This window comes from Varanus komodoensis, unplaced genomic scaffold, assembly GCF_004798865.1.
Source record: "Varanus komodoensis strain SLA01 unplaced genomic scaffold, ASM479886v1 scaffold79, whole genome shotgun sequence".
Classification (NCBI taxonomy): domain Eukaryota; kingdom Metazoa; phylum Chordata; class Lepidosauria; order Squamata; family Varanidae; genus Varanus; species Varanus komodoensis.
In genome coordinates this window covers 2,324,623-2,462,218 of record NW_025336467.1, presented here as the reverse complement: position 1 = coordinate 2,462,218, position 137,596 = coordinate 2,324,623, and the positions used below count along the sequence as shown (strand labels likewise).

The 137,596-nt window shown below is 48.2% G+C and overlaps 4 protein-coding genes across 12 annotated transcripts; 1 reads left to right on the top strand and 3 right to left on the bottom strand.

Annotated features, from left to right (window-relative positions):
- Positions 1-6: 6 nt before the first annotated feature.
- On the top strand, positions 7-12,423 carry BTBD2 (BTB domain containing 2). Of its 2 annotated transcripts, none has more exons than XM_044453405.1 (9): positions 7-100; positions 2,132-2,251; positions 3,513-3,669; positions 3,993-4,098; positions 4,559-4,756; positions 8,412-8,604; positions 8,882-8,957; positions 9,175-9,321; positions 9,652-12,423. In XM_044453405.1, exons 2-9 carry the CDS (start codon positions 2,169-2,171, stop codon positions 9,811-9,813), a joined length of 1,122 nt encoding a protein of 373 aa, XP_044309340.1. In that variant the 5' UTR covers positions 7-100; positions 2,132-2,168; the 3' UTR covers positions 9,814-12,423. The 2 variants fall into 2 exon arrangements, with proteins under 2 accessions (XP_044309340.1, XP_044309339.1); XM_044453404.1 differs by having other exon boundaries at positions 8,882-8,969.
- Positions 12,424-15,926: 3,503 nt separating this feature from the next.
- CSNK1G2 (casein kinase 1 gamma 2) lies at positions 15,927-74,518 on the bottom strand. Of its 4 annotated transcripts, none has more exons than XM_044453399.1 (13): positions 74,230-74,518; positions 47,709-47,801; positions 47,236-47,509; positions 34,304-34,344; positions 32,378-32,447; positions 30,578-30,726; positions 26,759-26,993; positions 24,675-24,760; positions 23,951-24,035; positions 22,157-22,305; positions 20,961-21,044; positions 17,447-17,553; positions 15,927-16,851 (listed from the first exon to the last, which is right to left on the bottom strand). In XM_044453399.1, the coding sequence occupies exons 2-13, from the start codon at positions 47,757-47,759 to the stop codon at positions 16,797-16,799; spliced, it is 1,386 nt and encodes a 461-aa protein (XP_044309334.1). In that variant the 5' UTR covers positions 47,760-47,801; positions 74,230-74,518; the 3' UTR covers positions 15,927-16,796. The 4 variants fall into 4 exon arrangements, with proteins under 4 accessions (XP_044309334.1, XP_044309338.1, XP_044309336.1 ...); XM_044453403.1 differs by lacking the exon at positions 74,230-74,518 and adding an exon at positions 58,614-58,676; XM_044453401.1 differs by lacking the exon at positions 74,230-74,518 and adding an exon at positions 56,606-57,256.
- A 7,078-nt stretch (positions 74,519-81,596) lies between these two features.
- Positions 81,597-91,036, bottom strand: SCAMP4 (secretory carrier membrane protein 4). 5 transcript variants are annotated; one of them, XM_044453476.1, is made up of 8 exons: positions 90,839-91,036; positions 88,667-88,721; positions 88,150-88,278; positions 87,439-87,595; positions 86,457-86,558; positions 85,689-85,806; positions 85,529-85,574; positions 81,597-84,146 (listed from the first exon to the last, which is right to left on the bottom strand). In XM_044453476.1, exons 2-8 carry the CDS (start codon positions 88,671-88,673, stop codon positions 84,094-84,096), a joined length of 612 nt encoding a protein of 203 aa, XP_044309411.1. In that variant the 5' UTR covers positions 88,674-88,721; positions 90,839-91,036; the 3' UTR covers positions 81,597-84,093. The 5 variants fall into 5 exon arrangements, with proteins under 5 accessions (XP_044309411.1, XP_044309406.1, XP_044309407.1 ...); XM_044453471.1 differs by lacking the exon at positions 85,529-85,574; XM_044453472.1 differs by lacking the exon at positions 85,529-85,574 and having other exon boundaries at positions 90,852-91,036.
- An 8,589-nt stretch (positions 91,037-99,625) lies between these two features.
- LOC123035364 (nuclear receptor ROR-beta-like) lies at positions 99,626-130,740 on the bottom strand. The gene is made up of 10 exons (XM_044453440.1): positions 130,719-130,740; positions 110,425-110,510; positions 108,863-109,004; positions 107,810-108,223; positions 106,894-107,015; positions 106,473-106,605; positions 104,905-105,012; positions 103,181-103,291; positions 101,740-101,852; positions 99,626-99,787 (listed from the first exon to the last, which is right to left on the bottom strand). Exons 1-10 carry the CDS (start codon positions 130,738-130,740, stop codon positions 99,626-99,628), a joined length of 1,413 nt encoding a protein of 470 aa, XP_044309375.1.
- Positions 130,741-137,596: the final 6,856 nt, after the last annotated feature.

Here is a 137,596-nt window from a genome sequence, read left to right as displayed (position 1 = left end):
AGGAGCGCTTCGCCTTCCTCTTCAACAACGAGGTGCTGAGCGACGTGCACTTCCTGGTGGGCAAAGGCCGCGCCGGCGCCCAGCGAATCCCCGCGCACAGGTGGGCGCCGGGGGGCTCGTGGCCTCGGGGGGGCTCCTGCCGCGAGGGGCTTGTCGGCGAGCGCAGGTGGACTGGGCGGGGGCTGCAGGTGTGCACGGCCAGCAGGCCCTTCTGGTTCTGGGGGGCTACTTGTACTGGGAGGTTTGTGCAATGAGGGGGCCCTCGTTGCACAAATGGAGGGGGAGTAGGGTGGGCTGCCCCCTGGCTCCCCGCTGACTCCCCGGCCAGAGGGGGGTGGCAACGGGACAGATTGGGTGGTGGCCCTTTGTGGTGGTGGGGAGGGGCTGCTCGATAGCACTGTGGGGCTGGGAGAAAGACATCGCAGAGAACTGGGGTGATGGGGTGGTCATCAGCTAGGGGAGACCTGTAGCGGAGGGGAAGGATGCGGTGGGGCCATGTGGGCTGCGGGCCTAAGCATTAAGGGGGGATGGAAGGGATGGGTGGGGTGGCTTTTGGTGGGGCTGGGCGAGCTGCGGGAGGAAGGGCTTGGCAGCGACTATGACAGAGCCAGTTTGGGATGGAGAGCTATCGGATGGCTGTTGCTGAGGTGCGTTGGAGAAGACAGGGAGCTATAGGGATGGAGGGGCGAGGCCAGGAAGAAGTGCTGGGGCAGAGATGGGCATTTTGACTTACGCACTGTGCATTGTGTGATCCATTGCTGCTGTGGCAACGGTACATAGCTGGGGGTGGTTGGATGGCCCGGGCAATATGTTCTCTTCAGATGTAGATACCTTATCTGGTGTGGGGGCAGGTAGGGTGAGGATTGGGCAAGTGCTGTCTTCTCTACTTTGCAGAATTGGACTGACGTAAAAAAGCACTTGTGGAAAAACCTCGTTTGAGATGCTTTGCTTTGCCTTGTGGGCAGAGTTGTCAGCTGGAAGGGTGTGCTAGTGAGACAGCTCTGCAGTTCTTGGCTGGCTATCATGCAGCCTATGATGAAGTGAAAGCATGGCCCCAACTAACTGCAGGTGCTTTTGGCCTGGCCAGCCCTGTTTAGGGGTAGGAGAACTAGGAAGCCTCTGAATGAGGCGCTGGCTTTGCAGGTAGGGAGGGCCGCGGCAGCCCGCACAGTGCCTGCTTGTGTGAGTTGCCAAGCTCTTTGTTTCCTTGGCTACATTTTGAGTTTCTGACTGCGTCATTTGATCTGAGCAGGGATGCTGCAGGTGTAGCTTTGAGGCTAGGGAACATTTGCAAACAGATGTCTTCCAGCAGCGTGGATTAATTCAGCAAGCATCCAACATAATGTATTTCCTGAACATGCACACATGCAAACTGGTTGCTGTAACAATTAAAATGCATCTGTTTGCTACTACTAAAGGCAGCCTTTGTACTACCCAAAAATGAAATCCAGAAACCTCTGCTGTGCACTTAGCTATTAAGCCTCTTGCATTATGGAACTGCTGTATGTTTAGAGTGAGAGGGGCAACTCTGAAATAAAAGACTTTTGTCTCATGCGCTCACTTGACCTCTATTAGGGCACTAAGCAGAATCAATTCCTTGAAGAGTTAAGTGTCTGGAACTTCCCAGAATTAAAGCCTGTCAGCAACATGGCAAGTCTCCGGCGATGAAAATATTAATAATTTGCACAATGTGAGCAATAATGGCTCATTCTGTTGTACTTCTAATGGCTAACTTGAAAAGCCATATTTTTGTTCCTTTTTTCTTTTACCTTTTAAAACATCTTTTGACAAAGGACCATTCAGTTTCAATATTTCATTTAATATGGTTAAGCTTACTCATTCAGTGTATACCACATTAAATATATTTCACTATATTTCTGTCTGTATAATGTCTACGTATAATTCTAAACCACATTTTATGGACAGGGTACTTATAAGTGCAGGTTCGAAAGAATCCTTTGTTATTCGCTGTGTGAGAAATGGAGGAGGAAGGAGGAGGTTTTGTGCCGTGGCTTGAGCACCTTTCTTTTAGTTTGGTGGGTGGGAGGAGTAGAATGAAAAGTGGATGAAGGATTCAGTGCAGTCCAATAGGTACAGGCCTTCTTTTGTTTTGCCTTTTTGCAAATGCCAGGTTTGTGCTGGCAGTGGGCAGCGCGGTCTTTGATGCTATGTTCAACGGTGGAATGGCCACGACATCCACGGAGATTGAGTTACCAGATGTGGAACCGGCTGCCTTCCTAGCTTTACTGAAGTAAGTAATCCCCATTTACGTTGAAGAAACGCTGCGCTCAAATGAATTGCGACCAGTTAGGAGTGGAGAGTTGCATCTGTTAACTAGGGTTTTTTTTAACCCTCATGATTAAGTGACAAACCCTTGCGTTTCTCAGGCACCAAGTTCTTCCTCTTCAGAGCTTTGTGTAATTCCTTGTCTGTGTCTTCATCTCTCACTTTTCTACTGCTTCTCCTTGCCCAAATTTTCACCTTTCCCCTCTCTGCAGTCTGTTGAGCAAAGGAAGGTTACATTTAAAATTGAAGGGAGGCTAGGGTGCCACATTCCAAAATGGATCAGACCTGGTCCCTGGCCAACTGGCATCGATTGCGTTTCATCCAGGACCTTGCCTCTACAAATCCCAGGGTTCTGCATCAGGGAGGACCAGCTCTCCAGGTTCTGGGGACCCTCCCTTCCCCCACACATCGCAGCAGAGTGGCATGCCTACTATGGCAGGGAGGTGGCAGGAAGCCCAATTCTACCACACAAATTTATCCAGCTGAAATCTGATTCCAGCCCATTTTTCCCCCATCTACAAGGTGTAAAATCGGGGTTGATTAATTTCTGCCACTGTATTTCGCAATCCTTTTATATGTGACTCCACCCAGTATGTGTCTGTGGGGGTGGGGGGGCCTTTCCCCTGCCCAGAAAGGCAGTAAACAATACTTTTAAAAAAAGAACAAATCAATAAAAAGTTAAAATGATTCCAGTAGACACCTTGCTTTTAAAAGAACTTCATGGTGCTGATGGCCAGGTTTCTGTGGGAGCCACTGGGGTTAGATTTGGACCAGAGCTGAGGAAAGCCAGCTTCAGATTCCTGTTCCACTACAGAGGTGATCTGATGCCTTTGGACCAGCCAGTGCCTTTCAGCCCAACCTACCTGACAAAATCATTATTAGGATAAACTGGAAGCAGGATGGAATTTTGGACATTGCCTTTTGCTCCTTGAAGGAAAGACAGGATGAAGGCAGGAAATAGAATAGAAGGCAGGAAATAATAAATAAGCATCCCAGCATAATATGCTGTGCATAGAGTTCAATTTTATATTTTAAAAACTGGATTACTAGTCCTCATGATGGCTGAGAAGGCCCAGATGATCAGAGCCTATAGAGGTCCTGGTTCAGATGAAGCATTTGACATGTTCCAAGGCCCTGTAGCCTCTTTCCAAGTTAAAGCTACTGTTTTGATTGCATCAGCACTTCTCTCTCTCTCCCACCGGCCACTTCTGCATTCTTGTTTTTAGGTTTCTTTATTCAGATGAAGTTCAAATCGGGCCAGAGACTGTGATGACGACTCTTTATACTGCAAAGAAGTACGCCGTACCTGCCCTCGAAGCTCATTGCGTGGAGTTCCTGAAGAAGAACCTGCGAGCAGATAATGCCTTCATGCTCTTAACGCAGGTACATTCAAGGGCTAACCTTCGCTGTATGACGTCTCTGGAAGCCTATGTCAGCCTTCGCTGACCTGGCGCCCTCCAGAACTACAGGCGTTCTTCATCACTCTGCCCGGGCCTGCTGCAGTCGTGTCCAAAACATCTGGAGGATGCAAAACAAAGGGGAAGGAAACCTTGTGTGACTTAAAGTCGATAGGGCATTCCCATGGTCCTGCACATCTGGCCATGCTTCTGCTTGTAAAAGGCAGAGCAGCAGTGCAGATGTGAAGAATCCCCTCCAGAATTCTCCCCTCCCACTAATTTTCCTCGCTGGTGGGTCTCCTTTCCCAGGCAAGACTCTTTGATGAGCCCCAGCTGGCAAGCCTTTGCCTGGAAAACATAGATAAGAATACGTCCGACGCCATCAACGCAGAAGGCTTCACGGATATTGACCTGGGTAAGCTTTCTGCTCACAGATTCAGTGGGAGTCCTGCCAGAGCCTTTCCGTTTCTGCCTGCATCTTTTGCAGATAATTGTGTGTATGCGTGTCTGTGTGTGGGTGTGTGTGTGAGAGAGAGAGAGAGTTACAGAATTACAGAATGCTCCCTGTTTTGGCTTCCATGACAAATGGATTATGTTGTGGCCATAAGGGCTAGCAACATGAACCACGGCGCTGTTAAAAACAGGGTATCTCAACTCAGCCTGTTGCTTCTCCCCATAAGTGGCAAAACCGGAAATATTTTCCAAGAAGGGATCAGTCCTTGAGGCCCAGTAGACTTGGCCCCATAATCCTCCCTAAAGGCAGGACGCAGGACTTCTTCAACCCGAAGTGCAAAAGATGCTTCTAGAATATTGCAGAAGACTGCTCGTCTTGGCCGTCCCTTTCTTTCCTGAATGCGGCCGTCTTTGCTTGGCAGACACACTGGTGGCCGTGCTGGAGCGCGATACCCTCGGCATCCGCGAGGTGCGCCTCTTCAACGCGGTGGTCCGGTGGTCGGAGGCCGAGTGCCAGCGGCAGCAGCTGCAGATGGTGCCAGAGAACAAGCGGAAAGCCCTGGGCAAAGCTCTGTCGCTCATCCGCTTCCCCTTGATGACGATCGAGGAGTTTGCCGCAGGTAACGGAAAGCCCTGCTATTGAGAACCAGGCGCTAAGTCTGAACAAACAGCAAGGTCCCCAACCATTTTGAAGCACTTTGGGGATTGGCGAAGCCCCCGCAGCATCTGAACAAAATGCCAGGCCTTTGGCATTCTGTGATTCTTACGCTGCGTTGTGTTGCCTGTCTGGTGGTCCCAGCAACCTTATCTTTTAGAGAGATTGCCTAACTCTTCCAATGGCTGGCAGTGCACTGTAGCCGATAAATGTTTCGGTAATAACCGGCACAAAAACATTATTTAATTGTCTTGAATATTCACTGCAATGCACGGTTTTTTAATTACTGGGCTCCTTGGTGGAAATCAGCAAATGGAAGGGAAATTGATTTTCTGTGCGTCAGCCGCAGCTAAAAAAACTAATGCCACAAAATTGGAGGGAAGAACTCTTGCCTCCAGTGCATTGAAGATCTAATGACACTTTTGATAGAATAAGGGACAAAAGCATCAAAGCATCCAACATCAAATGGTTACATATTTGGGCATGTGGTTTAGTTAAATTGAAGCCTTAGTTTAATTACTAGAGCACTGTATGCATTTCATGAAAATCTAAAACAAAAGCTGAAACCTTGTTGGGTGCCCATGAGCTCCATGCTGGGGGAAAGTCAAGAAGAGGAAGACCAAACCTCAGATGAGCCCTGCTCAGCAAGTCTAAATTCAAATGGGATGCTTCCCTTTTGGAGTCAACCTGAACAGGTCTGTCCTGAACAGGACTTTTTGGAGAGCTTTCATTCATGGGGTCACAATAAGTCAGAGACAACTTGATGCCACATCACAATACCACCATATAACTATCGTATCTATGCAATTTATTTAATTTCTGCCCCCTCCTTTTGGTTCTGCTTCTCCCTACCCCTCCTGGGCAGCTTAAAGATGAAAAAGAAGTTGTAATTAAGGCAACAGTACAATTTGTCTTCATGACTATATTTCCGGCTTACACTGTACCACAAATAACAGCCAGAAATAGCTCTTGTAAAGAGATGTCTTTGTAGCTTGCTCTGGAGGGAAAACAGTGAGGGAAGCACACATTGGTGTGAAGCAGAAAATCTTGCACTACTATACACTTCCCTGGGGGAAAAAAAAGGTCAAGGGTATTGTTTCATAAATTAATTGGAAGCATGATCAGTACAGTCATAGTCAAATTGATAGTGCCTGTTGTGAGTCAGTTCTTAAAGGCGGCTATTTCTCTAGAAATATCTGTATCTGGCATTGAGCCGTTTGGGCTTGCTAAAACTCGTGTGTTAGCAGTTCTCAGTACTTCACTCTTTTTAAGTTCTGTGACGTTTAAAAATAAGTTGTTCGGTTGTCTAAGAATTTAGTGAATATTCCAGTTAAAATCATTTCAAAGCTCTGAATTTGTTTGAATTTAACACATTTAAGCCACGGGAAGATTTATTGTCCTAAACACAGTACTGTGTGAGCTGCTTTGAACTCAACTGGACTTAACATGAGTAAACGTACATGTGACGGTGCCACACACTGATCGTTTTCCCTAATATTTGCATGCTGGCATGACATGATTTTTGTTGACAAAGGATCAGTCAAGTAAATTGGTCAAATTAGATCACTACTGAAAGAACTAGAAACAAGTTTGAGCACCCTCTGTGTTCTCTGGGCTCCAGCAGGCCAGCTTCCTGAGGGCCTTTTACAGTTGAGATGCCATGATGAAGGTTCTCTCGCGTGCCCACCCAATTGGGGCTGGGGTACTGGTCTGTACAGAGGCCCTGTTGATTGGGGTGGGGGGATTAGAGACCTTCTCTCCCTCAATTCATATCCATCAGTGGCATTTTGAGCAGAAAAGCAACTCTCCATTTGCTTATGGGGAACCTCTTTACTGAATCTTTTGCCCACTATATTGTTGGATTTTCTCTGGGGTTGGAACTATCCCTTGGGAGTCGTTCTCCAGGTGAAAGTTCCAGTACAGTGCTGGAAAAGGTGTCTTTTTGTAGCTGAGACACACCTCTGCTGTGAAACGTGCCACATTTCAAAGCGTATGTAGCCAGGAATAGGTACCAGTAGCTGAAGTCGGCCTGGTCATGAGATGACCTCCTTGAGTGAGCGATGCATTTGGGGCAGGAGTGAAGCATGGGAGCATGGGATATGGCGGGACCTACACCAGGGGGAATAATCCATGGGGAAGGTCTCTGTGCAAGCCCCTCTGAAGTGATTGTGGGAGCTTTGATTTTCTGCTGCACTTAATGCCTGTCTGTGCATGTCGATCTGCTGGCAGAGGGACAGGTAATTCTTGCTAGTGGACTTGAGTGATTGCTTTAAAAATTATCTTGAGGGGTAAAGCTCGGCCACCTTGCTGAGGAGATCCAGCACAGCCTGGCCTCCAGCAGCCCGTTGCAAAGGGTTTCTTTTTTTACCACTGTAAACACTCAGGGACATGTGTGCTGTTGGATTTGCTTGCAGAACTGGTTGCGCAGGTATGAACAAATTGAAATATGCTCAGGCACGCCTTCGGAAACAGCTGCGTGCCCGCAGTAACCAAGGCGGCTTCGGTTCTTGCGGGGAATCGGGGTTCGTGCATCTTGGGTGGAAATAACAAGTACTTGGTGAGAGCTAAGAGGCACGCGTCCTTCTGTCTGCTAGGGATCCCTTGCCCTGCCCTGCCGCTAGCTAGCTGTTTGTTTATTTATTAAATTTGTATGCCGTCCATTACTTGCATCTCTGGACGGCTTATAACATAAATCAGAATAAAATAAATAAATCGACTATTCCACGCAGGCTGTAATTAATAAAATACAAACATTTTGCATTTATTATTCTGTTGCATTTCTATCCTGCCTTTTTCCCTCTTGCCAGGTAGTCCTTGCCTGCTTAGGTAGTCCTCTTTAAAATGTTGGCATTTTATGCATGCTGGTTATATCTTAGGCCAGGATAAGCCTTTTCCTCAAGCTTTTTCTAAAGGGGGCCGTTGACAGGTGTCGGCGGTGGGCGCGGGCTGCCAAGGCAGTGCCAGTGGAGGAGTGGGCGGTGAGGGGGTGGGGTGCACGCGCATGCGAGGTGGGGACTGGGGGGCGCTCAGGGTGAGGCACCTGCTTGCGAGGAGATTGTTTTCTCCAAGCTAGTTCAAAACTTCCTCCTCGCGAGCAAGCCGCGCACCGCCCACATGCCCGGTGAGTGTAAAGCCTGTAGGGTGGGCCAGTTAAATGAGCATGGTGGGCCAGATGTGGCCTGTGGGCCTTCGTTTGAGGACCCATCCCCTAGGCCAATCAACCCCGTTGGATCTGACCTCCACAGAGGATACCTTTCTTCTGTCCTTTCCGATAAAAGGTGCAGGTTGATTGCACTGGGAGGCCCTCCAAGAATGGGAGGGATCGCTTTTCGGTTTTTTTCCTTCGGCACGCATCCTTTGTGAGTCACTTTTTCCTACACCAGGGTATTGCGGCCTTGTGATGGAGGAAGCCCCGGAAGACTTGGGGCCCAGGGCCCAGGCAGACCGCTGTGCGGCTGCTTTCCCTGTGCCTAGCCCTCCCTCCGAGTGTGACTGCCCAGAGGGTGGGGTGGGACAGACCACCTTAAGCTGCCCGAAGGCAGGGCGGGGTAAAAACCCCCACCCTAAGGAAGAAGCTAAAATCCGTGCTGTACTTCGCTCTCGGCTTCTGCCTTCTTCAGGGCCTGCTCAGTCGGGCATCCTCACCGACCGCGAAGTGGTCAGCCTCTTCCTCCACTTCACCGTCAATCCCAAGCCCCGGGTGGAGTTCATCGACCGGCCCCGCTGCTGCCTGAGGGGGAAGGAGTGCAGCATCAACCGCTTCCAGCAGGTGGAGAGCCGCTGGGGATACAGCGGGACCAGCGACCGCATCAGGTGGGCTCCCCGGCGCCGTCCGGTCCCCCGAGCCAGTCTGGTTTGCGCGTGTGCAAGCCACAGCGCGCGGATCTGAACGAATTGCAACTTTTCAAGGCAGCAACCATCTGCAAAGCCCAGCAAAGCTTTGGGGGGTGTTGGCTGTTGCAAATATTGTGGCCTGTTCGACCAGGACAGAAGGCTGTGGACATTATCCTTGCAAGCTTTTGCTACCAGTTTGCCTGTGGGGGCGATTGTCCCTTTTAAAACCGCTCTGTCCTTTCCTCAAACCCTGCAGGTTCACCGTCAACAAGAGGATATTCATCGTTGGATTCGGGTTGTACGGCTCAATCCATGGCCCGACAGATTATCAAGTAAATATACAGGTAGAAACCTTTCTAGGCTTTGACTTGCTTTCATGGGGTGAGGGAGGAAGCGACTCCAGAAGCTGGCTCGCCAGGGGCCCTTTTTGCAAAACCTGTGCGTCAGGAGTTTATAGCCAAGCAGAGCTGTTCTGTGCAAGGGAACCCTGCTTAGGACAGCTGTCTTGGTGGAAAGTTGCATGCTCTTTCTCTTCCTTGGCCTTTCCAGATCATTCACACAGACAGCAACACGATCCTGGGTCAGAACGACACGGGATTCAGCTGTGACGGGTCCTCCAACACCTTCCGGGTGATGTTTAAGGAGCCCATAGAGATTCTTCCCACCGTCAGCTACATAGCCTGTGCAACGCTGAAGGTGCTCTGTGCAGGGAGCGGGGAGGTGGGGGGGTCTCGCTACCCTTTGGAAGGGGTGGGAGGGAGTGTTGAGCAGCGGGCATTGCTTGAGCCCTCTTCCAGTCTTGCTGTGCCCTGGTGCCTGGCCAGGTGCTCGGTCACCTAGTTTGGGACAAGTGACCTTTGAGCTCCCCCCATCCCCGTGGGCCACCTTTTAAGACTCACGAGCTCTGGCCAGTGGACTGTCTTGCTGGCAGGGATGGGGTTGGACTGCCCCGGCACCCCCAGGGCCCCGTCTGAGGGCCAGCCCTTGGAATGCCTTCCCTTGCTACAACTGCTCCTTTTTCCACAGGGCCCCGATTCCCACTACGGAACCAAAGGGCTGCGCAAAGTGATCCACGAATCGCCGACCACGGGGGCCAAGACTTGCTTTACTTTCTGTTACGCAGCGGGCAACAACAACGGCACCTCCGTGGAGGACGGGCAAATCCCGGAGATCATCTTCTACACCTAGCGGGTGCCACCGGGGGCCGGCCACCAGATGGGTGCAGCCACTTCTGTTCCTGCGCCCTTTCAGGCTGAACTCTGTGGCGTGCCTTCTGCTGCTCTGGTGCAAGGGCACTGGCCGGAGGACTTTGGGCGGGCGGGGGCTCCAGGGTGGTGTCCCCACAGGCGCTTGCAGAGAGGGCGGTAACTGGCTCTGTGGGCCAGGCCGGCTGGCCGGAGGACCCCTTGCATTCCACGCCGCTGCTCTCACAGCCTGCTCTTGGAGGGGGGCGGGGGAAGCCCATTCTTGCAAGAAGTCTGCGCTCGCTAGAAGGAATCCCCGTGCGCTGCTGTGGGGATGGTGGGTCCTTGGTGGTCCTTGGGCGAGCAGTGCCAGGGTGCGCTCCTAACGGGCTTGCTGCCATCCCTGTTCTCCAGCTGCGTGGCCAAACTGGCTGGGAGAGAGAGAAATTGTAGCCCGGTACCCCTGGAGGACGCCTGGTTGGGAGGCTGGCTTCCCCTCCCAGAGGCAGCTCCGTTGAGTTCCCTGAGCAGTGTTTCAAGACAATCCTAGACAGGAGTGGGCGGGGGGGGGGGGGCAAGGGGAGGGCAAGAGCCCTGCTGCCACTGCCTTGCTTCTCCCGCATGGGCAGGTTTGCCAGGCACCCCTAACGGCCGTGGCTGCGTGGTGACCTGCAGCCCCGCACACGCGGCAGTTGTGCGAAGAGCAGTCCCTGGACTGTCGGTGTGCTTTCTGCTGCTATTAATATAGTGCAACTTAACAATGCATTTTACTCTCCGGCTGTTTTTCTGGCATCCTCCTCCTCTAGCAAGCCGTGGCAGCAATTGGCTTTTCTTTTTTAAACACGGGATGTACCAAGCTTTAAGCTGCCTTTGCAGAAATCTAACTCTCAAACGGAGTTTGCTGTGACACTCCCCTCCTCCTCCTTTGGTCCCTGGATCAATTTGCCCCTTTTTACATGGCTTCCCAAATGATGGCCCATACGACTCCTTTGCGGTAGGGCTCCCGGGAGTTCCGGGTGACTCCAGGGCCATCCACCATTGGGAAGGCCGACTCTCCCCAAAACCGGATGTTCTTTTCCCTTTTGCTAACTGTGCTTAGCAGGTTGCATGACCTCTTGGAACCTGCCATGCGTTCAAGAGCGCCTCCCTCCCCGCTCTCTGGCACACCGTGCCAAAGTGGGCAAAACTTGCTGTTACAGTGGAATACTGCTCTCTCCTTCTGGGCGAAATACCTGTGATCCAACCAACTGGAAGCAGTGAGACCCAGATAAGGTGTGAATGTGCCAGTATCCTTTCCCCCATCCCTGTTCCCGTGTACTGAAGGCAGAGGGTGGATCCCAATGCCTCAACGGCCAGTTGCGGGTAGCAAAACCAGTTTCTGCTAATGCTTATTTGTCAGGTTTCTGCATCACTTCTGTACTGTAGAATCGCTTATCTGCAAACCCGCATTCTTTCTGCGAGGGCTGGGCCAGCGCCGTCGTTTGCCCAAAGGCGCTTTCCAAATCCCAAGACTGACATGGAGAGACCAAGGCAGGCTCTGGCTTTTCTAGGTACTGTTCCCCATCCCCGCAACCTCTCGAACTCGTACCTGAATCTGCGACGACACGATCGCAGGTTTGCAGCTGTTGGCGCACACCGTTTCCCGCAGACACTGACCAGGAGCACCCCCCACGGGCATCAGCCCTGCCCCGGAACATCCTTGTCCCTACTGCTGCCAGCGATGTCTGCCATCCCTGGAGTGTCTGTGTCCCGCAGTGGAATCTGGCTGGAATCCTCACCTAGTTCTGTAAGATGCCGGATTTCTTCTAGCAGTCGAGTACTGCTGCTTGTTTGCAGCTGGTGGAAAATACGTCGCTCCTCGAAATCCCGGGTGTAGAATGCCTTCATCCTTGTGCTAGCTGGCCCCTGTGCACCGATGGGCTGGAAACGGGCATCCCTGGGGGGGGGGGGGGGTGTAGATGCGCTGGAGTGTCTCAGAAAGGCCAGTATGAACCGGGTCCATTTTCTTCAGTTACCAGCTCCCCATCTATGCAAGGGGACCACTGGCGTGTCGTCAGTGCTTATCAAAAAGCGGCATACCAACTCGTTGGTTTTGTGCACTTCCCAGACCAAAGGGAATCCTTCCATTTCCCCCTTCACTGCCTCCACCTCACCCACACCTTTTAATAAGAGAAATTTTCTGAACTTCCCGTTTCCTTGTATAGAGATGGGAATCACAGTGTAGATTCCAAGTTTGGTTGTTTGCTTCAAGGGAAAAGCCGCCCTGAAACAGCCCTGCTTTTGGCGATCTCACATCAATTCTGGTTCTATCATGGCAGTGGTGCTTACTTGGGGGTGGGGGGGGTGATGCTCGAGGCAACTGTGACCAACTTAAAAGAACTCAGCCCAGTTGAAGTGCCAAATCTGGTGCTTCGATTCACAGGCCGCCACAGCTGTCCCCACCTTTCTGACCAGGTAGATCAGAAACCTCTGATCCGGGGCACAGGTAGGCAGCTCCAGGGCTCTCACGCCAGGCTCGAGGGTTGAAGAACGTTTCTGATGCTTTATTCAGTGTTTTATCACATTCTGTGCTTTTTTGATTTGTAAATAAATTAATAAAGGCAGCCAGATTGTCTTTCTGCTGATGTTCCTTTTGTGCTCAGAGAAAGGGGCAAGGCACGCGGCAGCAAGAAAAGCGGGTGGCCATCTCAGGGCGGCTGGCTCCGCACGCAGAAGAGGCTTGCCAAAGGAACCAACTCTGTCTGACTCCGAGACCTTGGTGAAGCTTAGCACTGAACAAGTTGTTCTTTCAGTGTCCTTTCTCCAGGGTAGTTTGCTTGGCACCAAGCTGAACAAATTACAGTGATTCACACAGACTTGGTTCTAGGAATATTGGAACTGGTTTTGCAGATGTTTTTAGAAACTATTTCACAGATGCCCACAATTAAAGGGGATGTGAGGGGGAGCAGGCTCTGGTGGCTGGCTATCTCACACAGCTTTTCCCCGGTTCCGGTGTTAAGAAAATGGGTGTTTTTCAGTCAGGGTGGCTGGGGAGCCATGCAGTCATTTGAGGTTTGCCTGTGCAGAAAACTTAAGTCACAACAGTTCCTCTACAGCAGCCTCCACCAAAGGGCCTTCAGAGGCGCTTAGACTGCGACTCCCAGAATTCCCATCCAATAGACTAGGCATCCTGGGTGTTGCAGTCCAAATGCAACTGGAAGGCACAAGGCTGAGGAAAGCTGCACCGCACTGCAGTCTCCCACTTGTGTGAATGGCATGTGCAACTCAGTATTTACTCAGTTAAGGATCACCCCGTTTAAGTATGGCAATGGTGTTGGAGAAAGTGGTTTGCAGTATAGCAGCTAATGACACACAAGCACACTGGTTCTGTCTTGCTTTGTCCCACTGTGTACTTTTCCTAAACAACAACATACAGGATAATGATTCCCCTGACTGGCTGTTGATGGAACCTGGAGTCCAAGACACTGAAGGAAGCAAAGATGGGGAGCGGAAGTGGGTTTGGGGAAGCAGTCCTGCTTGAGCTGGATTTGCAGTTTGAGCCACAAAATGAATACTCTTCAAAGAGCTGTTGTACGCTCCTGGAGCTGAAAAGGGCCAACACAAATCATGCATGGAACGGTCGTCAAAGGTCACCTATCTCTGGAGTTGCATCAAGATCCCTTGCAAGCTGTGTTTGTACTTTTTCCTGAAGGGGTCATGTGTCACTGAACTGGACGGGTCTCTACCCAGGAGCCTCAAAGTCTGGAAAAATTGTCTTTGTGTCCTCAGTACTTTGTCCAGCCCTGCTCTTTCTCCTCCACCTGCTCCCATCAAGACTGCAACCAGAAGTCAGAGAGAGAGCCTTGCAGAACTTTTTAAAGATTTTTTTTTAATTTTTTGGTTTTCAGGGGTTTTTCTCCTTTTTTGATTTTTTTAAGCCCCTGCCTTCTATGGCTTCAGGGAAGCATCAGAGAAACTTATACACCATCATCCTGTGTACAGGTTTTTGTTGGTTTTAACAGCAACACCTGAACTTGCAATGCAAGTCTTTCTTCTGATTTGGATCTACACCAGTACAAATCTCGTATCTATTCAAACTCAAAATTACCTTTCATTGCTGTTACACAGTTAAAAAAAACATAACAAAAGCACGCAAGTCTGCAAGACTCATTTTGATGCAAGTCAGAAAATGGGCCAAAACATACCTGCTAAGATCAAAGGAGGCATAATCCGACCCCAGTGATGCTCTTGCAGGTGTATCATTTCTGTCTCTTCCTCTCATTTAAAAAAAAAATCCACATTGCAACTGGTAATCCAAGCACACTCATGCACTCTTGACATAAACTTTTAATTTTAAAAAAAATTTTCTTTTACACCTTCCTGGGACTGGAACTACACCTTTTCCAGCACGACATTTAAGGCTGTTTTTTTTTTTTTCTTTTTCCTTTGCACTGTTTGGGAAGTAAGCTCAAACATTGCACATATCTAAGCAATCCTACTTTAGTGGATGTCACCAGAATCAACGACTTTTCCTGCCACGCTTTCCCGCCCCACATCCTTTCAGTTCTCTGCAACATGGCACAGGCACTGCTGTTTTGAAGTTTCCACACACAGACTGTCAGAGTGAAGGGCCGTGAAAACATTTTGTCTGAGAGGGCTTGGCAGAATGGCTCTACCCTTTCTTGAAAAGCACAACGAATGGGGCGTAAGCACCAGCTTCGCTGAGTGTGGGGTAACGAGGGGGGAGGGCTGTTCAACCCCACGGTCACAGGGCTGAGTTCAAACCTAGCTCTACGAAGTGAACAGGATGTAGACAGAAGCCTGGTGGATAACGCAGGGAGGTGGGAGCGGCACTCTTCCCACAAGTGTGAGGGGCGAAAGAAGCCAGCTGGACACAGTTTAGCTCTAGCGGGGTGTGTGATACCACATTTAACACCGTCCCCTTTTGGTCTATTGTAGGGATGCTTCATTCACCCCAAAGGGTTACAGGTTTGTTTAGCAGAGACCCCAGGTGCTCCCCACCCATGCCCAAGCAATCCTCTCACAAGTGCTAGGACGTTTGTGTAAGAAAGCATGCGACTTTGGAACAGTATGTGCCCCCCCCCACACCCACCCCTTTGTATAAAAGTATCGGACTTGGAAGAAGCAGCAGCTCCTCTGCCTCCCAGGCAAGCCGGCAGCAGCTGGTGCACACGGGTGACCCACACGCCGCTGTGGCCCTGGCTGGTGGGAAGATGGAGGTGTACAAGACCCCCGATCCTTGTGAAGGGCACACTTGCTGCCATGAGGAACAGCATCTCCCTTCTGGGATCCCCACCCTCTGCGCCCGTGGCAGGAAGGCTTGCCCGCGTTAGGAGAGAACGAAGGGATGGAGGGAACCCGTGTCTCCGCCCAGCAAAAGCAAGGAGGGGATCACGCGCTGAGCACGGCTGCGCTCGGCAAGGACCTCGGGCGTGGGCCGGGTTGTGGCGGAGCGTGGCCACTAGTTTCGTTCCAACAGCGGACCTGTTTCCGGACCGTGAGGGTCGCCACAGCCCAGGACTGCCCCAGACAGAGCCGCCAACCCTCCCGGCAGCTGGGAAGCCGGGGGAGCAAGGGGGCTTTTGAGCAACGGGGCAAAAGGGGAAGAGCGAGCAGGTGAATTATCCTCACACGATGTGTTTGAAAGACCTCCGCTTCCCTCCCTGTGAACAAAGCACACACCAACCCTGCCGAGGAGCGTTTCCGGGAACGGCTGCATGGGCAAGGGGAACGCTGAGGCTGTTATCGCCCAGCGCCATTGCTGTGGATCCTGCCGAGGCAGGGGGACGGGAGCCTAGAAGCCCCCTGGACGTCTGACTTGGTGGCATGTCCAGTTCAGTCACACCACCTGTTCCCTCTTTCCCACTGCTGCGTCACAATGGCAGCCGGATTATGGATTATGCTCGGCTGGAAACGGCTCCCGGGTGTCAACACAATTGCCCTCGCCCCCCCCCCCCCCCCCCCCCCCCCCCCGCAAGTGGCGAGGCTTCGCTTTGCTGTTGTTGCTAGTTGCGAAGTCGAGTCCGACCCATCGCGACCCCATGGACAACATTCCTCCAGGCCTCCGGTCCTCGCTTTACTACTGTCTTTTTCCAAACACACACCTAAAATCTGATCGTTTCGAGACACAGATGTCGCTTGTATTGCTACAAAAAGTGCATTATGAAATTGGAGGGGGTGAGTGTAAGCAAGCTAGCCCACCCCCCCTCCCCTGTACACTTACATGCACGCACCCCCTTCTGCCCCCCACCACCCCCAGCAGGATGCCGGCCATGGCACCGCTGGCGAGGCTGGGAGAACAGAACTGAGGAGAGGGACGGCTGCTGGAGAAACCAAACAGGAGAGCAGTTTAAAAGAAAAGATAAAAGTAAGATTTTTGCAGCGCTACAAAAAGGAGACGGGGGAAATCTGCCCCATCATTTAGGCACTGGGGCTACGATGCAATGTTTAAATTAACTTAAGAAACGCAGACAGTACGGCGAGGGGGAAGGATTGGCAGCTGCTTTTCTCAGGATCATCGCTTTGCATCTTCTATAGGTAAACACGTGTAATTGGTTCCCATTTTTGTTTTTGTCAGAAGAGAAAAAAAACTATTCAACAAAACCAGAGAGGTGAAGGGAGCTGGGAAGAGAGTGGAAGGAAGGACTGTTGCATAAATAGTTAATGCTTTCTAGGAGGCCGCAGGCACCGTCCGCAAGAACATCTGGCGTGCTTTTCTGTTTTTCCTGCCAGTGGCCCCACCTCCATTCATGTCTCTTGGGAGGAAGGGGAGACGAGACGCACGGTCCGGGGTGGGGTGGGGGGGGACAGGCAAGCCGGTCAGCAGAGTCAAAGTGACTTGTGCCCCCCCACGACCTGCTAGCAGAACTGGAGCAGGGGAGTTCCCCAGCCAGTTGAGGGATCAAGATCCATTATCCACAGCCAGGAAGTAAAAGGGGGAAAAAACACAGTCCTGACCAGCTCCTAGCCAGAGCCAAAGAGAACACTTCACTTGTGACGCTGCATGGCTTTCCTCTTCCTCCTTTTGAAGAAACAGCAGCACCTGGGAACAAAGGGACACCAATGAAGACCCCACGGCTGCTATTAATCATCACAAGCCTCTTTTTAGCTCACAGAAAACCAAGCGCTGTTTGATAGGATGGATGAAAGCACAGCTCCAGCAGGAACAGAATGCCCAAGACCCCGTCCGTCTGTAACAGGATATTGAAAGAGAGAGTCTCTTCTTTCTGGCTCCCCGACCAGCAGCCACACCGGGAAGCTTCTGCCCTGTGAAGTGGCTGGAGGGCCAACGTGGAAGCGATGCGGCGGCTGCTTCAAGCCAGGGGCCGAACGAGTACGCAAGCGCAAGCCCACCGAGTCGTCCGGCCCCGGAAGTGCAGGGAAGGGCCCCATCCCAGCAAAGTAGCTCCCACCACTAATTTACCGCCTATGTCACCAACCATTTGGCAGTGAGGACTGGGGAAGGGTGGCGGCTTGTTCCAACTCTCCTTTCCCCACTTGGATAATCATGTTTGAAGCCACGGGGGTCTGCCAGGGTTGTGGAGGGCCGACTCAACCGGCTTTTTTAGGAGCCCTGTGTAAACGGGGACTCTCCCGACAAGCCTCTCGAGCAGGGCCTCAAAGAAGGCTACACTCACTTCGTGTCGTCTGCCACTTCGACCTCGGCAGGGGCGGTGATGGGGGCGTTCGAGTGGCCGGCGGTGGGATCGTCTGTGTTCAGTTCTCCGTTGGTAGAACTCATGACCTGAGGAGGAACGAAACCCCAGCAGCTGAGCGGCCGAGCAGCTCTGGGCTGGGCCCTCTGCCACGCCGCACCTTTCCTACGCCTTGCGGGGTGGAAATGGAGGCGAGGTTCAGGCCTGGCACGCCAGCATCCCGCCACCTGCTCACAGGCTCACAGCCTCCTTCGCAGCGTCGCTTTGCGGGGGAAGCACCTGCTGATGGAACCACGTGGCTGGCCGAGGAGGCCAGCCAAGCACTCCTCAGGCATTCCCGCAGCCCAAAGGAAAAGGGATTTAACGAGTTCTAACACATTCACAAAAGGCTGCCGAGCGTCCTTTGGCTGGAGATGAGAAGCAACCAGAACAAAAAAGCCAAGAAAGGCAGGGTTGCTTCTTCGGGGCAAAATTAAGGAGCCCCAAAGCATCTTTAAAGGCTAGCTGATGTATTCGGTCAGCATAAGCTTTCATGAACACAAGTCTGCTTCACCAGCTCCACGTGGCTGATGTCTTGTGTGCAAAAGTCCCACAGAATTTTGAAAACTTTGCCTTATCGCCGGTGACATTCCTTCCCTACAAATTCTGGTTTGAAAAATGGGAATCCGCTTCCCAAACGAGCACCCCACCTTCTTGAAGAAATATACCTCTCTTTCCCTGCCCCCCACAAGGGTGGGATAGTGGCCATACTAGAAAAATGGAGAAGGTCTTTCAAGATGGGTGTGGGCTCTACAATGAAGATATTTGGTCCTGAGAACGAGAAAACCAGAGCAGCTGAAATTACCCAAATTGATTTTTCTGCTGCTCCAGGACAATGTGGAATCTGTCCAAACATAACCTGTAAGAGGTGAGCCTTTACATTTAACATGGGATGAAATTTTGCTGCTAATTTTGTCTGTTAGGGTCACTCTGAGTTGCTTACTATGTTAATTTTTGGGGCTGATGTACATTTCCCCGAGTATAGCATGCTGCAAATGTTTATTGCATATACATCAATTAAATAGATACAAACCAATGTTCAAGTTTCTAGTTCTCAGGAGGTCAGTAGGGCGTGGGATGCAAGTTTATGAACAAGAAAGAAGCTGGCCAGCACCTTCCAAGATGGACAAGGGTTCCTGTGCTTGGTATGCAATTAGTGTTCCTTGCCACCGTTCAACTGCTCTTTACAGGTCCAAACTTTTAAAACTCTTTGGTTTTGATCAGTACAATGGAAGATTACCCCAGACTTTGCAGCAAACACTCTCCCCCACCCAATATTCATGGGCAAATGCAATTTAAAACACAGATGGAGTTCAGTTAGCTCAGTTTAGATTTTCAGGCTGCAGCATTCCAATTCTCCTTCCCAGTCCCTGTCTAGGGAGAGATTTAGTAGAAGTCCCCAGGAATCCAGATACTGCAAGCATTTCTGCTTTCATCTCAAAAGCAAAGAAAGAAAAGATTTCCAAGTGGGGCAAGCTGCAGTCTCCTTGACACAATCCAGTGTCTGTCCTCACCATTCACAAAACCAGAACAAAGCCAAACAGAAAGCACACAAATTTTGCCTTTCCTTGGTGCAAGATCGGAACTGCCCAGGTGCAGAACTTAGGTTTCTCTGGCGGGCGTGAAATAACACAGAGACGGACTTTCACATGCAAGGCTAGAGCAACAACGGGGGCAGAGGAGGCCGGCATGCAAGAATGACCCCTAAGCTTTAGGGCGAAGAGGGCTCTTTTCCTCCAGCTACAGTTCAACCACAGCTCTGCTCTTGATGGAGTGGGCAACTACCCATATATTTCAGGGTCACCCACGGAGACAGGTACACATATGCAGGGACCCTGGAGTGGATCTGTGCCCAAGAGGTGGGGAGTGCAGTGGGCTCCCTTCTCCCCAGATGCCATGGGGGCAGACAGAAGCCAGGAGCTGGAATTCAGCCTTAGCCAAGAATCCAGTCCTCAGAAAACAACCACCCCCTGCAAATCCTGAGGGAGATGGAATATTTCTGTTAAAAAAAGCTCCACGCTTTTATTTCAGCCCACATTAAAGAAAAGGTCTTAGGAAATAAGGCCTTTTAAAATAAAATGGTGCAGGGTGACCACCAAGGAACTCCACATCATGGCCACACCTGTGGAAGGCAACCCACACAGGGCATCCTTGTTTGTGCAAGTTTTTGGCCACACAAGCTGGCCTTCGGTACCCGCATCTTCGGGAGACAAGAGGGGATTCACATCGGCACTGGCAGAGGAGGAGGGAGAGAATTTAAAGATGCCCAAACTGTTATGGCAGGCATCTTGGAACCAGGCCGAAGAGTTGGGGTGAATGCAGCAGGGAGCCCTTCGGACGGGGGAAGTGCGGGAGCACAGCCACAAGGGCTGCCGGGGCATGCGCAGAAGCTGGTGGCCCCCCGCCCTCGCCTCCCGCCCCTCATCCCTCCGATGTACCTGCACGGAACCCCCAAGCCTGCTGGTTGCCAGGTGGGTCCCCAGAGGCTCCTCAGCAGGCCGCTGGCCAGACTGGGGGTCCCAAAACTCCGTCCCCTCGGGAGACTGCTAAGGACGGAGGCAGGGAGAGGGGAGGGAGAAAACACACGAGAAACCACGAGGAGGAGGGGCGGAGGGGGCGGGAGTTCCGGGGCCAAGGAAATGACAGGCCAAGAGGTCAGGGGGGAGGGGGGGGAGGAGGAGGAGGAGGACAAGAAGAAAGACATGCAAAAGCAAAAAAACAATATAAAACGGCAGAATATGGATCCATACAGCATCTCTAGAATGCAACGGGCACTGTCGGAAAGAGTCGTGGAACGGATCCACGCTGGAGCACTGGCTCTGTTCCCTGCCACATTTCTACACGTTTCTGAGTCCACACGTACACTGGTCCACATCTCTGCCCTCTGGGCTGGCTGATTTCCCACCAAGCACGCAACCTCCAAAGGTCCCGGGCCCGAATTCTCACATGGTCCCTCCCCACCCCAAAAAGATGCCTTGACGGGGATGCTCCAAGTTGACCCGCTGCAACGAGGCAAGAAGAACGAGCTACTGACAAGAGACAGGACTGGCATCAGAGGCACGCCCACCGCAGGGAACTTGGGCCGAGAGAAGCTGAGCTCCCGCTTTCCGCGCAAAAAGTCCCCGATTGAATCTGCAGCTCTTTGCACTTGAAGGGTCCTGGGTGGTGGTGGGGGGGGCTTTGCCCCCCCCCCCTGGAAAGCGGCTGCCGGCCAGTGCAGAGAATGCCAAGTTTGTTGGGCAACTGACCCAACTCAGCACCAGGAGAGCTCGCATCTGCATTCATGCTCCCCCATTGGAAAGAGACGCCAGGTCCTTTCCACCAGGTGGCGCCACACCCCCACTCCTGCCTCCCGCTTAAGCCTGCAGCTCCGACCCGGCACCTGCGCTGCCCCTTTGCTCCCCAGACCTGCCTCATCTCCACCACCCCCCCCACCCAAAAAAAAAGTGGCACGTACTTGATGTTTAACATACTGCTGTGGTTTCTCCCGGTTCGGAGGCTGGACTTGTACGTCGCTCTGGATTGTGCCAATCGGGGTCGGCTGCGAGGATGCAAAAGAGGCGGCGTTGAGCTCTCGGTGGAGGCGGTGGGGCGTCCCATGCATGGCTCGGCATCTACCCGAACTAAGCACCCTGCACACGGGGCTGCCCAAACACCTGCCCGGGCAGCTGCAGCCAGTACACGACGTGGCTGCCAGAAGCGCCTGGCCATCCACAGACCTCACGTGTGTTCGGCAAACTGCAGGCTCCCAACTGGCAAGCGAGTCCCACCCACAGGGGTCTAAATGACTCCCCATGGACGCTCAGCAGGCCCCCGAGATCTTGCTCCTGTGGGAGCAGGCCTTCCTGGGAGGGTTCGGTGGCTCCCATGTGTGGTTCAAGAGACGGAAGCAACGCAAAGTTTCAGTCGTCTCCTGAAAAGATGGTTATTCACACAGCCTTCCCCTAAACTGTGTGGAATCCATCTTGTTTCACTGTCGTTCTGGCTATAAAGTTTTTTAAGGATGTATTTTTATCTATTGGGGTATAAACATTAGGTATACAATTTAATGTGTTTTGTTTACATTTTAAGCAGTACAGAAGTATGGGGAGCTTGTGTGGGACCGGGATCCTAGTCCCCACTCAGCCATGAAGCTCACTGCTCACTTTGGGAGAGTCGCTCACTCACAGCCTAGCCTACCTCACAGGGTCGTTGTTGTGATGAAAAAAGGCAGCAGAGGAGGATTGTGGAGGCTGCCATGGGGCTCCACACAAGAAGAAAAAAGGGGGATGTAAAGCAACAGTGTAAAGCAACACTGGCACCAATAATCGGTCTCTTATCATTTTAAGCCTCCAATTTAGGCAGGTGGGGGCTTAACATTACAGCCACGGGTGAAGCTGTCATTGTTGTCTTTAAATGGCACACTCCAAAACCCCCCGTTTCCACCTGCAGCAACACAGGGGCCTTCAGCGCTACACTCTGGCTGGCTCCCTCTCAGGCCAGGTGCGTAATCCCAGCCTCCTCCTTAAATGATAGCTGCCTTTCGTCCACCTGCAAGGAACTTAAAGCTGCTTACAAGCTTCTCCTCTTCTCTGCTTTATCCTCACAACAACCTCCTTGAAGGAGGTTGTGTGCCCGGAAGACGGAACCTGGGCACACAGCATGCCTACTTACTAAGGGCTTCCCGGCCCAGTCGTATTCGTAATCAAAGACATAGCCGTTCCGGTCAAACAGGTCAGTGAAGAGCTTCCGCAGGTAGTCATAGTCCGGCTTCTCAAAGAAATCCAGACGGCGTACGTAGCGGACGTACGTGGCCATCTCCTCTGCAAAGGTAAAGGCAGCACCCAAGGGTCAACACCTGCCGGTCTGAAAACGATCACCTGGAGCAGTGCATCGAGAAGGGGGTGGCAGGCCCCAGGGAAGTCAGCAGAAAGAGAGAGGTGGAGACAGAGGGGTAGACACTCCCCTAAATTCTGCAATGAATTCTGGTGGACCGGTCCAGCAGAGTTCCCAGGGAGAACAGTATTTTCATTCGTGTGACCCTGTGCAGTTAGCTTAAAGGACTCCCTGCTGCGATTCGAGGTGGAGATACAAGAAGGGGAAGAGGACAGCACGAAGGGATACTAGCTGCGAAGGCACCAGATGCCGTCCGTCTAAGGGGCAGACACGGGGCAGGCAGAGTGTGTCTTTGTGCTGCAAAAAGGAGACAGGACAGGGCCCCCCTGTTTCCAACTAACCTCCCTTCCAGTGTTTGGACACAGCAGACGGGAAGGACAACCGAGAATCTGCAATTTGCCAGGGACTGTGAGAATAGTAGCTTGCGGGGGGATAAGATGCTGCAGGGTTTTTCTGCTCTTTCAACAGACCTGGCCTGTGTTTACGCCACAGTTACGCCGAGATGGCTGCCAGTGTGTGCTTCCTCAGACTTTAACTTCCAGGAAAGTTTACTTTTTTTAGTTTTTACTCATGCCTGCAAAATTTGAGAATGCCTCTGACTACAATGCCAGAAAGCTTTCCAGGGGCTGTGAGGTAGAGTTTTCAGAGGCCCTCTTTCAAATTCTGGCTCTTCTAAGTTCAGAAGTAAAGTTATGCAAAAAAGGGGAATTCTCACTTTTCTGTTTCTTCACAGATTTTGACACCTGTCAACAGGCCCCACGAAACCAGGGTTTCTTGGCGTATGAATCTGTATCTCGCAAATATATCGGGAGAGCAAATCTCACTGAAATCAGAAGGCTGTGCTTTTGAGGATATCCTGCCAGGGCCCGCTGCCATTTTACCCATCACCTTCCCTTCTCAGTATCCCAATCCAACTATGACTACAGCCTCAGTGAACTGTTGCTCTTTAGCCAGTTCATGGGGCCTCACCCAACCTGCTGCTGTCAGTTACAATCCCCATCATCCCCAACATAGCCACGGGTGGCTTAAGAATCCATGAAATCATTTTGATGGATGCACCTGAGTTCTGACAGCCGGGATGGCTGAGTGGAATGAGAGCATTTGTTTTCGTGGCCAAGCGAGTCCCACCATGGAGTCAGAAGACTGGGGAAAGGCATCCTTTGGCACAGAACAAGAGCCCTGCTGGATCAGACCTGAACAGGCCCACCCTGTCGCCAACAGGGGCCAGCCCCATGTCTTCCAACCTGGCTTATCGGCCTTCTGCTCTCCCCTGGCCACTGAGAGAGCATGAGAGAAGAGCCAGTAAGCATGGGGCAGTTGCCAAGGAGAGCTGCATGACTTGTAGAAAGAGGATAAAAAACGGAAAGCTGAGGTAGGAGAGAATGGAATGGAGTACTGCCGCAGAGGGCCTGGCCGGCCTCCCACACAGTAACATCGTACTGTAAAACCCCCTCAACATGGCTAACAGCCATGTGATAAAGATTCGGTCCTTCTTTGTGAATCTGTCCAACAAGCTCCTCTCTTCAAGGCCTCTGAGCCACGGACTGCCACGGCACCCTGGGCAATCCTTACCAGGAAAGTTTTCACATAGCACTTCAACTGGCGTGGCTCTTTTGGTGTCCCCGATTTTCTGATACCGCTCCTTCAGTGTGTCCGCCTGGAGAGAAGATCAGTGGCACCCGGAGAGAAAAGACACAGGTCAATCTAAGGGAACGGGTGATGGAGCGGGAGCCAAAAATCAGCCTGCCTCTAAGACTCTGAATCTTCCCAGATGCTGGCTGAGCCGCTGCGACCCACGGAATGTTCATCAACATTTCACTGGTTGGGTGAAGCAGCAGCCCTGGAGATTCTCTGCTCTTGGTGAATATGCCTTGCAGCCTTGGGATATTCGTGTGTGTGTGTGTTTTGGGAGGAGTGTTCAGACAGTTGAATGCCTGGGCAGCCAATGTGTGTGAATGCCAACACATGAGATGGAGAGCAGGGCTTGTGCATGCTTCACAACCATTCCACATGGAGAAAATCCTGAGGAGCTGCAGAGTGCAGAAGGTGCCAGCTCTTCTCTTTTTAAAATGAAACTTAAGTTTCTAGCCCTCAAGAGGGTGAGACTTGGAAGAGCACAAGGTATGACTAGCAGGATCCCAGAAGTTAGAACTGAGTAGGATTTCTAGAAACGGAGGTTTTCTGCAGCCACTCCCAGCTTTCAACAAAAGTAGACTATATCAGCCTATCACTCTCTCTAGCTCTGTGCATGTTCATTTGCTGAAATCAGGATGGTTTGCACCAAGACAGAACTCACCTTGAGACCTTGCCAGGGCAGACTTCCTCGGAGAAAATACATGAACATATGACCTAAGGCTTCCAGATCATCTCTGCGGCTTTGTTCTACATAGGAGACCGAAAAATACGACAACCTTGCATTGACATGCTGTTCTTAAAAACCGGGTCATTTCAGCGCCTGCTACCATTAAGCAATGAACTACTGCAAAGGCTTGTTTTAGAAACAATCCTTTCAAGCAAAACATGAATACCTTGGGGGGAAAATAAACAAGCACAACAAATATAACAACATTCTTTCTTTTAGCATTCCTATCCCTAACAAATAGAGATAATTATGCACTGGCTTTTTGCTCTGGTTTTTTTGTTGCGTCGAATTCAGAAATAGCTTGATGGAGAAGTCATGACAGTGCACTTTAAAGGTTTTGCTGTCCTGCTTTAGTTTTTTGATCGCTGAGAACAACCCCATGAAAAACAGAGGAAATGCTACTGAAGGGAGTCAATAAAATCTGAGTGCTGGCAGTCTCCTGTTTGCGTCTTACTCCTATGCTTTGCAGCAGACACAAATTCAAGACAGACACGCTCTTCCAGGCTCGGAGAGGTGGCTCTGGGAAAGCCCAAGAGGCATCTGATTCGGCCCTCTCCACACAAGCCAGAAAACCTTGCCAGGAGGAGATAAGGCAAAAGGGAACACAAGCAGTTCGCTTTTTGTACGGAAAAAGCTGTGCAAAGCCCTTCTTCACGTTGCTCTGGACATCTGGGCTGAGCAGCCAGCTTTCTGTTTCAACATCCTTTACAGCCAACCTCTATGCAGCATTCTAAGTTTATTACAACTTCTGCTCTTTTTATGAGTTGGTTTTTATTGTTTTATCTGTAAAGCCGCCTCGGGGGCCTCGTCTGGCTCCGAAAGCAGGCCAGGGAGCCATTTAAACATACTTAGAAAAACACATTTCAGGTGAGTGAGATCCATGAACTGGCCTGACCCACACAGATACAATTGCTCACCTCCTCAGGGCGATGCTTGCTGCCGGATAAAACCGCTTTTGCCGTGCTTGTGCTCTGCTCGCTCACAGAAACCGGCTCACTTTGGAAGCCCACTAAAGCACATCAGGCCGTATGGGAACTAGCTGCCAAGCTGGACCGCAAGAGTCCTTCCAAGGAAGGGTTCTGCTTCTCACAGGAACCCCACAAGCTGGACATGGTGCCAACAGCCTTTCCCAGTGCCTGTCTCTGGCATATGGAATTCTGGTAAACAACAGACAGTCATGGTCTGTTGGAGTTCCCAAATCGGCAGAAGCCCTTTTGGCTTATTACGGCCTCTTTGGGGGGTGCAAGTGAAAGTACTTCCTTTCGTGCTGCTCCTGAACTCTGGAATATGATCCCCAAGGATTGGCACATCAACTCAGCATGTTCAGGTGGCCATACAGGTGGGCTTTACAGCAGAATGCGAGGGAAGGACGGAGAGACAGGGCTGAGTGCAACCAGTTCCGGCTTCGCCCACTACAAAGACACTATGAACACGCGGCCCTGGGGGAAAACAGTTCCCCACTGAAAGCTATTTATCCAGAAGCCAGTCCCCTGGCACATGGCTGATTTTACTTCGGAGAAGAGACGCACCATCTGCCCAGAGACTGACACATCAAAAGGAGAGAATCCCAGAAGGATATCCATTTATAAGCACCGTACATGAATCAACGGCTTTTGCTCAGAAAGGAGCAAAATTGGCCCGAGAGAGCTGCTTTAGGATCTGTCTCCAAATTCTTTAAAGGGTTTTTTTACATTGTGACACGTATTTTTGCTTCAGGAAGTGGAAAGCACAGTATTTTTTATTGTACATCAAATTTTAGGTTTGCTTTTTAAATGTGGTGTTATTTTGTTGCATTTTAGACTGGAAATTAATAAAATATTCAATAAAAAGAATCTATCTATGAGAAGACATTTAACATGAAAAGGCTTCTGCCTGCCACAAGAGAATCGAGGAATCTTTCAGAGGTTATCGTGCCTGGGTCAAAACAGGCACTCAAAAAACGCCCATCCCCCCTTTCCCTGAGACACACTTTGAGACCTCCTCACAAAGCAGCATTTTGGCCAGCGCCTCTGACTCACCTTTGCCCAGGTGAGTGTTGATGCTCATGTACCGTGCTGTCCCTGTCAAGCTTTTGTGCTCTCGGTATGGGATGTGTTTTTTGGTCTCCGGGTCAATGTACTCTTTGGCCAGGCCGAAGTCGATGATGTGGATTGTGTGCTGGTGTTTGCTTCCGGGCCGCCCCACCAGGAAATTCTCGGGTTTCACGTCTCTGTAGATCAGGCTTTTGGTGTGCACGTACTCCATCCGTGTGATCTGGGGGAGGAAAAGCAGGGAGAGACATCTGGTTCGTGTGCGTGCTTGAAGAGAAGATTTTTTAAAGTAGCGCTTGGAAATGGGTCACCAGAAAAGCTGGGTTCTGGTATTTAAGCTCACAAAATGATTACCTGAATTACTGTTTCACTAGCCCAGTGGCGGTGAACCGATGGCACGTGTGCCGCAGCGGCACGCAGAGCCCTCTCTGTCAGCACGCCAGCCAAGTCGCTCCAGCAGCCAAGCATCGGATAACAGTGTGCCTAGGGGCCACGCGCATGCTTGGAAAGGAGTAGTGGCGCCAGGCGATGATGTCACGAGCCACAACTAATTAGTCACAACTCGTCCGAGCTTTCGTATGGCCAGTCAGTATGCTGCCAAGGATATATATATATATATATATATATATATGTATGTATATGTATATATGTGTGTGTGCGTGCGCATGTATGTATGTATGTGTGTGTGTGTGTGTGTGTATATATATACACACACACACACACACACACACACACACACATACATACATATATACACATGCATATATATATATACATGCATATATATATATATGCTTGGACTGGCTGTGAGTTGTTTTTTCTAAACTAAAACCTCAATATTCCGGTTTTATTGCAGTGGTGGCGCTTTGCGATGAATCAGTGGGTTTTGGGTTGCAGTTTGGGCTCTCGGTCTCTGAAAGGCTCGCCGTCACTGCACTAGCCTGTCCTCATGACCGTCTTGTGCAAAGTGCCCCACTTTGCACAAACAAACAATCATGTCTTAACCACTAGACGCATGCAGGAGTGAACCTGCAGGTTCTTGCCAGCTTGCTCAATTCCGTGTGCCAAACAAGTCAGGGGTGCCCAGCCCCTGGGTTCTCCACTGCCATGTGCAAGCCCAGAACTCTGGGTTGTGGAGAGAGAAGCAGGCCAGAATGAACCGTGGCTGGGTTTGAAGGGAAGCCACTGTGGTTTGTTTCCAAGCCACGCCCACTGCCCACTTGGTTGGGCTCAGGCAGCTCGGCGACCAGTGCACAGGGCGTGTGAAAGAGGCCCGTGGCTCTTTTCCTTCCCGGATCATGCAGACCCAGTCACTGTGCGAAACAAGCCATGACTGGTTTAATCACACTAGACAGGTCATGGTGTGTTTCCATTCTGTTCTCAGAGGGGAAAGTGCCGCTTCTGCCAGGGGCAGCAGGGGAAAATGCAGACCTTGAACCCCTTGCAAAGAAGGAAACCTCTTCTTTCAACACAGAGACTGGCGATGCATTGGAAAAATGAGATTTTTAATCCGTCACCTCCTAAGCGTCCTCTCCCTCCTAGCAGAGCCCGTTCATCCCCCTGGAATACACCTGAATTACGGGCGATGAAGTGGGTTGGGATATGGCTAGAGCGTAGCTGGAGGAAATCACGGGATGAGTCTGACCGAACACACTTGAGATCTCATTATTGAGACTGCTGTGGCGGTGAGGGCGGCGAAGAAGAAATTCTTCTCCGCTTCCATTGCCTCCTCACAATGCCGTCCGGCGGAGCTTTTTTTGGGTGGTACAGGGGCTGGTACATCCAGGCCCTAAGAAAGATCCCGTACCCCCCTCAATGGCCTGCTGTGACAACTTTGCCCTGCACCTTAAGGTGAAAATCACTCAGATTCGTCACAAGCTGGACTCCACTAGTGATTCAGAGCCCTTAGGGGAGGTGCCAATGACTCCGTCTGGTCAGACATTGTTGGATGAGTTTCAGTTATTGCGGCCTGATGATGTGGACAAGGTGCTTGGGCAAATACGTCCCACCACCTGTTTACTGGACCCGTGCCCATCATGGCTACTGACCAAAGCCAAGCAAGGGATTGGCGCCTGGATCCTGGAGGTCATTAATGCCTCTCTGTGGGACGGCCAGGTGCCTGCCCCTCTAAAGGAGGCAGGAATCCAGCCAGTTCTAAAGAAGGCATCCCTGGATCCAGAGATGGCCGCCAATTATAGACCAGTGGCCAACATCCCATTTCTGGGCAAGGTGTTACAGCAGGTGGTGGTGGGACAACTCCAAGCACTCTTGGATGAGACTGATTATCCGGACCCATTTCAGTCCGCCTTCAGACTCGGGTATGGCACTGAATCTGCCTTGGTCGCCCTGTACGATGACCTGTGCAGGGAGAAGGACAGGGGGAGTGCATCCCTGTTGGTCCTCCTGGACCTCTCAGCGGCTTTCGATACCATCGACCATGGTATCCTTCTGGATAGGCCAGCGGGACTGGGGGTCAGAGGCACTGCTTTGCAGTGGTTCCGCTCCTATCTCAACGGTCGATTCCAGAAGGTGGTGCTGGGGGAATGTGGCTCTGCGCCATGGCAGCTCTGCCATGGAGATCCGCAGGGGTCCATTTTGTCCCCCTTGCTCTTCAACATCTACATGAAACCGCTGGGAGAGGTCATCAGGTGTGGGCTGCGGAGTCATCAGTACCCTGATGATACCCAGCTCTACCTCTCGTTTTCCACCAATCCAGGTGAGGCAGTGGCTGTGCTGGACCGGTGCCTGGCCGAGGTGATGGGCTGGATGAGGGCCAATAAACTGAAGCTCAATCCAGACAAGACAGAGGTCCTGTTGGTGGGTGGTTCAGACTCCGGGGTAGGTGACTTGGACTTTGTCCTGAATGGGGTTGCACTCCCTCTTAGGGACAAGGTCCACAGCTTGGGAGTGCTCCTCGACCCGGAGCTGTCTGTGGAAGTTCGAGTGATTGCGGTGGCGAGGAGCGCTTTCCTTCAGCTTTGGTTGATCCACCAGCTGCGTCCCTACCTGGAGAACGATTCCCTGGCGACAGTGACACATGCACTGGTAACTTCCTGACTGGATTTCTGTAACGTGCTCTACATGGGGCTGCCCTTGAAGACAGTCTGGAGAGTTCAGATGGTGCAAAATAGAGCAGCCAGGTTGCTGACAGGGACTGGGTGTTATTCTCACATAACCCCAGTCCTCTACCAGCTTCATTGGCTCCCCATCGAAGTCCGGGCCCAATTCAAGGTGCTGGTTATCACCTACAAAGCCCTTAAGGGCTTGGGACCTGGATATCTAAAGGAACGCCTGCAGCCATATTTGCCCTCCTGCCCCTTGAGATCGGCAGCAGAGGCCCTCCTCTAGGAACCCTCCGTGAAAGATAACAGGAGAGTGAGTACCCAGAGGAGGGCTTTCTCTGCAGTGGTGCCCCACTTATGGAATGCGCTCCCCAGAGAGGTCCGCCTGGCGCCGTCGTTATTTGTTTTTTGGCGCCAGGCCAAGACTTTTAATTTAAACAATATTTTAATAGCTGTTATTTATTGGTTTTAATTTTTGCAGCCAGGGTGAATCCGGATTTTATATGTATTATTTATATGCTTGCTTATTTATTGTGTTGGAAGCCGTCCCGAGGCTTATGCGAATGGGATGGCATACAAAAACTACACGTCCCATAATCCGGGGGGTGATGGGAGCTGTTCTCCAACACATGGGAAGAGTGCTATGTGGGGGAAGGTCTTGAGGTGGAGAGAGTGGGCAGGGGGGGTGGGGGGGTGACTCTGGTTTGTCACAGGGAAAGCGGGGTCTCCAAGAGAAGCGGCTCACCAGCTGGATGGCGATCATGAGGACCGTCTTGAGGGAGAATGTCCGGTCGCACAGGTCGAAGAGGTCTTCCAGGCTGGGGCCCAGGAGCTCCAAGACCATGGCGTTGTACTTCCCACATGGACCAAAGTAGTAGACCTGAGGGATCCCTTCTGGAAGGGGTGGAGAGAGGGGAGGCAGGGAACGACAGAAGGAGGAAGTCAGTCTGATGCTATCCAGAGTTTCTGTGATTGTAAGCCCCCTGGGGCAGGGCCCTTTCCCCAGTGGAAAGCACTGGGTATATGACACTATATTGTTCAGGAGACAAGGGCTGTAGAATCTGGGCTTGGCAAGCTCCTAGTCTGTCCTGAGGAGCCCCCGCAGGTTCCCCTCCCAGAGGAAGACGCTCGCCCTGCACTGCGGCTGGAGAAAACGGCAAGAATTTCCCCCTGCATGCCATGCAGTGCAGGGCTCAGAGGCCTTGGGAAGCATGTACTGTCAGCAAGCTCACCCCCCCAGGCTGATCCGAGGCTGAGCCACCTGCACACACGTGGAAGGGATAGCAGCAGCAGCTCCGTGCGTGGAGGAACCAACCCTGCAAAAGCAGGTGTGGGACCCCGGAGCAGCCCAACAAGGGTGGGTTGCATTCTACAGCCCCAGAACACCGGCTCACCCTTTGTGCCTTATTCATAGCCAGCCAAAAACAGCTCTCAAGGCCCGGAAGCCAAAATGAAAAGGCAGCTTCAAAAACACAAATCTGAATCAGAACACAACGCAAGGTGAAGGGAGGAACCAGGAAAACCAACAAGGAAGGAAGCGACAGAGTAACTTCATGGCAGGCACGGCTGGCTGAAAATTCGTATGTCTGTTTGTGGTGAATTTTCTTGTAGTCCTTTCAACCCCAGGGTGGCAAAGGGAATCATGCTGGCTAGGGAATGATGAGAGTTGTAGAACTCTTCCTGTTTAAACATGAATAAGATTACAGCCCAAGTTATTGGATTACAGCCCAAGCTACTGGTTTATCTACCATCATCCATCAATACAGAATTACTGGGGCACTGCAGTGCCTTTACAGCATCATCTTTTTGTGATAAGAGAATTACGGAGTTGTAAATTATTTTATAAGGAATGAGAAAAACCACGGACAGTTATCAGGCTAAAAATGGAGTAGAACACAATAAAGTGGCAGCAAAACCAATACACACACCAAACATGAGAAAAACAGCCAGTAAAAGATTGGTCTTTTCCTTTTAAACACACATCTTCAGATAGTAAAACCCTGGAAAAATGCAAAAATCTTTGTAAATCCAGTAAGTAGCATGAGTGGCACAGAGGAAAGACTGGTAATGACCCTATTTTCCATGCTTCCCAGGTTTATTAATACATATTTGCATATATATTACATACATACATATAATTAATACAATTAATACATATTCTGAGCATGGCTCTCCACCAAACAACCCAGGAAAGAGGGTTGAGATTAGCCTCATGTAACAGATGAGGAAAACTGAGACTGAGGGGAAGTGAATTTGGTGTACCTAGGAGGCCAGGAAGGAAAAAAGCAGGGAGTCAACCAATATAATGAAAAGAGCCAACCTCTAAGCACAGAGAAAGGTATTTTACTCCAACCAACACATTTTGATTGGGAATCACTTCAGTTACACTCTTAAAACACCTCCAGTCTTTAGTTTCCAGTGATTCTGTTATTTCAAGCCATTCCTCTGCCATCATGAGGACTAGCAGGCTTAAAAATGCTTCCTTCTGAAGTCCCCATCAAATAATCCACTGAATGTTCTCTGTGAGGCTGCCGTTGCTACTCACCTGCATTGCCAAGCTGTTTGTAGAACCGATACTCCAGGTGGAGTTGAGGAGCTCTGGATTTGATAGGTTCCTGGGGGAGAGACAATAAAAAATTGAAGGTGTCACAATACTTGCTGTCAAGGCTAATGGGACCAGAGTTTAAAAGAAAACAGGGATGGGAAAGTCATAGTCTCCATTTACATGCCTCTATTAGTTTGACCCAGGAGTAACAGAGGCAAAGAAATGGAGACTTTAACCTTCTCTGCACTTGCCAGGGCCAAGACTCAATCAATGCAATCAGGCCTACATCAAGTAAACATGCAAAGAATTGCCTGAATGGACAGTAAAAAGTGGAGAACAGGTGTCTTTCTATGTCTGGGCCCATGCTGCCAATCTCTAAATCCCTAAATCTATTTCCCAGGGCCCGGGACCTATTGTAAGGGGTCATTCCCCTTCCTACTTTCAATACCACTGACTGCCCCTTACTACAAGGAGGTTAGGCTCAAAACCATCCTTTGATCTAGGACGATTTTGGGCAGGATTTGGATGAGAAATTAATTGGCTGGCCTTACCTTTTGTCCAATTCAAACAATCCATAGTAAGCATTTCTAAATCTGCACACGCCTTTATTATTTCTATACCATCTAACAGGCAAAGTTCTTTGGGCCATTTACAAGGAACAGACATTCCTTGCCTCGAACATTTTAAGTAAAAGGCAAAATTACTGCCAGGGATCAATTCAAAACCCACATTTAAAAGCATGAAGAGATGAATTGTTAGAGAAAGGCCACTACCGTGTTGAATTAAACAAGGTATGGACAAAAACCAGAAAGAAATGAATACAATTCTATTTCCTTTCAGGATTACAGAGAAAAGTACTCCACCAAATTCCAGAGGAGTTCATTGCATTAGTCCATTGTAGGAAGAATAGAAAGGAGCTTAGACGACTAAGAGCGCAATTCTAAACCAGTCCGGACAGGAAAAAATGTCTTACATTTCTGCACCAGCTGGGAGATACAGGATTTTTATTCTGTCTAAATAGACACAAGATCACAATCTTTATTTATGGAGGCACAGACTTTTGTGGGAGTTTTCAAGCCAGGTGTTGGTCTGTGAAAGCTCCTAAGTACAGTAAATGAGGCGTGGAATCTCTGCTCGGTGGGTCCATCACACGCAGCGCATATAGAAAGTTTTGAGGCTCAGCCTTGCCGTCTCCAGGAGGGCTGGAATGCCCCTTGTCTCAGGGAATGAGGGCCAGTGAGGGAAAAGCGGGAATTTTCCATGAGCTGGAGAAGTGTTGCAGCCCACATCGAGTCAGCATGCAAACAGGAAAAGGCAGACGAGGTGTCTGTGCACACACACACCTCACATTTTGGGTGAATCCAGCAATTTTACAGGACAAAAATGATACTGTTCATGAGAAAGAAAGGGGGGGAAAGGGGGAAATAATATTTTTAAATTGTAATTGGGTTTATGGCTATGCTGTGGAAGAGACGATAGCTTGCTGTAGTCTATGTTAAAGCATTTTTTCATGTGAAATTATTAGTTTTATTTGGCTACTTAAGTATTTAAGAAGCATTATTTGTAATTATGGATTATCATGTACAATTGTAGTTATAAGTAATGTCTATGGCTGATTCTTTGGAAAACTCTCTGCATCTAGTTTTATATGCAATTTTCCATACGAGGTCCCTTGGAAACTTTTTTCTCGTTCAATTTTTCCCTTGTGTTTTTTAATTTATAAAAAATAAAATAAAATACAAATAATAAGTGATACTATTCACCTCCTCAGAGGACTTAGGACAGATGAAATCAGTGGCATGTGCTTAGTGCTAGTTTTAAATGCATCCCTACTAGAAGATGGCTCAGAGATGGAATAGGAAAGAAAGAAAGAGGAGAAAGGGGCAGTTTTAAAAGACAAGACAAGAATACTAGAAGTCGGCTTACCAACTTGATTGCTACATATTCGTTCGTATAAAGGTTCTTCCCTGAAAACAGAGAAAGAGAATTGAGCCATGAACAAAGGATTGAAATTTCTCATGTTAAGATCTTCGTAAGAGAGATCACAACACATGTTCATCCTCAACACTTCGTCTTGCAAGCCAGTTTGTCAAATTTTGCACCCAACAGAGCAGCCCAAAAGGAGGACAAAACAGCTACACACACACACACCCTTTTTTAGTTTTTGAACAGTCTGCGTATGGCAGGAGGCCCACAAAAAACCAGGTTATTTGCAAACCGAGTTAAAATAGCATTTCAATAGATTTTTCATATGGGAACTAGGTGGGACAGGCTGAGAGAAGGAGGTGCCACACCTGCTTTGCCTGGAGAAGGCCTCTGGTGAGTAAAAGTCTGAGAGAAAGCGGTGGAAGGAATCTTCTTCCACCTGGGGAGATGCAATTCACACGGGGCTGCAAGGAGGAATGGTCTGACTTAGCGCAGAGTTAGCATGCAAATCCTTCTGGCTGTTGCTGTCAAAATTCATGCCTTCTCGCACTGTTTTGTTCTTGTTTTTTCGTAACAGACAGCTAGTTGCTGTCTCAAGGAGGAAACAGAGAAAGGAAGGAGAAAGCAAAGAAAGAAAAAAGGAAGAAGGAAGCCAACGAAATCATGTTGGCCTTACCACCCCCCAGCTTTCCTTCATCCAACGCTACACTTTTATTTCCCAGGGCTGTGGAGTTGGAGCCATAGAGCTGGAAATAATTCTTGGGTTACTGGAGTCAGAATCTGTAAAAATGTAAAGACCCCAAATTCTAACAAATTTAAATTGTAATATAAATGTTAAAATTCCCTGTTTCACAGATAATTTGAGTAACCTGTTTTTTTTCTGGTTATATTTTCAGAATATACTTTAGCAGGTTAGAGTTTAAAAAAGAAGCTGGATGGTTCTTGTTGGCAGTGATGAAATGCCTTGTAGGTTGAGTGTTGTCGATCATTATAGGAAATAAATAAGTGGCAATTATTATAATAATTAGTATTATTTAATTAGTATCTTTCTTTCCTATACTGAAATATAAGTAAAGTAGTTGAAGTCAAAGATACCATAAACTGAGGAGTCAAAGTCAACGGTACCATAAATTGAGGGGGTTGAAGTTTTTATGTACCGACTGCACAGCCCTGGTATTTTCCCATCCTTTACAGCCTCCTGTGCAAAAGAAAAAAGGGTACCTCTGGGAATGCACAGAGTGTGATCTCTTTCACCCCTGAGCAATTTTGGAATTCCTCCACACCACTTAAAAAGAAAGGGTTCCTCTGAGTGCAAACAAAAAGGACATCAAGCACATTCATTCTAATTTCAGTGGCAATCCTTCCATGGACAGAATTCTACTTTAGGTTAAGAGCAACAGAGGAGCAAAGCAGGACGAGGTGCCCGGTCCGTTCAGTCCAGCGTTCTGTGTGCACAATGGCCAGGCAGCTTCCTGTGGGAAACCCATAAGCAAGATGGAAGTAAAGCAGCACCCTCCTACCCATGTTCCACAGCAACTGGTATACAGAGGCATCTGATATCACACAACCATGAGGACCAGTAACCAGGGTTCCTCTGTGAATTTGTTCAATCCCCGTTGAAAGCTGCTCAAGACATAAATCAAGACCATGACTACTACTGTTGCAAGAATAAAACAAGAACTGGAAATATATATGAAGGAAGGAGTGCCATGGGGAGGCCTTTTTCTGTTGTGACCCCCCCACCCCCCCACCCCTGCTTTGTGGAACTCCTTCCCTGCACTTTAGTGACACAGCGCTGCATTTTACTTCCCACAGAGGCTAATTCTTTCATGTAAGTGGAATAACCTTTTTATTTACACAAGAAATTGGCTTCCAACTGGCTGGGCTTTGGCATTTTAGGTTAGATTATTATAGCTGAATTTTAATGGTCTTAGTGCGTCTGCATGGTTTTACAAGTTGTACTTGTTTAATCAGCGTTATCAGTCATTCTGTGCTCCTTTCAGGGGAGTAAAATAATCCTTAATAAAGTTATGCGTGGGGCATGTGTGCAGAGGCAGAAAATATTTTTAGAGGAACCGAAGGCTTGAGTACATTTTTCTCCTGTATTTAGAAGATAAGCCACTAAAAAAAACTACCTGTTTTTCAGACGGCATGCACTAGGGAAAAGCTGCTGTTGTTAGCCAAACATAGGTAAACAAGACTAAATCTTAAACTGCCAAGGAGGCAGCACTCTCGTAGATTAGATATGCGAGCACACCGATTCTCACCAAGACCACAACAAACCTGCTAAAAAATGGCTTCTGAAGGTGTTGAGGATAAGACCCAAAACCAAAATTGTGCCATCCAGGATGCCAAATCTGGCATTCTGGGTGAGCCACCTCGCTTCCTCCCCAAGCTGTGCCCCCTTTCCCCACTCACCGAACCAGCTTTTGAGCGGTTTTCCACCATCCCACAAGGTTGAAGTTTCTTACCTGAGGTTTTGCTACTAGCAACATGAAGTTTAAGATAGAACTGGCGGGTATTTTCGCCCCTCCTGATTTTGCATTCGACACACCCCCACCCCGAATGTCCAGTTTCCCTCAAGAGCTTCTCTGAAAATGATTTTGACCCCATAATCAAAAGGGGTCCAACTCTCCCTGCTTCAAAGGGCCTGGAGTGCTCCTTCATTCTTTGCAAAAGAGCAAAACAGGAATATAAGAAAAGCCACACTGGATTGGACCAAAGTTCATTGAGCCCAGCTGTACATGGGATCCCTCCAGCAGGAAGGGTGCAAGACACGCCCCCCAAGCCCCTCAGCAACAGGTGTAAACAGGCATCCCACCTCTGGGGAAGGAGATAGCCCATGGCCAGCAAGGCTAGTAGCCACGGACAGCCTCCTCCTCCGTGAATCTGTCCAGTCCCCTTTTAACACTGTCCAGATTTGGTCTGCATCACAGAAAGTGAAAGAGAAAATCAGAATAGGCTAGAAGGCAGTGAAAATTTGAACACAAAATAGGTACTGAAGTTTTGAAGCTCTTTTGGAGTAAAAATGCTTCCGAGAACTCAAAAATCCCCTTCTTAGAAACTTCTCAGCTACACCTTGTGGCCAGCCATGTTCTATGACTGTACCCCTGGTTTTTATACAAACTGAAAATGAAAGACAGTATTTATCACTGAGTGAGCTTCCTGCCTGTTGAAAGAGAAGCAAATCTGAACTCATTTCTAAAATTCAGCACATCAAAGACCTCCTTTCTTAAGGGTGAAGGGAAGACCATATGGTTCCTACTTTTCTCACATTTCTGTAAAGAAAGTGATATTGAAATATTCAAACCCACCAGGTCCTAACTCCCTCCTAAGGCTGTACAAGTTCCACTGAAGCCTCATTCAAAACTCCATATTTAGCTCCCAGCTTCCCTCAACAGGAAAGCATTCAATCCTTTTAACTTTGTGGGTTTTGCTCTGTAGAGTTCTTTTGCCTTTATTTAAGTAGCTTCCTGGTTTAGACAGAATTCTAAAAATAAAATATGTAAGCAACACCAAAACAAAATCAGCACCACTCCCAAAGAATCTAGGATATTCTGCGGGAGATTTAAAGACTTATTTAATTAAAGCGGTTTAGAAAAAATCCTTTCCCATGTTAAAGAAGATCCCCCCCCCCCCGCCCAATAGAAAAGCACTTCTAAAATAGCACTGGGAGAGGTGTGGAGTCCAACTCTTCCATATAGTGCTAGAAGGAAATTTTCCCCGGTGTCCCCCAGAAGAGTTGGAGTGCAAAAGCATTATCAATAGGTCAGAATACAGAGTATCAGGCAGTTACATTTATCTGTCGGTTTTTTCATTTTTCTGTTTGCAATAAAGGAGGGCTTTCTCTGCGGTGGTGCCCAACCTATGGAATTCACTCCCCAAAGAGGTCTGCCTGGCACCGTCATTACTGGTTTTTCAGCGCCAGGTAAAGACCTTTTTATTTAAACATCATTTTAATTGTTAAAATATATGATCTGGCCAGGGCAACTTCTTCTTCCTTCTCTTTTCTCCCCCTATATTATTTATTTACTTATTTTATACTGATAATTTTAATTTTATATTATTATGTTTGTAACTCAATGTATTTTTTGTATTTTTGTATTTAATGGTAATTTATTATGTTCTATTGTATTTCAATGTATTATATTGTGTTGTAAGCCGCCCCGAGGCTTCGGCAAGGGAAGGCATAGAAATGTTATAATAATAATAATAATAATAATAATAATAATAATAATAATAATAATAATAAAGCTCATGATCTGCTATAAAATGTGGGAAAGACTGATCCCGTCCTTGGGAAGGAACTAAGCAGGCAAAGCGATTAGGGAAAGTGGGAGAGGTAGATTCCTAGTCAGAGGCTCTTTGGTGGTGGTCCCTTCTCGGTGAAGCCCTTTGGGTTGTCTGCCTTCTCGACCCCGCCCCCCCGGGAGGGGGCATCTATTCCAACCCTTTGCCTAGGATTTGTAGCAGCCTCTGCATAGAGATCTCCAGGGATGGCGAGCCCTCCGCTCCTCGAGACCTCTTGGCCCACTTTAAGCAGTACTTAAAGTTCCTCTGAAACTCTTTAGAAGTTCAGCTGTTATCTGCTTCGCAGCTTCCCATGACCCTCATTCTAGGCCTGCCCTTCTGAAGACATAAATTCAGCTCCTTTTCCGCATGACAGCTCTTCACGTCTTTCCTTAACTTCCTCTTCCCTGTACTGAACATTCCCAAGAGTGTAATAATAATTTTAAAAACTCCTCCAGCCCCTGGGCTTCCAGATCCCTCACCCTCCAACATGGTTCAGTTTGCCGACTTCCTTCTTAAAATATGGCACCTGCAACAGGACGTGGTACTCCGTAAACAGAGTACAGCAGAATCCTGATTCGGCTCTCCATGTTTCTGACTGCGCAGCCTGGGCTTGCAATAGCCTTTTTAAAAGCCGCATCTCCCTTCTGGTTCATGCCCAGCTTGAGATCCAAAAAGGCCCCAGAGATCCTTTCCAAATGGGTTGCTTTGTTTGCACGAATGCCGAACTGAAAGGGAAAGGCCCAGAGAGCAACTCGGATAGCTTCTGCTGAAACAGCAAAGGCTTCATGGACAGAGAATCCTCTGATCTTGTAAATACCCCAAATTCGCCATAACAGACTGGTGTTTGGGACAAGTCTAGGTCGTTTACAGCTCAAAGTGAAAACACGAGCTTCTTAGGTCACTGTACCCTTTCCCCTTAAAATAATTTGTCCTTGCTGCTCTTGTACGTGTGACACTCCCGGTGACACCTGCTCTCATGCGTCAGCCCAGCTTCCCCCCCGACCTTCTATTCTAAAGACTCCGAAGTATTTAAATTAAAAAAATAATAAAAGGAAGGAAGAAAAGTGATTGGAGTATGGAAGCAGAGCCAGACTTCAGGGAGACTATTTCCAGCTCTGATGCTCACACAAAGTTTGGGTGCCCTTGAGAGAGAAAGGGCAATCTTTCTGGTAGGGTCAGAAAGGCCTGTTCACAGCCCCTTCCAGGAGAAGCATGGACACATGGCAAGTTTTACTAACAAAACCTTGCTCACCCACTGAGAACCCCCCCACCACCACTTTAAGACAGCCACCAAATGTCTGTGTTGCAACAGATTCTGGAAGGTATTCTCTAGCCCCGCTCTCAAGAAAGCAGGACCAGCCTTAGCTGTCTGTGCCTAAAAGAATCTCTTACAGACCAGATTGCTGTAAAAACCACATGACATGGTGCTGCCCTTGAAAACCCTCGGAAACCCTCTGTGGTCCAACATGATGATGTCTAGATAATCTCTTCCACTTGCTTTGTGGGCTTCCTGTTTTGTTTCTCGGCCCAAGCCAAGCTGCCAGTCCTCAAGGGCCAGGCTTGAGTTCCCAGGAATGGCAACCTGGAACGTTGGCTAAGCTGCCTAGGCGTGCTTGGGTGTCCAGTCCAGTCCAACCTTTCTGGGCTGCCTGGCTGTGGTAAGATGGGTGCTGCTGGGCTGGACCAACCTCTGGTGAACATCTGTGAAGGCTGAAGGCATGGGCTTGTTTTAACAGCAGGTGACCAGGTGTGGCAGACCACCCCTCGTGGCGGGACGGAGGAGTCAGAGCAGAGCAAGCAACATCCCCACCAACGCCTCAAGGGGCTTGCAGGCTGGCCGGCCAGCCGGCCGAAGAAGGGATGGGCACCCGAAGCCCGCACCGGGGAAACCACCGAGCAAGCAGCAGGCTGTTTGCCACACACAGGCCTCACGGCCTCCCACAGCTTAATTAACAACAACATTTCTAAGGGTGGCAGCGCATGGAGTGATCTGGAAATTGCACGAGGGGGACTCCGCTCCCTGGTACAGTCACCGGCTCAATTCGAGATGCCGGGTACCTCCTAGAAGAAGAAACATGGATGTGTGTCCGTCGATCAGAGCTGTGGAGCCAGAGCTCGGACATGCAAACTTACAGGGAAGCGAGAACCGGGTTCAGTTTCCTTGCCAGCCCTTCACCAGCGGAACTGCAACATCTGGAGGGTTGGAGAGGGAGCAGCTTTTCATCAACGGCACCTGTACCTATTTTGGACTACAGTGCCCAGCAGCCCCAGGCAGACTGTCCAAGGGATTATGGGACTATAAGCGCTGTAGCCCCAAAGGGAGGGCTGCAGGGTTCCTAAATCTGGAATAGGCTCTTTGAAGACATTCCTTTCCTGCTTTTATTCAACTTGCAGTCTCAGACAGATGCACCTGGGGGTCACGCCCCACGCAGTGCCCATCAAGAGCACCTTCTGAATAGTCCTGTGTACATTGGCAGGCAGTTAGGAAAACCATCTTTTCTGGAGACCGGGTGTTGCATGGCTTCCGTCACTTTCTCACCGTTCCACTAAGAAACAGCACCTGAAGCAGCGAACAATAATGTTATGGGAATTAAAACCACATGAAAGCACAGACGTTCGAAACGACTTTTATAAAACATGATGCAAGATCATTGATGTTGCCTTTGGCAGCAGGCCAAGTTGGATGCCAAAGGCCTGCTTGAATGCATACATCCTTCGCCTGCCAGCAGAAGGACAAGTACCAGTCTGGTCTCCTTGACAGGGAGTTCCAGGGCCTGGGGGCCAACCCCAAGAAGGCCCTGTCTGGTGTCTGTGCCACATGCTTGGTGTCTACTGGCAGCAGGATCAAGGGGAAAGTCTCCCAGATCTGAAAAGCAGGGCAGCTTCCTTTGGGAGCTCCCTCTCTCATGCTCTATGCCTGAATTATAAAAATCTAGCAGCACAGGCAGAAAAGGCCTATGCTACATGCAGAAAAGCTGCTTTTCCATGTGCAGGACTCTCTCTTCCTCCGGCCAGCTCTCCATTAAGGAGTGGGAGCATTTCTTCTTCCACTGAGGTCGGAAGAATCCTGGAACAACCTTTCAGACTGCCTGCCTGAAGAGCATGGCCTGTAACAGGAATGGGGAGACTTGTACCCCGACTTCCTATCCCCGACTTAGAATGAGGAAAACTGAAGTCTGGGGAGATCCAGCTTGAAGGCAGCTTCGTTAGGCTTTTAGGGTCTACATCAGGGCTGCTTTTTTACTCAGACCCCCGAGTGCAAAACAGTGGGTGAGCAGCTAGACGGAATTTGCTGGCTTGGGGGTCAAACGGGTTGCCTCCTCCGGTGCCCCCAGGAGCCATATCGCCGAACAAACCCACACATAAGACATACAGATCATCTTCTTGAATCCAGAGATTCACAGACAAACCCTCTAAAACCAGCTGTACGCGGACCTGCTCCAATGGCATCACGGTGCTTCTCCTATTTTAAGCAGTGAGGAGCACAAGAGGCGGAAAGATAAACCATTTGTACATGATTATTTTGAGAATGTTGTGTTGCCTATTGGGCCCTCCTGAAGCTCTTGAGAGAGCCAGAAGTTCCTGCTGCCCAAAAATCACACAGGTAGCTCCGTGGAAGGTCTCAGTTTTAATTCTGCTCACCTGGTCCTACCTCAGAGCTCTGCGTTCCCTTATATCCACAGAAGGGAATCTTCCCTTACATCCACAGAAGTGGGCAGGAGTTCACCGCATTAGCTACAGCTTCTCTTGCACTGAGAACCACTGGCTCGTGAGACAAGATTTCTGGGCTGCACTGCAGCCAGAAAAACTTGTGGGGCACTGTACATTTAATCAGCAAAAGAAGAGTGTTCCTGTTTGCAGGATGATCTTTGAAAGAGAAATGACACATGATGAAAAATGGAGGAGGAAGGCAGAGGGGAGAAATTCACAAAGCAATGCTATTGCCCAATGGGATGGAGGTCCAAATCCATCCTTGTTCATGCCAACTGGGATGGAAGGGTGGGGCAGCTTCTCCCTCCACAGCACTTTTTAATCTAATATATTCTGTTTCTCACTGGTTCCCATGGGAGTGAAATAATACATACCGGCTCCAGGGGTATGCCAGGAAAGGGCTCTGGAACAAATGGAATGAAAACTTCAGCGAATGGGGTGGCATAAAAATGTTTTAATAAATAATTTTAATAAATAAAACTCCAAAATTCCCCAGATCTGCTCCTGGAAGGTCCACTTTGTGTCATCTTTCTTGAAGCAGAGCCTGTAGTTGGGGTTTCTACACCACAGCAGGAAGGTCTGCAGGAGGGCCCCTGCGGATCTTTCCTTCCCCACAGAGAGAGGGAAGCAGAGGGGGGGAAAACCTTTCCCAGGCGCCCGTCCCAAGGAGCTTTTAAGGCTAATATTTCTCAAAGGGAGGTAAGGGAAAGAGTAAAGGACAGTGAACTGCTACCCAGTGAATTGAATGCCAGGTACAAAAGCTTTGTTTCCAAGGAGCATGAAGAGCAAGTCACAGGAAATCAAAACGGCGGCACAAAATCTTAAGCAGGAGAAGAGGAGAAGAGCTCAGTTTTGCAAAACAAAAAACTTCCCAGCAAACAAACCACTTCATTTTGAGTTGTTCTACTTGAAATGCATTAGGGAGCCTGCCTTTACTACAGGCAGTGAATAGCCAAAGGTTCAAAATGCTAACACATAATAAAATGTATGATCTGAAGACTGCACTTAAACATGTGTCATTTGACGACAGTTTTTATGTAGGCAGAACATATGGAATAAAACAGAGTGCCAGTTTCCTTCAACAGCTTGTTCGGTTTTCGCCTCTGTTCTGCTTAAGTGGTTGGGAGAGGTCCTGAATCGCAGAGCAGAAGTAGCAAGCAGGGCCCATCTGCTCTACAACAGCATCAGTCTTAGGCCATACTATTTCTTCTATGCCGTCTTCCCTGCCATCCTGGGTGGCATCCCGGGCATGTCACAGAGTGAAAAATGCCCTCCAGTATGTATGTATTTAGAGTTTTTGTATGCCGTCCCATCACTTATCGCCTCGGGACGGCTCACATAAATAAATAAACATGGTACAAAATACAATTAAAATCTGGAAACACCCTGGCTGCACAATTAAAACCTATAGATATTAAGCGTTATTAAAATATTTTTAAATAAAAATGTCTTAGCCTGGCACCGAAAAACAAATAATGACGGCGCCAGGTGGGCCTCTCTGGGGAGCGCATTCCATAGATGGGGCGCCACCGCAGAGAAAGCCCTCCTCCGGGTACTCTTCAGTATGGCTGGGACATGACAGTACAGGCCATTTGCTGGCTAAGCATAGGACTCAGCCCCTAAGAGGCTGAATTATGAGCAGTAAAAACTTTAAGCTGGAGCATGTCCCTTGCGTGGCGCAATGAAGCTGTGAACGATGCCGTGCAGGGCCACCCAAGACGGACAGGGCATAGCAGGGAGCTCTGACAAAACGTGATCCCCTGGAGAAGGAAATGGCAACCCACTCCAGTACCCGTGCCATGAAAACCCCATGGACAGTACCAAGGGGCAAAGAGATATGACGCCAGAAGATGAGCCCCTCAGGTCGGGAGGTGTCCAATATGCTACTGGGGAAGAGCAGAGGGCTAGTACTAGTAGCACCAGAAAGAATGAAGCGACTGGGTGAAAGCCGAAAGGACACTCAGCTGAGGATGTATCTGGTGGTGGAAGGAAAGTCCAATGCGGCAGCTTAGACTCCATCCACTTCCTCCTTCAAGCCATCCCTGTCTTTGCCTGGAATGTAGCCCCCAAGAAATGGAACATCTGCAAACTAGAATCTGACCCCCTGCCACAAAGGGGTTCTGAGCACCATTGCTGTGATGTACCATCAAGCCGCCTCCGACTTAGGGCGACCCCACGAGTGAACACCCTCTAAAAAGTCCCGTCCAGGATAGCCTGTCTGAGCTCTTTATGGAAAGAAAAGGGGTTGTGAGGAGGGATTTGAATGAAGGGGCCATTTATGGCAGCCCCACACATGGCTGCCCTAGACAGACATCCATCTTACAGGCTTCCATAGCCTGCATCAGCTTCCCTGATCAGATGTCCTCCATGTGATATGGACTACAACTGCCATAATCCCCATCCATGGGGCAGACTGATTGGAGTTTGTGGGAGCTATAATCCAAAATACCTGCAGGACACCAAGTTGGCGCAGGCCCACCCAGAAGGTGTGAGGGGGCAAAAGCAACTTGCAAGCTCGGTATCTCGGAAATGTTAAAAGCGCCGTTGTCCACCTTTCCACCTTTCTCAACCCCACCTCTGACAAAGTCCGAATAACACTGCTGGGCCGGGGAAATTCCTTTTGCCGCTGAACCCCTCGCCCCCAACAGGTGAGGATGTGAGAGAGCTCTCTCTTTCCCAAAGGCACAAAACACAGAACTGCAGAAGTAGTGCTCCAAGATCCTTCTGGTGGGCTACCAGTATTTCACCTGCTTTTAGTCTTTAGGTCCAGAAGTCTGGTTCAAATTTTGGCCACACAAGCCAACCGATGGCTAAAGAGGGTTTTAATTGGTTCAGTGCTATCTACCTCTTTTGCTGCGGTGTTTATTTTTTAAAGAGCGCTCGTCCCTTGGTTTCTTCTGTCCTACGTTTTAATTCACACTTCGTTCTTAATCTAGACTGTATTGTGTTAGCCAGCCTGAACACCGTGGCATGGTGCAAAGACAGAATATAAACCGTGCCTGTTTTGGGAATCAAGCCCTGGAAAAGGATGAGATCTGGTGTTAGGAGAAGGTGGTGGCACATGGCACGATGCCATGGCAAGATGAAGACTGAACGGGTTGTCCAGCCCCAGGGAGGGAGGGAGGGAGGAAGATTGAGTGGGCGGGAGAAGGAAAGATAAGAGATAATCTCTACCATTTGCCAGGATCTAGGGAAAAGTATAGCCTTAATACAGAGCGACTGAGTGAGGCTGTTTTCCAGCTGGCCTCAGATGCGGCACCACCAAGCCCACGCTTGCTCGCAGGAAGCAGCCAGATGCTACCGGGGCCGGGAACTCCATGTCGTAGGCCGGTCAGGCTGCCTCCGGTGGGGTGTGGGCCGTGGAAAGCTTTTACATGTCAGCAGCCCAGATGGCGGAGGGTTCCCTCCCGACTACCACCTGAAACCTCCAGCCTCTGGGGAATCCGTTCTGCATTGACTCATCAGCGATGGTAGCTTGTTGCAGGATTCTAGCAGAGGAACTTTCCATGCTACAAAATATGCCAGGAAGGGTACGGTTCGTGTTTTCACGCAGCGTTTTCCTTGAAAGACCCCTTGCTACTTGGTTGTGTGGCACTAGAACCTGAAGCTGCATCACTTTCCCTTTTTCCAAACATTGAGTGGTAACAGATTAGGCTGCATGTGGCTCACACAAGCTCAGTCCTGCCCTGGATCCATGTCAGGTATGGGCAACAACAGAGGTGGGCAAACTTCAGGTTGGCTCCCTTTGAAGGGTAACTGCTTTTATTGCCACTTTTCCCTCCAGATGGTTGTTTAAGGTTTTTACAGACTGTTCGATAGCAAATGCTCTCAGGATGGTTTACAGCATAAAACACAGCAACTTAACATGTTAGAATTATATTATTATATTAGTCTAACTATATATTATAACTGTGCCATTTATAAATAACATAATTTATTTTTATCTTAGATGATTACTATATCTAAATCACATAAGTTACATAAAGCATGTTCCAACTCACAGGAGTTTTTCGTTCAAACATCTTACCAGAATGGTAAGGGAAGGAATGGCTGATTTATAAGAATGCTGAGATCGGATCAACTAGGGACAGACAGAAAAGGATGGCCCAGGGCCAAGGGGAATGATCCAGCGTACTCCATAAACTTCACACCGGGGGTAAATACAAGTCAGCATCAATTAAAGATTCTGCCCAAACACGGAACATAAGCAACTGATTCGTGTTCCCATTTCGCAGCTGAGGAACACAGAGGCTGACAGATAAACAAGACCAGTTAGAGCAGAGTCATGCTTTGATTTTTTTTCCCCTTCGTGCTGACATAAAAGTACTGAACACCAGAAAACCATGATGATCTATGGCAAATTAGCAGATGCTTCCCTTCTGTCCTGTATCTCCTTATCCTATAAAGCACTGAAGCCAGGAAAAGCTGTGGAAAAACTATCTGTGCTTCAGAAAAAGCTTCTCTGCCCTTCCTGACCTGAACATGGATGGAGACGGAATGGAAGGGAGAGAGTTCACTGGCCCACAGCACGGGGAACGACTCTGCGTACCCTTCCGTGAAGGGTGAGGAACATGAGTCAGGTCCTAAAATGCAGGTGAGCCACAGGTGCACTGCTTGCCCTGCTGCTTTTTTCACTGAGATCCAGGATGGCACACACTTGTCCCCTGCGTGATGTAGAGAAGGAAGCATGCAAGGTGTGAGCCAGCAAGCTCCCCTCAGCACAACCACCAGTCTGCGTCAAGATCAGAGACTAGCCACTGAACACAGCTTTACATCACAACACTCTAAAATCCAGTGTCTGTTCTTAACTTCCTCAAAGAACCCCCCTGTCCTTACTGCTGCTAGCCAAAAGAGAGACACGCCAAATTCATGCCACAGCTTCCCCAATCAGGCGCCTTCTCAACTTGAGTTGGTGTGCAAGGACTCACCAAGCCGAAGTTCCCCGAAGTTCCCACATCCGATCTTCTTCCCGACTCGAAAATTCGGGCCCACCATTAAGACTCCAGAGTTGGTCCCTGTTGTTCGGCTTCCATGCGTGTTCTTGATTCCGCCTGTTTTAGACATCCTTCTGCCTTCTTCGTTCTCCCCTTTCCCTCCTCTCTTATCAAAATCCATAAGTTTGTGATACCCCGGCCTCTCCACGGTTACGCCAGTGCCGTACGAATCCCAGCACGGCCGAAACTTGAGGTATATGGGGAGGGGCTTGGGGGAAGGGGAGGGAGGTGAAGGGGGGAGGGAGAAAAGAAGGAGCAGATTGAAAAACAGGACTCTTCGGGCTTAATAGACCATCACGGGTGGTGGAGGAGGTGGTGGAGGAGGAGGAGGAGGGAGGGCGCAAGGGGGTGAGTCTTCACCCGCATGTGCCGGGCTAGTGGAACAGTAGCCCTCTCGATGGACTCACTAGGACGCCGAACAGCTCCTTCGGCTGGCTGCTCGCTGGAGAAGGCAACATGGTGAAAGGGAGGGCATCCAACGGCGGTCCTTGGCGTCCAAGCTGGGGAAAGCGGAAGGGGAGAAAGCGGACAGGTTACTCCGTGAAACCAGAACCATTAAAAGGTGTGTGTGGTGGGCAGGTAAGTTTAAGGATGGTGGTGTGGTTGACACTGGTCAGGTCCTGGTAAACTTGCGCTATGCACCCACCACCAAATCGGCCTGACCCTTTTGGATTAGGATAACAGTGAGACTCACCTCCTTTTATCGTACAATCAGTTTCGTTGCAGAAAATCACCTATTCTTTAGGGCTGCCTTCAATTAATCTAACCAATCTGTCAGTTAAGAACAAGTACCTCATGAATCTGCAGGTCAGCGTTTACTACAGGCCCAACAAACCACACATTACTCAGGTAACCTTGATCCCAGCCCCACAAACCAGGCATTGCTCAAGACCCTTGATCTGAGCCCAACAAACCAGGCATTGCTCAGGTATGGGTAACTCAGGTAAATCTGATCTGAGCCCAACAAACGACACATTACTCAGTTGTGGGTAAGTCAAATAATTATGCTCTTCTCCTGCTATTTAGCTCTGCCTCCGTGTCCACTTAACTCCTTCACTGTCTTCCCTACATAGCAGGGGTCATAAAAATTAAACATGATGGCCAACTATAAAATTGACACCTTTGAAACAGGCGTTTTTGTATAATTCAAGGACCCTAGCATTGGAAGGGGGAGCGGAGGGATGTGTGGGGAGCCCCACTGTCTTCACGATGATTCACAACTGAGTTTTGGCCTTGAAAGCAGACATGACAGAAATTCACTTCTGCACAAACAGGGCTGGCTTTGGGATTGTCCTGAGACCCTATTCTTACCTGCATAGTCTCGGGTCAAGTTCCTGGACCTTCTTGACCAGGGGTGAGAAACTGCAAGCCCCAGAGCCAAAGCTGAGTCTGGGTTCCACAGAGGCCCACATGCCCAATTCTTGACCATGCATTATGTTTTCAGCTTTTCCGTATTTTCCCGCATTCCAAAACCTTGAACCGTGTCTGCTTCATAGCAGAAAGAGCCCTAACAGCCTGGCAAAATTTGGGGCCACCTTCTCTGCCTTTTGCCTGCCTGTGCTCGAATATGACCAAGCAATGCCCTCAGATCTCAATGCACAGAAATGGATTCTGCACCTCAAATGCCTAGTATTGAATTTAGTTTCTTACCAAGCCATTTCACGCATTACTTCCAGTGCAGAAGTAAGTTCCTCCAAGTTCGGTGGCACTTTGGCCCTGGGTAAGTACGCCAAACAGCAACATCAATTTTTTTCCCTTACCGAGAGGAGTCTTTCTCCGACCTGACAGTTTTTAATCCGAGTTTCTGAGTGCCTGCCTTAGAAGCTTTAAAAGCGAGAGCGGAGGGGAAATATCCAACAGGAACACACACAAACCCGGTTTTTAAAAGGCACACTTCCATTAATCTGGATTAGATAGGGCTTCTCTTAAAGAGTTAGAGGGAGAAGGCAGTCAATTCCCAAAGGATTACCACGAAGGCGTGGGAGGGGAGGCGTGATCATCTTTCTGAACTAAGAAGAGAGCAAAAGAACAAACACTATACATGACTCAATCAAGGACATGTGGGAGGGAAAGAGGATAAAGGACAGTGCTGTATTTTCAGAAGGAAGGAAGGAGGGAAGGAGGGAAGGAGGGAAGGAGGGAAGGAAGGAAGGAAGGAAGGAAGGAAGGAAGGAAGGAAGGAAGGAAGGAAGGCATTTTAATATATAGTCTTGAAATAATATTTTAAAACAACACGTTGCCAGCGGAAAGATCACTTCCATCAAGAAAAGGGGGCGTGCTGATGAACTAGCTTTCTAGAACCATGGAAATCATTAGATCCAGCAGCCACTCACCCCCTCAACCATCTCTCATCACGTCCCGACATGTCCAGCTTTCACCCACAATGCAAATCGCAAATCACAAATCACAAAGCAAATCACCCACAATGCAAATCACAAATCACGGCATCCTCTTAGGATGTGATGCTACACATGCTTAGACAGAAAAAGTTCCCACAACTTCATAGCGTAACACAAATAAGGAAATAGCGGATTTAATCACTGCTGTGATGAGGCCTCAATTTAGGAGGTTATTGGGGGGTTGCAAAATGAACTGGCCTGATGCATACTCAGATTTATTGTTGTAACCTACTTAGAGATTCCTATTGGAATAGTTAGATGCATACAAGTATAAAAATAAAAAAAATCAAGAAGGCAAAATTAATAGTGCTCAGCTACCTCAGTGATGAGTACCTATTGCCATTTGCTAGAACAGAGACTTTATTTTGGTTTTTGTTTCCCTCTTCTTTTTGTGTATCAAATAAAAATTATAAATAAATAGAATTACTGTCTGCTAGAACTTTCTGTCTGTTGATGACCTAGCAGATGTTTATGCTACTTGATTTTTAAAGGTCTGATGTGGATTATATCTTGCTACTGGATGGGACACTGCTGATAAAAAGAAGTAGGCAAGTGAATAAATCCTACTGCTAGAAACTGATCTGTCTCCAAATTCATTCTGGGTATGAAAATCATTTAGGGTGCGACTCTATGCGAGTTTCGACAGAAAAAGTCCTACAACTCGTGGACCCCTTTCCATCTAAATCCTGTGTAGAACTGTGCCTTTCGCCGCTAGTCCTCAACAGCCAGGTATGGAAATGTAAACAGACATATAGATGAGCAAGATGGAGCTAGAATAATTAGGGTTGTAACTAATTTAACTCACACTGACTATTTCAGTGGATCCTCTGGAAAGATGATTAAAGGCCCAAACCAATGTTCACTTAGACTGGAAAACAGGCCTAAGCTTCCAGTATTCCCAGCTTCCACTGCTGAGAGTCGCGAGACTTTCTGGCTGTCCGAAAACACACAGGGTTGCATTCTAAATCTTTGAATCAAAGGAAGAGCTCATGTGGCACCCCAGGGCAGCACAGGGAAATTTCCTTTCCAGCAACCCTTTCTCTCCTTCTACTGCAAGGTCTCCAGTCATAGCTCGCGCCAGGCTGGGGGACGATGGGTGGGGGGAGATGTTGCCAGACCTCACCCCCCATCAGCACCACCACCACTGATGCCCACCCTGGAGAGCTACAGGTTTCTCACCACAATGCAGAAAGGTGCTAGACCTGCACACCTGCCTTGTTGCTTGTGATTTTTTAAAAATACAACCACCCACACAACAACTCCTGATAAAAACAGTGTTAGAGGGGGGACCACACACAAAGCCCCTGCTTCACAACACAGACCAAACACCTCCCAGAGTGGGAAAGGGAGAATACGAGAATATAAAACCGGCTTTTCCTTACACCAGAGGATAAACGTATTTGGGGAGGGGGTGCAGGCTTTACAAACCGGACCTCAGCAAGGGGAGGTATAAATCTTGGATCGGAGCCCTGCTGAGCCGAGCCGCAAACATGCATTTGCTCACAAAAACATACTCTGTATAACAAGGTGGGTTTTGTTTACCGAGCGGTGGCTGGGCTTTTAAAAAGAAATGCTCCTCACAGTCAGAAAAAAAGATGGTGAAGGTGGGAAGGACAACACCGAGGTATTTATCTCTGCCTCCCTCTTTGGCCTCTGCTTCAGCTTTTGTGGTTTCTGCTCAAATTAGGCACGGAGCTCCACCGGATATTTCTTTCTCCCCGATTTCTGAAAAGCAACCAGTGCTCAAGTGCAATTTGCAAGAACGCAGCAGGAGGAGCAGGGGGCCCTCATGGCGGCAGGAGGGGATTTCATTCCCCCGCCCCAGATTAAAACCACGTTTCTGCCTGCCCTCCCGCAGCAGCAAGGGAAGACAGAATGGCAGCGTGAAAAAAAGTCTTTGCGATTTCGTCCTAGGGTTTCACACCAAGTAGGCGTGCAAGCATATTTCTAAACATAGTTTGAACATTTATACATTGATAATTGTATGTGAGAGGCCGGGGGTGGGGGCGGGGGGGTGGGGGGGATTATGCACTACGGAACAGTTTGCAAGTGCATCTTTTCTCGAGATCTTTACAGCTTTTCCAACAAGGTTAGGAGAAGCGTGTTGCATGCTATGTGTTACTCCAGTCTGCCCCTACTTTGGCACCATCATGCAGACATGTCCCAACACATCTGGAAGGCACCAGACACAAACCTTCACAGCTCTTAAATTACAACAGCATTTAAAACCTGTATTTGACAAATCCCATTTGTTGAACCTCCATGTACAGAAGCAGCCAACCAGCAAATGCCCATGGTGGCGAAGTAGCTTTCAGTCTCTGCCCATGGGCATTTCAGACTCTAAGAAACTTTGACCTGACTTTGAAGGGTGTTCTCCTCCTATTCTTAACTGAAGGTTAATGGATCATCCATGTTCAAAAGCAGTCTAGCTGAAGAACCCAAATACAAAGGCGAAATTTGCCCTTCAGCCTCTGCTCGTGGGGATTCCCAGAGACACCACTGTTGGAAACATGACACTAGGCTAGATAGACTGCTATTCCTAACCAGCAAAACAACTTCCATACTACCGAAGACTGATCGAGCGTGTCACATTTCAAGCAGCACTTAAAATGTACCATGTTTATGTCTTTCTTACCCTCCCTTGTCCTTCTTTACGTGCCTGGAGACAAGCGGTGAAATTTTTTTTAAACGAGCACCCCAGAGGCCGTGTCGGAAGCCCAAAGGGGAACCTCCGTGGAGCGGTCCGGAGAAGACTGTCACTTTGCCTCCGTTGCAACCGCTCAGAAAAGTCTCTTATTTCCTTCGCCTGCTGAAGACGGCCCAACAGGAAGTTTCCCTATGCGAGACTGCACGAGCCATCATCATGGGCTGAGACGACGTCAGATTGCTTGAAGGAGGAGTAGGCTGCCCACGCAGAAGGGAAGCCACATCGTAGCGGCAACCCCGAATGTCTCACGGAGCCGGCGTGCTGCCGAGAAGGGCTTTTCTGAGAAGGAGTGCCTTGCATCGAAAGTGAAGGGTCAAGGTGGGAGTGTGCATTTGCACGCACCCCGTGACATCGGGCACCAAAATAGACCAGGTGTCGCCGCATGGAACCAGCACTCGTTTTTACACTTGAGCAGCTCTCACAAAACTTCGGCTCCTTGGTCCCCTAAAGTTTATTTAGTGGGGACGTAGGAAACACTCTTAAATTGGGCGAGTCCTATGAAGGGCACGGTGTTATTCCTTGTGTATGAAATCCTTCAACTCGAACTTTCTGCAAACAAAATGTAAATTCTGCTGCAGAACCCCAGGACTATATTGCCTTTCGGAAGCCACTCAAAGTGGTTTACAAGAATCTCAGAAAACAGGAATAAGAACGGAATAAAAACCTAAGCAACTGCTGGCCACAACTCAGAGCAGCACTTTCTCTCTTGTCATCCCTTGCAAGAGGGCCCTGGTGGCTGACTGCAGATTTGCATGATAAGGGTGTTACACTCTGAGCGCTGAACTGCCTGGAGATCTTTGGCCATCGGGCCTCTTGAAATGTGACAACCGCAAGCACAACAGTAGTAGAACTTTGAGCATCATTTGCTGAAAAGCTGCAGCTGCCCTGATGCCCTGATTGTGGGCTTCTCCAAGAAATGAGGCTGCCCTCGTTTGGAAACAGGAAGTTGGGTGAGGGAACCTTCAACCTGATAGCTTGCACGGTCACAATTCCGGCTGAGCTGCTCTGCTTCTTCCCTCTTTGATGGGGTGCTCCTGTTTTAGTAATTTTCTGCATGTCCCACCCACCTCACACAAGACTTCCTCTCTGTTTGAAATGCAAACAAACGGACACATTAAAAAAGTTTTAATAAATAAAAAAATAATAAAAAATAAACATGTAGAGACCCAGCAGTGGCTTTGGAGAAGGGCTTTGAGGAACCCCAGAGATTTCTGGGAAAGATCACGTCTGGTTTAAAAGCCACTATCATATGAACTTTCTCCTGCAGAGACACAGCAATAGAAAGCATCTAGCCCAGGGGTCTCAAACTCAGCTTACCTGGGGGCCGCTGGAAGTAGAGTCTGGGTGAGGCTGGGCCGCATCAAGGATTCCACCCCCGCGGTGGCGGTGGGCCGCTCATCCCGCGTGGCTCCCGGAGGCCGGCCCGGGTGCCCCCGGTGCTTTAAAGGCCACAGGGCCCCTCCCCGTGCCCGGCCCGGCAAGTGGCCCGAGGGCCACCAGTTTGAGACCCCTGAGCTAGACAAAAGAGCTTATCTTCCTTGGGGATCCCCAGAACTTATCAGGCAACTTTAAGCACTATCAAATATTTTATTTGCAATGTTCAGGTGCATTATTTGCACGCGCACACACACACACACGTGTGTGTGTGTGTGTGTGTGTGTGTGTCTTTCTTTCTTTCTTTCTTTCTTTCTATATCCAAAAGTACACTGCCCTGCAGTTAGCAGAATTACAAATATTATGTACAGGATAAAATCCAAGGGGAAAGCTCTAAAAGATACCCCCCACTCTCCGCAAGAAAGAGTGAGTATACCAGAGAGACTACAGGGGCAGAAATGGGACATGGAGTACTGAAATCCAAAATGGGGTCTCTTCTCACTACAACATGGGTGGGATAAATAAATAAGAAAACTCCCTCTTAAAGTTTTATACAAGAACATGTCTGGTCCCTCTTTTTTTCGAATTAGGAAAATACTACAGCTTGCAAACCAAACAATACAAGATTTTCTCTACATTTCAGTTTAGAAAGAGTCAAGAAGTTTTAAAAAATCTCTAATAAATTATTATCCCTAAACAGATTATTTGTGCGTGTGCACATGTACTGCATATGAAATATTTTAAAACAAAGGGGTTGCTTGTATATTGTGTTTTGTTGGAATCCACACAGTCAGAGAGCACAATCGCCTAACGGAGCCCCTAGTTTGCTTGCTGAAGGCCTTAAGGTACTTGTGGTATGTCTAGAAAATATTCCTGACAGGAGAATTACTGCAACCTGAATGCCCTATCAGGCAATATCCTGGTTCCTACTGAAATCAGCCCTTTATTCAGAAACATGAGGACTAGAAGCTTATCTTACTTTTAACTCAGTGGTAGAGCACATGTTTTGCAAACCACGGTGCCGACCATGTAGGCCCTGGTATCTCCAGGGAGGGCTAAGTAAGGTTCACATCACCAATCTGCATAGATCATACTGAACTAGGGGGGCTGATAAGACGACTTTCAATTTGCCTAATGAGGACCCTTTCAATCAGATCACAAGCGCTTTCCTGTACCTTTACCATGTCCAGCACTCCAATTTTATGCATCCGCCTGCCGCAACCTGGCAGTCAATCAACACTAGTCTACTTCACCAGGTTGCTGTTAGGATAATCAGAAAGAGGGTCCACTATGCACACACATGAAAGAACAGCTGGGATTAAAATAACCACATATAAAATCAAATTGCCAAGGTATCGTATTTTCCACTGCACCCTTGAAAACGTGTGGAATGCATCCAGCCTCTTGCCATGTACAGAAAAGTAAACCTGGATTGCGCAAACGGCTAGGCTGTCTTTAATGTAGTTGATATTTTTCCAGTTTCAATTCAAATGCCTGTGTGTTAACTTGGCTCATTTCCTGCCTACAGGCTGTTGTGTCTAAAGCAAACATACACCTCCACCAAAGTGCATGCGCACACACGTGTACACACACACACACACACACACACACACTTTTACTGAAAGCGAGAATTTTGGCTAAGTTCTCAACCTACTTTCCACTCTGAAACACATAAACACACCCTGCAAACACAGAAAATCTAACAAGAGGTCGCAAATCTGCTGGCAGAACTGGGACACTTGAAAAACAGCATGTGAAGAAGTGAGACTCAATTGCGCTTTTTCATTTTTTTACAAGGTGCGCACAGGGTAACGCACCGGTTTGCTGGGTGAAAGCTGCCTGTTTTCTTGATGCTAAATTAAGTAGCATCTACTTCCACCCTTTCGTAATTCCAGGGTTTCTCCTTTTAAGACAAGCAAGACTTGGCTGGGTGAGGAAAAAATATCATGCCACGCAATACCAAAGGGAACGGGAGATGTCATGGTGGAAAACATTTCTCCAAGTGGTGGCAGGGGGATTGAAAAGCAGGAAAGTTCTATAAATACTAAACACGCAGACAGACAGTGCAATCCAACCGCCTAAGCGAAAACATGCAGGGGCCCGATGGGTATGAAAAAGGGATCTGAACATGGAAAGACAGGAAGGATTGGGCCCAGCCTTCCCAAACCTCCCAGCCTCCAGATAGCCTAGCTCAGGGGTCTCAGACTCGCAGCCTGCGGGACGATTGCGGCCCGTGGGATGCTATTTTGTGGCCCCCACTTGATATCAAAGTTTAGTGACAGTGCGGCCCACGTGTTTTTCTCACACGCATCTGCGTGAGTCGTTACCCTGGGCGCAATGTTCCCTCTAAGCTGCGTGCCGGGCCGGGCCGGGCCGGGCCAGGCGGGGCACAGGGAGGGGCCCTGCGGCCTTCAAAGCGCCGGGGGCGCCCGGGCTGGCCTCCGGGAGCCACGCGGGATGAGCGGCCCACCGCCACCGCGGGGGTGGAATCCTTGATGCGGCCCAGCCTCACCCAGACTCTACTTCCAGCGGCCCCCAGGTAAGCTGAGTTTGAGACCCCTGGCCTAGCTTGAGTCCAACACACCTGGAAGGCACTGAGCCACTAGCTGGTGTATGACGCTAATCTCAGTTTTCTCCTGATCTCCACAGGTATACCACAGGGGTGGGAAGGTAACCTTTTAAACACAGTAATGGAAATATCCTTCCCTTGCTCTGAGACAGCACCTGTGACCCCAAAGGACGTGTTCTTTCTCTTAAGGTGATATTTCTTGCAGACGACTGGCTACACTTTCCCAAGCATACATACCTACAAGTTACTACTTACATTATAGATGAGCCAGGAACCGCAGTGGGCTAATCTCTTCCCATTAACGATCCGAACGAACGACGAGAGAAGCTTTCCATCACAAGCCGCTACCTGGTCCTTTTAGCTGGTACTGAACCTTCTGCATACAAACTGTGTGTGTACAGCACTTTCCCCTATAGACCAAATAAGTTTCCAGTCCTCAAGGTTCTAAAAATAAAGGTGTGGGGGGGCTGCCGTCAAAGCTGCACAATGTCTGGCAGAAAGGGTTCTTCTGCATCTACCTGCCCCCTTTTACCTGGAGATGCGGCAGCCTTAATTTGGAGCTGTCAGGGCGCTCTTTTTGTACCCTGCTTGTTCCTCAAACTGACAAACTCGTTTAACATGGGTCCTCACACTACGGCCTGTGGGACGGATCCAGCCTGCCATGGCCATCCATCCGGTCCACGCCGCTATTCACAGCCCACGTGCACGCTTTCTGCGCGGGCAGGGAAGTGATGGCTTGCTCACTTGAAGATGGTTTTGACGTGGGGAGATCTCCCAGTGAGTTCAAAGCCCTCTCCAACTGAGCAAGCCGCCACCTGCCTCCCCTGCACACGCACACTTGCCGCTGCCTTGCAACATGGGCTGGAGCTCGGAGATGGTTTTGGACTCACTGGGAGATCGCCAAGCGAGCGTGCGAGACACTGTGGCGTGCGCCCGATGGCCCGCGCCCCCAGGCGCCCCCGCCTCACCGGCCCTCAATGGTCACCGCAGCCTTTCAACTGGCCCCCTGTTCAAAATGTTTGAGGACCCCTGTCATATAAGAAAGCAATTTTGTTTGAGTGCCTGAATTGTAATAATGGCAAGAAAATTGCCGCACAGCACGGTAGGACATCTTGGCTAACCACTCTTAACATTTGTTCAGCTCTTTGCAAGATGGGAACCCACGGTGTTTATTCACTCTCTCACACACTCCCTGTAGAGGTGTATAAACACATACACACACACACACACACACACACACACACACACACACACACACACACACAGACATAGGGCAGGAGACAACAGGATGGTGTTCAATGTGGGTAAGTGCAAGATCTTGCACTTGGGGCATAGGAATAGCTGCCATAAGTACAGGTTAGGTGACAAGTGGCTGGAGAGCAGCACTTGTGAAAGGGACCTCGGGGTGCTGGTTGACTGCAGGCTGAACATGAGCCAGCCGTGTGATGCGGTGGTCAAGAGGGCGAACGCCACCCTTGGTTGCATAGCCAGAAGTGTGGCTTCTAGATCAGGAGAGGTGTTACTACCACTCTACACGACTCTGGTGTGCCCGCAATTGGAGTATTGTGCTCAGTTTTGGGCCCCTCATTACAGGAAGGATATGGCCAGGTTGGAGTCAGTGCAGCGTAGGGCCACAAGGTTGGTGGCCGGTTTGCAGGGGATGCCGTATGAGGTGAGACTGCGGGAACTGGGTCTCTTCAGCCTGGAGAAGGGGAGACTCAGAGGGGACCTGTTGGTGACATACAGGTATATGAGGTGGTGTCACACAGAGGTGGGTCTGTTCTCCCCCACAGAGGAAGGCAGGACGCGCTCCAACAGAGCCAAGCTCAAGCAACCAAGGTTCAATTTGGATGCCAGGAAGTACTTCTTGAGAGTTAGGACCCTGAGGGTGTGGAATGGGCTTCCATGGGAGGTGGCTGAGTCCCCATTGGTGCGGGTGTTCAAGGATAGGCTGGACATGCAAATGGTGGGCATGTCGGGAGCGGAGCCAGCTGGAACTGGTATCAGACTAGATGACCCGGGAGACCCCTTCTGACATCCTCTGTTTTTATGTTCTATGTTTCCATTTCCTCCTAGATCTCTCCACAGGTATACCACAGGGGTGGGAAGGTAACCTTTTAAACAAAGTAATGGAAATATCCTTCCCTTGCTCTGAGACAGCACCTGTGACCCCAGAGGACGTGTACTTTCTCTTAAGGTGATATTTCTTGCAGACGACTGGCTACACTTTCCCAAGCATACATACCTACAAGTTACTACTTACATTATAGATGAGCCAGGAACCGCAGTGGGCTAATCTCTTCCCATTAACGATCCGAACGAACGACGAGAGAAGCTTTCCATCACAAGCCGCTACCTGGTCCTTTTAGCTGGTACTGAACCTTCTGCATACAAAGTGTGTGTGTACAGCACTTTCCCCTATAGACCAAGTAAGTTTCCAGTCCTCATGGTTCTAAAAATAAAGGGGGGGGGCTGCCATCAAAGCTGCACAAAGTCTGGCAGAAAGGGTTCTTCTGCATCTATCTGCCCCCTTTTACCTGGAGATGCGGCAGCCTTAATTTGGAGCTGTCAGGGCACTCTTTTTGTACCCTGCTTGCTCCTCACACTGACAAACTCGTATAAGAAAGCAATTTTGTTTGACTGCCTGAATTGTAATAATGGCAAGAAAATTGCCGCACAGCACGGCAGGACATCTTGGCTAACCACTCTTAACATTTGTTCAGCTCTCTGCAAGATGGGAACCCACGGTGTTTATTCACTCTCTCACACACTCCCTGTAGAGGTGCATAAACACACACACACACGGTGGGTTTGAGTTTTGCAAGTTAAGGTCCACACGGAAACAACAAGAAAAGCCATTAATGGCCAGCCAGGTCAGCAACACTGCCTACCCCTTACTGCCCTCTTGCGCCTCAGCCGTTTCCACAGGACATGCGACCCATGTGGGAATCCAATGCCCAAACTTTGGCGAGGGGGGAGAGTAGCCCTGAATGAGGAGATGCATTTGTGCCAAACACGCTGTCTAAAACGAGCAACTTACACACCGATCGGTGCCTCCAACACGATGCTCAGCTACCGCGGGCGGAATTTGGGAGAGTGCTCCAATATATTTTATGTTCGCTGAAGATTTGCGTTACTTTAGATGACAGAGAATGTGAGAGGGTGAAAAGGAGATCTGGGTTTCTTGGCTGTGGGTGAGGATTTGACGACCCCCTTCCACATGTTCCATGAGAAGAGAAGCACTAAATCATGCTGCAGGACCGAGGAAGGCCTGGGATGAGTCAGGAGTGGGTTTGTGTGCCCCATTCAGTTCTGGTCCTCAGCACCAATTCCCGGGTTCTGAGTTCCCTTCCTTGCTCAAGGCAAGTCTTTCATTTCTTGCTCTGCTTGAACTTCATCAGGTTCCAGAGAAAATCCTGCAAGCCGAAAGAATTTGGACTCCTGGAACAGGACACAGAGCACTCCGAAGCTTGTCACCTCTGTTCAACAGGGGTGGAAAATTTTATCCTGGATTAAAAAATGCATGGGATGGGCGGCTTGTGGGTTAGTGGATCAGCGCCTGAACAACCCAGTGGCAACTCTGACAACAAACCATTGCCAGCCCCTCAACACCCTTTGCTCAAGGTCACAATGCACACCAGCGAAAGAACCAGCTACTTGGAGGCTGCTTAAAGGTAGCCAGCAAGCAGGGTAAACACAGCGCCCGCTTCCTCCTGCTCCTTTCCACTGATCTGGAGGTCAAATAAGGCATGAACTGGCATTACCTGCAAACCCACTCAAAGGAAGAGAGTGGAGCAGCGACAACAGTGAGAGGCAGGCTAGGCCGGCACAGTGAGCGAGTCCCCACCCCAGAAAGCTCTTATGCAAGTACCATCTCATCACAAATATCAGGATGAGGAAGAGAAGAATTTTTCCACCATGCTGAGGAATTCCTCACAATCTTGGGTGAGCAGAAAGGTGTGGAGCAGCCGTGGCTGCAAGCAAAGGCACTTCCAGGCACAGGAGCCACCCGGGCATGCAAAAGCTGGTGCCATCTCTGCCCCCACGTCCCACCCCCAGTCCTTCCCCATGCCGCCCACCGATGTGTGGAAGGCAGGGGAAGGAAAGACAGAGGTGGGAGAAAAGCCCAAGCAATCTCGGTATGTCAGACTTCTCAGACGTGGTAGACCAGATGTTTGAAAAGAGCTGAAGTCCAAAGCACCTGGCCGGAGGGTTGGGGGGTGGAGGGGGGGAACCAGAAATTTGCTCAATGAATCCAACGGAAAATCTTGCTTCCCAATTACATCTGGGAGAAGAATGGGATTCAACCCTTTGAATTCAGAGGTGAGTACTGGGAGGAATAAAACTGAAGGACACTGCAATGCAGGACCAAAGGGACAAGGGGAGGGTCTCCAATCATCCTGAAGGAAGGGGCAACCAGGCCTTCCTGGGAGGTAGTTCCACAACCTGTGAGCCACCTCTGAAAGGCCCCGTTCCTTGTCCCAGGCAAATGCAGCTCTGAGGACAAAGAGCGACCTGTGGGAATGAGAGCTGAGTGGCCTTCCTGATCCTGGAGGACTGCAGCTCCCATCATCCCTCACTAGTGACTACACTGGTCAGGGCTGATGGGAGTTACAGTCCAGCAACACAAGCTGCCCACTCCTGGACTCAAAGGACAGCCTGACTGTTAAAAAACGTGCAGAAATCAAAGCTGCTACTGACAAGCAGCTTGTTACCGCTCCCTCTGCGTCCTCGTCATCAACATGGCGAAAAGGCCACATGTTTTGCATTAACACAAACGCCATGTCAGGCCGGAGACACTCCAGTACGAGCTACGATAATGCATAATAACTCTACGCGTTCTCTCTGAGGAGTTACTAACCGCAATAATAAAGGAATTTGGAAGCATAAATCAATCCGGAAGCGGGATTTCTCGGTCCAATCCTGCGTTCCGTAGACAAGTGGGAACCCCCATGGGCTTCCACACACCAAGTGTGAATGCCAAATGCCCCAGCTATACATTAGGATAGAGAAAAAGGCAGCGACACAAGCCAAGGAGCACAACGTTTGAAACTGTGCTGAGAAAGCGAGACGCAGCAAGTGCTGGTGCTCAAGCCCGAAAACGTTCCAGGGAAACAAGAACAACATCTGTCTAGGAACTGCCAGAATTTGGGATGAAAGAAAAATGCATGTATAAGAGGGAGGTGAAAAATGGACTAGTTGGGATCTAAGAGGCACTTCAGAAATGTGAAAACTCTTCTTGCATTAGGCAATGCTGTCTCCATTTGGAATGTGCCCTTCAGTTCACATCTCAGCCAATGCTCCTTGTTACCGGCTGAGTAGCTCCAGTTCTGCTTCAGTCGTAATAGAACATTCTTTCTTATTTATTTTATAAATATGAATAATCTCCCAGCCCATATAACCCACCCAAGGAGTAAAGAGCTTAGTTTAAAGTGCAGCAATTTAAAACTTTCAAATGTATTGTTTAAAAAGAAGAACACAATTTGAAAACCTGAAAACCATTTAAAATTATACATTTCTTGCACTTCATGCCAGCAGCATGAAATGCTAGGAAAAAAAACCTTAAAACGCACCATGCAGCGTTAACACATTTAGAATAATGAAAAGCCAAGCTGACCAAAATGTTTTAAAAGACCTCCTAAAGCTGAACGAATGTCAAAAAGAAAGTCGCATCTACCTTCTCTTGGGTCTGGGACATGCAAGAGAGTTTTAAATTAGTGGCAGGATGATGTGAAGAGAGATGATTTTCCAGATATCTTGGCTGTTCAGGGATGGCCTTGAGTCACAGAAACGGCAGAAGGCACCCAGGTGGCACAATGAAAACAGTCCTACAGGGATTAAACCTCAAAACGCCTCAAAAGGACTCAGGGATGCAATCAATGGGTGCAGAGATTTCACCCTGTTTCCAAGTGTATTATGAAGCTCCCTAATTAATCCAGCATTATTTTGTGGGTACAGGAAAGCCTCGGCTAGAGGTGCAATCTGAGAAGTTGTTTTTGTTACCTGGAATCCGTGGGCAGCTGCAGGGGCTTCAGTAATCCTCGGTAGCTGAACCTGGTCATTTAAAGTTCACAGACCATAGTGAGAAACTGAAGTGGTGATTAGAACCTGCCAGGGCCCACCAGTGTGGTTGAAAGCACATGAGAAAGCCCCCAGAAAACAGGGAAGGCCCACCCTAGACGCACTGAACCCTGCAACAGGTAGGCGATATTCAGTGTACTTTCTCATTAGCATGGATATATCACCAGATTTGCTAAAAAGCCATCCAGATGTCCTTCAATTATTTAAAACAAGAAAACCTTAATACGAATGGAATATGAAAAGTGGTGGAACAAATACAACTGCATAGCCTGAAAGGCTAAATTAGCATGAATTAATTAAATTAAAATTTTCACACCTTTTCCTAAGGGCCAGGAAGAAGAGGCCATTCATGGTTTTTCACATTCTTTCTCTCAAGTTTCTCTCTCATTCTTTCTTTGTCACCTCTTTCTCTCAAGTTTGGGAGATGCTTGAGAGAAAGAGGTGACAAAAGGGCTGCATAAGGAAAGGCACTTCTTGTGCTTCTTGTGCTGATCTCAGTTCCTGGACAGGTAAGTTCCTGGACTTAACAAGCCAGGTAGGCCCCAGAAAGCCCATATATAAGCCATTTAGGGCAGAGACAGGAAGAAAGTAGATGTTTTGGACTCCAGCTCCACGCTGGCAAGGATGCTGGGGAGTAAAAGCCCCCAAAACCTGCAGCTCCACCTTCTGTGTACCCTGGTTTAAAGTATTAAAGCTCAAACCAACACCTTGATTGAGTCTTGACAGCCACTGGCAAGCGAGGTGCATTCCCAGTGTCGTGTGCCACATTTTGCAGCCTTCAAGGGTTTTAGACGCTCTCCAAGGGGAGCCCCATGTGGAGTGCACTGCAGTAGTCTAGGACAGAAGAAGCACTCAGGGTTGTCTTAGCCTGAAAGCCTTAGCTACTGGGTGGTACAGAAAATGACTGAATGGATGGATGAAGGGCTTTCTCTGCGGTGGCGCCCCATCTGTGGAATGCGCTCCCCAGAGAGGTCCGCCTTATTTGTTTTTCAGCACCAGGCCAAGACCTTTTTATTCAAACAGTATTTTAATAATGTTTAATATTTATAGATTTTAATTGTGCAGCCAGTGTGTTTCTGGGTTTTAACTGTAATTGTTATTATTTTGTATTTATTTCTGTGAGTCGTCCCGAGGCTATGTAGCAAGGGGCCAGCATATAAAAACTTTAAATAAATAATAAATAATGAATGAATGAATGCACCAGGGATGTAGCCCTCTGGCTTTGCTTCCCTGCAGGTGTCAGCAATGCAGAACACTGGGCTGAGGCCTAAATAACTATCAGCTTGCCCTTTGGGCTTGACTGGCCTGCGGAAAGATTGCAAAATGTCAGCCTGCAAGAAAGGGGGAAGTGCGGGCAGAGACCTTATCAGATCCAGGCCAAGAACCCCAGCTCAGCATCAGCCAATGCCAGACCCCTCTTCCCTGCACACAAGTCCGATTTCCGCTTCCCGACATTTCTTCTCCCCAACAAAATACAACAAGAGCAAACAGTGATGCAACATGCAATACATCCACCACCTAAGTATAGCTCGAAAGGATATTTACGATAAGCGTGAGTGAGCAGAAGAACGGAAATGGCATGGTTGAATTCCCCGAGGTACCATTCTCCAAATCACACTCCTGATTTGGCCACGGAGCGAGAGCAAGGAAAGGTTCAACTTGCCACGGGCTTGGAAGGAGAGCCAGGAGGCAAGCTGTGCCTTCTCAGTCTCAAAGCAACCTCACCTGAGGATACTGGCCTACCTTATGGGGTCGCTAGGAAGATTAGAGTTCAACCCCTGGGAGTGCCAACTCCTAGAGAGGCCTGCTGGCTGGCTACTATGGGGAAGGCCTTTTCTGTGGGGGGGCCCCCATCCCTGCTGAAACCTGCCTGATGCCAAATTTGCCATCTTTTCAGTGTTTTTTCAAGCCTTTAAAGATCTTCTTGGTCACCCAGGGACCTGAGGAGATCAACTACCTAATTCTTCTTTACATAACTTTCAAGTTATGCATTTAAATTAATTTCAACTCTTAACCTTGCTGTTTTATCTTATTTGTTTTGCATGTTATTGTTTTGTTTTAAACCTCTGGCTACGGGGATATATAGAAATTAAATAAATAATAACAGTAATACTAATTAGCGAGATCATATATCCAAAATGGCTTGGAACACTGGGTTTTATCTGTGCAGCAACAATATGCAGTGAACTGGAAAGGATTACATAGGCTTCATCGCAGAGCGGAATGATGGATCCGGTTTCATACAGTGGCCTTACTTTAACCCTCCACATCAGCTCTGTATTAATAACAATCATAATAATTATACTCGAAGACTCATCCCTGCTTTTAAAACACTTCCAGCCAATTCACTGATTAAAGGTACAGTAAATCTGGAAAAAAAAATTAAATTAAATCTGGAAGCACTTAAGCAAGATTTGTTTTGTTGCACGGAAGGGTCGCCCGAGCGAGCAAGCGAGCGAGCAGGGACTAAGGCTTTTGAGGTGACGCTGGCAGCTTTTATAAGTTCCCTATTAAAAATAGTCCAAACTAGTCTATGTCCTGCCGAAATCTATTCATTCTTACCTACCCAATTCACCCAGTGATGGCTTTTCAAAGGATTCATCAGGCTGAGTCAACCAAGAGGCTGAATCTTTTCTGCGGGAGGGCCAAACTCGGTTTCAGGGGAGCTCTCGAGGGCTGCATGTTGGTACGGGGGCCGCGGGCAGAAGCGCTGGGGCCAGAGCGCCCATCATATCGTGGCATGGGGCTCTTTCTGCCAAGAAAGGCATCCTTCAGCAAACCATTTCAGAATCAGAAAAACAACTCCAAGAAAACAGGGAAGTCGCCCATCAATCCAAGGCCAGGAAAAGGGGGACAGACTCAAATCCACACCTGCAAGAAAGTCGGAGAAACTCAGGAGTGCCAAACCCAGATGGGGCAGCCAAACTGTGAGGGAAATATCCTTTCCCCCAGTTCTTTCCAGATAGCTCCAACCTGTGCATAAACTACCTCTAGCAATTGGAAACAACAATGCAGATCTTTGCAGGGTGCCCGTGGTCCAGTCCTGCACGGCCCTGCACCAAAGCTTAGCTGATGCTCCTGGAAAGGGGAGGGGAGAGGCCGGGATTCTACCAAGAACACTAGGACAGTATGTACCCGCTGTGCCGTTCAGGTCCAGAACATGCCAGTGGTGCAGCAGGGAGGAAAACAAAGGCAGCGCTGAAACGGGCGCAGGGCTGAACAAAACAGGACGAAAGAGAAAGTCTCCTCGAGAAACCGCAAGCAGCTGCTGGGCTCTGTGGGAGCTCGTTCTCCCCAGGGGCCCTGGCCTGCTGCTACCGCCACACGAGGAAGCGGCCAACAATGCTCCATCTGTCGCTAGCGGTAGCACCGGCTGGTGGCACAGAAAAGGAGCTCCCAAGCCAATGGCAGCAAAAGGGGGGGGGGGGAATGGCCAGACCACCGGCATCGCATCTTCCTCCTCTCTGCCTGCCACACCTGTGCCACTACTGACTGGTGCCACGATAACGCGCACACTGGCACAAGCGCGTCCCAAGCAGCCCAGTGGTCAGATGAGAGCCCTTTCCCTAAAATGCTGCTTTTCCACGCTCAGTGCCTTCAAGGGTAGCTTACATGCCTCAGTGTAAAATCTTGCAATGATAGGGTACCCCACAAAACCCCATGATTCTCAAAAGCAGACTAAGTGACACAGTGAGAAAAAACCTTACGGAGAAGAAATAATATTGATTGCCACTAAGCATCTAGAAGGGGGCACACAACCCCTATGGGCGAATGAGGGTGGGGGACCCAAAGGCACATGTGCCTGCCCAATGGCTAAAAAAGGGGAGATAGGAGTGGCGTGACGGGGGGGGGATTTGGGAGCAGTTTCAGGGAAGGGTATGGGGGTGTCACATGCTGCCTGCAGGCGATACAATGGGCACTGCAGATCTAGAAAGCTGCAAGAGGAAATGCTAAAAGCAGGATCGGTTCTTGGGAGCTTGGGCCCAAAGGCAAGCTAGAAAGCAACAGCAGTACTGAGGGCTGACCCGGAGCATGGTCTGAAGGCGCATGCACCATGTGGAAGCTAAGCAAGTCCGAGACTGGTCTGAGCTTGGAGGGGAGACCCCGTTGGAACTGCATGTCACCACCTTGAGCCCCACTATGGGGGAAAGGTAGGATATAAATAATAAAGTGTGTGGGGGGAGAGAGAGAGAGAGAGATGCAGCAAGTCCTAGTTCAGAGCATCCACAACTGGAAGTAGTTCAGAAATTTCTGAACCGTCTCCTGAAAAGAACCCACATGGGGCAAGAAGCATGCTTTCATTTATGAATGCCAGGCCGTTGCAATTTTGAACCGGAAAGAAAAAAGGGGGACCAATGGTTTTTCAGAGGGCAAGTGACCATTTGTAAGCTTGCTTTAAGAAGGTGCCCTGGAGAACTACAACAAAACAAAACAAAACAAAACAAAACAAAACAAAACAAAACCTCCCGAAGAATCAAGGTGTACTGGGAGACCCCTGCATTACAAGCAGTACACTTTCCTACAGCATCTGCAAATGGGTAACAGCATCCACACACAGCCTAGGTGTCAACTTTCTGGGTATCACCCAACTTTCTGGATGTCACTCTCTGCTCAGCTTACCAAGGAAGCCTGTAACCAAAGCAGTAACTCTGCATCCTCCGAGTTTGTATTCCTCATCATATTTTCAAGTGTGAGGATTTTTCACAGGAGACCAAGGCCAAGACCATCCACACTGCGTTCCAATCCATAGAGATGGGTGCAAAAGCTGGGTTGCTCATGGTCTGTTAAGCTGGGGTCGGACAAATGCCAGCCAGGCCACGACAACGGACTCTTAACCCTTCCTCATCCTGAACTCCTCCAGTTGCCTGAATATACTTAAGTACTAAATAAACTAACTGGGCACTGCAGTCACTGCAGACAGTCTGGACAGAGAGGCAGGTTTGGAACAGGCAGTAAAAGCATGTTACTGCTGGCACCTCTTAAATACCAGGGGGCAGTGCTTCTATACAGTGGGTGCCAACACAGAGAAGGCCTATTTCTGGACTGGCAATCCACAGGGAGTAATAAAGCCAGCGAAGCTTCCTCCAATTTTAGCTGTCACATCAGCGTGTATCAGGAACGTGACTCGCCTGGGAAGCCGGTCTCAGATTGTTCAGGGACCTATATGCCAAGGTCTCAGTATGTTCCATGTACAGCCCACAACAGAAGCTGTTGCAGGGCAAGGAGCAGGCCGGAGCGTATCCAGGCCTCCGATTCCACACCTGCGTGTCCTGCTCCCGTGTGAACACACCACAAGCCTCGGAGCCATGCCCCATGGCAGCCTTATGCTGCAGCTTACGACACTCACAAACAGGTGCAGCATTTCGCCAGCTGTGGGCACCCAGGATACACATTTTATGGATTAAGAATTGGAGCCGCACTCTTTCGCAGGCTATGATATAAAGATGCGGAAAGGCAATTTGATTTTCCCCACTATCCTACTGGCAAGTAATCAATGAGACTAACAATATAGATCATAAAATATGACACCAGAACCAGCCAGATCCCCAAAGAGCAAGAAAACACTCCCTTTGAGTCTGCAGAAAAGTCACATTAACTTTGATTTTGGTTCCTTTTAAATCCTGCTCGCATTTTTTTTTTTTTTGGTAATGTAACAAGAGTTCCATATGACAAGACGGTGAGTGCAATTTTTCAAAACCATGATAAAGGAAGGAAGGAAGGAACGAGGTGACAGAAGAGGTTGTAAACACAGGAGAAAAGCAGGGGAAAGGTACATCAAATGCTCTGCAGTTCCCCTGCTTGCCAAATCATTTGCAGACTTGGAAATGGGAGGCTGAAGAAGGAGGAGGAAGACCCCCCCCCCCTGCAGTCTGTCGCTCAGGAAGGTGCTGCCATGAACGCATCTCCAGGAACTGGGGGAAGAGGAATCAGTAGTGCATAAAAGGCACAGAGTGGTGAATTCACCCAACAAGGGAGCACAGGCTGCAATCGGATATCTTGCAGGCCTGATGCATGCAAACCTGTGGAACTCACTCACCTGGTGGCGTGGCAGCTTCATCGCCATGGTGCTCTGTGCCCTGCATTTCACCTGACTGCAGCACCCAAGAGGGGGAAAGGAAGCAGTTGGGGTGCTGTCTGGATACGGCATCACCTCCGCCTTCCCCTGCCTCTTTTCTTCCTCTCTGAAGTCCGTTTGCAACCCCAGAGAGGTAGTTGGTGTGATCCTTTCTGCAGAAGCTCTGCATCTGGAGTCCCAGTCCCGAGGTCAGACCCCAGGGCTGGTGCTCCAAATAAACCTTCCAGACTGTTAGGGAGGGAGGGAGTTTCATGCAAGTTTGTATGCGGAGTTCTCCCCCTCTCTCCTAGTACCAGACCCCAAACGGGTTCTCCCCTCATGACAAATGAGAAGAGTTTTTCAGCACATACAAGACACACGGTGCTTAGCTGAAGTACAGAAATTCCTCTTACGAGAAATGGTGACAGCCAATCATCTGGGTGACTTTTTAAGTGGGATTATACAAATTTATAGAGGAATTAGATGTGAACGCGCATGGCTCTCGTGGTGGACTTCTCGTTGGAACAGCTGCGTGGCCACCATCAGAACAGAAAGTTGGATTAAACAGGCTGGGATGGGGGATTTGTTTTGGCCCAGAATCCCATCAGCTTTAGCCAGCAGAACTGATGTCAAGGGCCGACGGGTGTTACAAACCTGCCGACGTCCCAGCCTGTGATACAAGGCTTTGGTCTGATCCAGCAGTTTCACTGGAGCCTTTCAACAACTGATGTCTCCCATGCCTGCCTTGTGAGAGTTCACACAGAGAGGTGTTGGGCCACCGAGGCAGAGGGGATGAAAGGTAGGAAGTCCTCAACAGCATAGAGTTATCACAGTGGAAGGAAACTTCCACGGCCGGAGTTTGCTTTTGCCTTCCACAGTACCCCATTTTCGAGCAGGCAGGCCCACAGCCTTCCTGCCCCATTCACCCTCCTCAGCAGGGCCAGGTCTGAGTGCTACCAAAAAGCCGACCCATTTTGGCCCGGCCCTGGGGAGGTTAGGATGGGGTGTCCACAACATGGTTCTCCCCTTTTCCATACAGGGCTGGGAATTCTGCACCCTTTAAAAGGTAAAGGTAAAGGTTTCCCCTTGACGTGAAGTCCAGTCATGCCTGACTCTAGGGGGTGGTGCTCATCTCCGTTTCCTGCCCGAGGGAGCCGGCGCTTGTCCGCAGACGGTCTCTGTGGGCATGTGGCCGGCATGGCTAAACACCGAAGTGCACAGAACGCTGTTACCTGCCCACCGAAGTGGCACCTTTTTATCTCTTTGCATTGGCATGCTTTCGAACTACAAGGCTGGCAGGAGCTGGGACAGAGCAACGGGAACTCGCCCCGTTGTGCAGATTCAAACTGGCGGCCTTTCGATCAACCAGCCCAGCAGCACAGCGCTTTAAACCACTGCGCCACCTGCAGGCCCTTCTATACCCTTTAGAGGCTCTGAAATTGCAGCTATCATTCCTGACCGTTGGTCATACTGAGCAGGGCTACAGTAGGACCCCCAACTCCCTCTGCCGGAGACAGAATTTCCAGCTCTTGCTTTAATACTTCGAGGAGCCAGAGGGGCAAGGACCATCCAGCTCAGCTTGGGAAATGCTGTTGCTGTCAGGGATTCAGAAACTTTTTTTATTAATAATGACACATTCAAAGCTTAGAGAGGGAGTACAGGAAGCTTAGAGAGCAAGGTTTAGAGAGTATAGGAACTCTCAGCTTGAAGAACAGAAGGATTCTTCCAAATGATGACAAAGAGACCCACAGGGGAAGGCTGCAGAGGAAGAAAGCTCTCCAAAAAATACTTATTCTGGCGTTGTGCTTTTTCATGATCATTACTAAAGACAAATGAAGGGTCAGCAAGACGGTGTGGTAGAAGCTGGCGAAGCTGGTCCTGGGAGAACACACACCTAGGTCTTTCTACAGGAACCAGAAACTGCCTGGCTCTTGAACAGCAGTTTTCCAGCCTTCCATGAGGATTTCAGGATGCATCTAGACTTAAGCTCAGAGAACACCGGGGCGCCAGCGTCAGCATCATCCACATCAACAGAAAGGTGTCCAATGCCCACCCGCACATCGGAAAGAAAGATCAGTCACCATCTTTCCAAAAAACAAACACAATCCCCCCTCATCTTCTCCCTGAAGAATAAACAATAGAGCCTTTCTTTCAGTCCCAGAATGCGAGGACAAAAGCCAGCACAACTGTTTTAAGAATTAATGCTCACCTGCAGTGCCACTATGGTGTTGGGAACAAGCAGAAAAATCAACCCCTGAACATCGACTATTCCTTGCGACAGAAGGATTTTTTCCTAGCCAGTGTCAAGAAAAGAGAGAATCAACCGGAAACAAAAAAGCCTTTACCACCCACATTTTTCCTGCTGTCTTTGTTTTCTTTTCTAACAGCAAGCTTTCTGCCTTGACCAGCCCTTAAGAAGAAATAAGATGAACACTTGCCCCATCTAGAGAGACAACCACCAAACTGAGCTTCTGTTAAACATTCACTGCTTTTTTTGTGTTTTTTTGGCAGAGCGGTTCAGGCCAAGAGGCTTTTGCAAAGTTTTTCCTCCCCCATGGATAGTCTGCTAGGGAACTGCATCTGCCCTGGAATTAATTCCATAAGGGACAGGAGTTAAGAGTGTTGGACTGGAAAGACTGAGGTCATTTTCTTTCTTCCTTCCTTCTTTCTTTCTTTTGGAAAGACTGAGGTTCTTAGTCCTCACTCAGTTATGAAACTCGCTGTGTGACAGCCCAGCCCACCTCACAGGGCTGTTGTGAGCGTGTGACAGTGAGGGATCACAGAAGTCCTTTGCTTCCCTTGGAGGACCAAAGTAAGGGTGCAGCTGAAAGCATAGCAAACAGTGCAGTGGATCACAGGACCAGATGCACTCTCAGAGTTACGCAACTCAAATGCAGAGTGCACCAGAAGGTTTTTAATTAAACATCTCGGTTAATGGGCAGTACAGAAATCAAACAAACAAACAAACAAACAAATAAGTGTTCCCTTATGGTTTCACATGTCAAAGGGAATTCCATGAGCTGGGCAGATCCTTTTGGGGAGCTGGAAAAAGTTCATTTTCCATGACCCTGCTTCTCCTTGAGGGAACCACCCAGAACATGGCTTGAAATATGCTAAGTTTTGGCCTTGCCATCTCAAAGGGAAAGGTAAGGTTGTTGTTGAGAAACAATATCCACATATTCACTAAAGGTTACATCAGAGGAAATGCTAGCATCGATATCCTATTCCTGAATTCCTTCCACAACGTGTGCTTGTAGGGAAGGGAAAATCCCATTAAACATCTTCCGTGGAGTTCCCAAGAAGCTGCTCTCCAACACGCTTTTCAGTTAAACCAGGAGATTCCAACCCAGTATGATCAAGGGAAGACAGACTCCAATCCCTGCTAAGCCAGAAGCCTTGGACAAAACCACCAATTCATGAGCCAGAAGCTCTTTCAGAGATCTCAGAAGGATAAAAGGCAGGAGCAACTCTCTGCCCCAATGACCTTACAAACAAAATCATGCTGAGTGCACAGATGGCTTGGAAGAGAAGGACGTGGCAATATGGGAAAGAACCAGTCTAAACATTTCACAAAGACCTTGCATGATATGCCGAGATACCTTGGCTCAAATCTTCCTAAATGAACCAGACTACTCCCATACGCCCTCACTCCTTGGTTCCAGAACTTCCTTTCCTCCCTGTTTTATTTTTATAGCTACCCGTCAACGTTCTCTGAGAAGAGGAGAAAAAAACAGCTTATACACTTCCTGGTCAAGACTGCTGCTGGCAAATGGATTCACCTACTTGAGCTCTCAGCATGTGAAAGCACTCATCAGAGAAAAGCAGAAAATACAAAAATAACATGCAGATAACCATGTTTACTGGGGGGCATTTTACTGAACTGTCCTACCAGCTTGCTGGAAAGTCTGCCACAAACTCGCTTGACTCCGCAAACCCATACCAAGTTTGTTTTTGGGAATTAAAATCATTGTGCATAGACCAAAGCATCCAAATGGTCCCAATCCCTGGAGAACCTGCCAACCAGGGGTGGAGAAGCGAAGATGAAAACCCATCCTGTTCCCCCATCATAAGCCATTTTGGCTTCCAACATCCACAGGAAGCAAAAGGCAATGTAGGTTTCCAAGCTCAGAAAGGGGGAAAAAATGAAAACGTACACAGAATGAAACCATTCTGAGCTGCCATGCAAAACTCAGTTCCATATCTACCACCCTTTGCTTCTCACAAAATTGTTCCCTCATTTGCCCCCGCCCCCCCGTTGAAATTAGGCTGGACAAAGCAAGCCAAGAGCTTTGGCAGTGGGGGGTGCGAGGAGAGGAGATGGGGACTAGGGAGCCACATGGATTTTCCCAGCATTAAAAAACAAAGGCAGACAAGGGAAAGAGATCGCAAGGAGAAAAAACCGGGGGGGGGGCGCACATCAAACAGCACTGCAACAGTTGGTCAGCAGGTTGCTTTTTGGGGGGAACAGAGAAGCAGCAAAACAGAAAGTTCTAATTTTTAATCCATCTCACAAAGGAGGTGTGGGGAAATGGAAGGCCTGATCCGTCTAGTCCAGGGTGCCTACCGCACACAATAGGAGAGATGGAAAGTCTTTTTCCTGTTTCAACCTGTTAAAATGTATTCCTCTACACTTGCATGGAGAATCTGCCCCCCACTCCAAAATAGGCTTTCCAGAATATTTTTTACAAATTCATTCTGCTTCGATTTATTTTGCTTTCTCTGTTCCCCCTCCACCATCCAACCGCTGCTTTTTCTTTTGCATAAACACACCCTTATTTACAGAGACTGCTTTGGAAAGGCATAGGGGAACCAGCTCCCCACGGAAAATAAAAGGAAAAAAGAAATGCACGCAGCGTTAAATTACTAGGGTTCAACTGTTTACATAGAATCACTTCCTTCCTAGGGCAAAAATATTATATTAAAACACAACCTTTGCAACTATATCCACCACCACCAAGCGCAACACTTTGCTGCTCTTTTCCGGCAAAATAAAAGGCTTTTTTTAACCCTCATCACTGAAAATATGATCCACTGAAGTACAGCATAGCACGGCTTCCCTTCCTCAGAAAATCGCATACACTGAAATAAATCCATGGCAAGCAGACCATGGATTTAATGTTGTTTCCCTTCCTTTCGCAAACAATAACATAACAGACCAAGCCTTCCATTTGCACAATTCCCACCCCCCACAGACATGCAAAATCACTTTTTACTTTTTTTAATTTTTCTAGGCCTTTGGAAGGGGGGTTACTGTTTAGAGGAGTTAGATAGATCCCAGCCGCACATCAAGAAATCCAAAGGAAAAAAAGAGGAAAGCGGGTGGGAGGGAAGGAGCTACAGCAGAGGGGTTGGGGGAATAACTACAGGGTCCCCCAACTCTCGCACAATGCTAAAGGAGGGGGGAAAGGGGGGGAGGAAGGAGGGGGGAGGCGAAGCAACAGGGCCTCCCGCCCCCTTCCAAGTCCCGCCCCTCCCCCTCCCAAAGGCTGCCCCTAACAGGGGATGCCCAAATCTCTGGGTGGGCTTGGGGAGGGGGCGGGAAAAGAAAGCCAATTTAATCACCCACACCTACAAAGTGAAACTTCCTCCTCCTCCCTTCCCCCTCCCGCCTCCCCCTTCCAGAAAAGGATGCAAGGCCTGCCCCCAATCCCCCCAGAAATGGGGGCACAAGGGCGAAGAGGAGCGCCCCCCAACACACAAGACCCCCTCCCCCAGGGGCCCCAGCCCCCACCAGGTGACTCACCTGGGCGGGCGGGCTGCCCCGGCCCGGGGCTCTTCAGGGGTGGGGGCCCACGGGGCTGCCCCCCACCGGCCCCGCCATCACCCCCGCTCGCCTTTTCAAATCTCGTCTGGGGCTCCGTCCTCCCAGCCAGGCAGAGAGCAACGCCTTTGCGCTAGTGGCGTAAGGCCCCGCGGCGCGCTATGGAGATGACGTCACGCCGCCGGCGCAAGCCGCGTTGGTGAATAGCGGGCGGCCCTCCAGAAGCTTAGACGACTCTCGTTTCGCTCCTCGGTCTGGCCCTCTCGTAAAGGGGCTTGCAGCGCATGCGCACGAGAGACGGAGAGAAAGGAAGGGGAGGAAGAAAAAAGGGCAGGGCTCGGGCGGGAGGGAAAGAGAGGCGAGCAAGGAGCGGAAGACGTGGCGAGGCTGTGACGAAGACGTCTGGTTCTCCGTGGGATGTTGCCGGGATCGTCCATGTGCGGGGCGAGAGCGGGGCGTGGGGGAGGGAGCATAGTCGCGGTTGAAAGAAATTAAAGTTAAAAGGAGTGCAGCAAATAATTACAATAAAAGAACAACAGCACTTTGCAAGATGGTTACCATATTTTATTTATGAGCTTAATTGGAAATAAATTGCTGTTTCGTTCAAAGAACATAGAGACAAAGAAAATCGATTTAAACAAAATATCTTGAGCAAGGAATTAAAAACAGCGGATGACGAGGATAATGGCCCTACTGGATCAGGCCCAGCCCTCATCTCGTCCAGTATTCTGTGCACACGGGCCAACCAGCCACAGGAAGACCCACAACCTCTGTTCCCCAGCAACTGGTGCACACAGGCACTTGGCCTCTGATCCTGGAGAAAGCAAAAAGCTTCCAGAAGTGGCAGTCATGCTGCTGGCCGCCTCCTCCACGACTTTGTCCAACCTCTTTGCAGCCCTCCTGTATTCTTCTGAGCTGCTCTGAGTCTCAGCTTCTTGGGAGAAGCAGAATGGGGGGCACTCTCCTCCCTCTCCCCTCATGCCCGAACCCAAAGGGGCCATGCCACGAAGCTTGCGGGTGGCAGATTCAGGACACAGGACAGTAGAAGCATTTGCAACTACTGTGTAGTTAAACTGCGGAACGCAGTGCCACAAGATATGAGGCATGACGGGAATTGCAGTCTTTTCTGTCTGGCAGTGTATAGGATTCCCGCCTAAGCGCGTGCAATTCCAAAAATTCAAAGTTTTGCACGCGCTTTTCTAGCCGCCCACCACTTGCCTATAGGAGTCTACATGAACCCGGAAGTTAGAGCATGCTGGCTTCGTCCCCCTGCCCCACTCCTTGGGGGAAAGGAGGAGGAGAGGACCAAAGGCGGCCTCGAGAATCCGGAAAGCCGAAGTGGGAGGGGCGTGGCGGGAAAAGAGGATTGACCAGAGGGGGGTTTACGACAGTGTCGTGACAGAGGGCAGCCCCTTAACTAGTTCCTTCCCGGAAACTTTTTCCTGCTTTAATAGCAGAGATACTTGGATGGATTTAGGAGGAAAATTTATCCCTGCCGATCTTATATTTCCAGTACAACAATGACAGCCAAGCAGATTCTACCAGCCATGCTCACCAGCAATCCTCCCATTGTTCTAATCATCAGCCACTATTTAAAGACTGACTGCTACTGTCCAAGGAAGCTCTATTTTAACTATGGAATATCTCATCCATATTTCATTTATTGGTTACACTTCTATCAGACTGTAAGGAGAGGTTCACCTGGCACTTACATCATGTTTTTTTCCAGCTCCAGATAAAACAACTTGTGTTTTCCTGTGAATGGCTCACCCTCTTTACCTCCTTCAGGGAGGGTGCCCAGAGCAGGGCCTCTCCTGCCGATCTCAAGGAGCATGAGGGCAAATAAGGAAGGAGACATTCCTTCTGGTATCTTGGTCCCAAGCCGTTTAGGGCTTCATAGGTTAACACCAGCACCTTAAATTTGGTCCGGACCTCAACTGGGAGCCAGTGTAGCTGGTAGAGGACTGGCGTTATATGAGAATAACAATCAGTCCCCATCAGCAACCTGGCAGCTCTGTTTTGTGCTAATTGAAATATCCAGACCATTTTCAAGGGCATCTCCATGTAGATTGCGTTACAATAATCCACCCGGGAAGTTACCAGGGCTTGTGTCACCGTTGCTAGGCAGTGCTCATCCAGGTAAGGACAGGCAAACTTCACAGTGCTGCTAGGTTTTCTTGCATTTTATACTGGAGTTTCACCCTTTCAGGTTGCATTCCTGGTTTTAAATGCTGTGAACTGCTCAGATAGCTTTCAGGCAGCATAAAAATGTAGTCAAATATCTCTGGCATCACATACCCCTAAAATAATTCAACAGTTTGATTCCAAAGATCCTAGGATCTGGCATCACCTTCTAGGAAGGTAACCAAAGGCAAAAGCACCTGTTGGCATATAAAGTCCAAAAGCTGGCTTATGCTTTCGGTTCTGGATTTGGCCAGCCATTCTCAAATCTGGGCAGGCAGCTGCCACTATAACAGAGTGGCTGAAATCCTAAAAGCCCCTGCGTGAAGGACAAAACACCACCAACCAGACACACTCCCTGTTGTTGCCAGGAATTAGTTGACTCTGGTGCGCCCGCAACTGGAGTATTGCACTCAGTTTTGGGTACCTCGTTACAAGAGGGATATAGCCAGGTTGGAGTCAGTGCAGCGAAGGGCCACAAAGCTGGTGGCCGGTTTGCAGGGGAAGCCGTATGAGGCGAGACTGAGGGAACTGGGCCTCTTCAGCCTGGAGGAGACTCAGGGGGGATCTGTTGGCGACATACAGGTATGTGAGGGGGTGTCACACGGAGGCGGGTAGAGACCTGTTCTCCCCTGCAGAGGAAGGCAGGACGCGCTCCAACAGAGCAAAGCTCAGGGAGCCAAGGTTTCGTTTGGATGCCAGGAAGCACTTCCTGACAGTTAGGACCCCGAGGGTGTGGAATGGGCTTCCACGGGAGGGGGTTGAGGCCCCATCGCTGAGGGTGTTCAAGAATAGGCTGGACGTGCACATGGTGGGCATGTCATGAGCGGAGCCGGCTAGTGCCGGAGGTCAGACTAGATGGCCTGGGAGCCCCCTTCTGACTCACTCTGTTTCTATGTTTCTGTGATATACCATGGCAAACAACACAAGCATCCATAATTGTACCATTAGCTATACATAAGCACTGAAACTCCCAGTTGTTTCAAACTTCTTTAAAAAATTAAACATCTTTCTCCCCTTTTGCCTCACCGTTTTCTTGCCCCAATCTTCTAGGAGGGAGAATGGGACAATCCAATTGCAAAGAATGTGTGTTCCCCCAGTGTAAAGTGAATTTTTTAGTGTGAATGACACATGCATGCACCCACCCAAAGTGGCGCAGTGGTTGGATTTGAATTTGTTGCTTATCGTTCAGCCTCAGGTGCTCCTCACCAATAAAACAAGCACCGTTCTTAAAGCAGGAGCCCAAAGCTGCTGAGGGTTGAAGGCTAGAAAACCTTTTCTGTAGGGGCTTTTTCCAAAGCAGACCCCCAGCTGGGCAGCCTGACAGGAAGTCAAAACAAAAGGACATTTGCTGGATTGATGCTCGACACACAGAAACTGTCCAAACAGTTCAGGTTCTACTGCACGATTGCAAATGGGAACCATCAAACTGTAGACAGCCCCGCTTTTTAGGTGCCTAAAACAGCTTCGGGAAGATGAGCTTGCTTTGCTTCTGCATCTGACGATCGCCATCCATTTGCAAGATCTTGTTGTTGTGAGTTGCAAAGTCGTGTCCAACCCATCGCGACCCCATGGACAACATTCCTCCAGGCCTTCCTGTCCTCCACCATCCCCCAGAGTCCACCCAAACCCACACCGACTGCCCCAGTTACTCCATCCAGCCACCTCATCCTCTGCCGTCCACTTCTCCTTTTTCCATCAATTGTTCCCAGCATCAGGGTCTTCTCCAGGGAGTCCTTCCTTCCCATTAGGTGGCCAAAGTGTTTGAGCTTCAGTTTCAGGATCTGGCCTTCCAAAGAGCAGTCAGGGTTGATCTCCTCTAGGACTGACCGGTTTGATCGCCTTGCGGTCCAAGGGACTCGCAGGAGTCTCCCCCAGCACCACAATCCAAAGGCCTCAATCCTTCCGAGCTCAGCCTTCCTTATGGTCCAGCTTTCACAGCCATACATTGCAACTGGGAAAACCATAGCCTTGACTATATGTAATGTTTTTGGCAGGGTGATGTCTCTGCTTTTTAGTATGCTGTCTAGATTTGCCATAGCTTTCCTCCCCAAGAGCAAGCATCTTTTAATTTCTAACAGGCCCCAAATGGATTGATACAACCCTACAAAACAGCATTCTCTTTCAAACCTTCCCAAGAAATGCAAATATATTTCAGGCGAGTGGGAGAAACAAAGGTTTGTGGGCTGCTGGCAATGGCTTCATGATAGGGCTTTTATTATATTCTCATTTATTCTATTTCCTCCCTGGTGGAACTCAAGGTAGGGACATGCAAGTCCCAGGGGTCTCCCCTCCAAGCTCAAGCCAGCCCCACACCTGCTCAGCTTCAACACAGCCAATGCCTGATGCCCCTTCAGCCTACACTCTTGGCATTCCTGTCAGCCAGAAAGCCAAATTCCATCTTGGAGATGCTCTTTGCCCTTCCCGTGGTGACTGATGCACATGAGCCAGAGCCAAACCAAGCTCTTTCTTTTAGTACTAATCAACTAATTAGGCCTCAAGAGACGCAAGCACTAAATAAATCTCCTTTCCCTGACCATCTTGTAACATCCAAAACTCAACACACACCAGTACAAACTAAAGCAAAGGGGTTGAAATGCAGTTTTCTGCAAACTGCTGGGACAAGTTATGTCAACAGTCAGCGGTTTTAGATGGGAATGAAACCAATCCATGAAAGAGACCTGTGGAAGAGTTTTCATAGCTAAGGAAAAGTTGCAGTCACAGAGAAAATGACTCCATCGCTTAAGTTTTGAGCGCTACAAAGGTGGTCAAGATGGATATCTTTGCATCCTGCTTGTAGGTTTCCTGAAGGCATGTGGAAAAGTAGAACTGGAACCCATATTAAATTAGCTGGGCCTCTTCTTCCGATTCAATGGGATTCTAACAGAATTATCTGTAAGATAACACCACAATGCCAGGATGCACCTAATACAGCATGCAAGGACAGCTGCTTCCTTGTTCTCTCTCTGTAAAGGGTTCAGAGCAACACTGGGATCTTTTACACATGAGTAGGAAGAGAGTACATGCTGGGACATGCACATCTCTTGTTGGGAAGATCAGAGGTTATCCCAGATAAGCTGTTAACCAATTCGTTGTCTCCACTCCCCAGTCAAATATGTAATACAAGAATCAGAATACATCCCTAGGCATAAGGAGGTGACTTGCGATCTTTGGGGAGTTTTGACCCACAACGTCCCCCAACTGTAGCCAGCAAACTTAATGGTGAAGGCTGATGGGAGCTGTATTCTTCTTGCTTTTCATGGCCTATACCTGCTCACAAGGATTACAAGCCACCCAAGAATCATGCCTGAACCCATGTAGCACCCGATCAGGTGGCCTTCAGATGTTAACCAACAACTCTCAGTGCCCAGTCAACATCGCTGGAGTTCATGTCAGCTGGGACAACAGAACGCGAGGTTGCATGCTTGAAATATACGCCAGAAAACCTCCAGAAATGGCTCACACAGCAAGTCAAGCAGACCATTTTATTTGTCTCTTGAGAAACCTCAATGTGGGTCAAGCAGCAGCAGTGAGAACTGGACACGGAACCAATGATTGGTTCAAAATTGGGAATACTGGCTGAATACTGTCGCCCTGCCTATTTAACTCATATGCAGAGCACACCATGAGAAAGGCGGGGCTGGATGAATCTCCAGTCGGAATTAAGATTGCTGGGAGAAATATCAACAACCCCAGATATGCAGATGATACCACTCTCATGGCAGAAAGTGAAGAGGACTAAAGAGCCTCTTGATGCGGGTGAAGGAGGAGAGCGCAAAAGTTGGCTTGAAACTCAACATTAAGAAAACTAAGATCATGGCATCCAGTCCTCTCACTTCCTGGCAAATATAGGGAAGAAATGGAGGCAGTGACAGATTTTATTTTCCTGGGCTCTAAGATCACCGCAAACAGGGACTGCAGCAAAGAAATTAAAAGGCGCTTGCTCCTGGGGAGGAAAGCTATGGCAAATCTAGACAGCATACTAAAAAGCAGAGACGTCACCCTGCCGACAAAAGTGCGTATAGTCCAGGCTATGGTTTTCCCAGTTGCAATGTATGGCTGTGAAAGCCGGGCCATAAGGAAGGCTGAGTGCCAAAGGATTGAGGCCTTTGGATTGTGGTGCTGGAGGAGACTCCTGCGAGTCCCTTGGACTGCAAGGTGATCAAACCGGTCAGTCCTAGAGGAGATCAACCCTGACTGCTCTTTAGAAGGCCAGATACTGAAGATGAGACTCAAGTGCTTTGGCCTCCTAATGAGAAGGAAGGACTCCCTGGAGAAGAGCCTGATGCTGGGAACAATATATGGCAAAAGAAGAAGGGGTGGCAGAGGATGAGGGGGCTGGATGGGGCCACTGGGGCAGTGGGTGTGAGCTAAGGTGGACTCCGGGGGATGGTGGAGGACAGGAGGGCCTGGAGGAATGCTGTCCAAGGGGTCGTGATGGGTCGGACACGACTTTGCGACTAACAACGACAAGCAAATCCTTGCCAGCAAGTCAACAATCTAAAAGTCACGACATGCAAGGAAACAGGAGCAGGGAAGGAAGAGGCTATGGTGGAGAATCCTTTCTGCAAGGCGGGTGGAAAGGCCCTTTTCCCTTCTTCACTCCCTTAGTGCTGCCTCCAGGAATGGAGAGCTGACCCCACTGAGAAGGTACTAAGTTGCAAAGAGCTGCACTTGCTGTGCCAGCCAAGCACAAATAATCCAGATTGCAATTTTACGCACACATTTGGGAGTAAATCCCACTGACTTTAAAGAAGGCTACATCGCAGGCGGCACCTACAGGACTGCACTGCCAAACTAGCAATTAAATCTGGCCAGAAGTAAAAATTCTGTGAAGACAAGACACGCTCTTTTTTCCCCATGAACTGCAGCCTCTTTCATGAGGTAAGAGTTGTTTTCAAACAGGATTTACCTGCAGTTTATCTGCAGTTTTAAAGCACTTGTGTTCTATACAGAAGATCCTACTCAATTGGGAACAGTTTATAATACAATCGTATGAATTTCTACTCAATTGAAATCCTCACCAAATTCAACGGGACTTACTCCCTGGTAAGTACGTAACCTCCAATTATTAAAACCCCTTTTCTCGGTGAACGGTTTGATTTCGCTTTGCAGGCCTAAAGACAGAAAGACAGACAGACAAGCAAGCAGAAAGACAGACACAAACATTTATACTGTGCTTTCAATAAGTGAAGTTCATTTATTGTTATTGGGTGGGAGCATAAGGCAATGGTAATACAATGCAAATTGATTTACACAGCACAATGCAGAATAAGCAGCAGGCAAGTAGAATTCATTCTGCTCCCCTGCCCTGTCTCACCCCGAAACAAAGTTAGTCCCTTTAGAAAGGAAGTGCATAAACATGGCATTACATATCCGAGTCAGTATCATATTAAGACATCTTGGAAGCTGTACATTAGCGGGCAAACCAGTCACTGGCGGTGGGTTATTCTGAAGCAGGGTGTGGATGGTGGATCTTAGATCTCAAGCTAAGAACCAAAAAAAAGCAAAAACGGGTCTGCCATTTGTAGTGTGGGCAGAGCCATGGCAGGACAAGGGTTGTAGCGCAGAATCTGCTCCCAAACATGTGCAGAGCTCTTTGGCTAACCTTTCCTGCTCTGCTCAACTCTTTGGCAGGTCTTTGCCAGCTATGCTCTTTGTTCCCAGATGTAGGAGCTCCTATTATGTACTGGATGAAGTGACCAGCAGGTCTGCATCCAAGCTCTGCAAGGCTCCCCATTGTGGGTTAGAATTTTTTCCGGGTATGCAGGGAAGTGACCTCCCTAAAATGTAACACAGAAAATCCCACCAGAAGTTAGAAACTGGTAGTTGGCAAAGTCTTCCCAAGAAGGTCTTGATTCCTAACCCACAAATCCCTTCCATGGCCAGAAATGGGAGTTTAAAGCTGCCAAAATGGGAAGGAGAGCACGCAAAAAACAGAAGGGATGGCTGTGTAAACTGAGAAGCGTTTGCCTGTCATGGCACAGCTGGCAACCTGGTAGAGGATGCACTCTAAAAGGGCTTCTCCGGCACATAAAAATCGCCAGCAGCCCAGGCTACGTATCCAGGGTCCTAGTGACTGTCCACGCGGCAGCCTCGAAAAGGGTACCGTGATATTTGGCCTACATCAGTGCTCAGTGATTCTCAGAGGGCTGAATGCAAACCGCTGAAAGTCTGCCGGCAGCTTTCACGTAAGGAGAAGTACAATTAAGGCAAAGACAAAGCTGCCCAAGTGGACAGTGACACTTATTATACTTCCAAGGCGGTTTCAAGCTTTCGTCTAAGTCAGAGCAAAAACCAGTCATGCTAAAGACCCACTCCTAAGGTTTTTTTTGGAATGTTTTATGAGATCTCAGAAGGCCTGTAAACAGACTGGATTTGGGACATGAAAGACACGTGTGCGTGCACACCCTACCAATTCCAAAATAAAGTTTGGAGGTGTTTGCCCTCCTGTGCTAACAGCATTTTCTCTCTTTGGCTCATCTGTTAACATATCCATGCAAAATTTCCTGGAGATACAGAGAGAAAGTACTGAATCATACGTTGTACTTACAAGATGTCAGTTTTAAGTGAGGAAAGAGAACCCTTAAGTGTAAACAAAATCTGAGACGGGGAACCTGAAGGGAGGAAAATGGAAGAGGCTTCCATGTTAAGGCACATGTCTCAGTGACTGGTCCCCACAGTCTCGTCGTCCCCCAGACCCAAATGAAGTGCTTCACATTGCTATTTTTACTCCCAAGTGTGAGAAACTTCCAAAAATATTTCTTGTAGTCATACAGTTCATAAAAAAAGGAGACCTTTCATGAACAAACATGAAATCAATAGTGCTCAAGGTATGTATCCATGTACCTTGCAAAGTCTCTTGGGAAAAAAATGCCCTGCATATTTAGGCAAGAAGTACAACTTTTTTTCCTGCATGGATGTAAAATAATCCCCCACAAAATTTGGAAGCTGGTGAGAATGCTGCATTTCCCAAGAAAAAGGAGCGTTCTCTGGCAATAGCCATCTTTCCGAAATTGATGTATTGTGTGGCCTTTGCGGGTGCTGCTCCGGCAGTACACAAACTGGGCATCCCTGCTCCAAGTCCCAAGAGAAAGGAACTAGAATGCCTGCGGGGCCACAATTCAGCCCCACAGGGAGGTTCGGGGTCACAAGGACTTCTGCAGGGTGCAGTGGAAACGTCACTGGTACATGAAGTGGCAAAGCTGGCTGAGATATGCTTATGTACTTCTTTCTTTCTACAGTTACGTAGGAAGATGGATGGCAGCCCTGTATGTTGGCACAGACTGGGTCGAAACAGTGGCAGCACCTGCTTCTCCACAATTCCAAGAGGCAACGCAAGAGTTTTGTAAATGGAACCCAGAGCTTGTGAAGTTGGCCAAAAGAAATCACACAATATAACCAGGGTCGGGATGGGATGATGCACAGAACACAAAACCATACTTTCCCAAGAACAACAACAAAAAGAACACGCCCCAAACCTGCGATAGAGTTTTGCACCATCCCAAAACAGAACCATCCATCAAGCCCGACGGGTCAGGTTAGGGCCATCGGTTGATACTGGGGTAAGTGGGGACCGTGGGGTAGGCTGGAAGGCTGTTTCCTGAGAAGTTGTTGATTTGGTCTTCGCGGCTTGGGGGGTCCCTCCACAAGCCCCTCTGCCATTCATCTTGTGCCTTCTGAAGGCTTCCTTCTCCGCCGCGGTAGATTTGGTGTACCTGAACAGAGAAAGGAAGGAAAAGAGCAATTAATCGCATTTCTGAAACACATACAGCCTCCCCACCTGTTTGTCAGAAACCGAGTGCTTTTATGAACCCAACCATCTGAACAACAGTTAAATTTGGTGGCAACTGCAAAAGAGGCAAATTCACAGCGAAGGACAGCCTCTGATTATTATTAGATTTATACCCTGCCTTGTTTCTTACAAAGAACTCAAAGCAGCTTACGGCATTCTCCTCCTGCTGTTGCCCATCCTGTTCCCACAACAGCAACCCTGTGAGGTAGGCTGCACTTGAGAGTCTGTGATGGGCCCAGGGACTAGAACCTGGACTGCCTGAGTCCCAGACCCGCACTCTTAACACCACACTGGCTATATTATTTTCTATACTGCCTCATAGCAGAAGCTCTTCAGGAAGTTTACAACAAGATCCAAGGACTAGCCCAGGATTTCCACACCAGTGTGCGAGGCAACAGCAAACAGGCCGCTTGCTTGCAAACAATGGAATGCAATAAAATTAGAACACAGACAGCTCACAACTCTGCCTCCACCTGATTCTTGCAGACTAGCAGCTTTCCATTGGCAAGGGCCCCCTGCTGTTTTAAGGAAAGAGGCCCAAGTAAACCTTTCTTTGTTGCAGTTCTTGCTCTGCTCAATTAGAAGGTAACTCACGCAGAGACACAACCACCATCCTCTTTAGGGTGGGTTCAGCTACGACTGGGAAGGATCGAAAGGTCTAGTCATGCAACCATTACAAACAGAACAACTAGTGGGAGTTGAGTGGAAGGACATGAGCTCCAACAGGCACTCATCCAGACATGCAGTAAGCAACCTCCTATCTAGATGGATGTTCTGGGAAAACAGTTGCCTTTTAGTTAAGTCCTTCGTAACACAGTCGTTCTGGTGCAAATTCACCGCTTAGAAACTCGGTGATGCTTACTTCTGACTGTGCAGGTTTCAACTTAATGGAGCACGCTTTTTGTCCAGCTGAAACACAGCCTTCAGATTTTATTAAGAAATGCAGGCCACCTTGCACAGGCAAGCCAGCTCTTAGCCGGGTAGGACAAGGCCGAGCAGCTTTTGGAATTACACACCTACCCCTGCTTAGCTGAACTGGCTGCCAAATTGTGGTGCTGCGGCAGAAAAAGGACTGTTCTCTCTTTAAAGCCAGCTCCCTTATCCAGCCCGCAGATGAACTTCAGCAGCAAACCACTGCTTGCTTTCCTCCCAACAAAACAAGCCAGCTTTTCTCTGCTGCCATTCGGATAATTTTTGCTGGTGGGTTCGTGGTTGTTGGTACAAGGGTCACCTGAGGGCCTACAGATCACACTTTCGGTGCTTGACTGAAGTTGGAACCTTGCCAGAAGTAAAGCAAAGACTTACTCAGCTTTGGTTGGACCTCTTCTTTCACTCGGGCAATTCTTCTAGACTGATCCATCACAAAAAACACAAAGATAAGCATTCATTACCCCGGCAGCTGCCCCATCATTCCTGCTCCAAAAAAAGGCCGAGCAAGCCTGAGCCTTGACAAAAATCTACTTACGCGGAATAGGCAGAAAAGCATCACAACTGTTGATATAGTGAACATCATCGCCGAGAAAGTCATTATTACGGCAGCCCCAACATTAGTACTATAGAACAGCACGGCAGACATCCAACCACTGAAAGAGCAGGCAAAAGGAGGAGTTTCAGAAACGATTGTTCATCTCTCAACAAACTTGTAAGTTAAGATACCTGTGTGTTGTCACGACAAAACAAGGAAGCCCTTCAATGACCTCCATTTCTCATTTCCCTAGAACCTGGAATCTCTACTTAAGTTTAGGAACAAGCCAGGATAGGAAACCATGGTCTGCAGTTGCTTTATCTTGGCTTGTTCCAAAGCAGGTAATCAGAGTTTCCCAGCAGGGAGGTTCAAGCACAGGGCTCAATAAGAGAAGACAGTTCGTAGGAACACGTTGCTCCCCATGCATTTGTTTGCTAAAAGGAAATGTGTAGCCCCTTCTAAACCCCACTTTAAAAATGGAGCTTCTGCAATGACACCTGTCTAACATTCATTCCTGTAGGCGGTGCGTTTCTTAGCTCTGCGTGTCCAAGAAGGCAGAGGCTCCAAAGGCCATCTGGAGCACGTGGGTCAGGTTTGCTGCCCATTCCAATTTAATCAAGCATCGATCCAAATAAGGGAAAGCTAAGACCCCAGTCTTTGCCAGATGTAGTGTAAATAACCTTCAACCTTCTCAAAAAGAACTTAAAACTTTTTCTTTATTAAAAAAAGAATCAAGAATTGCTAAAGGACAAGGAGTTTCGTACTCACCAAGCTCCCCAACCGCTGAATCCAATCGTTTGTAAGATAGACAGTAGCAACTGCATTCCCATAAGGAAGAAAAAGAGCATGAAATTGAAGGAGCTGTCTGACCTGTGAGCAGGAAGGGAAGGTTACTTAGTGCACAAGCAAACTGACAAATAAAAAAAAATGTGGTGGTTATGGAAGGAAAACTGTGAATTAGCAAAGAAAATAGCTCCTTGAAGAGTTGGAGGAGTTGTCCCCCCCAGTCTAAAAAATAAAAGCATAATAAAAAGGAAGGATCAAAATTCGTGGCAGAGGGGACAGTGGAGGATACGCACAGAAAAGCCTCGAGAGAGCAGAGCAAACCCGTTTCCCACCGAAAGGTGGAAGATTCAATTGGCGTTTCCAAAATGTCAGACTGCACTGTCCAAAATGCAGGAAGGAATGTTCTGCCACGTTTCCTTGGAAAGATTCTGCGGGGTCTTTTACGGATGCGTTTCCCTGCAAGCGAACTGAGAAAATGTATTTCATCACAGCAGGGTTACGACTGAAGAAGGCCAGAAAGAGAGGTCAGAGGCCGTGTGCTATGGGAACTCAATCCAGCTGACTCAGCTCCCCAAGAAAGAGAAACGAACAAAACAGGAATCCAGTCATTTCCAATTTAAAAAAAGCATCCGCTGGAACAAAAATCTCTAGCATTCTCCAGTTAGCCAGGCTTAAACTGACTTAGATCTACTCCACATGATCGTGATGTACATGGACTACAGAAGCATCCCGCGCCATTTCAGTCTGCGAGAACCCAAGCAAGTAGAATTCCAAAATAACAACAGGGGAAAAAATGGGCTAGGGCCTTCATTTTCGGAAAGTTAGATTTTACTTGCAGAGAGCTGCTTTTGAAAGCAAAAGCCACAGGAGGCTTTTAAAGCAAAATTTTGCTTTCTCTCTCATTAGCCTTGGATATGTGGTGTTTTAGAGAAGAGGGATAAAGGCAACCCAAGGGGCCACTCACCGAAAGGCCTTGTAGACTGGGCGGAACCAACAGACATAACTACAAGGGCTGAAAAGTGCAAGCCATAGCATAGCCAAGCCAAAGTTGATCCCGTAGCCACCACCAATCCACCAGGCTAGGCAGGCAACCAGATTCACTACCAGTGTGATGGAGTAAACTGTGGATAAAAAGAGGACTCAGTAAATTATGGCTTTCAAAAGAGGCTGCTAGGGGAAGGCTTCTCAACCTCACGTCCCTCGTGGAGGGCAAACATACGTAACAATCAAACAGGGCGCTTTTTGCATCTGCTTTCACCACTGATGACAATCCACCCTTCCAAGCAAGCCAGCTTCTATGCAGTTTTGTCTACTGCTATTTTTATTTTCTTGGCAAGGGCGAGTATAAGGGCTTGCAGTTTGCATAAGTTATCCTGATTTCACTTACTGAAGGAAGAACCTATGCCTGAAAAGCTCACCCTGTGCCCCAATGACTAGAAATCCTTTTCCACCTTGGGTCAGGAGTTTTCTTACAACCTGCTTTGCTGACGTACTTCCAGGCATCTCTCTAAGCCACTAAGGAATAGCAGTGAGCTCTTTTTTTAAAATAGAGTTTAAGCTTATTTCCGGAAAGCACTTGGCTGTGCTTTAACTCCAAGAACACGAAATTAAACTAGAAAAACCCCAAGTTAACCCTTGTTCCTCCACTCCCAGAGCATGGTTTCCTTGAACTTACATATCCAGAGTTGATAGATTCTTCTCACAATCAGCTGGTAATCTATTGGAATCTCATCGTTCAAGTTCTGGTAGAAGCATGGCTTCAGAGGGATAAACTTTGGAAGTGGTGGGAAGTTGTTCACCTTCTCTGCAAAGGCAGAATGAGAACATTGCTGCTGCTTAGACAGGCATGTGGCAGTTTCTAAAGCCAAGCATAGCACACGGAAACACCTCTTGCCCCAAAAGCTAGAAACTGCAAAATGGACATGAAAGGAGAAGTGCTTAAGGGTGTCTGAACTTCTGCATATTGCTTAGCAGAAGAAATGAGAGAAATGGGAAACTGGAAGTTGGAAAGAGGATGAAAATAGGAAACTGCAGCTGCTTGAATGAATTTTTGCAGGCTAAGCTTCTGTGGAAGGCTTTATTTGCGTGCTCTTTGCATGATTCTTAAACAGGCGTCAGAAGTTGCTTGAGGAAAAGCAAGAAGGGGGAAAGCACTCAATCCAGGCTCGAGTGATTCCGCTTTTCTTCCTTACCTGCCATTTCTCCAAGGGTGCCACCCAGGGGAGTTCAGGATCACTCACGACTGGTCTACAAGAGACAAGAAAAATTCTTAAGCTACATAAGAATTTGTGCCTCTATTGCCCAAGAGTGTCCTTTGGATCAGCTTGTGGAAAGCACGGAGTTCTGTTATTTGTCACTGTCTCTTAACACTGAATTCAGGAACTGAATATGACACGCAAACCCCACCTCCTTAGGGGCCAGCCCACCAGTGGAAAAAGTTGATCTATCGGGGGGCAGAGAAAATAGGATGAGGACTAAAACCCCAAAGCATTGAGACCTGTTTTATGACTGCATTGCTCCCCACAAGGAATTCCTTCTGCCTCCCTTACATAGGAGAGCAGCTGAGCCCAAGGAGTCTATCTTCTGTAAAGGTGCTGCAGTGTGATGGTTAGAGCAGCCTAGCCCAAACTGGGTGCCCACCAATTCAGGTCCCATCAGCCACAGTCAGCAATGGAAGCCTGGAACCCATCAGTGGGCAGATCCGACCACACTGCTGAGAAGGGGAGTGGGTGCTCTCCCCATGCATCTTGGTTTTAATGGAGCGTGTCCCTCTTGTGTAAATTTTGAGGGGGGACAACAAGAATGGGGGCCATAAGTAGCCCATGTGCCACATACAAAGCTGGGGAATACTGGAAATGGTAGGGCTTTGAAGTTCCGTTTCATCAGAACGTCAAAGCAATGCTGATTTCAAGGAAGCCAGTTTAAAGGGACCCAGCCTGATTTCCAGGAAAGGTGGGGGAATTCAGGAATCCAAACCAGGAATCCAGTGGGTTCACTGCCTCACAGAAACCTGGGATTGATCACCTTAAGCATTTGCTCCATGGAATAAAACTGAGCAAAACAAGACTGAGGTTGAATTGTGGCAGGACACATTCCTTTTCATGGGATTCAAATGTCATCCTATGCATGTTCAGGCAGAAAAGAAGACCTCCAAATCCCACATTCTCAAACCAGCAATGCTGTTTATGCAACTTATGAAATAAATGAGCCAAACAAACTTTATTATAAAGTTCCACAACTGGAGAATTGCTGGAACGTTTGAAAGGGACATTCAGAGTAGCTCAGAAAGCTGCATTTGTGGTAACGCTTTTCCCAAAAGGAGTCCAGGCTGCACACACAACTGTTTGCAGCTGTTCATCACTGTAGTTCCTGAAAACAGAAATGCTTTTAAAATGCTGTTTAGTAATTCACCCTTTGGCTGTTTTAAAAATCTTTCAATATGCTTATTACTAGCATTTGGAAAAACATGACTAAGAATAAGCCTAACCATGAGGAGGAACATGGAAAAGAGGACAACGTTGCAAGTTTATCAAGTTTCTGGTCCACATAGTGCAACCTTTCTCCTTCTAAGAAGCTGCTTTCCAGAGAAGGGCTTGTCCCGTCCCCAGCTTCTGATTTTTGTTGCTGGAGTCGGGCACAGGATACAGACCAGGGTAGCACAGCTAGAAACTGCCTTGTGGCCCTCTGGATGTTGTCTGACTACAATTCCCGTCATTCCAGGCCATTGCCCATGTTGGCTTGAGTTCCAGAACGCCCTGACCCAAGAAGCATGAATGAGACCATGCAGAGGCTGAGAAATCATAAAACAGTGTGGCGACTGTTAGCATATTTCAGAAACGGAGAAATGAAACAAACAGGCTTCTGAAGCCCGTTATTCAGGAGAAAATCAAAAGAAATGTAGGAAAAAGAGCGTCCGGGCGTGGGCGTGACGGACCTTTCAAAACAAGGCGAGCAATGCAATATCTTTCTAGTCATAATGAGGCGCGAACTCCCGCTAAAGAAAAAACAGAAAAATAAGTATTATTGGAGCAGCCCCCAGAGCTCCAGGCCACCTCCAAGCCTTTGAGCTTTTACGCTGGCAGGAGTGACTGCGGCAAAGTTGGCAGGAGCAGCAAGAATAAAGTTTGTTGTTCGGCGTTCTTGCAAATTTCCGGAGATAACGATGACAAACTTTGCAAGAGGCGCAACCACAGATTTGCGGGAAGAAGAAGTTCGCAAGAAAAGCCTGCAAGAAGAGTAAAGCTTGCAAGACGAAAAATAAACTTGCGAGGATAATTGCAATACAGACAACAGAAGCATTATTAAAGCCCCAGTAATTACGTTGGCAATAATATTAGCCGCAACCACGCTAACAATTCCCGGACCTGCAATGCCTACCAGCCGGAGAGCGATCCACTGCACTACCCCTTCACACACACGCGCGCAACCCCGTGACACCGCCTTTTACGCGTTCGGCCGTGCAAGGGCCGCCCCGCCTCCCGAGCCAGCCAATCAGCGTGCAGTTTCAGCCAGGGGCCGGGGGGCAAGGGACTTCGCCCCTCAATCGGGCTTCGCGTTATTTGCGTCGCGCCGCTCCCAGCGGCTGCCGCAGTTCTTTGCTCTTCTTAGGGCCTTTCGCCCGCAGCCGCGGGGCGCCTCTGGAATTCGCAGTTCCGCAGAAGCCGCTCTCGGTAGGGTGCAACGGGTCGTAGAACTACGACTCCCAGCACACACCGCGACCAGGCGGATCTAGACCCGCTTTTCAGTCACGTGAGCGCGGGGTTCTTCTCGGCCACGCATTCATAGATCTGTCGGAAAGAAACACAAACTTTCTAATAGAATCACACGCAGGGTCGTTACTCCGGGATGAAGTTGGATGATTTTTTTGTCTTGTTTTCGAGACAAGGGAAAAAGAATATACATTTTTATTTTGGGTATAGCGATTTCACTCTGCCTGTGCTTTGCATTCACGAGGGCCCAGCTCTTTCCCCGACGTGTGGAGTTTGAAGAACCATAATTGAGCTACCTCACAGGGTTGTTGTGAGGATAAAATGGAAAGGAGGTGAATTATGTTAGCCATCTTGAGTTCCTTGCAGGAAAAACAGCGGGGTGTAAATATAACTACATAAAAGGACTCAGTTTACGCCACATGGGAAACTCACAAGGTGCAACAGAACTCTCCTACCCATGCTCCCCAGCAGCTAGAGTACTAAGGAATGCTGGGAGTCCAAAATATTAGGGGGCAGGTCGATGCTGTGATAGTGGGAGAGGCAATTGCATTCAGCACATGCAGCAAGATTCATGCATTAATAGAATTTCTGGAAAGAAGCAGAGAAAAGGAGCGCTTACATCCATATATGCCCAGCCTCCCCCTGAGATCGGCGGGAGAGGCCCTTCTCCGGGAGCCCTCCGTGAGAGAAATTAGGAGGGTGGCTACTCGGAGGAGGGCTTTCTCAGCGGTGGCGCCTAAGTTATGGGATGCGCTCCCCAGAGAGGTCCGCCTGGTGCCGTCGTTATTTGTTTTCCGGCGCCAGGCGAAGACCTTTTTATTTAAGCAGCATTTTAAATGTTAATACCACTGAATTTTATCTGGCCAGGGCGGCTTATTTTATAATGTGTGTTTTAAATTATTATGATTATTTTATATGTATATTTTAACTTATTGGTTTTATTTATTGTTGTAAGCCGCCCCGAGGCTTCGGCGAATGGGGCGGCATAAAAATGTTTTAATAAATAAATAAATAAATAAATAAATAAAAACAAATTACAGGGAACAGGGACAAATGCAGACCAAGGCTCACTGAACAGGCATATAATGGCCATTTAGGACCTGACAGGAGGAGAGTTTTCAGGGCCTGGGAGCTGCTTCCAAGGGAGAAACAGACCAAAAAAAAAAAACCCTGCCAGAGTCAGAGCAAAATTTAAGTCTTTAAAGACTGTGCCCTTGGCGTTTTATCAGGTGCTGCTGATTAGAGTCTGCTTTACACAACTGCACTTTGCAATCAGCACAGATTATGAAAGAACCAAATTCTGCACCTATGCATCTTGTGCATAAAGTGATGGAGTTTATTTATATATCACCTCTGTTCAGGACAGCCACTGCCTCACCTGGAGTAGATAATATTATATAAATTATAATTTATAATTATATAAATTATACTTTCAGAATATAAACTCCATTTATATTATATTATCCACTCCAGGGGAGGCGGTGGCTGTACTGAACCAGTGCCTGGCCGAGGTGATGGGCTGGATGAGGGCCCATAAACTGAGCCTCAATCCAGATGTGATGGAGGTCCTTTTGGTGGGTGGTTCGGGTTTTCAGGTAGGTGATTTTGGCCCAGTCCTGGACGGGGCTGCACTCCCTCTAAAGGGCAGGATCCACAGCGTGGGAGGATCCCTCGACCTGGAGCTGTCACTGGAAATCCAGGTGGCAGCGGAGGCGAGGAGTGCTTTCCTACAGCTCCGGCTGGTCCACCAGCTGCGTCCTTACCTGGACAAACACTGCCTAGCAACAGCGACACACGCTCTGGTAACCTCCGGGCTGGATTACTGAAACTCGCTCTATGTGGGGCTGCCCTTGAACATGGTCCTTCAAATGGATACTTCAACTGGTACAAAATATAATGGCTGCTGACGGGGAATGGCCATTATTCTCATACAATGCTGGTCCTCTACCAGCTCCACTGGCTCCCAGTTCAGGTCCTGGCCCAATTCAAGGTGCTGTTTTTCACCTGAAAAGCCCTGACCATCTTTGGACTGGGTTACCTGAAGGAACATCTCCTTCTTTATCTGCCCTCATGCCCCTTAAGATCAGTGAGGGAGGCCCTGCTCCGGGAGCCCTCTTTTAAGGAGATAAAAAGAACAACTACCTGGAGCAGGGCCTTGTCTGTGGTGGCACCCAGATTATGGCATGCGCTCCCTGGAGAGGTGCGCCTGGCACAGAGTTTATATTCTTTTTGGCGTCAAGTTAAATATTTAAATGTTATTTTTAAAATTAGTATTTTAATGTTTTAACAGTTACTTTTTATTTAATTTACTTTTACTGGTATGGATTGTTTTATTGTATCTTGATTTTAATTACTGTAAGCCATCCTGAGACGCTATGCCTAAGGGACGGCATATAAAAGTTTTAAATAAATAAATTCAGTCTCCTACTTCCTAGCTTTAGCATTGTGCCTAGCTTCTGTGTTGTTTAGAAGTGCATGCATTCCCAATTAGAGTTTACAGAGTGTTTATGGACCACGAGATAAGCTCCAATGCCATGACTGTGTCCTTTTAAGAATCTTGTGTCCACCTCCTGCATTTGGAACAGAAACAAGGTACATGCATTACTCTGACTGGGACAAGTCAGTTCAGCTGCTTAAAGCACCCTTTTCATACACATTTCTCAGATCATACATAAGCGCACACGCATGTAGCAGAGCAAAATGTACATTAGATCCAAAATGATCCAAGTTGAATAGGTACATGCCCCTCGTGTTTCACAAGGACTTTTAAAGAGGAATCTCTTTCTCAAGCCCTCTTAGGGTTCCTTTGCTAGTTCCCCAGTTCAGCGCACCTCTTTTCCCAGCTGCAGATTCCACTGCATTTTGTAGGCCTTTCTCACTACTGTTTGGTGGCCAGTGGCTGAGGAATGGGCATGGCCTTCTGGGAATTGGCCAACAAGGCATGCAGGATTTGGCCCCAAGTTCACAAATGCTCCACCTAGACATGGGTTAATTCCCAGTTCAGTCATGTTGTATATTATGGACTTTTTGATTGGTCACCACACCTATGATTCCAGCTGTTCCTGGCAGTGTCTACCTCTCACAAGAGTTTCAAACTTTTTTTCTAAGATCAAATTGGTTTCCATCAAAACCTCCTGAAATCCAAGGAATTATAATTTGGTGCATTCAGCTTTAACCATGTTCCTTTTCTTGTGCTTTCCACCTGTACTTTCCTTTGTGCAGTTCTATACCTCTGAAGCATACTATTCTTTGAGTGCTTGTGAGTGCAACAAACCTCTTTCTCCTGAAGGACAAAATTCAGTTTATGAAATGCTTTTTCAAAGCTTTCACTCCCAGTAAGTCAGTCTTTGAAAAAGCATTCCTTTGAAGAGGGCGAAAGCTGGAGAACCACCAATTGGCAATACAGTGTGTTCAGTTCTGGGCACAGCTGCTTGAGAAAGGTTCCGGAAAATAGAAAAGGTTCAGAATAAAGATGATCTGGAGAGCCAGTGTGGTGTAGTGGTTTAGAGCATTGGACTGAGACTCAGAAGATCTGGGTTCTAGTCCCTGCTCAGCCATGGAGCCTGCTGGGTGCCTTTGGGCCAGTCACAGCCTCTCAGCCCAGCCTACCACACAGGGTTGTTGTTGTGCGGATAAGATGATGGAGGAGAATGATGTAAGCTGCCTTGAGCCCTTTGTAGGAAAAAGGCAGGATATAAATCGATAAATAAATAAATAAATAAATAAATATATCTGGGGACTGGAAGCAAAGTCCTGTGAGAAGAGATTGAGAGAAATGGGCATACCAGCCTCAAGAAGAGAAGGCTGGGTGGTGGTGGGGGGGGGGCGGGGGGTTGGATAGCACCCTACAAGTGCTTGAAGGACTGTCACAAAGAGGAAGGATGAGAACTGTTCATCGTTCCAGGGAGCAGGACGTGGAATAATGGGCTCAAGTTGCCGGAACCCAGATTCTGGCTAGATAGTAGGAAAGTTCTCATGGCTGTTGGAGCAATATGACAATGGAACCAAAGACCTGGGGAGGCGGTGGGCTCTTCCACACTACAAGCATTCAGGATACAACACCATAGCCACAGTCGGGACACGTCGAGCGACCAGCCGCAAGAATGTGTGCTCGGATTCATACCAGGGAGACGTTTTTTGTTACGAATCTCAACAGTTTATTAGATCAAATCTTCAGGTACCCTTTGCAGAGACAAATCTTACAAACAGCGCTGCCAGGTAGAGCTTCCAGAACATATACAGAGTGCTTTATAGGTTCTGAGTCACAGTGTACCCAGCAGCAGGGCAGGTGAAAGGGAACACAAAGAAGTGAGAGATCTGCAGAGGATTCTTAATACAATAGCACTTGATTACGGGAGAGTAACACAGCAAATGCAGGTCTTGGCTACCAGTCTGTACAAAAATTAGTCAGGCTTGGTTGCTGCGGCAAGTAGGTTATAGCAGAAAAGCCAAAATACAGTTAACTTTAACAGCTGAATGTAGCAGGTACCTCAGCTGAGCGCAAGAGTTCCAGTCTCTTGAAGGAATGGCAATGCTAAACAGTAACCTGGCTTGGAATTCCGATACTTTCTGAGAAAGAGGTGCAGGTATTTTTTAACACAAAGGCACATATAAGCAACCTTTTTCTACCAGGATTTATCTGAATTCCCCGACACCATCCAAGACGGATGGTTCACTTGCACTGGGAGCCCTGCACTGAGCAGGGGGGTTGGGACCCAGTGGCCTTCTGGCCCCTTCCAACTCATCTATTCTATAATTCTGTGAAAAGAAAAAGACACAGAGTTAATTTTTTCCACCCTGTAAAATACTTTATTTTGCTTGACCCATAAGTTCTTGTGCAATATACAGCTGTACCTATAGAATAAATTTTATCCAAAGGTCTTGAATACATTATATTTGCTTTAAATTTCATGGGAAGGGGAAATTCTTGTTCCCCCAACCCGTTAAATAAACATTTGCCCATTTACTTCATGATGGGTCTCTAATACGAAATGTAGGGCTTTTTTTCCTTTTTCTTTAAAAAAATAGAAAGTACAATTTTTCACAACAAGACATTCAATGCGAACAGAAGCAGTTCAGTATTCTAAATCTAAAAATGCATTTCTTTCTGGGAACAGCTGTCTGCCCACTAAAGTGTGTGCTCGTGTGAGACCGTGTGTAGCATTTAACAAATAAGCTGTCCCCGTATCTTTTTTCTTCCCAAACATAAAGCATGAAAAACAGGCTGAAATTGTATAGATTTCTGTTTTACACCAACATTCACAGGAATAAATACATCAACCAAGTTTTTTTTTTCTTTTCAAACACATGTGAAGATTCTAGAAGTGATAAACACACATCAAAGCTTTCTTAACAAAAATAGATAAACGTCTCCGTTTGTATAGAGATATATAAACTGCATCCCTTGTGAATCATCTTCTTCTCCTCAGGTCATCCCTCCAGACAACATCACCCCAGTCTACTTTCTGTGCAGGGTATTTTCAATCTATCCCTGTCCACCATGAGGACTAGAAACTCATGTTGGTTTTGTTTTCTAAGAGCTGAATGTCAAAATGCAGGGTTGCTGTATTTGTGGGATGTAAATATTCTGCCTTCCTCACTCTTTTACTGGTCTGAACTGGACTGTACTTTTTGACTCACTGATACTTTATAGGGCGTATTACAAACAGCAGTGCAGGCTGTGAGAATTCTGATAGTGGTGATCCAGCAAAATTGGAGTGTGTCAAGTCAGGTATGGCTAACTGCCAGTGTAGAAAACTTTCTAATAGTGGTACGTCCCAGAGCCACAGTTCCTAGGACAAATGTTAAACACGTTTAACTTTCCTACACCATTTGGGTTACCCATAAAATGTGACCCTAATATGCCACAAAGCCAGGGAAGGACCCAAGAATCAGAAATGGGGAAAGGTGTTGGGGTTCCACTGGGACCCTCAACTTGGACCACCACTATGACAGCCACAATGCAGTAGTTACGCTGAGAAGTGGCAACTATTATTATTTTTTTTAAATCCGTGCCCCTGGGCCGTTTGGATCGAAGGAAAAAGTGCATGAGTGACGTTAGCAGTGTGAAGCATGGAGAATATTAGAAAGTCCCAAATGCCATCCTCGTTGGTAGCCTGTGTACCTTTGTAACACAAAATGCAGACTTTAAAAAACTTCAAGCTGGCAGTTGTTCAGTTCTGCTCCTGGGTGCTTTTTTCCTCCCATTTTTTAAAATTTTTATTTGTCTGTATTTATTTTATTTGCATACTTCCCAATAGCCCAAGCCCTGCAGGAAGCAGACAACAATTTATCACGAAAGGAGGGGCGAAACTGGAATCTAGGGAACCCAAGCTCAGGCGGGCAAAGTGCATTTTACATGTGTAGCAGAATTTCTGTCCTGACATAAGGTGCTTCTCTGGTCCTAGAGTGGATGGGATGGAAAAAGAAAACACCTACAACCTCATCCATGTTATGTCTTGGTTTGGTGAGAATGCTGGTCATTTAACTTCATGAGCTGCAGAAAAATGGGGCTATAATATTTCTCCCCACCATCTGAAAAATCTGGTCAGCATTCAAGAATTAAATTATAAATACGCTTTCCTGGATAGAGTGTCAAAAAATTTCCCTTTAAGTAGAAATCCCCTCAGCTCATCAGCTTCACATCACTCTTTCCCTCCACAGACCCTCAGCCTGGAGTGCCTGGAAAATAAGACCCGGCAAAATGATGGCAGATCTTTTCTAAAGGCACCAACTCCGTCTTGATGAAAAATCAGCAGAGCTGACTTCTGGAAACTTCTGGAGAGCTTTGCAGTCAGGGTTGGCGGGGGGGGGTGCCCATGGCCACACTCCTGTCCTCCTTTGACACATGCCAGCATGAGCTCATAGCCTCTGAGAACAAACAGAGTGCTTCCAGGGGATCCCACCCAATCCCACTGCGCAAACCAAGCAATGTGGGAAGGGTGCGAGATCTGCAGAAGGAATGAAGTCCTGCTGACATCGGGATTTAATTTTAAAAACCCCAGTGAATTTGAACACAAATATTTAGCCTAATCAATAACCCACCACTCCCCAGCAGCTCTGCTGTGGGAAGAGAGTAGATTTAATGGCTGACTGTGCGAAATGACTTAGATGGCACTGCTTCTGTTTCAGTCGAGACGATGATGGTCTAGGGCCTCCTAGAACCTCAGAAGAGGTATCAAGATTCCCCCACATTCTAATTTTGCCCTGCTTTTCCCTTGCAAAAAGTTGACAATCCTCTTCTCTGTTGTAATTTTAAGAGGGGATTGAGGGTGATACAGGTAGAGCTGGCAGTTCTGAATTTCCATACCTTTGTGTCTGTCCTTTGTTTCGTGTCCCATGTGTACCGGGAATCTGCAGGCTCCGCTTTCCCTACCACAGACCTTTCAGTGTTACCGAAACACCATGGACAAAGCCGCAGGAAGGAGCTTCCGGGCCTGGTGCTCCCTGAATATCTAAGCTTCTGGCCCTGAATTAAAAACTGACAGCACTCTGTGTGTGAGCAAGTAGGATTTGGTCTTTTTTCTGAGGAGCGGCTCAATTACTCCATCAGGGACCAAAAGTTGGGGAATCCACATCCCTCCAGATGTTGCAGGATCACAGCCCCCTCTCTGGCACAGCTAGGGGATGAGGGGAATTGTAGTCTCACAACAGCCATGAGGTCCCCACTGCAGACGTCGAGCGATGCTTTTCTGCTGCCAAGTTAGCCCTCTGAATTCAAGTCCCCTTCAGTTTCTACTCTCTCCTTTCTATCGGGGGGTCCAGCCCCTCTGCTCTGGATTGTCAATTGCCAATTATATTTCCAAAATCTTCAAGAGGCCACCCCTGAAAGATTTTAAAAAACACACACTTCCGGTCTGCTGTGGGCCCCGGCAGGGTTCGTTCCCCTACAGACACCTCCCGGCTCGAGCTCCCAGCCTCAGGTCGACCAGGCCTTGCCTGGCCTGCTTCCTGTACGTCAGAGCTGGCTTGTTTAAATGAGGAAAAAGTTACAACACGGCACAGAGGGATATGCAAACCCACCGAAGGAGGCGGGCATGCAGAGCAGCATGAGGGCAGGCATTATGCGGGTCTTGTGAGTTTCTGTGGATGTGCTCCCGTGTTGTGGGGGACGAGCGGAGAGGAAAAGTTTGCTCAAAGCAGGCAGGTGATGCAACAGTGCTACCTATCTATTTGTTCTAGTAAAAGGCATTCACATTCATTTTGCCAGTATGGCAAACACCAGGGGGTGGGGGTTGGGGGTCCTTCAAAGGTGCATCTACATTCAATAGCAAACCACGGTGAGGAGAAAGATACCCCAACCGTGACCTGATTGTTGGTCACTTGATTTACAATAAACCTGTGGGTGGGGGGTTGCGTACTTTTGATTCTCCCCCCCCCCCACCACCTTCTGCTAGCCTCCAGAGTTTTGGTTACTCTGCAGATCTATGCCACCAACGGCTCTTAACTCTCCCAAGCTCCACTGCAGTACAGCTCAGAGCTGAAGACCTCTTTGTAAAGGGGTGGAAAGTTTGTGGCGGTCTCCGGATAGATGAGGCGGAAAAATTCCAGTTTGTCCAAGTGAAGTTTGCAGATTGTCTTCATCAAGGGGAGTTTGGAAATGATCTAGAGAGAAAAGAAGACCAGTTTAGAAAACGGAGCAGAAGGAAGTTTCAACTGCTTAGAGGTGGAGCTGGATTTATGCCGCTGCTGCTGAGAAAAAGCAAGCAAACATGACATCATCCCTTTCCCTGTAGTTCTCCTCAAGAGGAGCTTTCCTAGAAATGGAGCCCTTTTCTGGTCAGGAATGCATCTGGAAACGGGGAGCAATTCAACCCCGTGGGAACAACAGCACACGGAAGACAAGACAAGAACTGGAACCGGAAGGAGGAAAATGCTGCTGGAAATGTTTACCGTGCCACGTTGCCAGGGCTTTGGCTTCTGGTTTATTTGTTGGATTAGGAGAAAGCCCCTTTACTCTTGGGGTTTATACCTTTTCCCCTTTGTTGGTGTTCCCAGGACCATGTGGCATTGTCCTTTCGGTGTGATACCCCTGCTTGCAAAAACAAACCCTTCACATAGGATCTTTTGGCAAGATCAGAAAGCAAGGCTGGACGTTCCTCATCCAAAAAGACCCCCCAAAAATGGCTGCGAAGCACGAGGGAGACCGTGGAGATTTCAGGTGAAGGCCCCACAAATTACTATGAGCATGAAAATCAGGGGTGCAAGATAAATGCCTTCATGCGGGAAAGCTCCCTATCAGATGGTGAAATTTGTCTAAATTGGTTTAAAATGTCTACTGCTCTAGCTCAGAGCATGGTCTGAAGGCGCATGCACCATGTGGAAGCTAAGCAAGTCCGAGACTGGTCTGAGCTTGGAGGGGAGACCCCGTTGGAACTGCATGTCACCACCTTGAGCCCCACTATGGGGGAAAGGTAGGATATAAATATGAGAAATAAATAGTACAGACTTTCCTGATTAGGTGTACCCTTCAGATGTGCTGGACTACAGTTATGCTGGCTGAGGCTGATGGAGGTTGCAGTCCAACTTTCCAAGAAGGGATCAGGTTGGAGAAGGCTGGATTAGTTTTCTCCACCACAACTGCTTTGAGAAAGCTTGGGATTTGCAGTACATCTTCAAGATGATCTTAAGGTCTAGAAACTTGCTTTTATAAGTTTTTTTTAAAGCAAGCCAGCAAGCCCAGGTCTGAAAGCTGAATTTCCAGGCCCAACTTTGTCATTTTGTGACATGTGATGTCTGTTAATAGAAACGCATGGGTCAGAGACCATTCCCTGGTACATAATGAAAGATGGGAAATACAAGGAGCCAGCTAGCTCTGACACCTATCAGTCTGGGCATGATAACCTCCTCAACCTGTCCCCCCATATACACCTCTCTCCCTGCACATATTCCTACAAAAGCAGCAACAGATCCAGCTGTGCTCCTTGGGTTTGTATGATTAAATAAAGATCACTAAAAATGCACAGGTAGGCATACTTGGTAGGAGTGTCCACCAGTCATGTGCTAAAGAATTATTGTGCACAAAATATTTCTGCGCAGCCTTTCAGGGCAAGCCTTCCCCACAAGAGCAGCTTGCACAATGCAAAAATACACTACAATACAATGCAAAAATACAATAAAAACAGCAGAACAGTGAAAATAACATCTGTGCATAGTTTTTGTCCTGGGGGCCAGAGCCCCTGAAAATTGGGTCCCCATTATTATTTCATTGCATTTATATTCTCCCATTTTTCCCCTTTTCTGAGAAGCCCAACACATCCCAGGCAGCTTCATTTTAATCTCGCAACAACAACACTGCAGGGTAGGTTAAGCTGAGAGGGAGTGGCTGGCCTAAAGTCACCTACGAAGCTTAATGGCCAAGTAGGGACTTGAACCCGGATCGCCTGGGTCCCTGCCCCACATTCTTAACCACTATGTCACCCTTGCCTCATCCCTACCCAGGTGAGTGGGCACCGCACCTTCCTTCTCTGCCTATAGGGAATTCCCACCTTCTAAATCAATCAGTCTCCCTCCCTCCCTCTCTCTCTGCATTCTCTTTTCTTAATTTTTATTGTTACCTTGGATAATCTGTCATCATGGACATTTTTCTTCTGGGTTTCGTGCTGCAGAGACAAGTAGATTTTGTCCTGGAGTTTCTGGACCCTCTTTGGCTCAAAAAGACAGGGGCGATCTGAGAAACAGAGAGAAGTGATCAGTCAGCATCGCTGGGAATTGCAAAACTGGCGTCATTTCTTTGCAGTTCAAGCAGTGATTTTCTGTGTCTGGCAGGGATGGTGACTCCCAGGAAAGGAGCTAAGAAAGGTGGGCTCGAACAAGAAGTTGCTCTGATTGTCTAGCTGGGTCAAAGCATTTATTAGGAGGGTGAGTACCCAGAAGAGGGCCTTCTCTGCGGTGGCGCCCCACTTATGGAATGTGCTCCCCCAAGAGGTCCACCTGGTGCCGTCGTTATTTGTTTTTTTGGCACCAGGCCAAGACCTTTTTATTTAAACGTTATTTTAATTGTTGAATTTATTTATTGATTTTATATTTATGCTGGGATGTCTCCAGTTTTTATGTATTTTTATGTATTTGTATAGTTATTTATTAGTATTGGAAGCCACCCCAAGGCTCTTGCGAATGGGGCGGCATATAAGTGTTCCAAATAAATAAATAAATAAATAAATAAAGTTAAAGCATTTTATTGCATGCTTCAGGCAACCAGGCTTACATGAGGTCCGTTAAAAATAATAAAGGCAGTCCCACTGGCTTACAGTAAAGAAAAAAATACATGGCATACAAGGAAAAGAGATGGGGAGGGTAGAGGAAAAATTAATTAGTTTGTCAGTAGGATGACCCTATTTCCTCTCTCATCTCCCTCTGAACCCAGATGGAACCCCCTGCATCACATGATGGTCTTTTTCCACCAAGTGAAGACCTTTCTATTCTCCTAGGGCTTTTGGAAACATTGATGATTTTAATTTAGTTTTAGGGATGATGAACAAATCTGCAACAGCCCAAATGAGTTTGGATTTGTATGAATATGACTTGGTCTCTGCAGCAGATTAGTTTTTTTCCAGGTTGTACAAATCTGCAGATGAATTCTTTTAAAATACATATTTTCTGTATTTGGATGGAAATGTAGGTTTAAAAAAAAAACCTTGCTAAAATGTGCATTTCCTCTATAGGCTAAGCCATGAATATGTGGATTTGGAGCGATTTGCATAATTTAGGGGATTTGTGAATTTTTGGAAGTGTGAATTCACAAAAGATTGTGCAAATTTGTTTCTGTCAATGAGGAGTCTTGGAAATCTTCAAAATTGAAATGGAGCATCGCTAAGGAGGGTGGGGTGTGGGGGAGCCCTCCACCAGCCCCCAGGTGTATTCGCCCACCCCTGGAGAAGACACGAGATGGACCAGTCATCGTTGTTCCTGGGCTGCCAGCGTATCTTGCAACAGAGGGCAAGAAAACACAACCCACGGCACCTGGCAGCCATACCGGTGCTCGGGCGAGCCACGCACCTGGCGAGAAGAGGACTGCAGCCGTGAAGAGTGCCACCTCCGCTTCTGAGAGGTGCAGCTGGCAGAGGCTCCTTCCCAGTTCAAAGATGGCGTTGATGAGGTCGTCGCAGCCTAAGGAAAGAGTAAACTTTGCTGGGTGGGGCGAATCATTGCGGCCTTGCCACTGTGGCACCCCAAGTCTTTGTTCCACATGTTTTTGGAAAGCTGAAGGCAGCAAAATGGAAAATATATCCTGTGTGGAGGTGCAAATGGGGCAGGGGGTTCTCTTTGGGAACACCGCCTTGACTCCTCAGGACGGGGGTCTTTCTACCACACGGATATTTCTGTATGACACCTAATTTGCCTGGCCAGGGTGACTTATTTTATATTGTTAAATGTTTGTATTTTAACTTATGTTGTGAGCCGCCCCAAGGCTTTGGCGAATGGGGCAGCATAAAAATGTTTTAATAAATAAATAATAAAAATAAATAATAAAAATAATTTGGGGTGTCTCAGCTACTCATCAAAAGGGTTATGCAGCTAGTCCCTCTTTTCCTCCTTAGGCAAAGAAGTGAAGAGGATATAAAGTGGAACAGAACAATATTGCCAGAATCCGCCATGAAAATCAGCGGGGGTGACTGCGTGTTCTAACGTTGCCTTTTTCCCTTTCAAAGCACTCAGGACCACTTAGAACACTCTCCTGCTCTCAATCTCCCCGCCACAACAAGTGGGCCTCAAATGGAGCCACCTGGGTGACTTTGGTCCAGTCACAAACTCTCAGCCCAGCCTACCTCACAGGGTTGGTGTTGTGGAGAGAAGATGGAGAGCAAGAGAAGAATGATGTAAGCCGCTTTGAGTTTGTGAGAAAAAAGAAGGATCAAAATCTAATCAATAAATAAAGGTAAAGGTTTCCCCTTGATGTGAAGTCCAGTCATGCCTCATCTCCATTTCCAGCCTGAGGGAGCCGGCGCTTGTCCGCAGACGGTCTCCGGGGTCATGTGGCCGCATGACTGAACACCGAGGTGCACGGAGTGCTGTTACCTGCCCACTGAAGTGGCACCTCTTTATCTCCTCGCATTTGCATGCTTTCGAACTGCAAGGTTGGCAGGAGCTGGGACGGAGCAACGGGAACTCGCCCCGTTGTGCAGATTTGAACCGGCGACCTTTTGATCAACCAGTCCAGCAGTTTAAACCACTGCGCCACCGGCATCCCCAGTCAATAAATACTTAAGTAATAAATAAATAAAACATGCAAACCCTGGGAGAGTACCAAATAGCTGGAATGCCAGACAGCTGGATTCAGACCTGAGCCAGGCAGGAGTTGGCCCATAGACTTGAAACTGCAGCTCTGGTATAAAGAAACTGCGGCACTGAGAACTCCCCCCCCCCGCCCCGCCCCACTCCCATGGCCGTGAATCCTTTCTGTTTTGGGTCAGGCATGCAACTAAACCAGCAAGGTCGTTAATCATCACCACTGTGGTCAGAAATGATCACCCACACTCAAGAGCTACCTACAAAGAACCCATTCCTGCTCACCAACCATGTTGTGCCGTGGTTTGTAACTGGGTTCTGAAGTGTGGGTTATCCATGCATAACCAACCATGGGTCGCCAGGGCAGCTAGGCCGTGTTTACCCATGTGTCACGCATAGGCCAACGACAACCTTCCTTCCGCTGCTAAGGATGGACTGTCGTGTGTTCTGAGCCCTGAGAGTCGGTCTTCCGAGAGTTGGCCGTCCGTTCTTACCGAGTGGCTTGAACATCTGTGTCCCACTGTATTTCCCAGCAAAGAGTACTGCGTTGTTCAAAGGGTTGAAGGCCTGAATCATTCGAATGAGGAGAACCTCAAGACAACCTAATATGCACAGAGATACCAGAGGAGGGAGGAGGAGGAGGAGGAGGGATGAAGGAAAGTTTCCATGATCCGGAGCATTTGGCGGAACGGAAAGGAAAAAGGAGAACAGAACCCATCCAACCAAATCCGTGGTTCAAACAACCACATTGTTATACATCATCGTTAAGTATCGTTAAATGATACGAGAAGGGAAATGTTAAGAATTGAACCCACAAAGAAAGGAAGAGGTGGAATAAAATAAAATAAAAAATGGAAAGAAAAGGAGAAAGAAGGGATTAGAGGTGTATTTTACATTATTATTTGTTTCAATAAATAATATTTACATCTTGACATTTTACATCATTTGATATTGTTGCATTTTTCATTTTGACTCATTGTGTTTTGTAGTACTTATTCTGAGTTTTCATATACTGTCTATTACGTATTTTAAAATTGAATTCATATACTGCCCAAAGATCCATGGGGCAGGTAAAGGTAAATTGAAATCAATCCATTCATTTTTATTGAACAGTCACAGACCCAACAACAACTGAAATGAAGTGAAATGACGTAAAAAAAATAAGATGAGCTTTACTGGATCAGACCCAAGGCCCAGCGAGACCCACATTTGGACAAGTACCCAGCCAGCTGCCCATGGGGTGCCCCTAGCTAGAACATGAGTGCATCAGCACGCTCCTGCCATGTTCCCCAGCAACTGGGGTACACAGCCCTCTGATCCTGGAGGCAGCTTAAATCTTGAGGACTAGGAGCACCAAAACTCCTCCTCCAGCCATTTGTCCAGATTGCAGCACTGACCACATCCTCTGGGGAAGGAAATGCCATATTGAATTCTGTGGTGTGCGCAAAGTCCTTCCTCCGACTGGTCCTGAATCTCTTCTCTCATCAGTCGCATGGGAAGGGCCCCAGTCTTAAGGGAGCAGGATCGAAAAGGTGCCCTCTCCTCCTCCTCCACCCCAGGTGTAATTCTGTACTCCTCTCCCATGGGCAAGAGGCGAGCACAACTCTTTCTAAGCACCCCACTGTGAACTTTCCTCAAAGATGAGTTGCTCCGATGCAACAGGAGCAGCAGGTAAATTCACATATGGACCTTTGATTTGTCGTTCATCTTTACATGGACAAATGCTCAGCTGAGAAGGTGTGCATTCACGCAGCAGGTGCAATCAGGTAAATGAGGGGCACCTTCCATGAGGCAGGGGGAAATCTGGCCTCGGGCAGATGATTGCAAGAGACGTCTGAGCCAGATTCTTTGCTAGCCAGAGAATGAAGCAAACTGCCACCCCAGAGGATGCGACAATCAACCGCCTAATTCCAGGGCCTGAGCTCAGCACGATCCCCAAGTTTTCATGAAGGGTCTTTCATAAGCTGACCATGGAATAAATGTCAGGGCTGAACCCCTTTCCCAAGATGTTGTTTCCTTCTTAAAACCCACAGCAGGAGAACGGTTGTCTAAAGCCCCTCACCTGCTTTGAGGAGAATGATTTGGTCGTTCTGACATAGCTCCATGAAGCCGTCGATGCGTTTGGCAAACTCCACGACATAATGGATAGCGTTCGAAATCTGCTGGGCACATTCCTGCCACATGGCCTCGCAGCTCTGTCAGGAACAGAACCAGGGAAAGGGGTCAGCCCACAGCTTGGATGCCTGCAAATATTTACCTTTGCCTTCACCCTGCCACACACGACCAACAAGGCCCCCCCTGCATGTTATGATTCTGATCCTGGATGAATGAGCCTCCATGGGCAGAGGAAGTCTACCTCTGCTGTGGACAAACATGCCCTCTTTCTCCATCACACCCATCCTAGGCGAGCATTTTGAAGGGCAAGATCTTCAGTTCGACCTATCCAAGCAGTCCTGAACTGACTACAGGAGAAGGAAACCTACCTTGTTTTGCATGTTCTTGATCCTCTCCTGTGAGTAAAATGTCAAGGTGAGCTCTTTCAGTTCCTCGCTGGTGTACTGCAATGTGTCCATGTGTGATTTGACCACATTCTGGATCATGAATTCTGACAACACAAAAACATGCAGCGGTAAGGAGGTTTTCCCCAGTGACACCCAGGAAGCTACATCACAGGACTGAAGCTCCATCAGCGTTTCCCCAGAAAACAAGATGCAATTAAATTTCAGCCCTGCAAAGAATCTGGAGGCTTGTCAGGCCAGGAATCCTGACCTGTTACCTGATCTTTGCCTACAGGGGCTAAATTTGGGACCTTCTCCGTATTGCCCTCAAAACCGGGTCTTATATTAATTTTTGCTCCAAAAAATGCATTATGGCTTATTTTCAGGTGATGCGTTATTTTTTCACATACAAAATTCTACATTTATTCATGTACAAAAGTCTACATTTATTCAAATAGTCATGCCATTTTCATCTGGAACATCATCTTAACTCTCCAAACCCTGCACTGTCTTGCAATGGATGTGCAAAAAGCTTCTGTTTGGCTGACGATCTTAAATGGGGCTTTTTTGGGGGTAGGACTGATATTATGAGCATCCTGAAAAATCGTGCTAGGGCTTATTTTCTGGTTAGGTCATATTTTTGGAGAAACGGGGTACATGTAAAGCATGTGCCACAGAGTCATTGGCTCATCGGAAAATTATTAAAAGGCCAAGAAACCGATGCAAACCCCCGAGACAAAAACAACAGGGACTAGAAACATGAGAGAATGCTACCTGGGTATGATTTGTCCTCATGAAACAGGAACAGAAGCTAACCCCATCTGTAACAGGGATTAATGAATCCCTGAGCACCTTTGCAGCTGAACAGGATCTGGCTGCCATGAGCCACCAAGGTACTAACCAAGATCCATCACTGATATATCTGAGGCCAGCTGGATGCTACTGAGAGGGCTGTGGGAGAAGGGGCTCGGTTCAAGCGCCAACTCGCAGAGGGCGTCTGGCTTGGCATGCATGGAGTCGCTGTTGTCCATACTGGATGGGTCTGGCGACGGCTGCGTAGAGGTCAGCAGGTCCAGGTTATAGCCAGTGCTGTCTCCATCCGGGGTCAAAGGGAGGTCGAAGAGCAACCCATCTGACAGCACAGAAATATCGTCCAGGTCGGACAGGCCACTGCTCACGCTGGTGGTGTGTACCCTGGACGACATCTCCAGGTCACCCTTGGCTTGGCTGATCTGATCCTGCATTTTCTGGTGCTTCTGCACCTCAGCGTAGAGGCTGTCCCGTTGCTTCTTGGACATGCGGCCAAACTTGACGGCTGCGAGGGTGGAGGGACAGCAGGGGACCAGGTATTAGAAGGTGGCCACATCCAAACAGGCCTTCCCCTGATGGGCTTGAAGAAAAAGCCAGTTCTTCAAGACCCCATTCGAGATCTCTATCAGACTCTGAGAGGCGGCCTGCTGGCACCTTGGCCCAGGCACCTGGCAATGCCAGGAAGAAGCCATCCAACATGACTTCCATGGGAGGTGTGGAAGCCCAATGGTGAGGGCTGGACATGCACATGGTGGGCATGTCGTGAGCAGAGCCAGCTAGAGCCGGGGGTCAGACTAGATGGCCCAGGAGGCTCCTTCTGACTCGCTCTGTTTCTAAGTTTCTAACGCAAGCAAGAGCATAGGGAACCCAGCTAAAGAACTAGTGACTGGAGGGGCAACCTTATTTGCTGTTCTGGCCAGGGGAAGCTTTTCATTTTTGGCTTGATGGAAGTTTAAAGAGTTGCACCAAGCCATGGGTTATAAACCATGGTTGGTGACCATGTCATGCGAACCCAGTCAGTCCAGCCACATGTGCTTTGTGGCTCAACCCGCACGGACAGGTGCGTCTGTGCTGCCTTCCCCTCTTCCTGAACAGTCCTAACCCTTCAGCTGGCCCCACCGGCTAGGTCAAAGCCGAAACCCACCATCGCGGGACATGCCCAAGGCCAAACACTTCTGCAAGCGGCAATATTGACATCGGTTCCGGTTGTTGCGGTCAATGACGCAGTTCTTTTGCCTTGAACAAGAGTAGGCGGTACTGCTTTGCTGGCTCCTGCGGAAGAAACCCTGTGCGGAACGGACAAGAACAGGAGGAGAGTGAGGTGTTTCTTGAGAGCCGTAAGAAGACAAGGTGGAGGATGGATAGATGGCTGGCACATGGGGTAAAGCGCACACTAAAACCATGCCTGGATCACACCACTGCAGTCCGAAATGCTGCAGGTATGGATATGCTGGTGGAGAAACTGGGGAGTGTTGGGATACACCAAAGCACCGTCCGGTGGATTAGGGCATGGCTGACTGACCGAAAGCAGAGGGTAGCCATTAGTGGGGAATCATCGGGATGGCAGCCAGTGACAAGCAGGGTCCCCCAGGGCTCTGTCCTGGGGCCGATCCTGCTTAATCTTTTCATCAATGACATGGAAGAAGGGGTGAACAGTCTCTGATCAAATTTGTAGATGACACTAAAACTGGAGCAGTGGCCACAACTGAGAAGCAGGTACTCCAGATCCAAAAGGCTCTGGACTCTTTGGGTACTTTCCTCGGAAGAGGGGGAGCAAAGCCCTAGTGTCCAACTTCTGTATCAGGGGCCAGGTTCCAGCAACAGACAGAAGCAAAGGGGAAATACTGGGACCCAAGTAACAGAACTATCTATCTATTTTACTGTATTTTTTTCCTGCCAGTCACAAAGCCCTCAGAAGTGCATTATGATGTTTTAAGAATGGGGAAAATGGCACACCAGCTGTAAAACCACCCCATGCTTTGCATTTGGGGCAGTGAGGCCAGTGAGGGGAAGGGGTGTCAATTTGGGACCACAATTTATTTTTACTTATTTATTTTATTTATTTATTTTCAGATTTATATCCTGCCTTTTTCCTACAAAGGGCTCAAGGCAGCTGACATCATTCTCCTCCTGCATCTTATCCCCACAACAACATCCCTGTGAGGTAGGCTGGGCTGAGAGTCTGTGACTGGCCCAAAGTCACCCAGTGGGCTCCATGGCTGAGTGGGGACTCGAACCCAGATCGCCTGAGTCCCAGTCCCACGCTCTTAACCACTACGCCACACTGGTCTCACCAATGGGCTGGTTTGTCTCCCCAGCTGAAGTTCGGAATCCTGGCTTGAAGGGAAGGTGCCTTGGCAGGCATTCCTGAAGAGGAAGAGTTTTGCAATTCAATCTCACACATGTTTATTCAGAGGCTACCTGAGAACAGGTCACCTGAGAGGAAACCACTGAACTCAGTGAGGCTAACATGCTGGCCCGGATCCACATAACTTCAGGTAGAGCTGGGATATCTTGCAAGAAATCTCCGGGCTTTTGCAGGGTCAACCCTCTTGGCTAAACAGACCAAAGGCTAAACTGGCAAAATGCAGGTTCTTCAGCTTTAACTCTCCTTGGTTTTGTTTGCAGTAAGTCAGCTGAGAAACCCATCCTGAGGGTCCACTCTTACACCCTCCCTCCATACAAGGGCCCTTGGCCCTAACTCACCTTGCATCCCTCGCAGGTGATGACACCATAGTGGATCCCAGAAGATTTGTCTCCACATATCTTGCAGGGGATGACCTCAATTTGTGCTGCAAAGAGAAACACAGGTGGGGAGGGGAAAAGAAGATAGTCCAAATGGTAAATGGCCTTTCAGCCACGCCTCTTTTAGAAGTTAGGAATTTATTGATTCTGCAGTGCCAAGTACCCAAAATTAAACAGATATGTTTTAGTGGCATTAATGCTGTCTGCAAAGGAGGGATCCCTGCCCCAGAGATCTTACAGACGTCCAAGAAGGAGGTGAGAAAGAAAGGGTTAAAACTGCAAGAGTCGTGGAAATAAGTGAATTCGGAGAAGCGATCTGAAGAGAAAGAGGCACCGAAGACTGCCCTTGTGCAATTGACAGTGGCTTCACCGAAGAAATCAGGAAATGAGGCTTTTAAAGGATGGGCAGCTAAGCCCCGCAAGCTGAGCTGGGTTAAAAGCACTGCAGCCAGCTGGAAAAGCTGGCAACCACTCTTGGTATTATCTTTCAACTTGCAGTGCCACCAGCTCCCTGGAGAGGGCAGTCATGTACATGACAGAAATAGAATTATGTCACAGAAATGCAATTTTTAAAAATAAAATGCACAACAGGTTAGGGAGACGTAAACATTTGGGCAGCTTGGCTAAGAAGAATCTAGAAACAGGATCATGGCCCAGACTCCAGCACGGGCTACTGAAAGCTGGCAAAAAACAAGCTTTCAACCAGTTATTTATCTGGACCCTTGCACTCTAAGAGTCTCTGTATTTGCTCTCCTTGTATTTTCCATGCCAAAAGAAGATACTGGCAGAGAGAGAGAAAAACAGCTGACCTCATGTAGAGCGAGAGCAACAGACATGGTCCCCTCTCTCTCTCTCATTTTTTTCCATGTCACTCAACAGCTGAATCTGTTTAGGCAGTTCACAACAGCACATTAAAATACAATGACAATGCACCACATCAAGGCATATTTTCCGCAAGAACAGGTCCTGCCAGACAAACCTTGTGGGATTCTATGTCAAGGTTTCGAGGTGGCTGGATGGAGGGGATGCAGTGGATGTGGTATACCTGGATTCCAGCAAGGCCTTTGACAAAGTGCCCCATGATATCCTGGTGGAGAAACAGGAGTTTTGGGATACACCAAAGTGGATTAGGGCAGGGTTGACTGACTGAAAGCAGAGGGTAACCATTAGCGGGGAATCATCAGGATGGTGGCCAGTGACAAGCGGGGCCCCCAGGGCTCTGTCAGGATGGCATTCAGTGAGGATAACTGCAAGGCCTTGTACTTGGGGCATAGGAATGAGTGCCATAAGTACAGGTTAGGGGACAAGTGGCTGGAGAGCAGCACTTGCGAAAGGGACCTCGGGGTGCTGACTGACTGCAGGCTGAACATGAGCCAGCCGTGTGATGCGGTGGTCAAGAGGGCGAACGCCACCCTTGGTTGCACAGCCAGAAGTGTGGCTTCTAGATCAAGAGAGGTATTACTGTCACTCTATACAGCTCTGGTGCACCCACAACTGGAGTATTGTGCTCAGTTTTGGGCCCCTCATTACAGAAAGGATATAGCCAGGTTAGAGTCAGTGCAGCGAAGGGCCACAAGGCTGGTGGCCAGTTTGCAGGGGATGCCGTATGAGGCGAGACTGAGGGAACTGGGCCTCTTCAGCCTGCAGAAGAGGAGACTCAGAGGGGATCTGTTGGCGACATGCAGGTGTGCGAGGGGGTGTCACACGGAGGTGGGGAGAGACCTGTTCGCCCCTGCAGAGGAAGGCAGAATGCGCTCCAATGGAGCCAAGGTTCCATTTGGATGCCAGGAAGCACTTCCTGACAGTCGGGACCCCGAGGGTGTGGAATGGGCTTCCACGGGAGGGGGTTGAGGCCCCATCGGTGCGGGTGCTCAAGGATAGGCTGGACGTCCACATGGTGGGCATGTTGTGAGCGGAGCCAGCTGGTGCCGGAGGTCAGACTAGATGGCCCGGGAGACCCCTTCTGACTCGCTCTGTTTCTATGTTTCTATATTGAAACATCATTATGAAGTTTACAACACAAAGTGCAAAACCATATATATGAGATAATTGAAGAAAATCTTAAAACCTGCTTAAGATGCCCCAAAAGTTACTTGAACTTGCAGTAAAGGGTGCTTTTTACCTAGCGCTGAAAAGATAGTGGTTTGCGCCAGGCAGGCTTCAGAGGGTAATGGGGGCCACCACCAAACAGGTCCTTCTCCTTGTTGCTGCCATCTGAGCCTTCCTTGAAGGTGGCAATTGGAGGCAGGCATGCTTAGAATGTGTGAAACCCCAAACTAATGATTTTTACAAATCCAGATCTTCAGAAATAAGTACAAATCATGTTTTAGAAATAAGATTTGAATCTTATCTGATTTCAGAGATGTTTTCAGACCCCTCTGTTCTTGAGTCTTGGGGCAATATGGTATTTCAGCCAATGAAAAACACCTCCCCTCAAAAAACCCCCTTCAAAAATCCCAGTATATCATTACTTTCATTAGGATAAACTAAAACATCACAGACATTTGAGTTTTGCAGAGCTGATACTCAGGTTGGATACTATGCAAAACAATTTGGTGGGTGGGGCAAGAGTTTGTTGACATCACAAATAAGTATAACAGACTTGCAGCACACCCTGCTATGTGTTTACTCTGAAGTAAGCCCTGCTGTTTCCAGTGGGACTGACTCCCTTGCAAATTTGCATATGGTTGCAAACTTAATTAGATACTGCTAGATGCAAAACAGATCTCAAACGTCATTGACATCAGTTTTGGGCGGTGCACAAATAAAATTATGCATGACCGGTATGATCCCCATGCACGTAAAGAAAATAACAGAGCGCTTAAGGAATTGGTTAAACATATCTTGTAGTTGTGGGTTGATAACTGTTTTACTTCTTATGCATGTTGCTTCTTATTTAGGCCCTTTAAGCTTGGTTTAAATTTTGCTCGTTTAGTCTGCTCACCACCTCGAGTTCCTTGTCAGGTGTGACAGGTGGACTGGCAGCTCCCGGCCAACCTGCAAACACGACTGGGGTGAACTGAGAGGTTCCCGCATCTGTTGTCTTTCCCTGTTGGGGATTCCAGTTGATGCAATACACAAATAATTCCTTGACTGGGACTCCTTACAGTTTGGGGCTCTCCCCGGAAGCTTCTGTGATATTCTGCTGCTTTTCATTCAATTGCCATTCTTCTAGGGAAATCCAATGCTGGAGATGTCTGGCTCCAAATTTTGAAGGCTCACAACCCTTCCAGGTGGAAAGGATTCCAGATTTGCCAGAGGAAAAGACTCCCTAAGCAGTTTATTACTTTTGAAAGGGGGATCTGCGACATTCACAGACAGGAGGACTGAAGAAAGGAGGTCTAGGTAGTTGTGATATGTAAGCACCTAGGGCCAGAGACCTTGTCTCTTGCTACTTGTGTTGCAGAAATAGAATCATCATTCTGTTTAGAATGGTGCTCTTCAGTTTAGAAAAAATGCTGCCACTAATTGAGGAGGTATAAAAGAGATTTATGAAATTATCCATGGTGTTCAAATTGAGAATTTTCCCTTCTCGATTTCTTCATACCTGCATCAGTATGAAGTAGCAGATTAGCAGAGGGTCAGGATAGACAAGAGGAAGTTGGATTACACAATGATGCATCTGTAATTAACGTAAGGAACTTAGTGCAGCAGGAGGCAGCCAGAACCATTAATTTAAGCAGCAGGAAAACAGGGGTTATACCTGTTCCATCTTTCCATTGTCATGAATCATGTTAGCTAAATAGAGCTTCTCTATTCAGAAGCACTCTGCCTCTGAATTCCAGCCACTGGAGACAAAAAGCAAAGGAGGGCTCCTGGAGACAGTTTGCAGGCCAGTCCTGGAAACAGAGTGATGTCTCCTTGGCCTGGTACAGGGACGGGGTTCTCGTGTTCTTGGGAGCAGATATCAGTAAGGATGTGGGGAGGAAGGTGTGGTCACTTAACTCGGTGACCTGAGGCAGGATTTGAATCCAGAGCAAGGTGTTAAGGCACCAAATCACAGACTGGGGCCGTTAAGGGAGAGCTACCAAGCAAAGTTCAAGGTTCTGTTGCTGGCACATAAAAATCTGAATAACTTGTCATCAGAACACATTGCCAAAAGCTTTCCTTTCCATACACCCAGTTGTCCCTTGACATCTCTGTGGTCCCACGACCAAACGGTACGGCCAGGTAGCAATGCATAAGCAGAGTTTTCTTAGTGGTGGTGCCCAGCCTGTGGAGCACTCCCATAAATTGTCTGACTAGCAGTGAGCTTCAAACCCTTCTTGAAAGATGTATGGATAATGAACTTGCCGGCATGGATAATAACTTGGCTTTTAGAGCTGTATTATTGATTTTGAGTGGCTGTTACATTGGTGATTTTGCTGCATAAGCCATATAAAAATACTCCAGAGGAAGGAAAGTAGAAAGAGCACTGGAGCCCTCTGTATTTTCCAAATCCCTGGTTTTGCTTCAAAACTTAGTACCACCACAATGGGCTCCTGAGCATACGCAGAGTTCCGTCTCCTTTCAAAATTGAACACGTCTGGGAAGGCTTTTCTGATGCCACATCATATGCCATTTTAAAAAACAACCGCCTAAAAAGGCTTGTTGCCTCAGCATTGCAAGAAATACTTTCCACTGAGGCGTGTCTTGTAAAATACGAGTGATTCATTCCAAGAAGGAAGTGGAGAGATTTTTAATTGCTTTTTCTTCCTCCTCCACCAAGAAACCTTCTCTGTGATGACAACTTTCAGAGTCTTAAGATATTCCCAACAGCTCACTGTGTCTCACATCCACCGGGACTTTCATAGGCAGTTGAAAAGCATTGAGCCCATTTTACAGGTAGCAGCACTGAGGTAGCAACAAACACTCCACTCAGTAATTTGAACCTTCCTCCTTGTGGGGACATGTCCCTGTTCATGTTTTCAGGGTTCTGGGGCCAAACTGCAACTGAGAAATACAACTGGTAGAAAGAGCAGCATTTCTTGGTCTGTGTTTCACATACACCATGAAGTCTAGTCTTCCCACACAAATATGCCCAAACAGACCAACCCAAAAGCTTCCCAGACCCTTGACCCAACCTGGGCCAACAAACCTATTACTACAAATCTGATTTCAAACATTCCAAGTGTTCCTATAAATCAAATCTATTTGGGTTCTTTATTTATCAGTATGTTTATACACCTGCCCTAAGCAATGATACCATGGACTCGGTTGACAAAGGACCCCGTTCAGCGCTAGGATTGTGACAGCAGCTTGAGGGATGGCTGCATGAGAAGGCCCAACAGCTGGCAAGAAGCATCATAGCCCTTCACAGTGCAGCTGGTATCTTCAGATATACTTCTCCTAAGCATGGAGGCCCCATTAAATTAATGGGATGAACAGCTCAGCTAGAACCCTTTTCTACTGCACAGGGGCTGTGGAGCTCAAGGTGGGAGCCCCTTCTTTGTACACAGGAGTGCCCAGTTCAATTCCTAGCATCTCCAAGTGGAGCTGAGAAAGACTCTGAAATAAAACCCCGGAGAATTTTGGCCCGTTGGAGTGTGCAACAGTAGCTTAGATGACAGAGGCTTGGCTCAGGAAAACAGAACTTCCTAGGTTCCTAAAAAGCAACATCTTTCAGAGCTTATCATTCTAGTAACTGGATATATTTATATTTTGATGTAGTAATTATTTTTAAAGAATTATCTTAATATCTTGCCTTTCCTTCTACAGTCTCAGGACAGCCCATGTGGTTTTCTCTACTTTATCCACACAACAACCCTGTGAGGAAGGTTAGCCAGAATGTGACTGACTCAAGAGGAAGCCAACTTCAGTCAGTGGCAGGGGCCCACGGCTTGCTGGATGGTGTTGGACTCAACTCCCACCAGCCCCAGCCGGCATGGTTGTACTCCAACAGGTCCCCTGCCTTTGTCGGCCCTTTGGCACAATCCTTTTTTAAGCACATGAAGGCTTTCTGGATGTCTCGATGCTAAGCCACTGCACAATTCCTTCCTCCAGCCTCGCCCGCTTCGCTCTCTTCCTTCTTCCACAGGAGATGGAAAAGCCCGGCTTGCAGCCATGGACCGTGGGGTGGGGAGCACGGCCGAAGCTGTGCAATGACCCCCCGGGGCACCCTCAGCACACCGTCCCACTCCACAACCCCCCTCGCACAACCGCTCCCCCAAAGCCCAGTGTGCGTACGGGTGCTGTTGTTGTTGTTGCTGGCACAGCTGGCGGGGTGAAACCATTCCTAGGTTACATAACCACCATCTGCTAAACACGTCACTGACCTTTGCTTGCATGGAAAGGGAGGACTCCCGCCCGGGCTACAGTTGCCCATTTGGCTGCAGGGCTACTCACTGACTCAGAGGAGGCTGCCATTGGCCGCCGGGCCTGTCCATCAAGCATGTGCCAAACACATGAACTCACTCTGTCCTACTGACATAGTTTCTGCCTCTAACGTAACTTAACAAGGTGCTTGTGTAACACGATCGTTAAGTGGACTTAACTCCTTAAGCCTTGGCAAGCAGAGGGAAATGCTTTCTAATTCTTAATTTGCTCAGAGAGTTGGAAGAGGAGATCAACTGCATCCTTGGATGGGACAGATTTTTTTAAAAGTAGCAAAGTTAAACAGAACCGCTCTATCCAGGGGCAGTCTATCCAAAAGACCAGGTGCCCAAAGCAAGGGGCAGGGAAAGACCATGGCCTTCACACCTGGCTTGAGGGCTTGCCAGTAAGGTTTAAATAGGATGATGTTGGTTTATTTTTGTTGATTTAGTTTCCCACTCCTCTGCCAAAAAAGGCTCTTGGGTTGGTGTACATACCATCAGATAAACTAGACGATTCCTTTTTGTAGGTTTACCACCTGAAAGGTCACAACACACAAGGAAAGTGGAAAGGGAAGGCAGAGGAAAACTGGCTGTGCCTTGTGCTAGAGTTGCTATGCTAGCCACCATGAAGCCTTCACTCACTTCCTGGGGGTGGGGGGAACTTCAGGCTGTCCACTGCTGGAAACAGGTTGCTACGACAGACGGACCCTCTGCTTAATTCAGGTGGCCCCCAGTTTAGGTTAAGAGACAGCTGCTCTCAGAAGGGGCCATGGTTAACTCTAAACATACTCAGAGAAGAGAAACAGTCTGATTAATGGTTTATTGTGGTGGGTTTTCCAGGGAAACTGAGCGGGCATGCTTTGACTCTGCAGGCACACTTACATGCATGCACAGAAATATCGGAGCAATTGGCCACCCTCGCCCTCCACTGCCCTCAAAGTTTCGGTAGCCAGGCAGCTCATGTCTTTCTACACTAATTCCCCCTCCACCTCCCTGCCCCACAACCTGTAACCAACTTTGACGGGAAAGGAAAGGAGAAGGGGGCTGGCACACAGCCAGTGGCTTCCACATCCCTTCTAAGCCAGAGGCACCCGTGCTATATATCTGCTTCCACCACAGCTCTGGGCAAGGGCCCTCCTGTTTCTTCCTTTGCTACGGGCAAAGCTTAGGTGCACAGTGGCCTGCCTCTGAAAGGCCAAGCGGCTTTGCAATCTGTGGGTGCCAGCGCCACGAGGTTTTGGAGGAGCAGGCAATGGCCGCTCCCAGGAATAGTCTTGGCAGCGGCTGCAGCCGTGCGTGGATCTGCAGCACTGTGAGAAGCTGCGATGGGCGTGCCCTGCCAGCTCACCTTCTAAGCATCCCCGGGGTGTCTCCCCCACTCCCAGTACCATCCAAATAAAGTCACCAGGTATGGCCATACACAATACTGGGCGTGGGGCGCATGACGAACAGAGTAATCACTCCCTTCCCACTCCGGGTGGCTGTCGTCTGGGCACCCTTGAAAGTTTTGCTGACTTGGGGAGGAAAGCGCCAGCTCCGCAGCTTGAGGGGGGCCAAGCTGTGCGGAGATGATGACAGGAAGGAAGGACACACGGAAGGGCGCAAGGAAAGAAGGAACCCGACTTGTGCAGTTTTCCAAGATGGCGGACAGCACTGGCCATTTTGCCCTGAGGAGAAAGACAGAACTGAGAAAACGGCACCCAATTTAATTCTGGAATTAAAACCTTTACTCACAAAGGAGTGGATCTACCTTGGGGCTAAGATGTGCAAGCACATGCCCAGTGTTAATGCCACAATCAAAACAAAAGGGATGAGTTTGCTGAACAATGTACTGCAAATCACATTGATCTTTTCTGCAGAAAGGTCTGTTATCTGACAACTACAAAGCAAGAACTGGAGTTTCAGTCTTCCCCAAAGTGGCGCTCCTTAGATATGGTGGACTACAACCCCGTCATCCGCAACAACCAGCTAGGGTCCCAACCACCCAGAGGAAAGACAGGTGTAGCTCATTGAGCAGGCGTTGGATGAGATTCCTTCCATGGGCCACTCCCCAATGCACTGGGAAAAACAACCCAGGAAACTGAATTCCTGGCTAAACGTTTCTGCCCTGGGCAAAATCAGACCATTCAGTCTTTTACCAATCAGCAGGAACCTGGAAATTGATCTGCCCTCAGAGGGGAGAATAGCAGAAGAGCCCTTCCCAACATGGAGGCCTCCAGAGGTATTGGACTCCAACTACTTCCATAACCTCCGTGTGGTCCGGCAGGCGTGGGAGACCTTCCATGACCTCATCTTGGCATTTTGTTCCAGAAGGAGCAACGAGGAGCTCACACTGCAGTGGCGCAGTCTGGAGAGAAGGACAATGCTCCGTTTCCATCCGACCACCAAGCAAAAACAATTCATGGCTCCCACACTTAATTAGCCAGCTAAATCCTGGGAAAATAGGTCCCTGGCCCACAATGCTTTGCAGTGTAACAGGGACAATCGATGCTTTGCAATGAGGATCGCTGTGGAGAGGGGAAGGAAGAGGCAATTAAGACTGGGGCTTCCACCAGTTCACGGCTGGGGGAATCCACAGGAATTCAACAGGACAATGCCTGAGGGGTGTGGGCACAAGATGGGAGTGGAAGAAGCCATGTTATTAGTAGAAAAGACAGATTATTTGCAGGTATTCCTGGCCTCCATCACTCCTAGATAAGCCACACCCACTTAACACACTTGCCCTGTCAAGAAAAGTACCGCAGGCTCCTGTTAAATAACAATAAAATAAGCCTCTGACCATGCACAGAGAGCCTTCCCTGCCCCAACCCTGAGCAGCTGCTGTGAGAGTCCACAAACCCAAGGGGAAGGGACCCCACAGAAGCCTACATCCTAGTAACAATTTTTTATTTCAGAGTTTAAGTTCCGCCCCCTTCCCCTTGCTTGACAACATTCCCAAAAAGAAGCATTCTAAATTCACAATCTTATGTACACTTTGATGGGGAAAAGCCCTATATTTCCCAGCATTCCCCAGCCAGCACAGCTTGGAATTCCGGGAGCTTAATTCACATGTGAGGCATCTATGCCTAGCCAGATGTTATTGGGCTCCAAACTCCCAAGGATGATGCAAACTGGGAATCCAACAACATGGGGGGGGGGCACTGACACCCTCCAGCTTGAAACAGTTTGAAAGAATGTATGCCAGCCCTATCCCAACATCCTCACAATCCCACATATATTCCCACACACAACCCTTCTGCCTAGGATAGTCCTAGCATAACCTTAACACATAGAAGGGTAGAACTGGGATCAGTGAATGACTCCAGGTCGGCTGCCCATCTGCATCTGTGCGGGAAAGCTCGTCATCTCCCTCCCTGGGCCATTCCTCTAATGGTCAGAAAGTTTTTCCTGAGCTTCACAGCTGTTAAAAATGGTGTTAAGATGGCCACTTCCCAAAAGCCATCCTTCAAGACCAGTTTTGTATTTTTCTTAGCAGATCAGTGTGGTGTCGTGGTTAAGAGCATGGGACTGGGACTCAGAGGATCTGGGTTCGAGTCCCCACTCAGCCATGCAGCCAACTGGGTGACTTTGGGCAGTCACAGACTCTCAGCCCAGCCTACCTCACAGGGTTGTTGTTGTGGGGATAGGACAGAGAGCAGGAGGAGGAGAATTATGTAAGCCACTTTGAGTTCTTTGTAAGAAAAAAGGAGGGATATAAATCTAATAAATAAATAAATAAATAAAATTGGCAATTTTGCATTCAATTCTCATCTTCATTCTCTCCCTCCGCACTGGGAACCACCATTTAGTGACACTACCAGACCAAAACCCAGTACTCTGAGAACTGGGAAGAGCAACGCATCCAGTTTAAGGCTGCAGCGTAGATACATGGTCACATTGTAAACAAGGAACTTCTGGTCCAGAATTACATAACAGGTAAACCTACAGGACGGCCAAACCTGTATCAGTTGGTGCCCTCAAAACCATGGAAAGGCTCACAGGGAAAGTCCTGCAAACAGTTCATTTTCATCTGCAAGTTTTTTTACCCCTTTCTTTTTTCATCAGGGCTAACTGATGAAATATTCATCAGTATAATGAATATTCTAAATAAATATTTATAAATATTCTAAACAAACAAACAAACTGGACAAAGTAAAGCCCGGTTAACTTAAGGGGATGGTGCCAGCAGTTAAAATTTGCTCTTATACATTCAGCGAATGATTCCTTTTCTAAGCAGGCACCACTTAACATTTGGCTAACCTCCCAGTTCACAGAGGTATTGCAATTTACCAGCTCCTTGATTGGAGAACGAGGAACATCAGATGCTGTGCCTGGTGAGGGCAGGATGTGGGGCGGGGGGTTAAGGAGTAAGTGGGGTTCATTTCCAGTAATCTTCCGGCTCATGTGACATGTTGCTGCCAGTTTCCTGGGGTGCCCGTAAGAAACACAACCCGTGTTAAAAAACAAAAACCCCAAAAACAGGGAAGCGGGAATACTTGGCCGCAAAAGCAGGTTCAGCCCAAGTACTAACATGGAACTCAGGTAAGCCAACCTATCCATTTCTAGAACATGCCACATCTGGAAGGCACAGGTAAGGTTTGGGAAAGGCGGAGGTCCCAATCCCTCATCAGCCATAAAGGTCAACCCTTCTCTCTTACCCTAAACTACTCCGCAAAACCCACTGCAAGAAGGAAAGGGGCCACGGAGGTTGCCCTGAGCTCGCTGAAGAAAGACAGGATGTTAATAAATATAAAGAAGTTAATATCTTGAGGCAGAAAACATGAACAAACAGAACCCCAGATAAACCACCCCACTAATTTAGATTAGCCATAAAGAGGTATAAAAATTACGGGGCAACATAGGCTAAGAGACAAGGAATGAAGTTCACACAGCAGAAGAGTAGAGGGAAAGGAAGAGGCACATCTAAGAGGAGAAAAAATAGAAGTCAGAAGGTCTCCACAAGGTGTAGACACAAGTCCTGTTACATACGGAGGAGGGTGAGTGCAGTTAAAAGCATTTTCATGAAATGAGGGACACATAAATTGCTGCAACTCTTGTGATAATGAAAAGGCAGTCACATTTCTGCAACAAGAAAATTTCACAGTGTTTTTGAACTACAGCAAATTTTGACAATTTTGCTTCCCACACCCCCCACTTCCTGCTAATTGACACACACAACAAAAAATGTCGGCGCGTGGAAGTGTCGGCTCTTGACAACTGCAAATAACAGCATTTGACATTCCCATGCATGGATTCTTTTAAAGCTGGTTTTCAAACTTCAGAAACAGATGTACTTCTGCTAAGTGAGGCATGCAAGGAAATCTAAGTTGAGACCAGGAAATACCGCTTACTTCCCTGCCTTGGCTTGTACCCTTTGATTTGGCATTGATCACCTGTTTCCACACCTTAAGGGCTAGAAACTTGGTGTTTGTTTTAAGGATCCAGATAGTGATCCCTCAAGGATCCTAGCGCTAAGCATTTTCTATGCGTTGTGCAAGTCCAGATTTGCATAATTTATACAAATTGCAGAATTTCAGACTTTTGTGGAAGCTTTACTTATTTATTCCATTTTTATCTTATCCTCTCCTTAAGGAGCTGAAGACAGCATATCCCATCCTCAAATCAGCCTTGCAAGGTAGATTAGGCTGAGGGATGGCGATAGGTCCAATGTCTGTTCTTGACATGATAAGCATGTCATGAGCGGAGCCCGCTGGAGCTGGGGGTCAGACTAGATGGCCCAGGAGTCCCCTTCTGACTCACTCTGTTTCTGTTTTTATGTTCTACTAAGGTGCAAGGTCAAGAGGGGACTTAAACCACTATCTCATGAACCAATCCTAGTCCTCCATTCTTAAAAAGTGCATTACATTTTTTTATGCTAAAGAGTACAACAACCCTGCAAGGCAGGCCAGTGTTGCTATCTCCACATTGCAGAGGGCAAAGCTGAGGGTGAGAAAAATCCAGACCAGTTTTTCTCTGGTTTTCAGCAGGACCTCTTCACTTTTATTGCTACACCTGTTTTCTTGGCATTCTTGTATCCTTTTAAAAAAATTGAGTCCTGTTTCTGCCTGAAGCCTTTGACCTGGGAGAAAATCATCCTCTGGATGCCAATAGCTTTAACAAAATAATAAAAATAGCTGGCCAACCAACACCCAGCAGCTTTTCTAAACCAGCTTCAGAATTCAGTCCCTGCATGTCAGTAGTCCACAATGTTTTGGACTTGTCCAACTATAATTACACACCAACCTTAGTAAACCTTTCAGCCTAAAAGAAACGACATTTGGAAAAAGCTTTCCCACACTGGAAACAATTCTTATTCACTTTATGCAACCTCAAAAGAGCCAGAACACCCTGCTTTTGTTGGTTACAGGTCTGGCCGATTTTCAAAGGAAACGCACTCAGAAACAGTTTGTTGAGCACTCAGTACTGAAAGCAGATTCCAGCTCCCTACTAAAAGAGAGAGAGAGAGAGACTCTGCACATGTCCAGAGGCCTTTTAAAAACCAAGAATGCCCAGATTTCAGGCTTGTTGAACCTGCTTTAATCTGTCACTCTTGCACAATTAATTTATTAATATTTTTCTAGAACACCAGGGGTGTCAGGCGATGCAAAGAGCCACTTGGAGCTTGAAAGCTTCCCCGGAACATTCACTCTTCAGAGGGATGCTTTCAGTACCAGAACTGAATGTAGCTCAGTCCTTTCACACAAAGGTTCACCCCGCTGGCTTCCCCACCGCAGCCCCCCCCCCCCCCGCATCCAAGTTGCATTCTGTACAGGAGCCTAATTTGGAAGTGGAAAGTCATTTATTGTTTCTGCTTTCTGCAATAATTTGGAGTCAGCAAACATTGCCATCATGTTCCAGAGATCTATCTTTTGCCCTCACTGGCTTTAAATTACCCAAAGTCTCACAGGACCTATTGTAAGGGTCTTGCATTTTCATAAACTTCCCTCCAGATGCTTTGGACTACAACTCCCACCAGCCCCAGCCAGCAGGGCCAATGGTCAGGGATGATGGGAGATTTGGCCCAATATGCAGTTTGTTTGACACATACATTTACCATAAGCTGCATCCCTCTTGCTTCCTTCTTACAGCTTTAGTTTCCTTGCTTAAAAACTGCAGAGAATCTACTTTCTGTTGGGTCAAGAGGTTTGGTTTGAAGGAGGGGAGAACATTTTAACAAACAGCCCTCGTTTTCCAGATCCTGGCATGAGTGAACGACACGGTAGCGGGACATGGAGACAATCTGGCTGGCCATCAAAAGGGCTTTCTTAAAACAAAACCTTTGCCAAAGCAAAGTGTGTATACATAGCGAATTCTTCTCCCTATACCCTTATTCATTTGATCAATCAGTGTTATTAGAAACATAGAAACAGAGCGAGTCAGAATGGGTCTCCCAGGTCATCTAGTCTGACCCCCGGCTCCAGCCGGCTCCGCTCACGACATGCCCACCATGTGCATGTCCAGCCTGTCCTTGAACACCCGCACTGATGGGGCCTCAACAACAATTATTGATCTAGTTCACAGACTTCACAGAAAGATGTATGCATTTGTTGGCTGACAAAGTAACTTACCAAGCCATCTCTAATGAGTGTAATCCTAAAACCCTCCTAAAAGTTTAAGAGTTTTGTTTTAAAACAAAAACCAAAAAAAAAAAAAAAAAACCCACAGAATTAATCAGATAATAGTTCTGGCCATAGCCTCATTATCTTCTGCAGTGAGACCAGGTAAAGGTTTCCCCTTGACGTGAAGTCCAGGCATGCCTGACTCCTGGGGGCGGTGCTCATCTCCGTTTCCTGCCCGAGGGAGCCGGCGCTTGTCCGCAGACGGTCTCCGTGGTCGTGTGGCCGCATGGCTGAACACCGAGGTGCACGGAACGCTGTTACCTGACCACTGAAGTGGCACCTTTTTATCTACCTGCATTTGCAGGCTTTCGAACTGCAAGGTTGGCAGGAGCTGGGACGGAGCAACGGGGACTTGCCCTGTTGTGCAGATTCGAACTGGCGACCTTTCGATCAACCAGCCCTGCGGTTTAACCCACTGCGCTACCTGCAGCCCTCAAGTGAGGCCAGAGGCTGTAGCTAATGAGAAACCTTTAAGAACAGAAAGAATGAAGGGAGAGTATTCAAGAGGCTATTATAGAGAGAGAATACCATTTCCTAGAATCACAGAATAGTAAAGTTGCACGGAGCCGAAGAAGTCATTGGGTCCAACCTACTGCTGTTGCAGGACACCCTTTGTCTGCCTACCCAGTCTGGTGCCCCCGAAATGTGTTGAACTACAATTCCCATAATCCAACAACCAATGGCCATGCTGGCTCTGAGACTATGGGAACTGTACTCCAAGATGCCTCAAGTCAGAAAGGCTGCAACCGGAATTGCAACTGCAATTGGAAAGGCTGGAATTGATGCTAGAACTCAATTCACAGTTTACTGCATAACTTTTCCACATTCAAGGTGCTGCCATTTCCCAGGGGGTCTTGCTCCTTGATAAGGGCCGCCCCACAGCATTTTTTACCTGGGCTGCTCAGGAGGGAAGTGTAGCGAATGGAAGAAGAACCTTCTTAGCAGTGGCTCCCCATCTAGGGAAAGCTCTCACCAGCGGGCTAAGTTAGCCTAGCAACAGTATCCTCTTTCTGGCCCCAGTTTAAGGCTCTTCTATCCCCAGGCAATTCATGGAAAATGGTGGGCTCTTTAAACACACCAACAGACTAATTTACGAGGCCTTCGTGGCTCGCTGCTATTCTACCGTGAATTGATCCCAGCCGCTTTCAAATGCCCGAGTCTTTTTCGAGAGAGACATCCCAGAAGCAACGCTGTGCAAGTTCCAACAGAAAAGCAGCCTGCCACTCTGAGCAACGGGTATAGTTCAGCAAAGCTCGTCATAAGCAGGTTTTCGGATGGTTCTCACAGAACCACAATTTGCAGCCATAATTTTCATTATCATCATCCTCCAGCTTACCTGCAAACGTACAAAGCAGATGAGGTTGAAGCAGCTGAGGCTGTTTTCCACTGTCTGTGCCTTGCTACCCACTCTGGCGTAAGTAAAGTGCTGGTACGTAAAAAATAAAGGCGTGTAGCTCCTCCCCCACCCCCCAGCACTGACAGATCTAGGTTACTGGGACAGCCAAACCCACAACGGTGCTCAGTGCTCGGTTTGCCATGCTCGCTTTGCAAAACACTCTACAGAAGAAGTCACCCGGATTATAACAAGCAGGCCAAACAGCTGGGAAAGTGGTCCAAACTGGCAGGAAAGCTGGCCTGGGAAGGGGAGGAAGGAAACAGAGGAGGGAGGGATATCCAGAAGGAAATTAAAACGTCTAGACCAGATGTTGTCCACAAAAGTGGGACTTGGTTCTGGCATGCCAGTCAAACACTCCAGGGGTGTGAGGTGGAAAAAGCTGTATTCTGCATCAAGGCCTCCATGCACAGATGAGACACACTGGAGCCCAGAGGAAAAACAATTTCCCTTTCTATCACATTTTACAGAAATGTAGACAGGCACCAGCAGAATCTTGTCTTTCAGGGGTCACAGAACCACCCCAAAACCATGTATGGGCACATCTGCAAGGGAACTTGCATCAGTTGTTCAACCACATCCCCTTTGGGGCTTCTGGGCTTTTAGCCCAAATAACTCCATTTTACTGACCTTCATTACGCTTTTGCATACATTGCTCACGCCACTGAATTGGATAGAAAAATATTTTATTTATTTATATTTACAGGCCAGTTATAATTGCTGAGGCTTTCCTAGGTGGTTAGAATGGAAAACATACTAACAGGGTAGAAGCACATTAAAAACCAATTAAAACGTAACAAAAAAAAATCTATAAAAACAATTTAAAAGGGCCACAGCATACAGGCTAAATGTTAAAAAAAATTCCTAAAATGATATGTCTCCGCCTGGTGCTGAAAGCAGAATAGAGATGGCGCCAGGCGGATTTCCCTGGGGAGGGAGTTCCAGAGATGGGGGCAGCAGCGGAAAAGGCCCTGCGCCCGGTTGCCCCCCTTCTCATCTCCCCAAGGGCTTGTGGTTCTCATAGAACGGCCTCCTGGGCTGTTCTAAGGAGGTGGGCAGGTATATATGGGTGCAGATGGTCCTTTAAGTAGCCGGGCCCCAAGCCATTTAGGGCTTTCTATGACAGTACAAGCACCTTGAATTGGGCCTGGGCCACAACCGGTAACCAGAGAAGTTCTTTCAGCACTGGCGTTTATGGGCTGCGCTGGCAGTACCAGTTACCAGCCGAGCAGCCCAGTTCCGCACCAGTTGCAATGGCTGGACCGTCTTCAAGGGCAGCCCCATATAAAGCGCATTGCAGTAGTCAGTCTTGGAAGTTACCATAATATTCTTACAGTTTGCTTACAGAAACATAAAAACAGAGTGAGTCAGAAGGGGCCTCCTGGGCCATATGGTCTGAACCCCGACTCCAGCCGGCTCTGCTCACAACATGCCCACCATGTGCACATCTAGCCTGTCCTTGAACACCCGCACCGATGGGGCCTCAACCACCTCCCGGGGAAGACCAGTCCACACCCTCGGGGTCCTGACTGTCAGGAAGTGCTTCCTGGCATCCAAATGGAACCTGGTTCCCTGAGCTTGGCTCCGTTGGAGCGCATCCTGCCCTCCTCTGCAGGGGAGAACAGGTCTCTACCCACCTCCGTGTGACACCCCCTCACACACCTGCATGTCGCCAACAGATCCCCTCTGAGCCTCCTCTTCTCCAGGCTGAAGAGTCCCAGTTCCCTCAGTCTCGCCTCATACGGCTTCCCCTGCAAACTGGCCACCAACCTTGTGGCCCTGTGCTGCACTGACTTCAACCTCGCTATATCCTTCCTGTAATGAGGGGCCCAAAACTGAGCATAATACTGCAGTTGCGGGTGTACCAGGGTCGTATAGGCTTCTCTCACTCTAGAAGCCATGCTTCTGGCTGTGCAACCAAGGGTGGCGTTCACCCTCTTGACCACCGCATCACATGGCTGGCTCATGTTCAGCCTGCAGTCAACCAGCACCCCGAGGTCCCTTTCACAAGTGCTGCTCTCCAGCCACTTGTCCCCTAACCTGTACTTGTGACACCCGTTCCTATGCCCCAAGTGCAAGACCTTGCACTTGTCCACATTGAACGCCATCCTGTTGTCTCCTGCCCACTTCCATAGTCTGTCCAGATCCTTTTGGATCTGGAGTACCTGCTCCTCAGTTGTGGCCACTGCTCCAGTTTTAGTGTCATCTGCGAATTTGATCAGCAGACTGTTCACCCCTTCTTCCATGTCGTTAATGAAAAGATTAAACAGGATCAGCCCCAGGACAGAGCCCTGGGGGACCCCGCTTGTCACTGGCCGCCATCCCGATGATTCCCCGCTAAGGGTTACCCTCTGCTTCTGGTCAGTCAACCATGCCCTAATCCACCGGACAGTGCTTTGGTCTATCCCAAAACTCCTCAGTTGCTCCACCAGGATATCATGGGGCACTTTGTCAAAGGCCTTGCTGAAATCCAGGTATACCACATCCACTGCATCCCCTCCATCCAGCCACCTCGAAACCTTGTCGTAGAATTCACAAGGTTTGTCTGGCAGGACCTGTTTTTGCAGAAGCCGTGTTGTGTGGCTGCCAGCCTCCCTTCCCCATCTAGCATCACTAGATTTCTGTTATGAGCCTTTCCATTGTTTTTCCTACAATGGACGTAAGATTAACGGGTTTGCAATTCCCCATGTCCCTTCTACTACCCTTTTTGAAAATTGGGCCCACTGATGCCACCCTCCAGTCCTCTGGAACTTTGCCCGTTCTCCACGAGGCCTCAAACATGGAGGCCAGCGGGCGTGAGAGAACCCCTGCCAACTCTCCAGGTACTCTCGGGTGTAACCCGTCAGGACCTGGCGCCTTATCATTCCTGGTAGGCATTGTATACCGCAGCAAGTCACAGTGAGCAGGGCCTTTGTGCTTCGTAGATGTTTGGTCTCTTGCACAACACGCTGCCTGGCGCATTTTGCCTTGCCAATGCTCTGTGCATTAAAAATGTCTGAGAATGGAGAAAATCATAAGGAGCCGATCTGCACATTAGGTGTTGCATCCAGGTGTTATAAAGTGTCCACGGGGAACCACCATTTGTGAGCTGTGACGAGGCATTTCCTGGATTGGACCAGAAGCATCATCCCTGACTCAGGACTCCATCAGTCAGTGGATATCTGATGCCTCCAGGAAGCTCTGAGGGAAGAAAGCGCTTTCTTGTTGTTTGACCCACAGTAACTGACATGAAAAGATAGACTGCCTTTGAACACAGAAGCTCTATTGCGACACCATGGCCAATAACTATGGATAGACCTCCTCCTCCTGCATGCCCTTTTATGTCATCTAAGCAAGGAGCTTTCCCCGCAACTTGGGCTAGTGAGTTCCACAGGATAACTTGCTGTCATGGGGACAAACGTGTCTTTGCAAGCACGTGTTGTCCTCAGACATTCGTCGGGTGGGCCAGAATTAAGACTCGCTTGCTGTTGCATGAACTCTCACTAGCAAATGCTGATGTGCTGCCATGCAGTGTCTGCAAAGGCTCTTAGGTATGATGTCCGTCTGGACAATCCCTGTGCCAGAAAGCACATCTGGACCCAAGCTGCCCATTCCAGGGCATGCAATTAAAAAGAGAAAGAAATCCAGAAGTAAAAAATAGACCAAGGGTGGACTAGGACGGTGAGTCAGTGATGTTTTAACATGCAGTCTCTTTGCACACTGAGCCGTGATTTCATACTTGCACTGGCTCGATGCAAGGAACATTCACAGAGGAAAAACACTGCATATCCTCAGAAACACTGCTTCTTTAAGACCCACTGCTGGAGTGCTTGCTTTGGTGCCAAATGGATGTACTCAGAAGCTCTGTGCCTCTGTGTTGGGAACAGACAACCAAAGGTCCCATCAGCATGGCTGATGTTGTGGGATCATGGGAGTTGTAATACAGAATATCTGGGACACAGGTATTGCTTTGGGTCCTTCAAAGAAAGCGCAATTCCTGCCTATTTAGAGGAACTTGGCTTATAGGGCCAGGAGCTTTTAATGTCAAAGGTCAATGACTTTGAGCCTAATCGGTGCAAACTGGCAGCTCTTCAGAGTGGCTTTTTATGTACAAGTCCTTGATAAAAACCCAGATACATACACAATCCACCCTGAGTCAGAATTAACCTTTCTTGGCCGCAGCAGCTCCTCCATGGAGACCTAACACCTACTCATACTCACAGCACAGCTTTTACGGCAAAGAATGGGCAAATGCTCCTGAATCTTGTTCAGTTTTCTTTTGCCTGGAATCTCTGAGCAAAAACAGCCCTTTCGCACCTCCATCTAACCGAACTGCTACTTAAATGGCCCTTTCCCAATCCAGGCCACCACGCTGTGCAGGACTACAACTCCCATCACCCAACCTGGACGTAGTGCACGGTCCAGAGTGTTCTGGGCAGTTGGGTGGTACAGAAACGAAATTAGTTGTTGTGATTAAGTAAGCTGGGCTGGCGACAACACAAGGAGCTGAAACAACCGCAAGCTACAAAAACGCGTTGGCGGGGCGTGGGGAGCACCACCTTGCATGGCGCCATCCCATCCAGCACAGTGTGGTCTGCATTGCATGGCATCGCCTGGGATGGAAAAGGGTGCAAGCCCCCACAGCCCAGCATGGGAGCCCTCCCACCCCACTGCCAGCCATCACTGCGCCAGTCATCACAAAGCTGATGCTTTAGTGGTGGCTGTGGGACTGACACAGAAGCAGCGCACCCCATGGAAGGAGGAGCAGAGTTGGGCCCCCTCCTTCCAGCTTATCACCGCCTCTTCCCCAAGCACCATTCTCCCCAGCAGTGAAAGTTGCGTTATATTGTCAACAGGCACCCTTCGACTCTGGTGCGGATCAGTTAAACTCCGTGATTAACGTGAGGAGAACATTTTCTCCACTGCCTCCCCGCTCCGCACACCCTTCCTGTGAGCCATCTCTTCCCACAGACGTCTCCGTTCCTCCCCCACCTTTCTGCTGCACTGCAGCCATGTTCGACTGCTCTGTGATGAAGGCATGTTGGTGGCAACAAAATGGCTGCTGTGAAGGAAACATGGTGGAGGCCTTTTGGCTCAGAACAAATCGCCAAACCAACACTGCTTCCAACAGACACTTCCCAAAGCTTGCTCTGCACACAGACTGGGAAGTCCAGCTCAGACCCTGAACTGACCCTATTCTACATTAGACCCAAAGGTGCAAGCATAACCATAAGCCAGCAAAGAGTCATGAATGCATAAATGCTCTGCACCACAAATGCGTGAGTTAGATAGGTGTGTGGAGGAGATATTATTTATTATTTGTTTGTTTATTTAGTAAACTTCTATGCCGCCCCATTCGCTGAAGCCTCGGGGAGGCTTACAACATAAATAAATACATATAATCATATAAAAACAATATAATTGGGAACGCCCTGGCCAAAGATATAAAATCAATAACTAAGCTAACAATTAAAATGCCGTTTAAATTAAAGAGGAGGTCTTCTCTGGGGAAAAGAGAGAGCATCATTCAACAGAAAAATGCACAGGCTTCAGCTTTCAAAGGTCTCTTTTTTCACTGGTCAACCAACAAACATACAAGCTGGCTCAAACAACCCTTCTTTTTTGTTCTCCAAGACCAAACACAACAACAGGTAGCAGGAAATAGTGAAATCTGACCACAAAGGTAATATTATCCATCAGAGACTTTGGGTACCCAGTTTTTAGATACCCTAAAGTGTTTCTCAAGCACCATGTTTCACTCACCCAAAGAAAGAGAAAGCTTCTACAGAAAGATTGTCACTTGGCCTCCACAGGACAGTGTGTTTCTAGATTTCTTTTTTTTTTTCTCAGAAGTAAACCAAAAAATTTCAGGGGGACTTCCTTCCAAATAGGTAAACCAACAAAATTTAATAAATAAAGAGAGGGAGAAACAGGGGTAAGTAACCACTCTCACATCAACTCAAAAGATCATCACTTCGGTTTGGGAGTCCTGTAAAACAGGTTGTTGGATATATACATTTTTGCCAAACTAAAGGGTCACGATCCTTTAGAAAGTGGATCAGCAGATGGCATTGGATAAATGTGAGAAGGAAACAGAAAAAATGTGGCATCAAATACAACCAGATGCAGGATTTGGCTCAGCAAGTAATTCAGTATCTAAGCCGGGTAGAGTCTGGTGCCGGCCAGGCAGAGCCCCCCAGTTAAGAAGCTCAACACAAACTCCATTCTGTGCAGTCCATATCAAAGAAGAACTGCCTAGCAGTTTTTCACAGCGTATTTTTAAACTCTTGTTTCACAAAGCTACAGGCATCAAAGAAAGTATGTTTGGGGGAGTATGCTTACTTCATAAGCATCCTACAAAGCACAGTTCCTTTCTAATCTTGACTTCCCCTCCACTCCGGTGTGAAAGACCTCCTAAGTCATGGCTTACAAGTAGCAGAAACCCCAAGCTTTGAGAAAACAGGTCCAGGGAACCACAGCTCCCCACTGTGCCAGTCTTAACAGAAGGCTGGTTACAACTATACATATGGAAATTCACACGCATGCAAACTGCACTCTTAACGAAGCCTTGGGCAGCTCTGGAGCAGTATGGAAGCTCTTCTGTTTATCTGGTCTTCTTGTAGTCCCTTCCATCCGCTCTTTTTTCACCTTGCCCTCGACTTCCTGACAGATTATTCCCTGAGAACTCTGCTCTCTCTTTTAAAATCTTCAGTGGAATTAAGAAATTAAAAAGAGGGAAAAGACATCCAGCAAGAAAGTGTGAGCAAGAATAAAAGTCACTTTTGCTGCCGTTACAAGCTCATGACATGCTATGATGACAGAAGGAAAGCAAACAAAACTAGAGTCAATCCATGCTTTTGCAATGGCTAAATTTCTATCAGAAAATAGCTCCTGAGCTCCTGTCAGGTTAATAGACAAGATAAAGTCTTCCTCAGCCAGGGACCCTTCAGATATGCTGAATCACAATTCCCATCACCAGTTGCCATGGATTACTGCCCAATGAATCTAGAAGGTGACAAGTCGAGGAAAGCTGCAGAAGAGTATCTTTGAGCATGTTCAGAGTATAAGTATAGCAAGAGCAGCAAGTGAGAAAGAACAACTTCCAGATGAGAATGTGGTGTTTCTAATTAAGCCCAAGTCTCCCCCTCTCTCATTTTTGGAAATTAAGCGTGGGCCCTGTGTTCATGTAGACTTGCATGGAAAGTATTGCCCGGTTTGTTTATTCTGAACACCAAGAAAAACCCTGTATAGAAAACGCTCATCAAATAAAACCTCGGGTGAAATTCCTGGGGGGTTGGAAGGGTGAGGAAAAGATTTACTGCTCAACTCTATTCATATTTACTCAGATCGATGGCATTAGTAAATGTCACTGAGGACTGTCGACAGGGCGTTTTGCTGGCTAGAAATAATCCTACACGGCTTCGCAAGTCGAGCAAACAATATAATCCACACATTGGGACTTATTGCGGGGATGTCACCGTCCGCACGTTAGCTATAGAATCGAGCATTTTGCAGGGACAAAACCTCCTCCCCTTCTTACGCCGGGACTCCGTCCTGCATCCCTTGCTTAATCAATAGGAATAGCAGACAACACATTGATTAATATTAATAACGCGCTGTGTCTTTCATGCAAGGTACTTTACCACCACCAAAGGGAAACTGAAATGCGCATTCCCGCATCATAGTTTGCTGCTATTCCGCCCGCTGGAGTTGTAGTTAACCGGGCGGCCAGCAATTCAAGAGCAAAACTCCTATTTTAAAGCTGGGAAGAGGCAGCCCAAAGAGGAATCTGCACGGAGGCTGGGAAACTCGGCGGCAGCCCCCGCCCCCCCGGCAATCCTACACATGCGCGCGCGCAATTCTATCTGTCAACTCAGTAGCCATTGAGTTCAATGGGACGTGCTCCCCCTTTTCGCCTCGGATTCGAGGACCCGTCCCGCGGAGAGCGAGGGGGCTTGGAAGTGCCAGGCAGGGGTGGGACCAAGCCCCGGGGAGAGCACCCTCCAACAGCAGACGCTCTCACCTCTCATCTTTTGCTCCGGTACCTTTTAGACCTCTTCTGGGAATCGCATGAAAAATTCAGCAGCAAAACTCCTTGGAGAACGAGCTGTGGCAGGAAATTAAAGTACAGAGAGAAATTAAGTTTCCAGCCTGGATCCTTTGGGTTCCACGCAGTTGCCCGCTCCTCCGGTTTGGGGCCGGGCTGCTTGTGTTTTACTAGCCTAATTAGGGCTAAAAAGTGCCTTCTGCTCACGTCTCCACGCCTCCCTTCTGTCAGCGCTCCTAGAGAACTGCTAACCTACTTTCTGTGGTAGCCTGCTACAAAAAGCATGGGGAAATTCACAAGACAATCATTCGGCCTAGCCCCACCCACCAGCTGCCAGTTTCCACCCAAGCCCCGCCCCCGCATCCAGGGCCCGCCCCCTGCTCCTCCTGGCATCCTAAATTGCATGCAATTTTGTCATTCTCTGGTTTGCACTATGATATAATTCCAGACAGCTTCCTCTGGTTTGCTCGTTCTTTCCCTGTGTATATTTCTCCTCTTGCAGGGCCTTTTTTTCCCTCTGTAGGCATATTTATCTATTAAACAAACACACCTTATTCAGCACAAATTATATAATCTTCCTGAGATGAGATGCTATGGCCTTAAACTTGGAAGAGCTGAATAGAGCTGTCCCAGAATTTTGGAGGCCTTTTAGCCATGTGGTTGCATTTATGTGATGGCACAAAAATTAGTATTGGCATTTTTCAAATTGCATTTATACCCTCGCCTTTTTTGCAAACAGCCCAAAGCAGTTTACAGGTTTTTCCACTGCTCCATTTTATCCACACAACAACAACCCTGTGAGGTAGGATAGGCTGAGAGGCAGTGCCTGACCCAGAATCACCCAGTGGGCTTTATGGCTGAGTCAGGACTAGAACCCGGATCTCTGGAGTTCCCATCCAGCTGTCTAACTCCTATTTATTTATTCAAACCTTACTGTGGTCTCAGGAAAGTTTAACAATAAGACAATACAATATTGGACATTATGTTCACGTGACTCCAGTCCTCCATCAGCTTCACTGGCTCCCCATTGAAGTCCAGGCCCAATTCAAGGTGTTGGTGATGACCTATAAAGCCCTAAACGGCTTGGGTCCTGGCTACCTGAACGAGCGCTTACGTCCGTATATGCCCGACCGCCCCCTGAGATCAGCGGGAGAGTCCCTTCTCCGGGAACCCTCCATGAAAGAAATTAGGAGGGTGGTTACTCGGAGGAGGGCCTTCTCTGCGGTGGCGCCCCGCCTGTGGAACGCGCTCCCCAGAGAGGTCCGCCTGGCGCCGTCGTTATTTGTTTTTCGGCGCCAGGCGAAGACCTTTTTATTTAAGCAACATTTTAAATGCTAATACAACTGAATTTTATCTGGCCAGGGCGGCTTATTTTATAATGTGTGTTTTAAATTATGGTCATTTTATATGGATATTTTAACTTATTGTTTTATCTAGTGTTGTAAGCCGCCCCGAGGCTTCGGCGAATGGGGCGGCATAAAAATGTTTTAATAAATAAATAAAATAAATAAAATATAAAACACAGCATCCTAATAAAATTTCCAACCAACAATGAAACCCCAATTAAAATAATCAAATCCTAAAACATTGGGAGAATAAAAAGGTTTTAGCCTGGTGCTGAAAAGAAGAAAGTGATGGCGCCAGGCGAACCTCTCTGGGGAGCGAATTCCACAATTGGGGTGCTACCACAGAGAAGGCCCTTCTCTGGGTAGTCACCCTCCCAATTTCTTTTGTGGGAGGACACCCAGAGAAGGGCCTCTGCCCCAGATCTTAAGGGGCGGGCAGGCACCTATGGAAGGAGACGCTCCTTCAGGTAAGCAGGCCCTGAGCCATTTAGGGCTTTCTAGGTCATCACCAGCACCTTAAATCAGGCCTGGGCTTCGACTGGTAGCCAGTGTCGGTGGAAAAGGACCGGCATTATCTGTTCAGCCCTGTCGGTCCCTGTTAACAGCCTGGCAGCTCTATTCTGAACCAGTTGAAGTATCTGGACCATCTTCAAGGGCAACCCCATGTAGAGCGCGTTGCAGTAGTCCAACTGGGAAGTTACCAGCGCATGGGTCACCGCTGCCAAGCACTGCCCATCCAGACAGGGCTGCAGCTGATGGATCAGTCGAAGCTGAAGGAAAGTGCTCCTCGCCACAGCCGCCACCTGGGATTCTATTTGAACCCTTTGAAGACTAACTTCTGTGAAACATCAGCTCTCATTTTATAGACCTAGGGTTTTATTGCTTCATCCTAGCAGGATGAAGCTAATCACTTAAAATGTTTATTTGGAGTGACCAAAAGCATTGAAATATTAAGCCAAAATATCTTGCTTTGAGACTTTAATATTTTTACTGTGCTGTTCATTAGCCGTGTATGACGATAGGTGGCTTTAAGCAGCATTTTGCTGGCATTGTCAGTTTCTTTTCTGTTATTTAAAGTATTTCTTATCAAAAAGTTCCCACAGCAATTTAGCAAATCTGTTCACACAGACATCCAAGTACAATTCCACAAAAACATAAACATGCAGTAAAAGTATTATGACAACAAGCAATTTAGCAAAGTACAACGGCATGCAAACAGAGCAACATTTCCTCTAGAATGCTCTCCTCCTGCAAACGTTATTGTGGTGAGTTTTAAAACCTTCACCAAGCTGCCCCTCGTTTTATTACTGCACTAAAAAAAGTCCCAACCATTTTAGCTATTCTTTTTAGGGAAGATGCTCCAGTCTCAGGACAATCTGCCTTTTTTGGCACCTTCTTATACCGTACCACATGGAAATGGAACATCTAGTCACTGGGCACCATCCAGCCCCTCAGATTAACATATCCCATTCCCCATGCACCTTCATTTGGTGTTTCTTAATGTTTCCCCCCAACACTTTGTTACTGGCATTAACAGCTTTAAGTGAAAGTGTGTTGATATTTAGACTCACTAGAACCTTGCCTGAGGAGCTTCTATCACATTGAGTTTGGGCTGAGATGCCACAACCTTTTCAAGTCAGAGTTACTCTTGGAAGAGCTCCGTCCATGAGGACTAGCCTGCTGCAGTTGATTGGGCATCATTTCAAGGCAGCCCAATCCCAAGCCTGGCCAGTTCCTGTTCTCTGGGAAGTTTGTCTTCAGCATCAGGCAAGTTCCTAACGCAACGAGAAGAGTACAGCTACTCCAGTCAAACTTTCCACTGCCTTGGTCAGCCACTGATTATGGGCTACAATTCTGGGAACTCTCCTATCCTGGCTTAAAAGAAGAAAGCCTTCTAAAGCAGAACTTCTTTCCAAAGTAGGATCTGAACTTGTGACCTGGAGGACTCCTGACCGAGTCCGTGAGTCTGGCAAAGCAAAGAACTGCAGGAAGACTCTCTCAGCCAACCCAAATTACCTCTTCCATTAGAGCAGCTTTAGAACTGGGCCTACTGTTCCCAGTGCATCCAGGAGCTGTGCAGCATGTTCCCCTCGTTGGCCCCGTGGTGCTGCTTATATCCCACTCAGAACAACCAGCCCACTCTGCTGTAAGCCACAGGCTGTTTTCATGAGATCTGGCAGCATGACCTTCCAAACGGGTTTCTGAAATCAGAAACTGTCGCTGGCATTTGGTAGCTACATCACCAAATCCACAGGCTGGGAATGAAACATAAAGAGATTGGTGGGACTTGATGTGATGCAAAGGGCAAACTTAGCAAAGATGGTGTCTGTTCCTTCAGGCACATAAAATCTCCCAAAACCAATCGGCTGTGAATAACTGCTCAGAGCTGGCTGGGAGCTCCAAGCCGCTGGGCCTGCCATGTGGAATTTTGCCGACTCTCAGACTGGGGCAGCTGCTGGCAGTGGCTTTTTCTGTCT

Coding starts and splice junctions, on each gene's coding strand:
- BTBD2 (XM_044453404.1), top strand. CDS start 2,169: ATGTTCAACGGTGGAATGGCCACGACATCCACGGAGATTGAGTTACCA. Junction 3,670..3,992: donor CCTTCATGCTCTTAACGCAG/GTACATTCAAGG, acceptor CTCCTTTCCCAG/GCAAGACTCTTTGATGAGCC. Junction 4,757..8,411: donor GATCGAGGAGTTTGCCGCAG/GTAACGGAAAGC, acceptor TGCCTTCTTCAG/GGCCTGCTCAGTCGGGCATC.
- CSNK1G2 (XM_044453399.1), bottom strand. CDS start 47,759: ATGTTGCCTTCTCCAGCGAGCAGCCAGCCGAAGGAGCTGTTCGGCGTC. Junction 30,727..32,377: donor CAAACAGCTTGGCAATGCAG/GTGAGTAGCAAC, acceptor CACCCCTTCCAG/AAGGGATCCCTCAGGTCTAC. Junction 26,994..30,577: donor TCATGATCGCCATCCAGCTG/GTGAGCCGCTTC, acceptor TTCCTCCCCCAG/ATCACACGGATGGAGTACGT.
- SCAMP4 (XM_044453471.1), bottom strand. Junction 85,807..86,456: donor TTCAGCGGTTGGGGAGCTTG/GTGAGTACGAAA, acceptor CTGCTCTTTCAG/TGGTTGGATGTCTGCCGTGC. Junction 84,147..85,688: donor TGCTTTTCTGCCTATTCCGC/GTAAGTAGATTT, acceptor TTCTCTGTTCAG/GTACACCAAATCTACCGCGG.
- LOC123035364 (XM_044453440.1), bottom strand. CDS start 130,740: ATGGCTGCAGTGCAGCAGAAAG. Junction 107,016..107,809: donor TATATCAGTGATGGATCTTG/GTTAGTACCTTG, acceptor TTGTGTTGTCAG/AATTCATGATCCAGAATGTG. Junction 101,853..103,180: donor TGCAGTCCTCTTCTCGCCAG/GTGCGTGGCTCG, acceptor TCTGTTTCTCAG/ATCGCCCCTGTCTTTTTGAG.